Source organism: Zingiber officinale, chromosome 2A, assembly GCF_018446385.1.
Source record: "Zingiber officinale cultivar Zhangliang chromosome 2A, Zo_v1.1, whole genome shotgun sequence".
In the NCBI taxonomy this organism is placed as follows: domain Eukaryota; kingdom Viridiplantae; phylum Streptophyta; class Magnoliopsida; order Zingiberales; family Zingiberaceae; genus Zingiber; species Zingiber officinale.
Window position 1 is genome coordinate 147,595,077 of NC_055988.1, and position 144,179 is coordinate 147,739,255.

Sequence of the window (144,179 nt, forward strand, 5' to 3'; positions counted from 1 at the left end):
GTTATTATCGCACTACCGCACCAATCCCAAATTACATTATGGGCTCCTTCTTATCATGAGTGTGTTAGTCTCCCTATGTTTAAGATAATAAATGTCTACTAATTAAGTAAGTTACTGACAACTCACTTAATTAATATCTAGCTCCAAGAGTAGTATCACTCAACTTCATTGTCATGTCGGACTAAGTCTACCTGCAGGGTTTAACATGACAATCCTTATGAGCTCCTCTTGGGGGCATTCTCAACCTAGATAACTAGGACACAGATTCCTTCTATAATCAACAATACACACTATAAGTAATATCATTTCCCAACTTATCGGGCATATTGATTTATCGAGCTAAACCTCCCCCTTTGATAAGTCAAAGAAATAAATATTAAATATATGTGCTTGTTATTATATTAGGATTAAGAGCACACACTTCCATAATAACTAAGGTCTAGTTCTTTTACTAAGTCAGTACAAAAAGAACTTACCTAAATGGTCCTACTTAATACACTTAGAGTGTACTAGTGTAATTTATTAATCAAGATAAACTAATATTTAATTACACTACGACTATTCCGATGATTTGTTCCTTTCCATTTTAGTCGTGAGCAACTGTTTATAATTTATAAAGAACCGACAACATAATCTTCTGTGTGTGACACCACACACCATGTTGTTACTATATAAATTAATTGAACAATTACATTTAACAAATAAATGTAGATATTGACCAATGTGATTCTTTTATTTCAAAAATAAATGTTTACAAAAGCTAAGCTTTTAGTATACACTCCAACATTATGTTGATCGGGGATCAGCTTTATAAGCAGGCTTTCTCAAGGCTATTGCTTAAGTGCGTTGGGTCGGAAGACGTGGAGTACATCCTTTAAGAAGTGCACCAAGGTTCCTGCGCAAGTTATCCGGGCTGCTGTTAGCTGGCTTGGAAGATTATCCTGGCCGGATACTTTTGGCCCACTCTCCAAGAGGGTGTCGCTCAGATGGTAGTCATTTGCCTGTCTTATCAAAAGTATCACAATATCTCGCACCGACCGACCAAGGAAATGAAAGCATCCACGGTGCTTTGCCAATTCGACCAATGGAGCATGGACATCATTGGGTCGTTCCCCATGACAACCGTTCAGTGAAGATTCATGCTAGTTACGGTGGATTACTTCTCTTAGTGGGTGGAGGCCGAGCTGCTAGCTAAAATAAGTAAATAGATGATTATCAAATTCATCTGATAGAACATCCTGTGTTAGTTCAGCATCCCCTACCGACTCGTCTCGGACAATGGGAGGTAATTCACTGGTCGGAGGCTGAGGGAGTGGTGCGAAGGTTATGGCATCCACCAGACCTTCACCTCTGTGACCTACCCCCAAAGTAACAGTCAAGCGGAGGTCACCAACCGGGAGATCCTCAAAGGCCTACGAGCTCGGCTTAACCATGAAGGAGGTAGCTGGGTCGATGAGCTCCCCACCATTCTGTGGGCCCTCTGTACAACTCCAAAAGAGGTGACCGGCGTAACACCATTTCACCTAGTGTACGGCGGTGAAGCGGTGGCCCTCGTTGAGGTTGGAGTAGAATCCGACCGAGTGCAATTCTATGACGAGGAGAACGTCGAGCAGAGACTCATAGGGCTCGACTTAGTAGATGAGGTGGGGGATAAGTCTACCGTTCGATTGATGGTGTATCGACACCGGATGAAGCAAAATTACAATTGAAAGGTGATCCCGAGGTCCTTCCAAGTCAGCGATCTGGTGTGGAAGAGAATAAAGTCGATCGACGACATCACCAAGCTCGAGGCGCCATGGGTGGGACCTTACAAGGTCGTATAGAAACTCCGCTCGGGATCCTACTACTTGGAAGATGAAGACGGAAGACAGCTCAAGCGACCGTAATGCACGAACCATCTCTAACCCTATGGGGTCAGGAGAGGTGTGCGAGTGCATCTGAAGTACCTATATATGTGTGTGTGTGTCTTCTTAATGTAGGACAAACATGAATAAAAATAAAGTTTTCTATACTCTTGAGCCGATCGACCAAGTTAGAAGTCGAGCGACGACTATAAACCCCTATTTACGCATTGCAACCGTCGAGCGACAATATTAAACCCTAGTCTTTACCAATCGTCGAGCGGTGATGTTAAACCCTAGTCTTCATCAACCGTCAAACGACGACGTTAAATCTTGGTCTTCACCAACCGTCGAGTGGCGACGTTAAACCCTAGTCTTCACCAACCGTCGAGTGGCGATGTTAAATCCTGGTCTTCAGTAACTGTCGAGCGGCGATGTTAAATCCTGGTCTTCACCAACCATTGAACGATGACATTAAACCTTGGTCTTCACCAACCGTCAAGCGGCGACTTTAAACCCTAGTCTTCACCCACCGTTGAGCGGCGACGTTAAACCCTAGTTCTCCTCAACCGTCGAGCGACGACGTTAAACACTAGTCTTCACCAACGGTCGAACGACAACCTTAAACCCCTCGCCTACATCGACAGCCGAGCGACGACTATAAACCTAAGACCAACGAAAAATGACTTGTCCAAACAAGTAGTACGACATCGATCGATGTGCCACGGAGCCACACTTGAAAGTTTTTCGCATTATGGTAAGTGGTTCGCAGTCATACTCGATCTTGAGTGGTAACACAATGATAAACAAATCAAAAAATATGAAAAGGAAAAGTCAAACGACGTAGTTTGAAGGATTGACATCAAATGAAAAGGTTCGCCGAACGGGCGACCATTCATTAACACTTGCATAATATTTACAAGTCTAAAAAGGAAGTACAAAAAAGAGGGTACGTGGGAGCAGACTCACTCAAGATAATCAAAAACATCGTCGGGTAGCGACTTGGTCATCTTGTCTCGACTGATGACTTTGTTTGTCAGGGTGGTTGGAATGTAGCCGCCGTCTTTCAGTTGGTCGAGCATCCCATCGATGGCTAGATTAAAAAGACGGAGTGCCCGATCGGTGAGCTTCTCGTTGAAGGTGTCCGAGCGGAGGTAAGCCTTTTTCTGCGCCTCGAACTAGCTAGACTTTGCGTTTTGGTAAACTTGCAGCGCTGCTCGGGAGGCTTCCAAGTCTTCCTTCAGAGTCGCCAGCGCTGCATCCTTGGCATCAAGCTAGGCCTCCGCTATAGGCCAATCTGTTGGTTAGTCCTAGGAAAACGTACCGGTTCCACTGTACAAAAATTTTTTATACAAGTGTCGAATCTTTCCTTAAATAACCTATTGTGTTCTTTAGAAGTTAAATTAGGAATCGCAGACGGAACTTAACATCATTGATTCCAAATTTAACTTATTTGTTCTTAATGGTTTAGATCTGAATCGCAAGCGAAACTTAACACTATTGATTCAAATCCACCTATGTTATTAATTTCATTAAATATTAATTTTCAAAATTGGCTTCCAGGACTGCATGGTGAGGCACATGGCCTTCTTGGATATGGGAGCAATCACCACTGCCTAGACAAAGCCTTTTAAGGAAAGTTAATATTTAATTTCTTTAAATAGCTCTAGGTTAACCAAAAAGAACAATCGAATCACAAATTCGAAAAATAAAAGTAAAGAAACACAACTTCAAAACAAATCCGAAAACTCTAGAATCATATGCCTCTTGTGTTTGCTATTTCCAAAAATAACTATACAAAGAAAACTAGTATGATGCGGAAAATAATTACTAGTTATACCTTTCTTTGTATGCAAATAACCTCTTGATCTTCTACCGTATTCCTCTTCTTATCCCGAACGTTGTGTGGGCAATGATCTACCGAGATGAGAACCACCCAAGTCCTTCTTCTCCAAGAAAGTTTCGGCCATCACATAAACTCCAAGAGATGTGAGGTTCGGCCACCACCACCAAGCTCCAAGGGATGCTAGAAACGAAGCCTCCTTTCTCTCCTTCTTCTCCTAGCTAGAACCGGCCACCATAGACTTCTCTTATGTTGATGCCGCCGGCCACAAAGGAGGAAGAAAAGAGAAGGAGAAGAGGCCCTAGGGCCGGCCACACCAAGGAAGAAAAAGAGAGGAAGAAATAGAATAGAGTTAGCACCCATGAAGGCACCTCTACCCTCTCTTTTATAATCCTTAGCCTTGACAAATAAGGAAATTTAAATAAAAACTTCCTTAATTCTTTTGTCATGAAAAGAAAATTTTATTTTAATTAAAAAACAATTTTCTTCTCATTATTATAATGGCCGGCCATAATCAAATCTCCAAGCAAATAAAATTTTAAACACAAATTAAAACTTCCTTATTTGCTTTCGAAAATTTTATAAAAAAATTCTCCAATAATTTTTCTTTTCATGGTGGATTATAAAAAGGAAATTTTATAAATTAAAATCATTCTTTTAAACATGTGGATAATTTCCAAAAAGAAAAGTTATCTTTTAAAAATTAAAATCTCCTTTCAATCTACAAATAAGGAACGATATCAAATCTTTTCTTAATCTCTTGTAGATACTTATAAAAGAGATATTTAAATTTTAAACTCTCTTTTAAATCATGAACATGGTTAAAAAAGAAAAATTTTCTTAAAATTAAAATCCACCTTTCAATCTACAAATAAGGAAAGATTTCAAATCTTTTCTTAATCTTTTATAGAAAGCTATAAAAGGAAAGATTTAAATTTCAAACTCTCTTTTAAAACCATGATATCCACATAAGAAATAATTTAAATCCCTTTTTAATATGATGTGGCCGGCCACCTAAGCTTGGGCTCCAAGCAATTGGCCGACCACCTTAAGGCTCAACCTTTAGGCTTGGCCGACCCTAAGCTTGAGCTTCAAGTTTGGCTTGGCCAGCCCCTATAGGTTGGGCAAGAAGTGGGTATGTGGTGGGTATAAATCTCTATATACAAGAGGCTACGATAGGGACCGAGAGGAAGAATTGGTTTTACTCTCCCGATGAAATTAAGCTTCCCGTGTTCGCCCCGAACACACAACTTAATTTCATCAATAATAATTCATTCCACTAAAGAACTATTATTGAACTACCGCACCAATCCCAAATTATATTTTGGGCTCCTTCTTATTATGAGTGTGTTAGTCTCCCTGTGTTTAAGATAATGAATGTCCACTAATTAAATGAATTACTGACAACTCACTTAATTAATATCTTAGTCCAAGAGTAGTATCACTCAACCTTATCGTCATGTCGGACTAAGTCCACCTGTAGGGTTTAACATGACAATCCTTATGAGCTCCTCTTGGGGTCATTCTCAACCTAGATTACTAGGACACAGTTTCCTTCTATAATCAACAACACACACTATAAGTAATATCATTTCCCAACTTATCGGGCTTATTGATTTATCGAACTAAATCTCACCCATTGATAAATTAAAGAAATAAATATCAAATATATGTGGTTGTTATTATATTAGGATTAAGAGCATAATAACTAAGGTATTTGTTCCTTTATAAAGTTAGTATAAAAAGAAATGACCTCTAATGGTCTTACTCAATACACTCTAAGTGTACTAGTGTAATTATATAGTTAAGATAAACTAATACCTAATTACACTACGACCTTCCAATGGTTTGTTCATTTCCATCTTGGTCGTGAGCTTATTGTTTATAATTTATAAGGTACTGATAACATGATCTTTTGTGTGTGACTTCACACACCATGTTATTTACAATATAAATTAATTGAACAACTACATTTATCATAAATGTAGACATTTGACTAATGTGATTCTTATTTCTAGATAAATGTTTATACCAAAAGCTAGACTTTTTAGTATACATCCTAACACAATCAGCCAACCTGCCCTCCTCCTCGAAATTCAGTGCGGCCTCCGCCTCCTTCAGGTTCTTAGTCACCACTCGAAACTCTTTATTTTTTATCTCCAAGTCTTCGATAGCCCGAAGCTTCCTGGTGTTGGCCAAGTGGATCTTGGACTCAAAGGAGCTAGCATGTCTATTAAGTCAAGCCAATTGTGGAACCTGCTCGACACTTTTGCCCTTTTCCGCCTCCAGCAGCTCGGAGCTCTTATTCAGATCATCCTTTAGTTGGGCCATATCGATGCTCATCTGCTCCATGCGCACTTGTGAAGACGCTTCTTGGGCACTTGAGGAGCATAGCTGTTAGACTTCATGCTCTAAATAAGAGAGCCTGTGGCACATGACCAGGCTCTCTACCCAATACTGCAATGATAGAATTACATAAGCAGAATGGACAATTAATAAGAAAAGAAGGTACAGTAGACATACCCCAGTGGACATCTGGGTGCGACTGTTAGCGAATTACCCTAGAGCGATAATCGCCGCACGAGCTCGGGCATCAACCCAAATCTGTGCAAGCGGTCCTTGAATTCTGATCTGATGCTCGGGGTGAGGGACACTAGGTCGCCTAAGCTGCGGTACTCATCCATCAGCAAATGAATGATTGCCATTATTTTCCTCTAGTTGCTGGGGTCGGAGGGGTCGGAGGTTGCCCGACCCGAAGACCGGGACGTGGGAACTGATCGGATGCGAGACACCTAGGCCGTCGGCAAAGGAGGTGCCATGAAGGCGACTAGTGGCGTACAAATCGTCCCTTGAGTAGTCTGGATAGCAATGGTGTCCAGTCGGATGATATAGACGCAGGGAGTTCTACGACTCCTTGCTCAAGAGGCGGAAGGGAGGTCTCACGTCGCTCGGAAGAGGGTCAGGAGATGACCGTTGTGGGGGTCTGCAAGGCCGAAGTTGCAGATCAGGAGGACCCCTTCGCTCAGCGTCTCTTGCATTATCGAAGGGGCTTGCCGGAGGTGGCTAACTCTGAGGCGATCACGATAGGGACCATCGATGGGCGAGCAGGCGAAAGGTCCATTATTGCAGCCACTGTGTCACTCGCAGTTGTCTGACTTCTTCCAACTCCACTCCCTAGCACTTGTATTCCTTCGTCGCCGAGCGGATCCTCGTTGGAGTAGACTAGTTGCAAACCGCAGCTCTCCAACTTGGCTATGGCCGCAGCATTGATCTCTGCATCCACAAGTTTGCACTTGTTGGTCAAGCGCACACACAACATGATTCAAGCTGCACAAAAGGAGGAAAAAACAGTTAGATTCAAAAGTTGGGAAAGAAAGAGCATACCTAGGCTGGGCGGGAGCTTTGTACGGATAGAGCTCAGACCGAACATGTAGAGGACACCCTCCAATAGCAACTTATGGATATGATACTTCTAGCTGGCCAAGTTCGAAGCTGCATGGAGGTAGTCTGATCGGCCTTTATACTTCTTGAGCTCCAGAGGGTTTGGCACTTCTAGCTAGCAGCTGGTCGGGAAATCTGGCCGCTTGGGAAGGTGAACGAAGAAGAAGTAGTCTCTCCAATGCTTGTTGGAGGATGATATCTTATCAAATAAAATTAAGCCCACTCGGGCTTGGAAGAGAAAAGTCTCTAGCTCGGACAAGTTTGGATAATAGAAATAATGGAAGAGCTGAGGGGTCAGAGAAATGTTGTATAGGCGGAACAAGACGACGACCCCGCACAATAGTTGAAAGGAGTTCGACATTAATTGATGAAAAAAATGAGAAAATATTTACAAACGACCGAAAAAGGGGTGGACCGTGAACCGCAAACCGGCGGTGAATTGGTCTCTAAAGAAACATAAAAAAGCCCAGCGGTGGTTCATGCGACCGGTCGAAAGCAGAAGGAAGAACGATTTGGTAATAGGGTAAAACTCATAGGTGGATTCTAGCCTCTCAACATCGCCCCCGTTGAACCAAGACTCGACTACCAGAGCCTAGGGATGGAGGTAGGGGTTTGTGAGGAGCTTGCCATTGAAAATGAGGGGGATGACGAAGAACAACGAAAATATTTGTGCGAAAGGATGAAGAGGCTTACAGAAAGGATCGCCGGAGAAGAAGAAGCAGCGAAGTGTCATTAGGAAGCTAGAAGACGAAGGAACGAAGTGAAGAAGATGGCAATGCACACGGGTTTATAAACCTCGCGGTCAATCGACCTAAGCCATCCGATCTAGGGTTGCGAAAAACTAGGAGGAGATCTGGCCATTGAATTCAAAAAGGTACCTATCACATCACCAGCGGATATCCGTCTGTCACGTCAAATGTGCAGCGACAGAAAGTGGACCACGTGGTGCTCAGCCATCGGACGACATTAATGAGGATTTGCACAATCTTCAAGAAATCTGTATGACATCAGGGCGTTCGGCCGAGGAACACAAGAAAAAAATGTTGTCGTTCATTGTCTGAGTGGCATGGATATGTGGGTGTCATATAGCGAAACGGTCGAGGCACATTTGGCTTTGAGAGGTCTGGGCCGAACGACATTTACATGACCAGTCGGGTTATGTGAAGCCGAGCGGTGAAGGCATGGGAGCCACCGAAGACTACTAGTTAAGTTAGTCGAACTTGTAATCTCTTTCGACTAGACTTGAGGGAGAGACTTGTGATGCGGTGATGGAGGGAGGCCTACCTGGCATGGGGTCAACTGCCAAGATGGAAGTCAAAGTCAAGGTGATCAGCACCCGGGTGTCAAAGGGCCGAATGGAGAATAATGGAAATTGGCTGGTCAGGCAATCAGGCCCGACTGGCAAGAGATGGGTCCGAGCCTGCCCCCATTCGGCTCGAGGTGATGCGTAAGACAATCGACGCTCAACACGGAGCGGCAGGACGTCGAGGGAGACTGAGTAGCATGTCCGAACAAGAGGAGGGCAGGTCTACAAAACCATCGCATGAGCTACCAAGATCGACGAAGTGGAGGGGTCTTGGCTGAGCGGCTACCCCGCTTGGCCAAGCAGCAAGATCTGTCCACGGACGGAACGGAGTCCCGGCCAAGCAGCTACCCCGCTCGGGCCAACAATGGGACTACTATAGTATCTCTCGACATCCTTTTGGGAGATGATGTTGGAGCAATCTGGGTACCCTAGGTTTTGATGTTTGGGCAAAGGTTTAAGTTAGCTTTATTGTTGTATTTGATATGCATTGTGAGTCTGCAGGATACAGGTACAACAAGGAAAGTCCAAGTGTGATCTTGGCAAAGGAGGAAAGTCCAAGGATGAGTCTTGGCAGTGTAAGTCCTGCATGTAGTCTTGGCAACGTAAGTTCAAGTGTGACTTGGCAATGGAAGAAGTTTCGGAGGTGCGACCTCTTGGCGAAGGAAGACTCGACAACAATGACAAGGCCGATGGAAGCTCCAGAAGGCAAGACGTGAAGGATGGGGAGGCATCTGAGGGACGCAAGTCTGATGGAGGAGGCTAGAAGGCTAGGTCTAAGTTGGTCGGGCGAGGACGAGTGCTGAGTGAATGTACTCGAGAGTAAAATTCTAGAATTAGGGTTTTACTGTAGCGTTACTGCAGCAATAATGCAGTGTTATAGTAGCAGTACTGTAGCAGTCGACTGGTGGTTTCATCAGTTGACTGGTGTAGTCGACTGGGTAGTTAATTGGGAGCGAACAGAATGCTTCTATTCGCTCGGCCAGTGTGGAGCAGTCGACTGGTACTTTTACTAGTCGACTGGTATTGAGCCGTTGGATTGTAACGATCGAATTTCCATAAGAGGGCGGTCGACTAATGGTTTTGGCAGTCGACTGGTAGGCGAGATTTTCTAACCCGTGGTCTATATAACCAAGCCTTGGGAGCTTGGTTGAGGTTAACGAAATAGAGGTGGTTAACCCTTATTAGTAGTCTACCTGTGCCCTAGCGTTTGAAGTGTTCTTGTAAGAGTTGTGGTGAGATTTCTCCACCCACAAAGAGCTATGTGAGCTAACCAAAGTTTTCCGAGGAGCCATCCACCGACGGATCGGGATCGTCCACCTTACGGATAGCCGTGGAGTAAGAGCCCTGATCTCCGAACCACGTTAAATGATCGTGTAGCTTGGTTTGCATTTCTTGTCTTGTATTTAGATTAGCTTTCTATTTGTTTGTTTGTATCTCCGCTGCACACTAACAATTGTAGGAAGCGACATTTTGGGTGAGATACTATTCACACCTCCCTCCTCTAGCGGATGTCAAGGTCCCAACAGATGGTGCCGTTGACATGAGGCATGAGCGACAGGCAGATCTTACGGCTGAAGCTTCTATTGTCGCGTCAGGGATATGTTGCCTTATTAAGGTATGGTGTTAGGGGTACTTTCCTGACAAAACTATTTCATGGGACATATGGGAGAACGTGCCTATGCCTCGAGAGACGTGCACGCTGTCCACCAGGCTCTATATAAAGGGGGGGTCCATCACCTGTGGAAGTAGACGTTATTCTTGAGTTCTATTGTTGATACTGTTGCTCCGCTTTTCTCCATATTCCGATGACTGACTTGAGCATCGGATAACCAATGCCGGGGACCCCTTCCCTGGCCCGACATTGACGTCGTTTATTTTACATAGCGAAGTAAAATTCACATCCACTCAGTGAAACCACCACCTCCCAACTAATTAACTATTTCCTTTTCCATATTGATCTCTTAAAAATGTACTCCCTTATAGTGATCGATAATCTCATATCCTTTATCTTTCTTGTCGGTGTTCTATGCTCTGTTTTCTTCTTAGTCAATAATTACATATATTTCCCTTCCCTCACCAATAATTCTCTCAAAGGACGTTATTCTTTTCTTTTATTGATGATTTCTTTTTTTTTTTCACACTTTCCTCTTCTTCCTCCATAAGAATAATAAATAGAAGTTGCTTATACATTAGACAACTAAAATATAATACTAATATTTTTAATGATTTTAAAGAATAAGATTGTGTGGTGGAACTTTCTCATAATTTTTTTTAAAAAATAATTATTTTAATTATATGAAATGTTATATGAATAATATAATATTGATGGTTTGGATTTATTTTAAATTAAAAATTTAAAAATAATAGTAAATCCAAATTAAAAATAACACTTAAATATTGAACTTTATAAAATATAGGAAGATAATTTTAATTTTTTATATAATATAGATCATCCGGCGGTAAAAATCCGGAACCCCATAAGGAGTCAACGCTGAGGGGAGGTCAAAGGGTCCAGTGGCTCGCCGGAAAAGGGCGAGCCGACCGGACTCAGAAGAAAGGGAAATCTGGTAGTAAAAGACACCCTGGTAGGGACCAGGGGTCCGACGCTCAAATAAAGCAGTGCGTAATAACCGAGCGGAAGGAGGTGCCGCCCGGACGGCGCAAAGAATCAAGGCCGTCCGGACGACGTTCATCGCCCGCTCGGCGGGCCAGGCACCCCAGTCAGACGGTGGGTAAAAGACGGGGACATCTTCTGACAGCCGTCAAGTCGTATGGCTGTGCCATACTTCTAGTCTGACAACGGGTGGTCCTGCCGTCCCATCAAAGAACATGCTCGGACTGTGGCAGCATGGTGTCAGGTAAGCTCTCTGACAAGTGCATACCGTGGTATGGGTTGCTGACACGTACGCACCTCGGTGGGCGTGCATTAGTTCCTTCTCCGTCTTATATAAAGAGGCTATTACTTTGCCGAAGGTACGCGAAAAATGAGACCACTTTCTCCACCACTTACCGACTTGAGCGTCGGGGACACCCCTCCCGCTCGGTTTTGTTGCAGGTTCGCGAGCACTCGAGATCCAGCAGAGAGCGCTGCCAGCTCATCGACTCTTTGATCGGACAGATCAAATTGGCGCCGTCGTGGGAACGCTCCTGCATCCGATCGGAGACAATGGACGAGGCCGGACGACAACACACGGTGACGCTTTCAGAAGAACTCGAGGCTCTCGTCGAGATGAGGGCCGCCAAACTCATGGAGCAAAACAAAAGCATCCGCCGAGCGGAGGGAGCAACAAGCAACATCTGCCGAGCGGAAGCACCTCCAACCACCGTCGCATTCCATCGAGCCTTATTTCGCACCCATACCAGCCCGAAGAGATAGAGGATCTTCCTCAGATGAAATGCCAAGGCGGGATGACAGGAAGGGGAAAGCTCCCCGAGCGGACTCCTCCCCCGAGCGGATCAATCGCCAATTTTCGGAGGTTATCCTACGAGACCCTCTGCCCAAGCACTACGTGCCTCCGACGATCGGCGAATACAATGGAACAACGGACCCGGATGATCATCTGGGTAAGTTCGATAATACAGCCACGCTCCATCAGTACACAGATGGAGTAAAATGTAGAGTTTTCCTTACCACCCTCTCGGGATCGGCTCAACGGTGGTTTCGAAGGTTGCCGGACGGATCCATCACGAGCTTCAAGGAATTCCGAACGGTCTTCCTCCACCACTTCGCCAGTAGTCGGCGTTATCAAAAGGCAAGTGTCAGCTTATTCGCCATCAAGCAAGAGCCGAGAGAATCGCTTCGAGGCTATATTCAGCGATTCAACCAAGTGGCGATGGATATCCCAACGGCCACATCGGAGACGATGATGAATGCCTTCACGCAAGGCCTTGTGGATGGGGACTTCTTCCGGTCGCTCATCCGAAAGCCGCCCCGAGATTATGATCACATGCTACATCGGGCCAACGAATATATAAATGTGGAAGAAGCGCAAGCCGCTCGGAAAAAGGAAACTCCAGCCGAGCGCGCACCTGTTCATGCCGAGCGGAAACAACACACCGCTCAGCAGCCACCCAGAGGACCGAGGGCCGAAGCCGTACAAGAAGTGGCTGCCGCTCGGCCCAAGCCAAAGAAGAGGTGGACCCCTATGTTCTGCAAATTCCACCAGACGGATACGCACAACACGAGGGATTGCCGAAGCCTTCCCTTTGTGTCCAATCCTGTTCCCAGGAAAGCCGAATGACGGTCGCCTCCCATCGACAGGAGACGTAGGACTCATGAAGCTGACCGGACCCGCACCGAGGGGCGACATCAGCAGACACCCGATCGGCACCGATCCCCGAGGCAGGAGAATCGCCGGGCGTCCAGAGAACGGTCACGACCGTCCGCTCGGGAGGAGGAAAATAGGAGCAATACTTCCCGGGGCGAGATCAACGTTATTGCTGGTGGGCCGACCGGAGGAGATTCCAACCGAGCCAGAAAGGCGGGCATCCGTCAGCTGCAGATCCACGCGGTCGGCTGCAGCCAAGAGCGGGCAAGTGGGCCGGAAATCACTTTCGGACCCGGGGACTTAGAAGGAGTTGAAGTGCCCCACGACGACGCGTTGCTCATTAAAGCGGTAATAGCAAATTACACCATTCACCGCATATTTGTTGACACAGGGAGCTCGGTCAACATCATATTCAAGAAGGCGTTCGATCAGCTGCAAATTGATCGAGCCGAGCTGCTGCCCATGACGACCCCGCTCTACGGGTTTACGGGCAACGAAGTTCAGCCGGTCGGATAAATCCGGCTGGCCACCTCGGCTCAAGAGGACCAGGACAATAAACTTCGTGGTGGTCGACTCTCCTCATCCTACAACGTCATTTTGGGACGACCGGCGCTCGGCGAATTTCGAGCGGTTGTCTCAACCTTCCACCGGAAGATAAAGTTCCCCATGGAGGACAAAGTAGGAGAAGTGCGGGCTAGCAGCTCGGCGGTGCTATATAGAGATGATCCGAGCAGAAGCTTGTTCCGCTCGGAAGGCGCCCCGAATTGAGGTACACGCCATAACCGAGAAACCTCCTGCTTTAATTTATGATGAAAAGGAGGAAGTCCAGATCCATCTGACCCGATCGGAGGCCACGACTTTTATCGCCTCTGATCTGGGGAAAGAACAGAAGGAGAAGCTGATTCAATGCCTCCAACGAAATCATGATGTCTTCGTTTGGTCGACACATGAGTTACCTGGAATTTCGCCAAGCCTAGCGCAGCATGAATTGCATGTCCGACCGGACGCTCGACCAGTGAAGCAGAGAAAAAGGGACTTTAGCACCGAGCAGAATGCCATTATCCGGGAGGAGGTGGAAAAACTTCTGAAGGCCGGCCACATACGCGAGGTGCAGTACCCGAGCTGGCTGGCCAACGTAGTCTTGGTCTCCAAGCCGGGCGGCAAGTGGAGGGTCTGCATCGACTTTCGAGATTTAAACAAGGCATGCCCCAAGGATTTTTATCCTCTGCCCAGATAGTAGATTCAACTTCTGGATGCGAGCTAATTTGCATGCTGAACACCTATTAAAGTTACCATCAAGTACCTCTTGCCAAGGATGACCAGGAGAAGGTTAATTTTATAACTGCTGAGGGCACTTACTGTTACAATGTTATGTTGTTTAGACTTAAGAATGCAGGTGCTACTTACCAACGACTTATGAACAAGGTGTTCCAAAAGTAGATCAGGTGAAATATGCAAGTTTATGTGGATGATATCTTTATCAAGTCCTTCCGAGTGACTGATCTATATACTGATGTGGAAGAAACTTGCCAGACTTTAAGGCACTACAGACTAAATCCCCAAAAGTGCCTGTTCGGAGCCAAAGGAGGGCGTTTCTTGGGGTATATAGTGACCGAGCGGGGAATTGAAGCAAATCCCAGCAAGATTAAAGCACTGCAAGACATGCCGCCCCAAGAAATACAAGAGAAGTGCAAAGGTTGACCGGTCGGATAACCGCTCTATCGAGATTCATCTCCAAAACCGCCGACCGGAGCCTGCCATTCTTCAAGATCCTGCGCAAGGCTACTAAATTCCAGTGGGATGAAGAATGTGACCGAGCATTTGAAGAGTTGAAGACATATCTTAATTCTCTACCACAGTGTTAGCCAAGCCGGTCGGGGTGAGTCACTTTATATGTATCTGTCGTCAACTGAGTAGGCTCAGCACTTGTGAGGGCGAACGCGAAGAACAGCAGGTGTATTTTCTAAGCCACATTTTAAAAGATGTTGAATCTACATTGGGCTCGAGAAGTTGGCCTTTGCTTTAGTTCTAGCCGCTGCGAGCGTATTTCTTGGCTCATACCATTATTGTCCGGACGAACAGTCCACTTGGAAGAGTGCTGTTGAATCCAGAAGCGTCCGGACGGCTTATCAAGTGGACGACAGAATTAAGTGAATTTGACATCCAATATCAGCCCCGCTCGGCGATTAAAGCCCAATCCTTGGCTGATTTTGTGACCGAAGTGCAAAGGCCAGAGCCGGAAGCTATGTGGAGAATATATGTGGATGGATCCTCCGCTCGGCTTGGAAGTGGGATCGGAATATTACTACTCTCACCTCAGGAAGAAAAGATGCACCTATCCGTCCGGCTAGATTACAAAGCTACTAACAATGAAGCAGAGTATGAGGCCCTCATAGCCGGATTGCAGGCAGCACGGCATGTGGGAGCAGGTCGGGTGACACTCTATTCTGATTCACAGTTGGCCGCTCAGCAACTTTCCGGCACCTTTGAAATCAACTGTGTTCGGCTCAAACTCTACGCTGAGGCCTTTGAAAAACTCAAAGCTACTTTCCGAGAGGTGCTTATTCAGAAGATCCCCCGAACGGAGAACCAGGCTGCCGATGAGTTAGCCAAACTAGCGAGCTCAATAACGCCGGTCGCCATTCAGCAACCAATTGAAAAAACGCTGCTGGTGGCGCATGTCGACCGGATGCAAGGCCTCGCATTTCCAAGTGATTGGAGGACACCTATTATAGAATTCCTCCGTTCGGGCACCACACCATCCGATGAATATGCAGCCCGGCTCCTCAGAAGAAGAGCCGGTCGGTTTACACTCATCGGAGATCAGCTTTACAAGAAAGCTTTCTCGCGCCCTTTGCTGAAATGTGTAAGCTCGGAGGACTCAGCTTACATCCTCCAGGAAGTACATCAAGGATCATGCGGGGGTCATCCGGGCGGACGCTCATTGGCCAAGAAGATCCTCTTGGCCGGATACTTTTGGCCAACTTTACAAACAGATGCCGCTCGGACAGTATCTACATGCCTTTCGTGCCAGAAATATCACAACTTCTCCCACCGACCGGCAGAGGAGATGAAGGCATCAACCATCTCATGTCCGTTCGATCAATGGGGAATGGATATTGTGGGTCCATTTCCGATGGCGACCGGGCAGAGGAAATTTTTACTAGTGGCGGTAGACTATTTCTCCAAGTGGGTGGAGGCCGAGCCGCTGGCAAAGATCACTGAACAAATGGTTAAAAAATTCATCTGGCAACACATCATTTGTCGGTTCGGCATCCCTCGCCGACTAGTGTCCGACAACGGGCGGCAGTTCACAGGGAAGATGTTAGAGGATTGGTGCAAAAGCTACGGCATTGAGCAACATTTCACGTCCGTGGCCTATCCTCAGAGCAACGGTCAAGCTGAAGTCGCCAACCGGGAAATTCTGCGTATTCTGCGCGCTCGGCTCGACCATTTGGGAGGGAGTTGGCCGGATGAAGTGCCGAGCGTCTTGTGGGCCATCCGAACGACGCCAAAAGAAGGGACGGGAGTCACACCGTTCCATTTGGTATATGGCGGTGAGGCTGTCATACCGGTCGAAGTCGGCGTCCCAGATCCGAGCTATGATGATGACAATGTCGAACGAAGAAACATGGAGCTGGACTTGGTAGAAGAGGAGAGGGCAAAGGCGTCCATTCGGCTGATGGCCGTCACGGATGAAGCAAAACTACAACAGACGAATTCCCGATCGTTCCAAGTTGGCGATCTTGTCCGGAAGAAAGTCAAGCCGGTCGACGACCGGCAAGCTTGAAGCTCCATGGGCGGGCCCTTTCAAAATCATCGAAAAGCTCCGCGCTTGGAGGATGAGGACGGACGGCGGCTAGATAGGCCGTGGAGCGAACCACCTCCAGCCTTACCGGGCGGGGTGAAAGGTGTATCACTGTAAATCACCCTGTGTATTTCATTTTTCGACTAAATACTTGAAATGCAGAGATGAAAAGTCAAAAGAGCGAATATAAGGCATTATCATCGTAAACCGAAGGCCCCCGAGCCGATCGGCCGGGCCCCCCGAGCCGATCGGCCGGGCCCCCCGAGCCGATCGGCCGGGAGGTTTGTATCCGAGCCGGGAGCTCGAACCCGAAGACCCCAGGCCGTTCGGCCGGGCTGCGTATAGAATATAAGCAGCGTTCGAAATCGAAGACCCCGAGCAGTTCGGCCGGGCTGCATACTAGTGTGGCAGGAAGGAAACCAAAGCACTGCGCTGTTCAGGATGATAGAGGGAGGTTATTGCCTGGAGCGAAGGCCTGAGCCGGTCGGCCAGGTATATGGTTTTCCGAGCCAAGTGCTCGACAACGAAGGCCCCGAACCGCTCGGCCGGAGGTATACGGATCAAATTGGCACCAAACGCTCTAAAAACGGAAGCCCCGTACCATTCGGACGGATATAAATTATCCGAGCCAAAATGATCGAAGCAGACCCTGAGCCGTTCGGCCAGGAGTACGTTCTTGGGTAAAAGGGGCATATGGATTATCCGAGCCAAGCACCCGAATAGTGAAAGCCTCCCTGCCGATCAGGTTCGCAAGCGAATGACCCGTGCTGTTCGGCCAGGCATAAATATTGTTCAAGCGCGGGATATGAAGGTCAAGGTCGCTCGACCTGGTAAGGAGTTAGCCTCGAAGGCCGTCTAGCACCGTCGTTAAACATCGAGAGCCGAGCCGGTCGTCTATAAACCTCCGCGCCGACGAGCACCGTCGTTAAAGATCGAGAGCCGCACCGATCGGCTATAAATATCCGCTCCGACCAGCTCGAGAGCGAAGACGAGCCGGCTATAAACCCTCCGAGCGGAAGACCGACGAGCACCGTCGTTAAAGATCGAGAGCCGCGCCGATCGGCTATAAATATCCGCGCCGTCTAGCCCAGACGTTAAACCGTAGAGACGAGCCGGCGTCTATAAACCCTCCGAGCGGAAGACCGACGAGCACCGTCGTTAAAGATCGAGAGCCGCGCCGATCGGCTATAAATATCCGCGCCGTCTAGCCCAGACGTTAAACCGTAGAGACGAGCCGGCGTCTATAAACCCTCCGAGCGGAAGACCGACGAGCACCGTCGTTAAAGATCGAGAGCCGCGCCGATCGGCTATAAATATCCGCGCCGTCTAGCCAGACGTTAAACCGTAGAGACGAGCCGGCGTCTATAAACCCTCCGAGCGGAAGACCGACGAGCACCGTCGTTAAAGATCGAGAGCCGCGCCGATCGGCTATAAATATCCGCGCCGTCTAGCCCAGACGTTAAACCGTAGAGACGAGCCGGCATCTATAAACCCTCCGAGCGGAAGACCGACGAGCACCGTCGTTAAAGATCGAGAGCCGCGCCGATCGGCTATAAATATCCGCGCCGACGAGCACCGTCGTTAAAGATCGAGAGTCGCGCCGATCAGCTATAAATATCCGCGCCGTCTAGCCCAGACGTTAAACCGTAGAGACGAGCCGGCGTCTATAAACCCTCCGAGCGGAAGACCGACGAGCACCGTCGTTAAAGATCGAGAGTCGCACCGATCGGCTATAAATATCCGCGCCGTCTAGCCCAGACGTTAAACCGTAGAGACGAGCCGGCGTCTATAAACCCTCCGAGCGGAAGACCGACGAGCACCGTCGTTAAAGATCGAGCGCGCCCCGATCGGCTATAAATATCCGCGCCGCCGAGACGTTAAAACCGAGAGACGAGCCGTCTATAAACCCTCAGAGAGGAAGACCGACGAGCACCGTCGTTAAAGATCGAGAGCCGCGCCGATCGGCTATAAATATCCGCGCTCTAGCCCAGACGTTAAACCGTAGAGACGAGCCGGCGTATAAACCCTCCAAGCGGAAGACCGACGAGCACCGTCGTTAAAGAGCGAGAGCCGCACCGATCGGCTATACATATCCGCGCCGCCTAGCCCAGACGCTAAATAGAGACGAGTGGCGCCTATAAACCCTCCGAGGGGAAGACCGACGAGCACCGTCGTTAAAAGATCGAGCCGATCGGCTATAAATATCCGCTCCGTCTAGCCAGACGTTAAACCGTAGAGACGAGCCGGCGTCTATAACCCTCCGAGCGGAAGACCGACGAGCACCGTCGTTAAGATCGAGAGCCGCGCCGATCGGCTATAAATATCCGCGCGTCCAGCCCAGACGTTAAACCTAGAGAGCGCCGTCATAAACCCTCCGAGCGGAAGACCGACGAGCACCGTCGTTAAAGAGAGCCGCGGCGATCGGCTATAAATATCCGCGCCGTCTAGCCAGACGTTAAACCGTAGAGACTAGCCGGCGTCTATAAACCCTCCGAGACCGACGAGCACCGTCGTTAAAGATCGAGAGCCGCGCCGATCGGCTATAAATATCCGCGCCGTCTAGCCCAGACGTTAAACCGTAGAGACGAGCCGGCGTCTATAAACCCTCCGAGCGGAAGACCGATGAGCACCGTTGTTAAAGATCGAGAGCCGCGCCGACCGGCTATAAATAACCGCGCCGTCGAGCTCCGACGATAAATATCAAGAGACGAGCCGGCGTCTATAAACCCTCCGAGCGGAAGACCGACGAGCACCGTCGTTAAAGATCGAGAGCCGCGCCGATCGGCTATAAATATCCGCACCATCGACCACCGACGATAAATATCAAGAGACGAGCAAAGGATGGTTAATCGGAATTAAAGAGGCAAATAAGTTTGCGCGCTGAGCGGCTGATCAAGCGCGTAATGAGACATTAAAGATAATTCGCTTGTCTGGCATAGCGAGGTGCCGAGCGGAATGGTTATAAAGAATACTTAGTAAGTTCTTGCCACAATAAAAGGTGAAAGGAACAGAAGATCATCTACTACGCAAGCTAAAAAAGTCATTACAGAGATAGTCCGGGCCGAACGGCTGGAATACAAAAAAGTTTATAAAAACGCTCCTCAGACATCAAAATCAAAGAGAGCGTCGGGGATGGTGTCCATCACGCTCGCTATATCTTCGGGGGGGATGGTCAACTCGGCAGACAGGTGACCTTTGTTCTTCAGATATCCCACCGCCGCCTTGATCGCCTCCTCGAACGTGAGGGATATCTTGTCAGTGAACTTCTCTCCGAAGTCCTCCGAACAAAGGAACGCTTTCCTCACCTCGTCAGAGCGGGCCGACTCCCCCTCCTGGTATTCCTTGAGCGCGGCATGGGCGGCATCGCTGGTGGCTTGGAGCTCGGCCAGATCTCCGTCGAATCTTTGGAGATCCGCCGAGCGGCCCTCCTTCTCGGCGGCCAACAGGGCGTCCAAGTCTTTGATGCGTTGTTCCAACCCCCTGATCTCCACCTTCATACGGTCCATATCATTGATGGCCTGTTGCTTCCGAGTGGTCGCCGTTTTGAGCTCCTTCTCTCGTTGCTTGATCATCGTTTCGAGCCGAACGACTTTGCTCGCCAAATCGTTAGCCCTTTTCCGTTCGGCATCCAGCGATTTTTTGGCCTTCGCCAGAGCGGCAGCCGACTGCCCGTTACCCCCAACGGTTTGTTTTTTCAACTCGTCCTCCAGCTCGGCCAATCGATTGCTAATAGCGATCTGCTCCACCCAGTTCTACCAACAAATGTCCACAGGTCAGAAACCTAATTCGAATATGCAAATAAAGAAAAGGAGAGCATACCCCGGTGGCCTGTTGAAGGTTGCTATCGCCGAGCTGCCCGGGAGTCATCGTGGCTATGCGACGCCGAGCATCTATCCAAGCTTGGGCAAGAGGGCCCGTCAGAGTAATCTGCTGCTCGGGGACCACTGGCCGATCAGCAGCAGCCATGTACGCCTCTGAGGGGAGGCGCAGAACGGTCTTTATCAAGTTTTGGCCGCTCGGCTCGCTCTGAGAAGCAGCGGCCTTATCGGACGGCCCACCGGCAGAAGAGGAGGGAAGCTCACCCATACGCCTGATACGGCGCAAAGTTCTGGAAGGGCTGGACGGCGGCACCTCCGAGCTGGCCCTCGGAGAGCCCTGAGGAGTTGGGGTACTCTCGAGCGAAACCGTCCCGGATAGCACCGGTGCGCCCGCGCTCCGCTCGGGCAGTGGCTCATCAAGGTTAGCGCTCCGCTCGGGCAGTGGCTCATCAAGGTTAGAGGCAGGGGCAGATTCTGGTCTTCGGCGCTTCCGAGTGCGTACCGGCACATCATCGGCCGAACGGCCCCTACCTCAGCCTCGGGAGGAGGTTCCAGGTCACCCGCGGCCTCATTGTGAAAGGCAGGGACATCTGAGGCTTCGGGGACAGTTGGTGCCCCCTCACTTTCTCCACCGGTCGGATCGGATGGAGCAAGGCCCCGCTCGGCGGCCTCCTTGTTCGTCACCTCCTCAATCTGAGCAGCTTTCAGTTTGAGCTTCTCGGTAGCCTTGGCACGCCACATGACTTCCGCTGCAGAAACAAAAAATAAATCAGTTAGAACAAAACAAATGAGAAGACAAGGAAACTTACTCATGCTGTAGGGCAAATCGGCGGGGATAGAAGACAAGCCGAATATATGCATTACTCCCGGAAGGAGCATCTCGTCAATATGATAGCGTTGACCGACTAGCCGCTCGGCTGCATGGAGATAGTCCGCGTCACCTCTAAACTTGCCGAGCTCCGGTTGCGCGGGCATCTTGGTGCGGAAAGTCGGCCGCTCGGGAAAACGTATATAGAAAAAATGCTCCTTCCAATGTTTGTTGGAGCTCGGCATATGATCAAAAAGCACGAAGTCTATCCTAGACTGGAAAACAAAGGTACCCCACTCGGCTTGCTTGGGATAGTAAAAGTAGTGGAATATTTTTGGGTCCAAGGGGATGTTGTTCAGCTTAAACAAAACTATCACTCCGCTCAGCAGCCTAATAGAGTTGGGAACTACCTGGCCGAGCGAAATGCGGAAATAGTTGCAGACTTCTAAGAAAAATTTGTGAGGTGGAAAACGCAGTCCGGCCAGAAATTGGTCTCGGAAGAAAAGCACTGTGCCGGACGGCGGTTCATGAGGCCGAGCGGCTGGTGTGGCTAACACTATTTGGTGGTCGGTCGGCAGGTCATAAGTTCGGACGAGGTGCAAGGCGTCTTCCTCATCAAAACGGCTCTCCATGGTCGTGTACCACAGACCTGGAGCGCCGCCAGTCGACTGTGAAGTGCTAGTCATGGTCAAGGGACGAGAATATAGGATGCCGAGGGAAGGGGTGAGCAAAGAATGGAGCAGAAGCCGATTGAAGGAAACAGGTAACAAAAAGAAGAAAGCGCTGGGAACAAGAGAAAAGGCCTTACAAACAAAGAAGATGATCGACGAAGGGCCGAGGTTTGCCGAAGAGTTGAGGGGCGAGAGTGCCGGAGGAGAATGAAGCAGCGAGGCGGCGGCGGAAGCGGAGCCGCAAGCTTTATATTGCCGCCCGGAAGCAACCTCCACCGTCCGATCCAGGTCGTCGATATCGAGGTTGTCATCGGATCGTCCGTTTCAAACGGCGGCTGTCCCATCGGAAGTGACGTAACCGCCATACTCTGACAAATGCACGGTCGCCACGTGTTTGCCGGTTACTAGCCGCATTTAATGAGCTCCCCTTACCGTGCGCAGAGCACGTGATGGGTAGTGTGGGAGAACAACGGACATCGATTCCCAGAAAATACAAGGCATGGACAAAGTGTCGCCGGACAGACAGATATCGCCGCACGGAGGAGCATCTTTATGCCTGGCCGAGCGGCCTAAGGCAATGATCATTGTTCGACAGATCGGCAGTCCAGTCAGTCGGACTTTGCCTCCTTCGACTAGACTCGAGAGGAAGGCAAGTGATCCGGCGGTAAAAATCCGGAACCCCATAAGGAGTCAACGCTGAGGGGAGGTCAAAGGGTCCAGTGGCGCGCCGACTGGACTCAGAAGAAAGGGAAATCTGATAGTAAAAGGCACCCTGGTAGGGACCAGGGGTCCGACGCTCAAATAAAGCAGTGCGTAATGACCGAGCGGAAGGAGGTGCCGCCCGGACGGCGCAAAGAATCAAGGCCGTCCGGACGACGTTCATCGCCCGCCCGGCGGGCCGGGCACCCCAGTCAGACGGTGGGTAAAAGACGGGGACATCTTCTGACAGCCGTCAAGTCGTATGGCTGTGCCATACTTCTAGTCTGACAACGGGTGGTCCTGCCGTCCCATCAAAGAACATGCTCGGACTGTGGCAGCATGGTGTCAGGTAAGCTCTCTGACAAATGCATACCGTGGTATGGGTTGCTGACACGTACGCACCTCGGTGGGCGTGCATCAGTTCCTTCTCTGTCTTATATAAAGAGGCTATTACTTCGCCGAAGGTACGCAGAATACGAATTTGGCAGCCACTTTCTCCACCACTTACCTGACTTGAGCGTCGGAGGACCGTCGCCGGGACACCCCTCCCGACTCGGTTTTGTTGCAGGTTCGCCGGAGCACTCGAGGATCCAGCAGAGAGCGCCGCGTGCCCAGCGTCCACTGACTCTTGATTCGGACAGGATCAATAGAAAAGTTAAAATTGGGTCAATAATGACTTTTGAAAAGAAAATATTTGAATCTTTAAAGTTTTTTTTAGCACTTATATAATATTAATGGTTTAAATTTATCTTTAGAATTAATTTTTTAAAAGAATTACTAATATTTGAAATATTAAATTTTATAAACAAAATTAAATTCTTTTCCCGATGAATAGCTTATACATATATTTATAATATCTGTTGATCCTGTCTGAACGCTGAATCAATGGACATTGGGCACGTGACGCTCTTCGAATTGCTAACGTAGATCTCCGACCGGTCGTGTGGATCTCCGGCGAACCTACAAGGAAATCGGGCCGGGAAGGGGTTCCCGGCGACGACCCTCCGACGCTCAAGTCAGGCAAGAGGAAGACGAGAAAGTGGCTCTGAATATGCGAGAATGCGTACCCCCGGCAAAGTGTGAGACTCCTTATATAGAGCTGTGAAGAGGCTCACGCACACATACCGAGGCGAATACGTGTCCTCTAACCATACCTCAGTATGAGCTTGTCAGAAGAGCTTACCTGACACCATACTGCTACAGTCCGAGCACATCTCTGATGGAACAGCGAAACCCTTTGTCGTAAGATCCTGCGTATGGCCTGGTCGTTGAACATACCCGCTGTCAGAAGATGTTCCCTTGTCCTTTTGTCTCTTCTTACCCTATTCCGAGCGTCCGGCCGGTCGGCAGTTCCCTCACGTCCGGCCGGTCGTATATGCTAGTCCGCTCGGGAGATTTCCGGTTGTGTGCTCTGTGGAGACTGTTCGCAGTATTACTACTTTATGCCTTCGGCCGAGCGGGCTACCCGCTCGGCCATACAACCTTGTTCAACATGAGCGTCGGAACCCCGACTCCCCGCCGGGGTGTCTTTGATTCCGCTAGGATCCCGCTCGTCCGGTTAGCATCCCCTTCTCCGGTCGGCCGTTTGACCTTTGACCTCCACATGGCGTTGACTTCCCTCAAAGGGGGTCCCCCGTCGTTACCGCCGGATCACTTGCCTCCCCTTCAAGTCTAGTCAAAAGAGGCGATTAGTCCGACTGACTGGACCATCAGTTTCACCGAACGGCATCTATAGGCAACTATCCTCCGCTCGGCCCCCACGGGAGCAGCTAAAACGTCAGTCAACGCCAACCCTCCTCGGTATCTTTTTGAAGTTTTCGTCAATCTCCATCATTAAGGTCGAGCACGCGCTCTGCGCCTCGTTAAGGCGCTCCTTAAATGCTTCCCAGTGATGGAATGCCACGTGGCCTTGCTAACGTCATCGTACGGCGGCGGCGCCGCGGGTGAGGAGACCGAGGCGGTTCGAAATGGACGGTGCGATGCATGCTCCGATTCTCGCGACCTGGATCCGACGGTGAAGGCCGCTCGGGTTCCACCCTATAAAGGCTTCTCTTCTTTCCTTCGCCTCACTTCTACTGTCGCGTGCTTACCGCTGCTTCTCGCGTTCCAGATTTCAGGCAATCTTGCTCTTCTGTTTTCGGCGATCTCTGGTGCGCTTCCCTCGATCCTCCTCTTCGTTTAAAGGTTCTCCTTCTTTCTCTCTTTGGTTCTTGTGTTTTCTTTGCATTTCTTTCCCGAGTTTCGATCCTCGGGGCATCGTTTCGTTTGCTGTCTTCTTTCTCCTATCCTCTACCTTTCTTTGCCTCTTTTGATTTCGTCCGTTCGGACAATGGCCCATTCCTCTCAATCCCAAGACCAAACTCTCGGCCCGTGGTATGTTACCATGGAGTCACGCTTCGATCGGCGTGACGCCGATACTATGATAAATAACTTTGACATCCCTTCTGACCTCGAAATTATCTTACCCACTCCCTCCGCTCGGCCACACAAACCGCCGCGCGGAGCCTTTTGTGTTTTCCGCGACCAATTCACTGCTGGCCTGCGACTTCCAATTCATCCCTTTATCATTGATGTCTGCAATTTTTTCGGCATTCCGCTCGGAAGCCTGGTCCCCAACACTTTCCGCCTTTTATGCGGCGTTGTCATCCTGTTTAAAATCCACAATATTCCCCTCCGACCGGAGGTTTTCTACTATTTCTACTACCCTAAACAGTCCGAGCTGGGCACTTACATGTTCCAGGCTCGGCCCGGTTTAGTTTTCTTCAACAAACTACCCTCTTCCAATAAGCATTGGAAAGAATTCTACTTTTATATTCGCCTTCCCGAGCGGGCCTCCTTCCGAACCCAATGGCAGATCGGACCACCAACCTCCCCCGAGCTGAAGAGATTCAAGACCCGGCCGGACTATCTTCACGCCGCCAACATGTTAGCCGGCCTAAAGTTTGACATCAACAAGTTCCTTCCGGAAGGGGTTATGTACATATTTGGCCTGAGTCCGATCAGAACCCCCCTCCTGAGCGGCTTCGGTAAGAATTTTACTTGTACCTTCGCCTTAATTGCTAACTGATTTTCTTCTTTTTCCTTTGCAGCGAACATTGTCATGGAGTCGGTGATGGCTGGAATTTTGAAGAGGAAGGCGGCGGCGCTCGAGGCCGCGGCTGCAAAAGAGATGGAGGCGCTTGGCATTGAGTCGGTCGGCTCGTATGAAGGGGAGAGCGGGACTCACGAGGAGTCAGCCGCTCAGGCTTCTCTCCCGGAGCCGGCGGTGGGAGCAACTGTTAGCCAAGAGCCTTTCGTCCGGGAGGAAGGCTCCGCTCAGGGAGAAGAGCGGCCTCTCCGACAAAAGAGGCGCCGATTGGAGACTCCCCTCCGATCGGCCACGTCCGCGGTCCAGCCGTTCGAATGGGCCACTGCAGCTGCTCGCGGCAAGGCTCTAGAGGTTGAGGCGATTTCGTCCGATCGGACCCCATCTCAGCTGGATGCTTCTGCGGACCCTCTTGAGGCTATTCCAGTCAGCGCCCTTCTGCCCGCCCCCCGCCGAGTAGAGCGTTCGACAATTTTTTCCCAATTCTCTGCGCCGACTTCCGATCCTTCCCCGGCTTCCGCTCAAACTACACCCGGTCGGCGCCGCACCGTCAAGGTCTCACTTCACCTCCCGACCGAAGAATTGCTGCCCGAGGCCGCCCGACCAACCGCGCCCGAGCACATGATCACAATGAAGGGGCCTCTGGCCGAAATGTGGGCCGACGCTCGGGCACGCGTCGCTATGATTCCTCTCAGCAACTTGGCCAACAGCCACATGCAGCAGGCCACAGGGGTAAGTCTATTTCTTTACGCATTCTGTCCGATCGGTTATTAACAATTTTTCTTTTGTCAGAGATGGGTGGAGGAGATCGCTGTCTCCAACCGTCTGGCGATGGTGGACGAAGAATTGAGAAGACTGAAGGCTGCAGGCGGTCCGCTCGGCTCCCAAGGCCCTTCTTACTCTGAGCTGCAGAAAGAGCTCAAGAAGGCCCAAGACTTGTTGGCGGCCGAGCAGAAGAAGACGGCCGATCAGGCACACACTTTGGCCGAGCTCGAGCGGCAAGTCAAGACGCTCGACCAAAAAATAAGCCTAGCCACCACTCGGAAAAACACGGCTATCTCCGATCTGGAGAAAAAGAATGTCGAGGCTCAGGGCTTGGAGCAGAAAGTAAAGGAGTTGATGGAGCAACTGGCCAACGAGAAGATTGCCCGATCGGATGAGGTGGCGAAGCTCGAGACTGCTTTACAAGAACATCAGGCAGCCGCCGATGCTTCCTGAGCGACCCTTAAAGAATATCAGGAGGCCGAACCAGGCCGGGTCGCTGCCTTGAGATAAAATTACATCCGTTCGGCCGAATTTTCGGAGAAAGTATGCGAGCGGATGTACACGGCCTTTGAACTTGCCATGAATGCCACGACAGAATATTTGAAGTCCAAAGGCCAACTTTCCGATTCCGCCACCATCCCAGCTCAAGACCAGGCGACGCTCCTTAGCACCATCCCGAAGGATCTTTATGATTATTTAGAATAGAAGTTTGCATGTTATTCGGCCGCTCGGCCAAAAAACTATCCCTTTTTGTAATTAGGTCGCTCGGTCTTAATTTCTTTAATGCTATCCTTTTGCTTGCTTTTTCCTTTCGCTAATCAATACGCATGCTGTCCGCTCGCCTCTTATCACACCTTTCTCGTGTTTGAAAAGGAGTTTTTGCGAAGTATTTTGCATAGCTTGTACGCTCGGCTGAATATGTCCTGCTTCGCAAAGAGGATTTTCGATAGACGTTCGCGCGAAGTACCTTTGGTTCATTGGTCGAACGACCAAATGACTAACAAGCCGACCTCTTTATTGTATTCCGGCCGGAGGGTTTATAGTCGCCGGCGCGACTCTCGATTTTTAACGTCAGAGCTCGACGGTCTTCCGCTCGGAGTGTTTATAGTCGCCAGCTCGACTCTCGATATTTAACGTCGGAGCTCAACGGTCTTCCGCTTGGAGTGTTTATAGTCGCCAGCTCGACTCTCGATATTTAACGTCGAAGCTCGACGGTCTTCAAGCCGGGGGGTTTATAGTCGCCGGCGCGACTTGATTTTTAATGTCGGAGCTCGACGGTCTTCCGCTCGGAGTGTTTATAGTCACCGGCGCGACTCTCGATTTTTAACGTTGGAGCTCGACGGTCTTCCGCTCGGAGGGTTTATAGTCGCCGGCACGACTCTCGATTTTTAACGTCGGAGCTCGACGGTCTTCCGCTCGGAGTGTTTATAGTCACCGGCGCGACTCTCGATTTTTAACGTCAGAGCTCGACGGTCTTCCACTCGGCTTGTTTATAGTCGCCGGCGCGACTCTCGATTTTTAACGTCGGAGCTCGACGGTCTTTCGCTCGGCTTGTTTATAGTCGCCGGCGCGACTCTCGATTTTTAACGTCGGAGCTCGACGGTCTTCCGCTCGGAGTGTTTATAGTCGCCGGCTCGACTCTCGATATTTAACGTCGGAGCTCAACGGTCTTCCGCTCGGAGTGTTTATAGTCGCCGGCGCGACTCTCGATATTTAACGTCGGAGCTCGACGGTCTTCCGGTCGGAGTGTTTATAGTCGCCGTCGCGACTCTCGATATTTAACGTCGAAGCTCGACGACCTTTAAGGCTAATTTCAACACTACCGTTCGGCGAGATGCCTCTTTTATCATTTTGCTTCCTGCATTACAAGGACATAGGCGACCAAAAGATACACAAAATGAATTACATCAGCGCACCTCTCACCTAGCTCGGTACGGCTGGAGATGATTTGCGCTCCATGGTCGATCCAGTTGTCGTCCATCTTCATCTTCTAAATAATAAGCGCCCGAGCGGAGCTTTTCGATGACTTTGAAGGGACCCGCCCAAGGAGCCTCCAGCTTGCCAACGTCGCTGACCGGCTTTACTTTCTTCCACACTAGGTCGCCGACTTGGAATGCTCTAGGGATCACACGCCGGTTGTAATTCTGCTTCATCCTCTGCCGGTACGCCATCAGCCGGACGGACGCTTTGGCTCGCTCTTCATCAATCAGGTCAAATTCCATGTTCCTCCGCTCGGCGTTATCATCATCATAATTCTGGATCCGGACGGACTCGACGCCGACTTCAACCGGGATAACCGCTTCACCGCCGTACACTAAATGGAACAGCGTGACGCCCGTTCCCTCTTTTAGAGTCGTGCGGATGGCCCATAGGACGCCTGGCAGCTCGTCCACCCAACTTCCTCCTATGTGGTCAAGTCAAGCTCGGAGAATTTTGAGTATTTCTCTGTTGGTTACTTCCTCTTGGCCGTTACTCTGGGGATATGTTACGGAAGTGAAGTGTTGTTCAATGCCATAACTTTTGCACCATTCTTCGAGCTGCTTCCCGACGAACTGCCACCCATTATCAGATACGAGCCGACGAGGAATGCCGAACCGACAGATTATATGCTGCCAGATAAATTTTTTGACCATTTGCTCTGTGATCTTTGCCAGCGGCTCGGCCTCCACCCATTTGGAGAAATAGTCGACCGCCACCAGTAGAAACTTCCGCTGACCGGTCGCCATAGGGAATGGACCCACGATATCCATTCCCCACTGATCGAACGGATAGGCTACCGTAGACGCTTTCATCTCCTCTGCCGGTCGGTGGGAGAAGTTGTGGTACTTCTGGCAGGAGAGGCACGTCGCGACGGTTCGAGCGACGTCTGTTTGTAGGGTTGGCCAGAAGTATCCGGCCAGCAAAATCTTCTTGGCCAGCGATCGTCCGCCAGGATGTCCCCCACACGATCCTTGGTGCACTTCGTGGAGGATGTACGCCGCGTCTTCCGAGCTCACACATTTCAGAAGTGGGCGGGAGAAAGCCTTCTTGTAGGGTTGGTCTCCAATGAGTGTGAACCGACCGACTCTCCTTCTTAATAGTTGGGCAGCCTCCCGATCGGACGGTGTCGCACCCGAGCGTAGAAACTCTATGATGGATGTCCTCCAATCGCTCGGAAACGCGAGGCCCTCTATCCGGTCGACGTGCACCACCAAAGATACTTGTTCAATTGGCTGCTGGATGACGACCGGTGATATTGAACTTGCGAGTTTGGCTAACTCATCTGCCGCCTGGTTTTCCGCTCGGGGTATCTTCAGGATAATGACTTCTCTGAAGTTGGCCTTGAGCTTTTCGAAGGCTTCAGCGTAGAGTTTGAGCCGAGTGTTGTTAATCTTAAAAGTGCCCGAGAGTTACTGAGCGGCCAGCTGAGAATCTGAATGGAGCGTCACCCGACCGGCCCCAACATGTCGGGCGGCCTGTAAGCTGGCTATAAGGGCCTCATACTCCGCTTCGTTATTTATAGCTCTGTAATCCAGTCGGACGGATAAGTGCATCCTTTCTTCTTGGGGAGAGAGTAATAGCACGCCAATCTCGCTCCCGAGCCGAGTGGACGATCCGTCCACAAATATTTTCCACATAGCTTCGGGCTCTGACCTTTGCACTTCAGTGATAAAATCTGCCAAGGACTGCGCCTTTATCGCCGAACGGGGTTGATACTGAATGTCAAATTCGCTCAACTCCGTGGTCCATTTGATGAGCCGTCCAGACGCTTCTGGGTTCAACAACACTCTTCCCAAGGGGCTATTTGTCCGGACGATGATAGTATGAGCCAAGAAATAGGGACGAAGTCGCCGAGCGGCGAGGACCAAAGCAAAAGCCAGCTTCTCGAGCCCGGTGTAGCGAGATTCAGCGTCTTTTAAAATATAGCTCAAGAAGTACACTGGTTGTTCTTCTCCGCTCGTCCTCACTAGTGCCGAGCCTACTGCCTGCTCGGTTGAAGATAAATAGATACAAAGCGGTTCACCCACAGCTGGCTTGGCTAGCACAGGCAAAGAGTTCAGATATGTCTTTAGTTCTTCGAACGCCCGATCACATTCTTCATCCCAATGAAACTTAGTGGCTTTGCGCAAGATTTTGAAAAACGGGAGGCTCCGATCAGCTGTCTTCGAGATGAATCTGGACAATGTTGTTATCCGACCGGTCAAACGCTATACTTCCCTCAGATTTCTTGGGGGCGGCATATCTTGTAATGCTTTCACCTTGCTGGGATTTGCCTCGATGCCCCGCTCGGTCACTATATAGCCCAAGAAACGCCCGCCTTTTACCCCGAACAGACACTTTTGAGGGTTCATCTTAATTCCATACTTCCTCAGCGTTCGGAAAGTCTCCTCTATGTCTTTAAAGAGATCGGTCGCTCGGACGGACTTGATGAGAATATCATCCACGTACACTTCCAAATTTCGCCCGATCTGCTCCTTGAACACTTTGTTCATCAAGCGCTGGTAAGTTGCTCCTGCGTTCTTCAGTCCGAACGGCATCACATTGTAGCAGTAAGTGTCGTCGGCTGTAACGAAGCTGACCTTCTCTTGATCTTCTCAGGCGAGCGACACTTGATGGTAGCCCTGATAGGCGTCGAGCATGCATATCAACTCGCAGCCGGCTGTGGAGTCCACCAGTTGATCGATCCGGGGCAGAGGATAAAAATCCTTTGGGCATGCTTTGTTGAGATCCCGGAAATTGATGCAAACTCTCCACTTGTTGCCCGGCTTGGAGACTAGTACCACGTTCGCCAGCCAGCTTGGGAACTGGACCTCGCGTATGTGACCGACCTCCAGGAGCTTCTCAACCTCCGGTCGGATGATGGCATTTTGTTCGGCGCTGAAGTCCCTTTTCCGTTGCTTCACTGGCCGAGCGTCCGGTCGGACGTGGAGCTCGTGTTGCGCTATACTTGGCGAAATTCCGGGCAGCTCATGCGTCGACCAAACGAAGACATCACAGTTTTTCTGGAGACATTTGATCAGTTCTTTTTTCTGGCTCGCCTTCAGATCGGCCGCAATGAAAGTGGTGGCCTCCGATCGGGTTGGGTGAATCTGCACTTCCTCTTTTTCTTCATACACCAAAGAGGGTGGTTTTTCGGTTATGGCATTTACCTTGATCCGTGGCGCCTTCCGAGCGGAATTAGCTTCAGCTCGGACCATCTCGACGTAGCATCGCCGAGCTGCCAGCTGGTCTCCTCGTACTTCTCCCACTTTATCTTCCACCGGGAACATGATTTTCTGGTGGAAGGTGGAGACGGCCGCTCGGAACTCACTGAGCGCCGGTCGCCCCAAGATAACGTTGTATGTTGAGGGAGAGTCGACAACGACGAAGTTTGCAGTCCGCGTCCTTCTGAGCGGCTCCTCTCCTAGCGAAATAGCCAGTCGGACTTGTCCGACCGGCAGAACTTCATTGCCCGTAAACCCGTAGAGGGGGGTTGTCATGGGCAGCAGCTCGGCTCGATCTATTTGCAGTTGGTCGAAGGCCTTCTTGAATATGATATTGACCGAGCTTCTTGTATCGATGAAAACACGGTGAATAGTATAGTTAGCTATTACCGCTTTGATGAGGAGAGCGTCGTCATGTGGCACTTCGACTCCCTCCAAGTCCCTGGGTCCGAAACTGATTTCGGGACCGCTCGCCCGTTCTTGGCTGCAGCCAACCGCATGGATCTGAAGTTGTCTGGCGCTCGCCTTCCTTGCTCTATTGGAGTCACCTCTGGTCGGCCCCCCAGCGATGATGTTGATTTCGCCTCGGGAAGTGTTGCTTTTATTTTCTTCTTCCCGAGCGGACGGCCTAGGTCGTTCCCTAGACACCCGGGGGTTGTCCTCGTGCCTCTGAGGATAATGCCGCTCGAGAGATTGTTGCTGTCGCCTATCCGGTATCCGCCGATCGGCCTCATGTTGTCGTTGTCGCCTGTCGGATGATGGTGATCGACGACGGTTACTCCGAGGAGTGGGGTGGGCGATCAAGGGAAGGCTTCGGCAATCTCTTGTGTTATGAGTGTCGGTCCGGTGGAAAGAGCAGAACATGGGGGTCCATACCTTCTTCTTTGGTTTGGGCCGCTCGGTAGATACCTCTTGGACATGGGACCTCGCATGGTGAGAGCGGACTACTTCGGCCCGCGGTCCTCTGGGCGGCTCCTGGCGGGTGACAGGCTTCCGCTCGGTAGGGGTTAGCCGCTCGATTGGAACTTCTTTTCTTCGAGCCGCCTGGGCTTCCTCCACATTGATGTACTCATTGGCCCGGTGTAACATATGGTCGTAGTCTCGGGGCGGCTTTCGAATAAGCGAGCGGAAGAAGTCCCCGTCCACGAGGCCTTGTGAGGTGGCCTTGCGAGCGGAAGAAGCTCGTGAACGCATTCATCATCGTTTCTGAGGTGGCCGTTGGAATTTCCATGGCCACCTGGTTGAATCGTTGGATATAAGCTCTGAGCGGCTCTCTGGGCTCTTGCTTGATGGCGAACAGGCTGACACTTGTCTTCTGATAACGCCGACTGCTTGCGAAATGGTGGAGGAAGGCCGTGCGGAACTCCTTGAAACTTGTGATGGATCCGTCCGACAACCTCCGGAACCACCGTTGCGCCGATCCCGAGAGGGTAGTAAGAAACACCCGGTACTTTACTCCATCTGTGTATTGATGAAGGGTAGCTGTGTTGTCGAACTTACCCAGATGATCATCCGGGTCGGTGGTTCCGTTGTACTCACCGATCGCCGGGGGCACATAGTGCTTTGGTAGAGGGTCCTACAGGATGGCCTCTGAAAATTGCCAGTTGATCCGCTCGGGGGAGGCGTCCGCTCGGGGGGCCTTGCCTTTTCTGTTGTCTCGTATTGGCACTTCATCTGATGAAGATCCTCGATCGCGATTAACTGTTGCGGCTTCAGGAGGCGTACGGAATAAGGCCTGATGAAACGACACCGTGGCCGTGGGTGCTTCCGCCCGGCCTCCCGATGCGGACGTCGCTTGTTGCTCCATCCGCTCGGCTTGCGACTTCTGCCTTTGTTGTTCCACGAGCTTAGCTGCTCTTGTTTCGATCAGAGCGTCGAGCTCCTCTGTGGAGAGCATCACCGAGTGCGGTCGTCCATCTTCGTCCATTGCTTTCGCTCGGATGCAGGTGCATTCCCACAGACGACGCCAAATTGATCCTGTCCGAACGCTGAATCAACGGACACTGGGCACGTGGCGCTCTCCGAATTGCTGACGTAGATCTCCGACCGGTCGTGTGGATCTCCGACGAACCTGCAAGGAAGTTGGGTCGGGAAGGGGTTCCCGGCGACGATCCTTCGACGCTCAAGTCAGGCAAGAGGAAGACGAGAAAGTGGCTTTGAATATGCGAGAATGCGTACCCCCGGCGAAGTGTGAGGCTCCTTATATAGAGCTGTGAAGAGGCTCACGCACACATACCGAAGCGAATACGTGTCCTCTAACCATACCTCAGTGTGGGCTTGTCAGAAGAGCTTACCTGACACCATACTGCTACAGTTCGAGCACATCTCTGATGGGACAGCGGAACCCTTTGTCGTAAGATCCTGCGTATGGCCTGGTCGTTGAACATACCCGCTGTCAGAAGATGTTCCCTTGTCCTTTTGTCTCTTCTTACCCCATTCCGAGCGTCCGGCCGGTCGGCAGTCCCCTCACGTCCGGCCGGCCGTATGTGCTAGCCTTCGGCCGAGCGGGCTACCCGCTCGGCCATACAACCTTGTTCAACATGAGCGTCGGAACCCCGACTCCCCGCCGGGGTGTCTTTGATTCCGCTAGGATCCCGCTCGTCCGGTTGACATCCCCTTCTCCGATCGGTCGTTTGACCTTTGACCTTCACATGGCGTTGACTTCCCTCAAAGGGGGTCCCCCGTCGTTACCGCCGGATCATCTGTTATATTCAATAATATCTCAATAAATATTAAATAATTTTATTAATTGAAAAAAATTATTATTAAAACTTAAATATACAAATTTAATTAGTAATTTTGCATCAAGCAAACTACATGTTATTTAAAAATATTTTTTTTAAATTAATATTTTATTTTTATTTAAAAAATTATAAATATGTCGATATTCGTCCATGATGAAAAAAAAAGATAAAGGTGAATATTTATTTTTTTTAAAAAAAATATTAAAGATCTAAACTTTTTTCCCATAGGGACTGATAGATCATTAAGACTGCTTGTGATGTATAGTATTCATGTGATAGTTATTATGTGTAATAATTAACATCACCATATATTAATTTCGAGCAATTAAGTATAACTATTTGAATAAAACAAGTAGTCAAATGTTAAAATAAATTAAATAAATTTCATAGAACTCACTGGAGGTAACATTAATACTATTTGAATATGATCTATAGTAGCTACCTGATACAATAATATTATAAATTTTAATAAAAAAAATCAATGCTAAAATAAATAAATTAGATTTCATAAGACCCAACCGTTGTAAATTAACATCATCTAGATAGTGTGACGAAAAATGAATATATTCATCCTCAACGTCCCCGTCAATCTATTTTAGAGCCAATATGAAAGAGATAAATCACGGACGGCTATTAACCTTTGGAATAATGACTAGCGCATAAAGGAGGTATTTATCTTTATTTTACCGAGATTCAAACTCCAGATCTCATTATGATAATATCTCATACGTTAATCATTAGATTTATTTGAAGAGATAACAAGATATGATTGACTATGTAGTAGCTAATAAATAATTACTGCAACATATCATAATTGGCTGTGATCTAAATCTTCAATTTTAAAGTGGTATGTATAAAAAGAATATCAGGATTCTTTAAAATCAAATTCAGGATTTTTATTTTTATCCATTAAAAATTAGTACGCAAAACTATTTATATGCTCGTCAATCTAATGCACGCATCCAGATCATGCATTGCCCTTTGCCAGTGTTGACCAATCGACTCTGGAATCCTGATCACGGGGTTTCATTCAGTTCGATCAGGAGTTTTGCTGAATCCTGTCCGCATCGCCACACAGAACCCAAGCTCCATAAAGTGAAAAACAGTATATGTCGATTGTATGAGATCTAAGTCATTCCTACCATAATTTTCCAAAAGACAGAGTCCATCATTTTCCTCATTCGTAAAATAAAAAATAAAAATGCAAAATTATTCATATTCGAAACGATAATCACGCCCACGCGTGGAATAATATGCTCGTCGACCTAATGCATGCATCCAGATCATGCATTGTCCTCGGCGAGTGTTGACAAATCGAACCTGATCCCAGTTTCCATCAGGAGCTCTTGCTGAATCCTGTCCGAATCACCTCAGCGGATCCTAGGACAAAGGCGTGAAGGCCAAGGCGTTACGAAACAATGCGACGTCGTCGGTGGGGCCAGCCCATGCGTGATCTATTTTTTTTATATATTTATATTAAATAAATATATTCCACCTATTAATTCGTGCGCCAAGTTAATGCGATTATTTACGTTCGCCTGAGAAAGATTGAAAGAGAGAACTAGGACGTGTTCCATCACCGTTACTGCTACTATTGCACTAGATTTGGATGGCATCTCACGTAGAATCACGTCCACGTTCTTTCTCTTAAAAGTAGGGGGGCGAGATCCGCCGCCCAGTTGTAGATTTTGCAGATCTCAGCCGTCGGCACGCTCCGGTCGCACCGCAGATCAGTATGCGGACGCACGGACAAAGCGAGCGCCGCTCCCCCCGATAGGCTCGGCGAAAGCGACGAGGACAGCGAGCAGCGTGTCTGATGCAGATTAATATTACATCTATCCACGCTGAGAGGCGCAGAAAACCAACCACCCTCTTCCGCGTCTCTTCACCCACCGGTAAGCGTTACTAAACAAATTCTGTAATTTTTTATTTGTATATTTTATAAAATGCAAAAATCGAAAGAACGCCTGAAATTAAGTAAATCATAAAAAAACACGTTAAAAAAAAAAAAATCTAATTATATGTTCCATCAAATATTTTATTCCGAGAATGCATTCCAATGTTATAATACTATATATCATTCTATTCTAACATATATTTAGTACTGGATAGCTATTATAATTATTTTTTTAATGATTTTAATTAATTTAAAATAATTTTAATAAAATAATTAATTGATAAAAAGTTTTTTTTAATATAATAGTATTGAAAGTTTGTAATTTAGAATTTAAGATTTTAATAAAATAATTTATTTTTTATATTATAATAATTATCGAGTATTTTCTACACGATAGTAACAATTAACTAACTTTTAAATATTATAATTAAATTTTATATTTTAAAATTTTGACTAAAATAATTATTTTTTTATATTATATTAACTATAGAGTAATTTTTATACGTTGTAATAGCTATTAAGTATTTTCTACATGTCGTGAGTATTATTATATTAAAATATTTTATACTTTTTTAAAATTATTTTAAAATAACTGTAAAAACAATTCAAGTAACTTTTATATCTTGTAACAGGCTTAATTGTTATAATAACTTCAGAAGTAAACCACGTGTACCAATTTTTTTTTCTTTTATTTTTTACTTTTGAGGCCGTAGCCGAGCTGATAATTATACGATATAAATATTTATAGACTGAAGCAATGATAGAATGCTAATAAAAACATGAAAATACCCTCCCTTTTCATCAAAATGGGGACACATTCGGTAGTCGATTTAACATCTCGTGGACCAGTCGTGAGTCCTTTTTATTTTTGTTTTGTTTTTTAAAAACGTCAATTTATATAATTTAAGACATCCATTTGATTTTTTTGCTATTTTTTATAAATAAATAAATAAAAAAAAATTTGGATAATAAATTCATCGAATTGGCACTTCGGGCGGTGAACGTATCTCAAACGGGAAGGCAGGCAAGGTCGGAGGAAACCAAGCAAAGCCGCAGTGTAGTGTTGACGTGCGAGGGAGGCGGTCGTGATTCGAGACGGCGAGGCGACGACGCCACCGAGACTCGCTCGATTCGTCGTCATCTCCCCTCCCACGACGCAAGACACCCACCCACCATTTCTCTTTTATGCGTATACATATAAATATTCATCACACGCATCTCTTCAGGAAACGTACGCCGACCTTTTTGTTCCTGCTCCTCCCTCGATCCCTTCTGCAAACCCTCGTCCCTGTCCATGGTTCCGAATTCGATCTCATCGCCTACTCCCGCTGCTTCGATCTGATCTCTCCCCTCGCTCCTCTCCTTCTGCTGCTCCCCATGTCGTCTTCCTCGTCGGCGGCGGCCGTTGCGAGGGTCTGCTTCAACTTCCAATGCAAGGAGCCGCTGCCCGACCCGCCGCCCGCCAGGAGGAAGGGCTGGCGCCTCCGCTCCGGCGAGATCGCCGATCTCTGCGAGCGATGCTCGTACGCCCTCTTCGCTTCTGGCTTTACACGTCGGAGTGGTTCTGGGATTGGATCTCTGACCCCGCTCGGTCGTGTTTGATCTGCTTTCCGGATTTTTCGAGGGGCCTACTGAGAAAAAAAGGCGGTTCTGCTCCGCCCTTCTGTTTCACTTCGTCTTTAGTTTTTTGAATTCGTGTTTCGTGGTTGTTAGTAGGAACCGTTGGTTGATTGTTGCGAGCGGTGTCAGTAGTTTTGGGTAGTTATTATTATCTAAAATTTCGACCGTAAAACGCGGAAATTGCTTTGCTTTCAGCTTTCATTGATCTCTTCGGATTCACAAAACTTTGACTTTTTTCCCTCGCTGGTGAACTGAGTTTGAATGCAATATCGAGTATTGAGGTGTTCGAGTTAAGATATTCGTAATTGTCTAATGTCTTTTTGTTTGCTTTTAGCTGCACATTCGAGCAGGGTAATTTCTGCGAAACGTATCACTCCGATGACGAGGGTTGGAGGAACTGCGAAACATGCGGAAAGGTTTGGAATTAAGTTGAATGTTGTATCTCTCAGTGATTAGTCTACTATTGTGGTTCACTCAGGAGTGTTCGTTCACAAGAGTGATTTTTGTTGATCCGTTAACATATAAACTGATTCAGCTGTTTTCTTCTCTTTTTTCCCCAGAGAATGCACTGTGGATGTATCGTTTCAGTCACTACTTATGTGCTTCTTGATGCCGGCAGTATTGATTGTGTTGCATGTGCAAGGAAGCCTTCTGTCATGGTGAGTAGGAAAAAAGTTGGTCTTTCTGTTTCCTCTTGATATTGAAGTGTGTCTACTCCTTCAATAATGAACTTTCCAATTTGCAAATGTTTATGGTTATAAGTTTACGGTTCATACAAATATGTTTGAATTTTTGACCATTTTAGTTAAATTCTATTCTCAGTTCATATATACACCATGCAAAGAGAGAAGCATATTTAGAAATTTTTTTGTTTGTTTATTTGGGGATGCTTATTTCTCTGTGTAAATCGGTGGTTGTGATTGGATGTGTCAATTGAGGGTTCTATTTGATACGTGCCTTGATAAGTTCATGTGACATGGCCTTAGACAATTGAATCATGTCATTTCATATTGTTATATATATATTTTTAACCTCAGTGGAGTATATAGTTATCAACATATAATTCATGTGATCATTTTCACTAGTGCAGTTATAGACACTTGAAGCAGAACACTCATGTCCCTATTTAAGTAGTAATCTCTGATTTGATTCATAGTGTCCATTTCGTGTTTTATCAGGCTCCTAACCAGATGATATCATCTCCTATGCTTATGCCCCCGCAAGTATCTGAGAGGAGGGAATTTCCTGCTAAAAGCTGGAAACCTGTGAGTGGCCCGATTTTTGGACAGTGGCGGCAAGCATCACATATGTGGAATATGACAAGTGCACAGTCAGACTTACAACAACGGTTGTCATATGAATTTGATAGGCCAAATACTATAGAGAAACTTAGTTCTGGCGGGCGTTTCTCTGTTTTGGCTCATGAGAAAAAAATTGAAAATATATCTGACAGACAAATGACTAGCAGCCTTAGTAATATCATAAGAGAAAGATTTACCAATGTGAAAGTAAGTTTAGATGGAACCTCTAGTTTTGCTACGTTTCGAGAAAGCAATACTGATGGAATACACGATTGTCACCTTGTTGGAGATAATGGTTCTGTCACTGCAAGAAAAAAAGTGAATGCAGATTGTTCCACCATCCCTCCTGGTGCCAACTTAGAAGTCCATCCAAATTCGTGCATCATCTCATTGCCATCATCTAATGTAAAAGAAGAACCTTCCTCCCTTAGCGTAGTTGCTTCTATCCCATCAGCAAATGGCTCAAAGGAACAACATAGATTTTCAACAAAACAATCACAGCCCCAAGCTGGCACTCCTTTATCGAAGCAGTTTTATCCTCAAAGTGTACACGATGCTGAACGACAAACTCAAATGCACAACGAAAAACCTCGAATAGATAGTCGGGTGCGACCTCAATTACTTCCTCGATATTGGCCTAGAATAACAGATCAAGAGCTACAACAAATATCTGGAAAGTATCCTTTTTGGGTGCATTTCATAATGTTCTTTTGTTTTTCTCTTCTCAATACTGTCTCATGACATTTTATCCAAGCAAAGAATGGATATGATGCTATGATCAATTTATAATTCATAATTCAATGAAGCTTTGCCTGACCTGTTAGCAGTTCAAATGTTGTTATTACTCCATTGTTCGAGAAGATGTTGAGTGCTAGTGACGCTGGTCGTATTGGACGTCTGGTGCTGCCAAAAAAATGTGCTGAGGTCATTTCTTGAACTTTCCTACATTTGGAACTGAAATTATTTAATGATTACTATCTTGTCTGAGCATTAGTGTATTAAGTCCTTTTTCAGTTCCTCTTTTGGTTGTCCTATGTCTATCGCAGTCATGTGGCCTAGATGCGCTGGTGTGTATACTACATCGTTTGTTTTGTTATCATATTATCATATATCCGTCATGAGTTAAACTACCAAGTCTCTTGCATTTTGTAGTGATTCTATTTCTTAAGCTCCTCAACTAAAATTCCAGTGCATATAGAAAAAACCTCTCTAGTCTAAACTGAACATTTATTTATTTTTCCTTTTTGAGAAGGGGAGCCCTGGTGTAGTGGTAATGTTATCATAGTATCATATATGACATCCATCGTGAGTTAAACTACTAAGTCTCTAGCATTTTATAGTGATTCTATTTCTTAAGCTCCTCAACTAAAATTTCAGTGCCTATAGAAAAAACCTCTCTAGTCTAAACTGAACATTTATTTATTTTTCCTTTTTGAGAAGGGGAGCCCTGATGCAGTGGTAATGTTATCATAGTATCATATATGACATCCGTCGTGAGTTAAACTATTAAGTCTCTAGCATTTTGTAGTGATTCTATTTATTAAGCTCCTCAACTAAAATTCCAGTGCCTATAGAAAAAACCTTTCTAGTCTAAACTGAGCATTTATTTATTTTTCCTTTTTGAGAAGGGGAGCCTTGGTGCAACAGTAATGTTATTGCCATGTTAACGAGGAAGATAGATATCAAAGAAAACTTGGTTAACAGAAAATAAAAAAGGATTAAATTGGTTTAAATATAAATGATGATATATTAGGGGATTGAGCCTAATGACGTAGGAGATCTATATAGCTAACTCCATTTAGTAGATAAAGGCTTTGTTGTTGTCGTTATGATTTATTTTTTCCTTTTTATTATTTTTTATTTTTGCTAGGAAGCCAACCAAGATTGAGATCAATTTGGCCTTGAGGTAGTATACCTATCTTGTTCCTGCCACAGAAAAAATATCCTTGTATCATCTATATCAGGTGATAAAATGCATCCATCTCAACTTTACATTGTGAAGAAGAAGAAGAAGAATTCTGATTTTGTGATGTATAGGATCCACTGTCTCGTGAAGTACTCAAATATATCAGAAAAGAAACACTCTTATCAATGAATAATCATATTTACTTCCTTTAGGTCTGTTCAAATTTATTTGTGAATATAACCTGATTGGATCGCCCAAATGTTGTGTAACAATCCTTACGCTTGCATTAAGTAACTATAATGTTACTTGAATTCCTTATTAATTATTCTATGTTACTGGAAAATAAGAAATGGCAAATAACTAAAAAGCAGAGTAGTAGGTGGCCTATTGTGGAGATGGTAGAAATAAGTTATTAAAGCAATGACTAGATGTTGGAAAGTAAATATCCTATTGCAGGACAGTGTTGTCCCATATTGTGTGTCAATGTTGGTTGACACGAAATCATACTGTTTCTGTATAAGATCAAAACTGGTATCAAAATTCTAATCCTTTGTGTAGATTTAGTTCTTTCATTAGCTTAAGCCTTTAGATAAGTCATAACTATTTAAGTTGCATGTTGGGCTTGGGCCAATCCAATATCCCAACCTTGATACAACGGTGTGGGGAAAATAAATATTGAAGCGAAAACTTAGCTCTTACTATAAGTTTAAGCTCTTAAAGTTATCACCCAACCAAACTTGACATGATTTCTAAGTGGGGCTTAAATTTTGGAAGTCAAATTACACCATATTGATGAATTATAGTATTATAAGTAACACCTTATATTTTTTCTTTGTGCTTATCAAATTACACTATAACTGGAGTGTTCATCCGATGTGGCAATAGCCTTGTCAGATCTGCCTCTTAAGTATTAGAATTATGCCCATTAACTCGATGCTTGACTGCTTGAAGTTGTTATTTATTGTACCATTTCTTCATTTCACCATCCAGCTAGTAATCGTACTGCCTTATCTTCATCTTATGAGGTCAGAAACTTGTTCATTTGTCATGGTGTGTTGCTATGTGATAAATAACAAACTATAAACAGGATAGCTACAAAGTTTATTTTCTTTTTCTTGGTTGCTGTACAGATCTTCTTTTTTAGTTTCTTTCCTTGAAGAACCTGATAAACTGCTGCTCAAGATGTGGTTCTTTTTTTAGCTTGATTGAAAACTCAGTATTGTATTGTGTCTAGGAAGCATGTGACATCTGTAAGATTATATTCAAGTTGACAGTGTATTTGAGCGAGGACCACTACATTTTTTCCCTTCAGCATGTGAGCTGACCTTTTTTGTTGGTGAAATGTCAGGGTGCCTGCTGTTCTATATTTTAAAATACAATTTAATGATTTTCTGTGGGTGACCTGTTAGCCTCTAAGTCTCTTTCCTTGTGTCATTCAACATGTTTGTTTGTTTATTCTCTTGCAAGTTCTCTATTTGCATGCTACTTCAACCTACTAAATTGTATGCTGTCAACATAACTATTAGAAATGGCTGACAGAAATGAAGTGTAGAAATGCTTTTCTTTAGCCCATAAATAGTTCTAACTTGAAGAACAGGAATTGCAAGTGCTTTGATTGCCAATTTATGTGCGCAGATTGGTCATGTAGTGCGGCTTTTTTAGAGTTAGGAAGATGCATGAAATCTGTAATAGTCAAACTTCGAAAGAGTTGTCATTCAAAATTTTATGTGCAAAACACTCACTTATGCTATATCTACAGGGAGGAAGAGGGGGAAAAGCAAAGTAGATTGTTGAGGGAGGGAAGAGAGGAAGGAAGAGAGGAGCGAGGGATATCCTTTGTTTTCTCTACTTGAGAGAAAAGAAGAGGAATTGAGTGAAAATGATAACTTCCACTTTTGATTTTATCATTCCAAGACATGCAAGGTTAATCTAGTCATTTCAATGATTTCCCACTTTCTCTCCCCTCTTTCATTTACTTTTGGAAGTAACCAAAAGACAGGAAAGGAGAGTCAAATTGTCTCTTTCTTTTCCATTACTTTTTATTTTTTTTCTCACCTAAATGGACAAGGGAAATGATTGATTCCCCTCTTCCCTCCCTCTATTTCACTTTCCTCTCTAGTAGACTCACATTAGAGAACTATAAAACAAGTTCTCATTACTATCTGACATGGTTTATGTTAATGCTTTGTAATGAGTTTTTTTAGAGGCTCTAGTTTTTTGTTTATAGGTTTAACTTGACACAATTACCATGCTAACAAGGTTAGCATAATTTGATGACTTTTAGATGCTGTACCATTTGTTATTTTACTCAATTGATCACATGCTTTTCTTTGTTGTATGCATTTAATTTGATTAATCGTCAATGAGCGGTTGAAAGTTTATGTTTTTAAAGAAAAAAATTGCATTTACTTTCAGTATTGTGAATGATTGTCACAATACAGGCCTACTTCCCTGCAATTTCTCAGCCTGAAGGGCTTCCACTGAAAGTTAAGGATGCAAATGGGAAGGACTGGGTGTTTCAATTTCGTTTCTGGCCAAATAATAACAGTAGAATGTATGTTTTGGAGGGAGTTACACCTTGCATTCAGGCAATGCAATTGCAAGCTGGTGACACAGGTATGGATTACATTTTCATGAAGAATTGTATAGCCTGTAATGCCCTCCAGGATTGAAACTATGTCATAGATGTGATACTTGTTTTGGGTCTTTTTTAGTTCTATTATATAAAACTAAATCTTTTCTTGGACATCTGAATCCTTGGAAATCCAAAACCTCGGATGGCCATATAATTTTCAGTATAGATTTACTTTTTCCTCTATAGTTTTTGATGGCCGTAGTTTTTGATGTGTGATCATCTATCTTAATAAGATTGGTTATCTACCGCTTTTATTTGATCAGTGTTGACCTCCTTTTGGGGAATTTTAATTGATGCCTATCCTATGACATCTATATGCAGAGTTAAAATTGAATGTTGCATATACTTTTCTCTGTTGCTCTTTGTTTTGCTTGTTCTCCCAGGTAAAATTATTTTTTAATATGCAGCAGCATATTAGGATTTCTAAATTATGTCACTTCTACTAGTATATGGCAATGTTCTTCTATTTCTTTATGATGTGATCACATCACAGATGTGTGTATAGATGTGCATAAGGATTAATATATATGGACATTTGTATACATGACACTATCTTGTTGCAACATACTTATTATAGAGTCTCTGCAGTGACATTCAGTCGCATGGATCCAGAAGGGACACTGATTATGGGATTCAGGAAGGCATCTGGTGCCTCTAATGAACAGGTCCGTCAGGGAAAGATTGCTCAGAAACATAGAAGTATTTTGATAAATTTATCCTAGTGCTTGGATCTCCCATTGCCCTTTAGAAACTTAAAAGTATTAATCTTATTTATCTTGCATGCTTTATCAAGCATTTCATCTTCACTTTTTCTTTCACAACTTCTGTTGTTACGATATAACTCTAAGCATACATTCTATGAACCACCCATTAGTTGCACGAAGGTGTTATTTTACTTTAAATTGCTAGAATTGTGTTTATTTGTAGTTAATACTTGTTGAAATGAAGAAAGTGAGCCACCTCATTTTCTTGAATATATATGATTAGTAAACAGTGAAGGACCAGGACAGATGTCTTATTCTGCCGTTGTATGCCTTTTTTCCTGTTTATTTACCTACGGCTTTTTACAATGTTATTTTTTTCGAATTCATTGACAGGACTTGCAAACACTTAAATCTGGCAATGGCTTTTCAGCACCTCCAGAGGTTGACTGCAAAGTCACTGCTAAAGATCTGAAAGGCAGTATAAAAACAAGGAACTTGGTCAGTACAGTAGAGCAGAGGAGCTGTTCTACGTTTGCAAATGATGGTCTGCTGCAAAAAGATGGGCTAAGTGCTAGGTCGCCACAGGGCACCAGTAGAAGGAAAGGTGGCAATCTTGGGTCCAAGAGTAAACGTCTAAGAATTGACAATGAAGACTCCATGGAATTGAAACTAACATGGGAAGAGGCTCAGCAGTTGCTCCGCCCATCTCCCAACTGTGTTCCTAGCATTGTTTTGGTTGAAGGTCATGAGTTTGAAGAGTATGAGGTATGATACTTTGCATGCTCCTGCAACTTTTCTATTGACTTGCATCATTTCTGTGATTCTTGTCAGTAGTTTGTAAAATATCTTTAGTTATTTTTTTATTTAAAAAAAAACGGAGTGAAGTTTAAGAAATTTCATACTATTGTGAACTTTGTCTTTTCTCTTTGCTGTTGCAATATAATCATTGTACTGGATTCTCATGCAAAGATTTTCTGAAAGGAAGATTTCTCTTAGTCACATATTCTACATTACTTGGGACTTGGGTATTATATTCTAGCATGGGTGCATGTCTAGGTTCCCAACATAACTGGTTCTAACTTACTTTGGTTTCAAAACTGCTGTGGTTAAACAAACCATTGGATGTTGAACTATTCATTTCTGTATTGGTATTTTGACTTTAGTTCAATGCCAGTCATCCACTCTTGGTCATTTCAGGAATATGGATAACATTTGTCAGATAAGTAATTCTTTCGATCTGCATTGAAATCCTGCACAGTGGTCTTGTTCTTCTATATAACTAGCGCATTGCAATGTTTGAACATCATACATTGCAGAAGACTTTCCAATTGTTTAATTGACTTACATCAATCATGTATTATATACTTTCTTTAGTTGACGCAACGGATACTATTGGTTCCATTGATTGGCGCATGAATATTGGAATCAATACTTCTAGTCCCTGAAGGGAAAACTCATTGTTCCATGAAGGAGACTGCGGCTAAAAATAGTATTAAACTACAACTGTCTCAAAACATTAAATAGGATGCTTAAATAGACCAAATACCCTAATTGCAATATAACAATACCAAAAATTATCTAAAAAGAAGGTGGTGCGTAAAGCTCCCGCCATGCGGGGTCCCAAGGAAAGATCCATTGTATGCAGTCTTACCCTATTTTTTACAAGAGGTTACCGTTGTGCCAAAGCTCCCCTTCATACAAAAAATGATCTAAATACTCCAAATACGCAACTTACTAAAAATAGTAAAACGATCCTAAGTTAAAATTATCCACACAAAATCCCTTACATCAAACTCAAGTGCCGACGCTTTTGGTCTGCAATGTATTTATACTTTGAATTAGAGATGGACAAACGATCATGTACCATTTTATGGATCTCCTGCAAACAATCCACGAAGTCAACTACCCTACTATGTACTGGACCCGTACTAGGCAGTTTCAACAAATCCAGTGGACCACGAGGCTAAGCTGAGTAAACCACCTCAAATGGACTGAAACCTTTGATTCATGGCATGATTGTGAGCAAATTTCGTTAAACAAGGCTTTTGATCCCAACTCGTCACATGCTCTCCCACTAAACAACGCAATAAATTTCCAAGTGATCGATTCACAACCTTTGTCTATATGTTTGGATGATAAAAAAAAAGGGCAGCCCGGTGCACGAAGCTTCCGCTATGCGGGGTCCCGGGGAAGGATCACACAGCCTTACCCTGCTTTTTGCAAGAGGCTGTTTCTAGGATTCGAACTCGTGATCTTTTGGTCACAAAGCAACAACTTTATCGTTGCGCCAAGGCTCCCCTTCTTTGAGGATGATAAACACTACTAAAATTTAATTGTGTATTGACTATCTTCCACAATGATGCGGTGTTAAGGAGGGGCCCACCCTGCGGGGGATAGTTGCCACGATGGAGGTCAAAGTCAAGGCGGTTAACGTTCGGGTATCATATGGCCGGACGAACGATGAGTGTATCGGCTGGTCGGGCAATCAGGTCTCGACCGGGAGGAGAAGGTGCTCGATCCAATCCTATCTTTGACTCGGGGGGATGCGTCGAATAACCGACGATTAAGGAGGCGTTTGACGCTAGGAGGATACGGTATCCTGTTCGAGCAACTACCCTGCTTGGCCTGGCAGCAGGACTTAGCGGTCACAGCAGAGTGTCGGCTAGACGCGCCACAGTCGTGGCAGGTTTCTAGCTGAGCGAACGGGACGCAGGCACAACAATGTTCTGGTCGAGCGGCTAACCAGCTCGGCCTAGCAGTGGATCCACTGTTCTCTCGATATCCTTTTGAGAGTGAGTGCCGCTGACACCCGGCATGGTCGACAGGAAGATCGTACGACGGAATTTCCACGGTCACATCAGAGATATGCTCGGCTTGTTAAGGTATTGTGTCAGGGATACTTTACCGACAAGTCTTTTTAGGGGAAATTTCGAGAAGCGCGCCCGCATGGGGAAGCGTGCACGCGCACTATAGGAGCTCTATATAAAGGGGGGTCCAAGTATCGGCGGAGGTACGTGAGACACACTATTTGCTCTATAATGCCCATTCTTGTTGCTCCGTCTTCTACATTATTGTCGGTGACTGACTTGAGTGTCGGAGGACCAACGCCGGGGATCCCTTCCCTTCTCGGCATTGACGTCATCTGTTTTGTAGGACGGATCGGAGTCCATGTGCCGTCAGCGGTAGCGCCACATCCCCAGCTTTCCGTCTCATCGACTTTCGGACAGGATCACACAAGTTGCATCAAAAATGACTAAGGAAACGAGTGTCCTGATCTAAAACAATGGACATTGGAAGGCCATGAAGACGATAAACATCTCGAAAGAACATCTACACCACATTAATAGCATCAATAGTCTTTGCAAGGAAAAAAGTGAACTATCTTAGAAAATCTATCAACGATAATAAAGATGGAGTCACTACCTCGCTTGGGCACGTGACAAGCCTAGCACAAAATCCAAACTGATATCAACCCAAGGTCGAGAAGGGACCGGCAAAGACATGTATATACTTGCATTAGTGGCTGCCCCCTTGAAGACTTGACAAAGTTTGCACCTAGGTGCACATATTTCTCTACTTCTCGTTGCAATGTAGGTCAAAAGTAGGAAGTTTGAACCAAATGAAATATTCGGTTCGACCAACATGACCTCTCAATTCCTTGATTATCTGCAAGCGAAGACTACAAGTTGGAATGCATAACTGATTACCTCTAAATAAAAATCCATCATGCAATAAAAAATCTATTTTCTTCCCAGGCCATACGTCTTGCAATATCACCGAGAAATAAGGATTGGTATCAAGCAAAACACGAAGAGAGTTAAACCCTGGAACCTCAACCCGCATAGTAATTAGAAAGCTACTCCTGCGACTCAAAGCATCTGCCACCCAATTAGCGATCCCTGCTTTAAGTTTAACCGCATAAGTGAATTGCTCCAAATAAGTGACCCATCCCACATGGTAGGGTGACACCTTGTCTTGCTGCTGTAGGTGGTTCAATGAGTCATGATCTGTAAATAAAACAAGTTCTATGTGAAACAAATAGTGACGCCAATACCTCATTGCCTGCACAACGACATAAATAAGTTTTGCTCTAGGGAGTTTTTCGTTGAAAAATGCCACGGGTTTGCCGTCCTGACCGAGTACCGCACCATACCAACTTTAGAAGCATCTGTGTAAATTAAAAGGTTGAGAAAAGTTTGGAAGTATTAAGATGGGCGCCTTTGTGAGTCATTCTTTAATCAATTGAAAGGCTGACTCTATAGTCTCAGTCCACTCAAACCTACTACCCTTCAAACAATTTGTTATCGGAGTCATAATGCTATTGAAAGAAGTAATGAAATGCCTGTAGAACGAGGTTAGCTTGTGGAAACTTCTTACTTCAATTAAGGTCGTCGATGTAGACTAGTCCTACACTGCTTGTATCTTGGTTTTGTCAACTTCTAAACTTTCTCTTGAAATTATATATCTCAAAACACCACCTTGGGGGGCCAAAAACACACAGTTCTTCATAGCAACATAGAATTTTTCCCTGCGCAACACACTAAAAACCTCCCTTATATTGTAGATGTTGCTATGAAGTCGCACTATATATTAGAATATCATCAAAATACACCACAACAAATCTACCAATGAATGGTCGCAATAACTGATTCATCACACGCATGAAGGTACTAGGGGCATTGGATAAATCAAAAGGAATCACAAGCCACTCATACAGCCCCTCCCTAGTCTTAAAAGTTGTTTTCCATTCATCCTCCGACCTAATGCGAATTTGATAATACCCACTCTTCAAATCCAATTTGGTGAACACTGCTGATCCACTAATCTGGTCAAGTAAATCATCTAGACGAGGAATGGGAAAGCAGTACCTAATAGTGATTTTATTGATGACCCTGATGCCCACACACATACACCAAGATCCATCCTTTTTTGACACCAAAAGAGAAGGTACAACACAAGGACTCATGTTTTCCCTTACACGACCCTTAACCAGCAAATTTTCAACCCGTCGTCGCAATTCGTCAGGCTCACGCAAGCTCATCCAGTAATGCAATTTGTGCGGTAGAGATGCCCTCGACTTCAAATCAATATGATGCTGAATATCTCGTTGAGGTAACTCGTCGGGTAGCTCTTCAAGAAAGATATCACCAAAGTCTGCAATTAATGGAGCGACTAAATCTGGAATAGTACTAGGTTCAGACACTTCCTTGCCCATCAATATAAACCCCCTTTCTGCTTTCTGCAATTCCTCATCTAACTGAGCCATGGATAATAAAGCCGACACTTCATTTGTAGGCTTTGGTTGCTCCACCATTTGTCAACCAAGTAGTAGAATAATCTTTGCTCCCTCAAACACAAAACTATAAGTTTTAGCTTGTCCATCAGACTGCCAAGGTCTGCCTAACAATAGGTGACCAACATCCATGCTACCACATCACACTAAATAGTGTCTCTATATTTCAGACCAATAGAAAAGAAATAAGAGCCCTTTGTGACATTGATACTTCACCTCCCTTCTTAAGTCATACTAATTTATACGTTTGGGATGATTTCGTCTGAATATTTAACTTTTGAGCAGCTTCAGGAATATTATGATATTTCGTAATTTCCAGCATCAATTACAAAACGACAAACTTTGTCCAGGACAGTACATCCGTAATCAGTCATCGTCTACTGATTTCGGCGTTAAACAAGAACGCCAAACCACCAAATCACCAAGGTTGTCCCGACATCTCCTTCCAACAACACTTCATTTGCGACCGCCTCGTCATACTGGGGTCTCTAGAGAATTCTGCTACGCCATCTTTACAATCTTCATTCTCTACGAATAGTGCTTTATTTGCCGCACCCTTCTTACACTCCGATTGTCTGTACCCAAACTCTCCACAATTGAAACACTTTATTCCGTTGCGATTGCTGCCACTTCCTCTATTAATTTGTCTGACACCTCTGTTTCCAACCCCAACAGTCACTCCACTTGGCCCTCTGCTCGTAGTGGTTGCAGGAAAAAAACCACTACTATGACATGCATGTTTTTTTACCACCAATGCCCTCTAGTGTACAATAGATACAGAAATGGAGTCAAACATATTAACTATGTTTTGAATCTGATACTTCAACCCACCGATATATCATGCCATCAACTGGTCTTCCATCTCGTGTATTTCATTTCTCGCAATTAGTTGAAAAAATTAAGAGGTATATTCATACACTGACCGGATGCCTTGTTTAAGATTCTGCAACCTTTGATACAATAGTCGCTAGAAATTGTACGGGTTTCCCGCATGACCTTCTTCATCTTCTCCCAGTGGGTAATTTTTGCGTTACCTACTAGTTCCGGGTTAACTTCAGTTGTTGCCACCATGCTGTAACTCTTTCATGCAATCTAGTTGCAACCAAGGGCGCACGTTTGTTTTCAGGTACTTTAAAATCAAAGATTTTTTCTATCAAGGCCAGCCAATCAGGAACTCCTCAGGTTGTAGGCTACCATGAAATTTAGGAATTTTAGTTCTCATACCTGACTCCCAACACTTGCGATCGTTTTCTACTATTGCTTGGCGTCGCCTGTGGGGGGCCTCCTCTTCATAGGCAACCTTGTCACCTGTTCCCACATCCGAGTTCGCTTGGTGATGACGATGGACCAGATTTTTGCCACTTTGGTTCTCGAACATCGTCGCCATCCTGTCAGCAAGTCGATCCATGACCCCCTCAATCTACCCCACCCGTTCATCCAACATCTCTCGAAATTGTTGTTCGAAATCGCGTTCGTACAGGTTGTGGACGTATTAGTGCGTTGTTGTCTTCTCGGCAGCATGATCTCGCAAGATCAGTGTTGGAAATGTGAATGGAATAAAGAGGTGGAGACGAAGAGACTCTATTGTGCATGGGTTTAGTCCCACATTAGAAGTCTCTTGGCTTTATTGTTGGTTTAAATTATGACACATGCATTGTAAACATATGCATGGGGAGAGACTCTCACGCGTGAGTGCGCAGGGGTGGGTGCAAATCCAGGGCCCGGATTGTACTGAACCAAGGTTGACTCGTGTGCGATTACGACTTGCGCATGTCGAATGCCGGACCGGTTGAGGTAAAATTTACCCAAAAGAATGAACCAACATTATTGCCACTTGAATCTTGCTCAAGGGTGTAATGGAAGCATTAATGTGAAATTAATGCTGATTTCGTAACGTCTCGACATTAATGGCGGCATTAAACTCATTAATGTGATTTCATAACGTCTCAGTATTAATGGCGACATTAATCTCATTAATAATGATTCTGTAACGTCTCGACATTAATGAAGACATTAAACCCATTAATGACGAAATTAAACTCAGCATTAAATGATCATAATTTGATCATTTATTGCTGGCAAGATGAGAACTCCTATATAAGGAGGCTGGATCTTGAGCAAAGCGAAGAAAAAGCGAAAGCAAAGCGAAAGCGAAGCAAAAGAAAGAGAATTCCTCCACTTTCGTTCCCCGATTCTTTTCTCTCAGTCGTGCATCCGCTCGGCTAAACTACTTGTGATAGCACTCAGGTGCATTCTCAGTTCGCCACGAACAACCAGTGCTTGGTTGCGTTCGTGGTTTTGCCGTTGTATCCTGGGAAACAGATGATCCGAGAAAACCTCGAAGCACAGCCGGAGGTGGGACGAATCTGTTTCAAGGAAACTACGTCGATCGCAGGCCTCGGTCCGCTGCTCTGTTTGTCCGCTCGGTTGGACTCTTCATCTGCTGGGTCGACCACTCGCCCTTCTGATCTGCCCGATCGGTCTCCCACTCTGCCTGTCTATCCTTCAGTCTGCTCGGACGCTTTGATTGCTCAGACTCTGAGGTCAGAAAACCAGCCCCTGCTGGTAGCCTGAGATTATCTACTCAAGTCATCTTAACTGTGAGTTGAATTTAATTCGAGTATTTAGATTCAGCTAATTTCCTGTAAATCTCCGGCTACAGATTGTTTGGTTTGCAACAATCTTGAAATAGATTCGATTCTATTGAGATGACCACGGAACGAAATGTTGAGGTGCAACAGACTCAACACGTGCAGGCCCCCTCCGCCCCGATTGGAACTGTGCCAATCAGTCATGGGGAAAAGCCAGAGAAGTTCAGTGGACTGAACTTCAAGAGGTGGCAGCAGAAGATGCTCTTCTACCTGACCACGCTCAATCTGGCTCGGTTCTTGACCGAGGACCCTCCCAAGCGCACTGAGGATGCTGATGCGCAAACCATCAGTACAGTGGATGCATGAACTCATTCTGAGTTCCTTTGCCGAAACTATATCCTCAACTGCCTTGCCGACTCGCTGTACGCTATGTATAGCATGAAGAGAACGGCTAAGGAGCTGTGGGAGTCCCTGGACAAGAAATACAAGACGGAGGATGCAGGGGTAAAGAAGTTCATTGTGGGCCGATTCCTGGACTACAAGATGGTTGACTCCAAGACGGTGATCAGCCAAGTCCAAAAGCTTCAGGTGATCTTGCACGAGATTCACTCAGAAGGGATGATTCTGAGTGAAACCTTCCAGGTGACTGCTATCATTGAGAAACTGCCTCCCGGTTGGAAGGACTTCAAGAACTACCTGAAGCACAAGCGGAAGGAGATGAATGTGGAGGAACTCATTGTTCGACTTCGCATCGAAGAAGACAACAAGAGTTCAGAGAGGAAACTGTTCTCTCAGGCTATTGTGAAAGCCAACGTGGTCGAGCTCGGTCAAAGCTCGAAGCGGAAGAACCCCAAATCTTCCAAGATGGGACCAAGAGGAGACATCAACAAGAAGTTCTCTGGGAAGTGCTTCAACTGTGATAAAGTGGGTCACAAATCTTCGGAGTGCAGAAAGCTGAAGAAGAAACAAGAGGCCAACTTGAATGAGGGACCAGAAATGGACGACCTCTGCGCTGTGGTCTCTGGGTTGAACCTGATCGGTTCAAACCCGTGACAATGGTGGATTGATACTGGAGCCACCAGACATGTGTGCTGCAACAAGGAGCTGCTCCACAACTTCGAGGAAGTCAATGGAGACAAACTGTTCATGGGGAACTCAGCAACCTCGGACATCATGGGCTAAGGAAAGGTGGTGCTGAAGATGACCTCGGGTAAGGACCTCACTCTGAACAATGTGCTGTATGTTCCGGAGATTCGGAAGAATCTAGTGTCCGGATCACTGTTAAGCAAGCATGGCTTTCGCATTGTTTTTGAGTCGGACAGATTGTATTGTTCAAAAATGGAATGTTTGTAGGAAGAGGCTATGTATCTGATGGGTTGTTTAAGCTCAATGTAATGGCCATTAGGCCTAAGATAAATAAAAATGAAAGCTCTTCCACTTATATGCTTGAGTCTTCGTGTTTGTGGCATGGTAGACTAGGACATATTAACTACGATGTGTTGCGTAGATTAATAAACATGCAAAGCATACCTACATTCCACCTTGACCCAAAACACAAGTGTGAGATTTGTGTTGAAGCGAAAATGACAAGGTCATCCTTTCAACATATTAAAAGAAATAATGAACCACTTGACCTAATCCACACTGATGTGTGCGACCTAAAAGGTACACCAACACGTGGTGGTAATAAATACTTCATCACTTTTGTAGATGATAACACAAAATATTGTTATGTGTATCTTCTCAAAAGTATGGATGAAGCTATAGAGAAATTTGCTCTCTATAAGAATGAGGTTGAAAACCAACTTAATAGGAAAATTAAGGTGGTTCGAAGTGACCGAGGCAGTGAATATGTGTCACCATTCGCTGAGTTGTGTGTTGAACATGAGATCAGACACGAAACAACAGCTCCATATACTCCTCAGCAAAACGGAGTTGCTGAGCGAAAGAATCAAACTCTTAAGGAGATGATGAATGCTCTTCTATTAAGCTTTGGATTGCCAGAGTCCATGTGGGGGGAAGCTGTGTTAACAGCTAATTACCTTTTAAATAAGGTGCCCCGGAAGAAAATAGATAAGAGCCCTTATGAGTTGTGGAATGGAAGACAACCGTCCTACAAATATTTACGAATGTGGGGGTGTCTTGCCAAAGTGTTGGTACCTGATCTGAAAAGGATTAAGATAGGACCAAAGACCGTTGATTGCATATTTATTGGATTTACACATAACAACAGTGCTTATCGATTTTGTGTGTATGAGTCACACGTACCGGAGATACACAAGAACTCGATAATCGAATCGAGAAATGACTCTTTCTTCGAGCATGTGTTTCCGTATAAGACCCGTGAGGATGCTAGCTCCTCAAAACAGACAACAGAAACACAAGGCGAAAAAGAAGATGATGATGACGAGGAACCCGTGGAGGTTGAGCCTAGACGGAGCAAAAGAGCTCGGGTAGAAAAATCCTATGGATCGGATTTTATCACTTTCATGTTGGAGAGTGAGCCCCGAAGTTACTCAGAAGCTGTAGGCTCTTCTGATGGACCTCATTGGAAAGAGACAATTGCATCTGAGATAGAATCTATCTTACAAAATCACACTTGGGAACTTGTGGATCTTCCTCCGGGAAGTAAACCACTAGGTTGCAAGTGGATCTTCAAGAAGAAAATGAAATCAGATGACACAATCGATAAATACAAGGCTAGATTGGTAATTAAAAGATACCGACAACGAGAAGGCCTTGACTACTTCGATACATACTCTCCGGTATCGAGAATAACTTCCATTAGAGTATTGTTTGCTATTGCCGCTCTATGGAATCTCGAAGTACATCAAATGGATGTAAAGATAGTCTTTCTAAACGGGGATTTAGAAGAGGAAATCTACATGGACCAACCTGAGGGGTTTTCTGTGCCAGGACAGAAAAACAAGGTCTGTAGATTGGTGAAGTCATTATATGGCTTGAAACAAGCACCAAAGCAGTGACATGAGAAATTCGATAATGTCATGAAGGAATGTGGATTCAAGATCAATGAATGTGATAAATGTGTCGAGAGCCACAGAGAGTGACTATGTCATCTTGTGCCTCTATGTAGATGACATACTTATCATTGAGAGCAATGATAAGATAATCAAATCCACTAAAGATATGTTGAACTCAAGATTTGACATGAAAGACATGGGCCTAGCTGATGTGATTCTAGGAATTAAAATTCTTAGAACGACAGAAGGACTTGTTCTTAGTCAGTCCCATTACGTGGATAAGATTCTTGAGAAATTCACCAAGGGTGATACTGCGTTGGCACGAACGCCGATAGATACGAGTCAACATCTATCGAAAAATCGAGGTGAAAGTATCTCGCAGATAGAGTACTCTCGAGTGATTGGAAGTCTGATGTACTTGATGAGTTGTACTCGACCAGACTTGGCCTACGCAGTAAGCAAACTGAGTAGATACACGAGTAATCCCGGTGTTGAGCATTGGAAAGGAATAACAAGAGTATTGAGATACTTGAGGTATACTCGTGAATATGGACTGCACTACATGAGATATCCTGCTGTGATCGAAGGATATAGCGATGCAAGTTGGATATCTGATATAAAAGACTCTAAGTCTACGAGTGGATATGTCTTCACTATAGCAGGTGCAGCCATTTCCTGGAAATCTTCTAAGCAAACCGTAATAACTAGATCCACGATGGAATCTGAGTTTGTAGCTCTTGACAAGTGCGGTGAAGAGGTTGAATGACTACGACAATTCTTAGAAGATATTCCTCTATGGCCGAAACCTGTGCCGGCGATTTGTATACATTGCGATAGTCAATCAGCAATCGGTCGGGCACAGAGCCATCTGTATAATGGTAAGCCTAGACATATACGTTGTAGACATAATACCATTAGACAACTACTCTCAACTGGAATTATCACTGTTGACTATGTGAAGTCAAAGGATAACCTAGCGGATCCGCTAACCAAAGGGTTAAATCGAGAGTTAGTTGCAAGCTCATCAAGAGGAATGGGTTTGATGCCGTTGTCAGTGATCAGTGCAAAGGACACCCAACCTATGTTGACTGGAGATCCCAAGAACTAGGTTCAAAGGGACAACTAATCTGCACTGACTAGACACATTGTGGGGGGAGCCCAATGAAACAGTGACTAGATCAGGATAAGTCGATGGACTTTTAATGATCAAAACGAGTAGATGGTAACTCTTGAGGGATCACCTATGTGAGAAAGAAGTTGGGCCGCTTCGAAGAGAATTGGAGGCACAATTCTTAGAGCTTCTCACAGAACCAGGCGTGTTCATGGCCAAGAACGAATACACTCATGAGAACTGAGTTGTATCAGGGAGAGTCTTGGGTGAGATTTATCACTGCTTACACAAACGACAATATAGTTCAAGGACATCGTGTCTACTATCAGCCAGTAAGCAACCAGATCTTTACACGAGAAGGTTCAAAGGGTAAAACCTATCTATCCTATACTTGACTCAACTGTTGAATGCTATCACATACCCTATTTTCCATTCATGTGGGGGGATGTTGGAAATGTTAATGGAATAAAGAGGTGAAGACGAAGAGACTCTACTGTGCATGGGTTTAGTCCCACATTAGAAGTCTCTTGGCTTTATTGTTGGTTTAAATTATGACACATGCATTGTAAACATATGCATGGGGAGAGACTCTCTCACGCGTGAGTGCGCAGGGGTGGGTGCAAATCCAGGGCCCGGATTGTACTGAACCAAGGTTGACTCGTGCGCGAGCACGACTTGCGCATGTCGAATGCCGGACCGGTTGAGGTAAAATTTACCCAAAAGAATGAACCAACATATTGCCACTTGAATCTTGCTCAAGGGTGTAATGGAAGCATTAATGTGAAATTAATGCTGATTCCGTAACGTCTCGACATTAATGGCGGCATTAAACTTATTAATGTGATTTCGTAACGTCTCAGTATTAATGGCGACATTAATCTCATTAATAATGATTCTGTAACGTCTCGATATTAATGAAGATATTAAACCCATTAATGACGAAATTAAACTCAGCATTAAATGATCACAATTTGATCATTTATTGCAGGCAATATGAGAGCTCCTATATAAGGAGGCTGGATCTTGAGCAAAGCGAAGAAAAAGCGAGAGCAAAGCGAAAGCGAAGCAAAAGCAAGAGAATTCCTCCACCTTCGTTCCCCGATTCTTTTCTCTCAGTCGTGCATCCGCTCGGCTAAACTACTTGTGATAGCACTCAGGTGCATTCTCAGTTCGCCACGAACAACCAGTGCTTGGTTGCGTTCGTAGTTTTGCCGTTGTATCTTGGGAAACAGATGATCCGAGAAAACCTCGAAGCACAGCCGGAGGTGGGACGAATCTGTTTCAAGGAAACTGCGTCGATCGCATGCCTCGGTCCGCTGCTCTGTTTGTCCGCTCGGTTGGACTCTTCATCTGCTGGGTCGGCCACTCGCCCTTTTGATCTGTCCGACCGGTCTCCCGCTCTGCCTGCCTATCCTTTAGTCTGCTCGGACGCTTTGATTGCTCAGACTCTAAGGTCAGAAAACCAGCCTCTGCTGGCAGCCTGAGATTATCTGCTCAGGTCATCTTAACTGTGAGTTGAATTTAATTTGAGTATTTAGATTCAACTAATTTCTTGTAAATCTCCGGATACAGATTGTTTGGTTTGCAACAATCAGTTCGTCTCTGATCCCAACTCGATAAAAATAATAAAAATATTAAAATTGTTTTCTCGATTTGTTCTTTTGTCCACATCATTAAAATTGCTTTCTCGATTTACTTTTATGTCCGCATCATAAGTTAGATGTATTTTTTCAGCTAATTCAAAGTAGAACCTTCTTGTTTTCTTATATTCATTTATTTGACTTAATATATCAATTCCTTCAGGGTATGTAACAGTCCAATGTTTTTTTTGCTGATATGGCTGTTCATGACAGGAAGCACCAGTATTTGGAAAGTGCACATACGTTGCTACTAATCAAGCTGGGTAACCTACTTTCTATATTCTTCTCTAAGAATGCTTTGATTCATCATTTTTAGATTTATTGATCATGAACTAATAACGTAGGGCTCTCACTTGTATTTTAGTTCACTTCTTGTTGATGTACGGATAGCAAAATTGATGAAGATTGCTTGCCATTTTCAACTAAACTGAAGCTAGCTAACTCTCTATTTGGAAGGCATATATAAGATTCATCGTGTGGAAACAATGACTTTACAGTTTTTAGGGTAAAATACAGACATGAAGATATGCAAATTTGCAAATCTCTCATAGCTGGTGTGATGGGACAGGATTGCCATGTTGTGGTTTTATTTGCTGTATTCTTCATCCCTTGTTTTTGTTCTTCTCCCTCTATTATCTCCAATGAGCATCACCTTAGGGTTCTCTGAGCTTCATTTTTTGGCATTTTTTTTTTTTTGCTTTTTCTCTTATTATCATCTCTTTCTTAAAAGAAGTTCTTATGAATGAAAAAGGTGCTTAAGTACTTGAAAACTTTGTTATATTGGCATAGTTCCTTAGTCATCCCTTTATCTGTCTTAACTAACCTAAATTTGAAAATAAAGAAGTGTGAACTCATTCAAAGTTGAAAAAAAGCCAATAAAAAAAATAATTCTACTCAATAACATCTAGCTGTAGCTCTTTAAGTAAGGAAAAAATAGATTAAAGTGGTACTGAACACATTCAAAGATAGACTAATAAATTCTATACTTAGCAACTCGAATTAATTATAGCTGAAGGTATGATGGGTTTTGAAAGACTAAAGGAAATTCCAATTAACATTATTAAAATTAAAAGTGACTCAAAAGATTGTAGAATTATTGATGGTATAATCTTACATAATGTTCATTGGCGGATAAAATCTGTCTAGTCAGCTTGAATTTGTTTTGACTCGCTGTTTCTTTACTATGGTTACAACAGTGAGAACTCTCAATGGGCTCAATGTGAAGATTGCTCAAAATGGCGCCGACTGCCTGTGGATGCATTCCTTCCATTTAGATGGACCTGTTCTAAGAATACATGGGATCCTGAAAGGTGATCTAGGATATTCTAGTACCCAAACTAATAGTTCTGTCACTTTGTTTATGATGTTTGAAAGCTGGACTTGTTGCTATAGTATTTATATCATTCCCTACTAATTGGAGAAATTATTACAGGATGATAATTTATGCAGGAATGTGTTATTATTGATTCTTCGGCTGTCTGTGTGACCATTTCAAATTGGTATTTCTGGTGCATTTGCATTATTTGTTTGCACAAAGATATGTATTGTCAATTGAATGTATTTACAGAAGAACTATCAATTGAAAATCTCAATCTTCTAGTGCTGCAACCAGCAAGATCAGTGGTCTCAATGACATATCTACCCATGGCAAAACTTATGAGATGTCAATTTAACCTCTCAATAGGTGCCTGCAGTTTTGCTTCCCAACTTGATTTGACCCAACCAGCTATTGTGTCTTGTTAATGCAAGGGGAATGGAATAGTTTTGATCTGCCAGTCAGGGAGGATAGAGTTAGTGTTTCACCTCTCTGCACAACACCATATTCACTCATCTTTCCTTCTCTATGAAAGTGACATTTTAATGTTTGTTTACTTTATCTATATAAATGACTGAGCATGCTATGACAATTTAATCCTCTACTATAATGTGCCTCCAGTGAGTAAGTTCTTGATGTTATATGTTTTGCACACTAAAGGAATCAGATCATTTTAAAACTCTCTTTTTTTGGACATATTGGAATTCCGCTACCCCATACAGTAGATTCTTTCCCTGTAAGTCTGGTAGGTATCCAAATTCCAAAATGCTATATTTGAAAATACATAGTCTGTCTTCAGTTTTCTACACAGAAGTACATCATCAAGCTGTATATGTCTCAACTCTTTGAGGTGTGCTATGTGTAAGTATAATTCCTAAAAATTCAACAAATGGAATTATTGAAAGCCCTTGGAGATTCTATTCTAGATCAAACAGGTAATTAACAAAGTTGAATTACGGTGCTTACATAGATACTAGAATATGCATTCATGATGAGTCTGATTATTTTATTTCGAATTATTCTGAAGGAGGTATATTATCTACTGTGTGACATAATATTGTTTGGAAAGTGTCAATGTTCCCTTTTCTGTTCCAAAATATTGATTGATGTGCATCTTATTTTTTTCGATTTGTAGGTCTTCATGCTCAGCTGCTCAAGAGCTGAGTTTGGAGCAGTTGGCAGAATTAATCCCATGTAAAACAGGTACAAATATCTTCATATTAAATTTTTTAATGCCAGAATTTATTGGTGAGTCAATCTGTTAATGTAAGTAATCCTAACTAGGACTAATATTTATCTGTAGGTCACTAGTCTAACGTGATGTTTTACCTTCCTACCATGTCCATTGACTTGCAGTATTGTAAAACAGAAATATGAGATAGAGAAACTAATAGCCTCATTTGATTGGGAGTGAAAAAGGATCCGTTGACTTGCAGTAGTGTGAAACAGAAATGAGATATAACTATTGACCTCATTTGGTACAGGAGTTCCTTTTTCCCCCATTCGATTTGACAGAAATCACAAGAAACATTTTTTGGCTACCTTCATTCTAGGATTTCAAGGATTTAACAAGATTTGTAGTTTCTTTTTTTTTTTTGGGATTACAAAACCTTTCTATCAGATAACATTTGTTAACTGCCCCCATTCTAGATGTTCAATATTCCAATTTGTTGGTCTTAAAGTTATTTAAAATTATATTACATTTCAATGGTTCTAACAATAACAAGAGTAAAGTAGAGAAAAATCCCCAATCACAACTTGAATTTTACATGCAATACCCAATCATAAAAAACTTTGTTTTCACTCCCTACATGCAAAGTTTTATTTGCTTGAACTCCCTCATGCAAATATTGTGACCTATTTGCCCCTTAGATTTTTTAGGTACAAAAGGTCCAAAAATCAGTATAATTTCTCTTAAATTCAGCACTTTACAGTAGAATCGAGTATATTTTCTATTAAATTGAGCATATTTTTTTTCCTGTTTTAATATAATTTTTCCTAAATTCAATACTATTTAAAGAAAATCTAGTATATTTTCTATCCAATTAAGTATCATTTAAAGAAAATCTAATATATTTTCTATCCAATTGAGTATCATTTAAAGAAAATCTAGTATATTCGAGTATATTTTCTATTAAAATTGCCCTTCATATTTTTTAGGTATAAATAGTCTAAAAATGAGTATAATTTCTATTAAATTCAGCATTTTAAATTAGAATTGAGTATATTTTCTATTAAATTGAGTACGACTTTTTTCCTATTTAATATAATTCCTCCTAAATTCAGCATCATTTGAAGAAAATCTAGTATATTTTCCATCTGAGTATCATTTAAAGAAAATCTAGTATATTTTCCATCCAATTGAGTACCATTTAAAGAAAATCTAGTATATTTTTCATCCAATTGAGGTGGAAAAAGAATCGTACTCAATTTGATAGAAAATATACTAGATTCTAGTTTAATGTAATTTAAGAGGAATTATACTCATTTTTAGACTTTTTATACTTAAAATATCAGGGGCAATTAGGTAAGTATATTTGACTAAGGAGTGGAAACAAATATTTGTTCCAATGGGAACTGTATGCAAAATTATGTTTGCCAATGGGGACTGCATGTAAATTTTCCCATCTAACAACTAATAGACATTTAAGGTTTATGCGATTGGTCCTTTTGACTGATTTATATAAATTTTAATATTTTCCCTAAATTAGTGTTTTATGCCATTTTGGTGATATGTCTAATGCAAAAATATGATATGCTAAAAAAATTATAATATCATAATTTATTATTTTTAAAATTCACTTTCTCATGTATTCCAAAAACTTCTATCTAGGAATAAGTTATCTTGTAATTCCTCTCGAATCTAAAATGATACCTTAGATATTACACTCAGATACAAGCAATTCCTCAGCTTATGGCTTACTGTCAGATAAAAGATTAAGGTCACTTCAAAATCTGGCCAGCACAATTTTGCTAGCATCTCTGCCAACTTTTTATTGATAGAGTTGCTATTAGGAGCGGTTCTTGTAATGCACAGTTGATCACAGATCTTAAAATTTCAGATCATAGAATCTGGTTCAGTGTTTCTTTGCTGTATGGTGAGTGTAAGTTCTTGTCCTGTGCCCAAACCATGATTTTGAAATTTCATGTCATGCAGGTGGTAATATGGTAATACGAAAATATAATGTTTTGGCAAATTATCAGAATTAGTTATTGGTTGGCATGAGTAATCTTTCTTATGTTGCTTGTGTTGTGGTCACTTGTGTTGCTCTGTCATGGAGTATAGGTCATAATTTGTGAAGATGAATTATTTTTTATATTTTCAGTTTTCATTCCTAATTTTTGTTCTTTGTATTCATTTATTTGTTCCTGTTTATGTTGTTCCATCGAGTAGAGATATTTCCAGTAACGACTGTTCATGTTTGCGCGAGGCAGGTTCATCTAAGAGATCCAGAGTCAAAGCTGAAACCGACATGGAAGTTTCAGATGGGCTGGATACACTTGCCAATCTTGCCATTCTTGGAGAAGGAGAAAATCTCCCCCCTCCTCAGCAACCTACAACCAAGCATCCACGGCATAGACCTGGGTGCACATGCATTGTTTGTATTCAGCCTCCAAGCGGCAAGGGCCCAAAGCACATGCAGACTTGTACATGCAATGTATGCCTCACCGTCAAGCGAAGGTTCAGGACACTCATGCTAAGGCGTGAGAAGCGCCAGTCAGAGAAGGAAGCTGAATCCTCAATGAAGCAACAGAAACAACATCCCAACCGCCATCTCCGGAGAAAACCCAAGTAGGAAATGAACAACAAACAAACACTCTAGTTGTGAATAATTCCCCTACCAAACCAATTATAAATGATGAGGGGCCTAGTGATGAAGCACCTGAGAGCAAAAGAGTATCACTATCTCCTCTGAGAGCTCCTCAGATTGATCTAAACATTCAACCTGAGCGGGAGGAAGAACCATCGCCAAAATTTGAGAATGGCAACATGATGAGGCTTATACCTGATGCGACAGCCTAAACAAGCACCTTCAGATTTCAGAAGGGTTAACGAGAGGGTGAACATTGAGTCTTAACGGAACCTGGTCATTTTTGCAGAAGACTAGGTCCTGATGGCACAGATTTGCAGTGCATATATAGCTACACACCTATCCTAAATCTATTACCAGTATATACCTTCAAGATGAGCCAGGAAGTTATATTCCAGCTCGGTGCCGGCGTGCATTCCATGTTGTGGTAATAATTGTTGGAATAAAATCTCACAATTGCTTAGTCTTCGATTTTTGTTTTTTGGGTTTCTTGTGGGGAGTGTGTACTCAAGCATTCGTAATTTTTACTGCAACTATTCCTAAGCAACAAGGGGAGTTAGCTGTTGTAAGAAGGCAATATTTTATGCAGATGTAGAATTTATACACATTAATAGTGGAACTTGTTACAACAACGACAATGGCTTCAACATTTGAGTTTATTGTACGGACTATTTGTGCTAAATGTTCCACTTCTCTTTGTCCTATGATTCCAGGTTGCATTGAATCAACTGAATAATCTTTGTCTTAAGTTCCAATTAAATCTGGTTCGTCCAATTTTGTCAATACAAATAACTCTTTTTTTGTTAAAAGTATAATCATATTGTAAAAAAAGTGATTTGCTCATCCTAGTGTCCCACCTAATCCATTCTTGACATGTCGAGTTTTGACTTAAAGATTTTATCTGATAACATCCTATGTCTTAACCACCGTACCATCCCAACCACCGCACCATCCCAAGAGGACATTAAAAATATAATCATGCTCTTATAAAAATATAATCATTGTGGCAAAAGGCGAATACGTTCGCCCCCGTCAACCCGTCCCAGGGCCAATACGGAGGAGGTAAATCACGGGCGGCTACTAGTCTTTGGAATAGTGACTAACACATAAAGGAGGTATTTACCTCGACTTTACCAAAATTTGAACCTCAGACCTCATTGTGACAACACCTCATGCGCTAGCCACTAGACTCATCCGAGGGGACTATAAAAATATAATTATTGTGGCAAAAAGACGAACACGCTCACCCCCAGCGCCCCCGTCAACCCGTCCCAATGCCAACACGGAGGAGGTAAATCACGGGCGACTAGTAACCTTTGGAATAATGACTAGCACACAAGAGAGGTATTTACCTCTTCGGAGACATCCGATAAAATTGGAACGATACAGAGAAGATATAAATCATGGGCGGCTACTAGCCTTTGGAATAATAACTAGCACATAAAGGAGGTATTTACCTCGACTTTACCGAAATTCGAACCCCAAACCTCATTGTGGCAACACCTCATGCGCTAGCCACTAGACTCATCCGAGGGGACTATAAAAATATAATCATTGTGGCAAAAAGATGAATACGCTCACCCCCAGCGCCCCCGTCAAGCCGTCCCAATGCCAACACGGAGGAGGTAAATCACGGGCGACTAGTAACCTTTAGAATAGTGACTAGCACACAAGGGAGGTATTTACCTCTTCGGAGACATCCGATAAAATTGGAACGATACAGAGAAGATATAAAAATATAATCATGTGGCAAAAGGCAATTCGCTCACCCCCAGCGCCCCCGCCAACCCGTCCCTAGGCCAACATGGAAAAGGTAAATCACGGGTGGCTACTAGGCGTTAGTGCAAATGACCGGGGAGGTTATGCTCGGTCATGCCGAGTTTCAATCCCAAGACCTCATGTGACAACACCCCATGTCTTAACCATCACACCACCCCCGAGGTGACTATAAAAATATAATCATGTGGCAAAAAAGACGATTCGCTCGCCCCCAGCGCCCCCGCCAACCCGTCCCTAGGCCAACATGGAGGAGGTAAATCACGGGTGACTACTAGCCATTAGTGCAAATGGTCAAGACATGGGGGAGGTTACGCTCGGTCACGCCGAGTTTCGACCCCAAGACCTCATGTGACAATACCTCATGTCTTAATCATCGTACCGTCCTGAGGAGACTAACTATACAAATATAATCATGCTCTTATATCAGGGGTTTGAATCATAAAAATAATTATAAGATAAAGAGCATGTATAATAGAATTGGATCCTTTCACGATATCCCATATTAATTGAACTTTCATGTACTAGGTTAGTTTCTCAGTTTTTTTTCTTCTTTGTCAACTTAACCCACTAACCAAATAATTCATTAAAATAAATTAATCTTGTTTATATTTTTTAAAAAAAAAATAAAAAATCATCATCGAATAATTTTTTTAAAATTTTTTAAAACCATTTAAGATTTTGACTTTTATATTTAGGGATTAAATTATAGTATTAAGTAACATGTGCGGGTAACATTTTCTATATATAAAGATAGAGAGTATCTTGATACCTTATTTATCTTATAGTAATGTGTATTTTTTAATTTTTTTTAACTTTAATATTATAACACAAATAATAAACCCTAAAGGGTAAATATTAAATTCTAAACTAAACTCTAAAATAAAAAAATATATATATATACAAGAGAAAACAAGAGAAGATAATGTTTGACCCCGTAGTTATTTTGATGTGATCAATCAAGTTTAGCTTAGGTCCTGTTTGTTTTCCGATCCCAGTGTCTAAGTGTGCAGGAACTTAGGAGCACAGGAAGTCAAGCGGAAGACGCAGCTAGCGAGAAGGACAACACGGGAAGGGAGCTGACGGGCTCTGTGCGTCCGAAGGACGAGAGAGTTGCGAAAGAGTACACCGGTGGGCGAGAAGAACGTGCGCGACGTTCGAGGGATGTAAAGCTGGGACGGAAGCCTGCTCGAGGAAAAGGTCAGAAATTGGGTTCGGGTGAGCCCCATTTCGGTTGACCACAATCACCCAATTAATCGGAGTTTCGGAAGGAGAAAGGAAGCCAAAAGGAGCTGAAAAAGCTAGCCAGAGGCGCCTCAGACCAATGCTGAAGGCGCCTCAACTGCCTCCACCAGTCCGAGGCGCCTCCAAGGCCATTTGAGGCGCCTTAGACCCAGTAAAACTTGTCGTTTGCAATCGAATAAAGTTTTATTCGGTTAAACTGTTGGAGGCGCCTTGAACCCTTGTTGGAGGCGCCTTGGACCTTCGAGATAGACTTTCCAGGGGTTATAAAAGGACCTCTGGACCTAGGAATTAAACATTCATTCAAGCATTCGACTCTGTAATAAATTCCTAGCAACTAGTGAGCATTGTAAGTGTAAAAAGACTTCTCTGCTACAGTGAAGGAGACTCTGCTAGTGGAGCTGTTCAACCGCCTTGGATTAATAATCGTTTTGGTTATAACCAATTAATTTCTGGTCTCCTTTTCTTTTATGTTATTTCATTATTTTTATAGTTGCTATTATTTTAAGTTGAAAGACTTGAGGAGGATATAATCTTATTTACAAGTAATTCATCCTCTCTTATCGGCCCCGCTACACCAAGAGATAATATATAAACAAAATCTAGTTCAAAGTTGGGCAATCCAACAAAATTGAGTTCCAAGTTGGTAGAGAAAACAAGTGAAGATAATTTCGTAGCCACGAACTCCATATTTTCAAAATTCAACAAATATACAAGAACAATACAATTATTAATTATCAACCTCTGACACACGCAAGGACGATTGGGATTAGCAATTAAACGTAACTTTTATCAGATTCCAGTAATTCCTTTCTCACCAAAAACAACATCATGAAGCACGAACAATTATATCTCATTGAAATCCATTCTGATTTATTTATTTATTTATTTATTTATTTATTTATTTTCTTGACAAAGATACTGACACATCCCTGTGGTTCCACGAAAGTCAACTCTGATTTCGTCTCTTTTGCTTCTCGCTTGTACTTGTCGATTCATGCAGTTTCCTTTTTTCCGTGGATTGATTAATCCGAAGTTCTTTGATTTCAACGGAAGATTGTCTCATCCAATATTATCTCATTTTCAAATTCGTACTTTACTTACGCAAGTGAACAAAATCATTCACACTTTTTATAAAATTTATCCGCCTCGTCAAAACGCAGAGCGCGTGCACTGCGCGTCTGCGAAGAAAGCAAACCAAAAAAAGGCAATTAGTCGGAAAGAAGAGGAAGTTGTGAACAAGTCGACCACGTTTGTGAGTCGTCGTGGTCTTCGTCTCATCTTGCTTCCTCTCCATCTGATTATTTTGAACTCAATCTGTGTGTCGAAAGGGAGGCATCGGAAGAGAGGCAGCAGACGGCGGGCACTGGTCGATTACTCGTGGGATTTTGGGAACCACAATGAACGAGAAGGCATCCGTCTCCAAAGAGCTTAGTGCCAAGCACAAGAGGGTTGGTGTATTTCTTCAATTTATGCTTTTTTTTTAAAAAAATAATAGCTTAGTTCTCAGTTAGTTTTGTGTGTATTTGGCTTGCAAAGGTGTGATTTTCTTTCTGAAAGCAAATTTGAATCAGTTTCTTTCTCGTCCTGATTATTCTGGGGAAAGGAACTCGACATGCTTTGTTTATTTGCGTAGTCATAGGGTTGAAGGTAGCGAAGAAAGCAACAAATCTCTTTCTATTTCTCTCCGTCGCTTCTCTTCCAATGCAACATTCGGATGGTCGTTATGTTTAGGGTGTCTCATTGAAATCCATTTCACTTTGCAAAAGAATATCTTGTGATTTAATAATCTAGTTGATATTTCCAGTGTGACTGTGTGAGTTGCAATCACATACAATACTTGCTGCAAGGGATAAACTTTTTCTTTCTTTTCTCTCCTTCCATTGTCTTACAATTTCTTGTAAGCAAGTGTTCAGTAGTTTCTTAGCCTTCACTAAGGTATCGCCCTTATTTCAGATACTTGAGGGGCTCATGAAGTTACCGGAAAACAAGGAATGCGCTGATTGCAAAGCCAAGTAAGTAATCAAATGTCCTGAACCAGAAGTAAGAATGTTATTTGTAGAAGGATTCATGTAAACATTTTGATACACGAATCGTTTTGTGATTATTCTGTCGTTGGTAGTCATAGAAAAATCCTGAAATCTGTCCATGTCTCTGTCAGATTCATATTCCTTCATAAGAATGAAAAATGCCACTTAGTCACTAGCATAGCTCTTCAGCAGTAGCAACCTAGCACTTGGCTTTATATGTCGCTATTTTTATCGAAATTGTAGAACTTTTTGACTTTGTATTCCTTGTTTTGTAATCACTGTCTCAAAATTTTCCAAGATCTTTACCCACCTTCTCCAATTCATCTTTCTCCTAACTCTATCAATGTACATCTAATATGCATATTCAGGTTAAATCAGCAAATAGGAATTTCTTGAGAATTGTTTTATCCTGTCCAGTTTTGCAAGCTATACGCTTGATATAACCTACAAAAGAAAATTTGTTGATTCAAAATGACAGTCGATAATGTCTCACCCTATAGTTACATATATTTGTTGAAATTGCTATCCAGTGTGCTTCTTTTCAGATTCTTCTGTTGAGTCTAATTTTCGTTCGTTATGTTGCAGAGGTCCGAGATGGGCTAGTGTTAATCTTGGAATCTTTATATGCATGCCTTGTTCAGGAATCCATAGAAGTTTGGGGGTACACATATCGAAGGTCTTAACAGTTTCTTTTCACAGTTTCTTTCTTTCAATTATTTTGTTTTTCTATTAGTTTTTAACACTACTAATTAGTTCTTGATTATGGGTATTTCTTCCAGGTGAGGTCTGCTACACTAGATACATGGCTTCCAGATCAGGTTTCATTTATTCAATGTAATTATTGTTTCAATCATATCTTATCGGTTATTTACTTAGCTTTGCTGCTGAAAGCCAAACCACATTCTTTGTATCTATGTGCTGATTTCTCCACTTCCATCCTTTTTAGCTATGGGAAACGAGAAGTCGAACCAGTACTGGGAAGCAGAACTGTTCACAAACTATGATAGAGTCAGGATCGAAAATTTTATTCGTGCCAAGTATGAGATTTTATGTTGTTAATTTCTTCTTTTTTGTTCTCTTATTAGCTAAAAAACAAGATGTTCTTACTGTCAGATATGTAGATAAGAGATGGATACCTAGGAATGGGTCATTAAGATCATTGAGATCGCCTTCGAATGCACAAGAGAGGACGACTAAATCGCCACTGAGGCACTTTGCTAGCGACTTGAGTAATAAAGAGGAGCAAAAGAACCAAGCAAATTTGAATGCAAAAAAGACGATACCATTGACATCTAAGCTGCCTGGTCAGGTGATTTAATCTCAACTGTTGGTTTTGTTATGCAAGCTTTCTGTTACTTTATTTTGTTGCATTTTACATTATTTAGGCACAAGTTGAACATGATAGATTGATTAATATCTGTTTAGTCCTCATTCCTACTAATTAATGCTTGTTATTCCATTCAAAATCAGAGAAATAAGATCAATAAGACCCTCAATGAATATAAAAAGACAACGTATGGCACATCATCTCTTTAGCTTGCTTAAACTAAAGGAATAATAAAGTTTGATAAATTGGAGAGAAATTATGAATGGTTGAAGAGAAAAGGATAGATAAAGATTTTAGTATCTAATTCGAGATGAATAAGAAGATAAAACATTGGGAGAGAATGAACAAAAAAACTAATTACTTTAAAGGACAAGAAATCTGAAATATACCCAAGAAAAGAGCAAGAGGTACTGAAAGAGGAGAAAATGACAACCTTTCTTTTGAATTAGTCAATGTAAAAATTGTTAAAAGTATCTCAAGCAAAAGTGAGATTAGGGTTTCAACATCGCCTCTATGACAGTAGAAATGCTGAGAGGAGACTAAATTGTTGTTCATTTTACTTTGAGAAAGGAAGAAGCATGACAAAGAAAAAGTTGACTCCTTTATCATGCAAGGCCTGGTGTAATCACAAAAGCTCAAAAACAATTAGTTCTAGACTTCTAAAACCAAAATAAAAAGAGAAAAATGTAGATAAATCAATAGTAGAAGTACCTGCCGATATCAAAATGATTGTTGAGCATCATAAATGGTTTCTTTCATGATATTTTGCATAGATAAGCTCATTGCAATTGACTATAAAGATTGACTTGCCCGTAAATAAATTTGGTTGTCAAGGATAGCAAGATGTTTCATCAGGAGAATGATGGATTGATGATTTATCCGTTCATAGAGAGTTTGAGTCAAAGAGAAATATATTTCTGGGAAAAGTTTTCATTCATCGACAATAACTTATTGATCTTGAACTATGCATCCTACAAAATAAATAAACTCTCCCAGATTTAGATCAAAAAATATATTCTAGTGTATGACACCTTCCATTTACAAGTGGGAATTCATCCTATCTTGTGAGAAATTGGTTTCATCCTCTCTTTTCCAATTTACTTTGATTATTCAATTAATTGATTTCCATCGAGTTCACCAGGTCTTTATTTTTTTGGCTTTTTTTTTGTGTTCCCTCTCTGACTTATTATCAGGCATCCAATAATTTGGACAAAATCAGATCAGCGTCGACTCAATTCAACTCAGTCAATTCAAATGAAAACCAACTACGTTTTCATATCATGATCCAGATTCAGATGAGCCTTTTGTGTTCTGCAGATGGCTTAACAACTGAAAATTTTATTTTATAAAAATAAGGAGAATGCACTTCCTGAATTGTTGAGAACATATAATATTTGACAGTTCCTTTGACCAATAGTTTCTTTCTTATTCTAAAATTTTAAGAACTCCATTGCATGCCTGAAGGAGTTGAATGGAATTTATTTCTCACCCGAACAAGAGATTAATTGTTTGGATCTTGGTTGGGGAGGAGACTCATTACTACTTTTCTATTTCTCTAGCTTTTTTGTTCTTCAATGTGTTTCTATTTGAATCTTATCTTTTTCTATCTGCTTGTTACTTGTAACTTCCAAGTGATAATTGTTCTAATGCATTATTCCTTCCTTCTATGTTGCGTTCTCTGTATCAGAAATTTGTCTCAAATTATCTTTCTTTGTTTGTTAGTATTGCCTGTTATATACAACTTGCAGGGAGCTACCTAACAAACACTTGGATTGACATGGTTTGATGGAGAAACAGGTACCTTCTGTAACAAAACGAGAGCCGGTTATGCCCAAGGTTGGTTCTTCACAATCTTCGGAGTCAATGCTCTCTAAGGAAGGTGTTCAAACTAAAGCTGCTACACCTGGTCCACCACCAAAAATTGATATCCCTGTGCCGCCTCCAAAATCTGACTATGTAGCTGTTCTTCTTAACATGCTTACAGTTGAGATGCCCACTACAAATGACTTAAAGTCATCTTCGACATCTTCGAAAGATGATCATTCATGGGCACAATTCCAGTGTAAGTGTGCAATTTTTAATAGGTTGTCAGGAAACTTTGTGCTGTTTAAGCATGCAAAACAGCTAACTCTTTAGTGCTGATTCATATTAGCTTGATCACTTCGATATATAGTGCCTTAAGTTTATGTTTTCTTCATGGTGTTAATGTACACATAATGAATGCTGCAGCTGCAGAGATGACAACTGCTGCACTCCAAAAAGCTAGCACAAAACCGGTGGAAACTAAGCCTGCATCAGGAATTGAGGACTTGATCAAAGACTCTCCGAATTCGACGCTATCTTCAAGTCAAGCGAAGACTCAGACAAATGTAAGAGTGCTATTACGAGCATCTTTGAGAAGGTTTAATGTGTTTGTTAGTACATTGTTATCAAATGCTTTTCATCTGTCTTCATAGATAACACACTATCATCTCCTGCTTCTCAGCTAGCATAAATTAACTAAAGAACTTGCTAGCCTTTCTAATTCATGCATGTATATATAAGTTCCAACACAGAGCTCAATTGGATGCTGGACTGCCTACAAATCCTTTTCTGGCACAGCACAGGACTCTTGTTCTTTGTCAATAAAATTGTAGTAGCTTTACATGTGTGCATACTAGATATTTAAGCAATACTTGTAGAATATTTGGAAAATAAAAATGGAAATTTAGCTACACCAAAGGCTTTTTTCTTTGTCATAGTTGATTTCCTCATTCTACCATTGAACCTAATTGTCTTGACAACTATTATTATTGCATTCACCAGCCACAGCTTGCATATCTATCCCAGCAACAAGTTCAAGCTGCCGCTAGCACTCCTCGTCCTGTGTTATCTGCAAATTCTAACCAACCAGTTATGACTGGTTTGAATGCACCTCGACCAAATGTCCTATCCCAAAATTGGTCAAATGTGCATTATCAAACCCCAGGGATAGTCCCACACAACAGTCAGAAAGGTTTCAACAATTTCAATCAGGTAGTGCTCCGATTCAGAATTGCTAATCCGACCAGTAATTGGTAGTAAGTGTTTCATTCTTCCTGTATAGCAGGTTGGAAGTGTGGCACAGAGATATCCTTCATGGAATTACAATTACTATCAAACACCAAGGTAATTTAACTGCCCTAACACATGCTATTTTTTAACTTTCATTCTTCAGTGTACTTGACCAGATCATATTGGATGTTTTAGCAATTATACGATGAGCGTTCTGTTTCTGTCTGAATTTTGGGCTTTTCATTGGCTTACAATGTCGAAGTAGGTTATATTGCTGGTGTTAATTGTACCATTATCATAGTAAAACAAGATAAGATATAAGATTGAATTCTTTGGTCATTAGCAAAAGCTTGCTTGAGTTGCAATCAGTGTTGATGAGAGTTTATTCCGACCTCAGGATATACCCTACTGGTTCTTCAGTGATAAATGGAGTAACAATTAGAGGGGGCAATGCTGCTGTTGCTTCTCCGTCTGCTGCTGTGAGCAACATATCTGGTTACGAGTATAATTTTTCATCGCCAACCCAAGGGATGTTCTTCAAACACTGACAACTGATGTGTGGCATTCTTTGTAGCGCAGTCCAGTCACTGTCCCTTAGTGTAGTTGACTCTGCCAAATTAGTGAACATATGAGAATAAGGAAAATTGTATTGAAAATTAGTGAACTTGACCTTTTCAGTAAGTAAATTGTAAAATTTATGTTGAAATCAGTATGATTTCTAAGAGCCGTTGTTTTCTTGCATTCTCTGCCTTTAAACTAATGTTCCTTGATGATTATTTTTCATATATATAAATATGTGTGTATATATATATACACACACAAGAATACTACCTAACTTCTTTTATGGCGCTCATGTTATGAGCACCTAGTATATATTTTTTCTTTTTTAGAGCTTAGGTTTAGTCTTTAAGTTTAGTTATAGTAAATTAATATTCCTTGATAATTATTTTTCATATATATATATATATATATATATATATATATATCATTTAATCATTTTAAAAAATATCGTAATTAAGCAGGTTTGCATTTATATTAGATTACTTATATTATTTTATAATGTTAGTAACTGCCATTAATACAATGAGAGATAATTAATAATTATATATACTAGGTTTACGTAATACATTGTGTAAACCTATGAAAAATGGTTTTAATTGTTAAGGATTGATCCTACTGTTATGTTTTCAGTGGGATAATACTTTAATATTTACTTATAAAAAATTGAGATGGGACAACTGCCGGCTCTAAGTTACATGTGTAATATAATACATGAACACAGACAACTGTCGGCTCTAACCCTAGTTGCGTGTTTAATATAATACATAAATGCATATGCAATAGTGCAATGTTAAGGTAATGCTCAAGCATCCCAACAGCAAACTATTATAATAGACTTCCCCTTATAAAATTTAATTTAATTTAATATAATACTTGATCTTAATAAAAAAGTCAAGAAAAGTATACTTTCTAACATGCCGGCCTAAGATATTTATAGAAGTTTCTCTGCTCGTAGTATTGTCAATTTTAAGATGTGGAATTAAAGAAAATTCTAAATTTCTAATTGATTAATGAGAAAAATTCTCAATAATACTCCATTGATTAATGAGAAATTTTTTTAATAATACGCTTCAGCTGAGTCTCGAACTCTAGATCACTGATTGATACGTTTGTAGAAATTATTAATAAATCTGAGAATTATTTTTGATATGAATAAAAAAAGACATGAACGTAAATTTATATATATATATATATATATAGATATATATATATATGAAATATGCTTTTCTCCTAAATTTAAAATTTTATTTTATTGTTTGAAAAAATATCTAAGATAAAAATATGCTAAAAAAATAATAATAAATTACAGGAAGTAATTACTCGGAGATCCAACCACTACTCTGCGCCAACAGGGAGAGGAAACCTGCAGACAGGGCAAGAATTGCTCCGCGCCAGCCACTCCTTCAAGCACACCTCATGAAATCGATGGCGGCAAGGCATCGCCACCTGCCCCTCGATGCGGAGGTCAATGCCACCTGAGTCGGCTTCCCACGCCGGAATCTCCACGGACGACACACCGCCGTCATCGGCGCCGCTCCTGTGCGTCGGAGAGTCGTCCATCATGAAGAATTCAACTGGTGATTGGGGGGCGAGGCGAGAGCAACGCTGCGGAGGTCCTTATATAGCGCTCCCCTACTAGATCGGATATCCATTAGTGGGATGAATGACCCCCCCTACTTTAAAATAAATGGAGTATCTTTCCTCTCCTGAAAATCCTGCTATTTTACATATCCATACAAGTTTTTAGGTTTCCGAAATAGTGTAATGTAAAAAAAAGTGCTTCGAATCATTGCTATTTGACTCGGACCTGATCTCCTAAATTTAAAATTTTATTTTATTGTTAGAAAAAATATCCAAGATAAAAATATGCTAAAAAAATAATAATAAATTACAGGAAGTAATTACTCGGAGATCCAACCACTACTCTGCGCCAACAGGGAGAGGAAACCTGCAGACAGGGCAAGAATTGCTCCGCGCCAACCACTCCTTCAAGCACACCTCATGAAATCGATGGCGGCAAGGCATCACCACCTACCCCTCGATGCGAGGTCAACGCCACCGAGTCGGCTTCCCACGCCGGAATCTCCACGGACGACACACCGCCGTCATCGGCGCCGCTCCTGTGCGTCGGAGAGTCGTCCATCGTGAAGAATTCAACTAGTGATTGGTGGGCGAGGCGAGAGCAACGCTGCGGAGGTCCTTATATAGCGCTCCCCTACTAGATCGGATATTCATTAGTGGGATGAATGACCCCCCCCCTACTTGTAAAATAGATGGAGATATCTATTCTCACCAATGAATATAAAGGGACTATCTTCTAAACCGCAAAACGTCTGAATCAAAACTCAATATAATACAAGTGGTAGTCTTTCTACAATACTACCCGAATAAATAGGATTACTGATAAAAAAATTCTATCATAATTTTATCAATTTTATCGGTATAAACATTTAGTGATAAATTACGATAAAAAATAATTTATCAAGAGATAATTTATTAGAAGAGTTTACCGACGAAATTATATTTTCCATTGATGATTTCCAACAAAATTAATTTCTATAATCATTATTTCCCGATGGAAAATGAATTTCCATAGCAAATAATACCGACAAATCACCAATTCCATTAGTAAATCTACTAACAAAATTAGTAATTCCATCAGTAATTACTGATATAATCACCAATTTCATTGGTAATTTATAATAAGATTTGTCGATGGAATCACCAATTTCATCAATAATTACCAACAGAATCGATGATTTTGTCTATATTACATAATAAGATTTACCGATGGAATCACTGATTCTGTCAGTAATCCATTTCGATATTATCGATTGAATAACCAATTCCGTCGATATTCGATTGGTATTAAAAAAAATATATAGCAAACAATTTTATGTAAGCTCTAACCTGTTTACAATTTTCACATATAAAAGAAATTATCACAAATAATAACATTTCATACATACAAATAATTTAAAATGTTTCACAATCCACACAATCACATTTCACATTCATCTATACAATCCATATGATCACATTTCACAACCACACATACAAACACATTTTTATACATTTCATACAATCCATAAAATCACTAACACAAATAAACAAATAAACTAATAGAAAGTATCTAAATATCCATAATAGAAACAATCACAATCACAATCATCTAAAACAAATAACATCTAAACATTCATACAAACAAACATTGATACAAACAAACTAATAGAAAAAAATAACATTATCCATGCATATTCATAATCCAAATAGTACATCCATATATAAAATAATAATAGAAAATCCTGCATAAAGTCAAATGCAATAGATTTATATTATATTTATGTATAAATAAAAATATTATATATATGTATAACCAATTTTGATACCTGAATAGAAGAAATGAGCAAACGATAATCATCAATGTCAAAAGATCTGAACTCCTGAAACATATAGTAATACAATATTTAAAAATTAGCATATTATATTATAAAAACAGAATAAATATATTTTGCATGATTTATGTATGATAAAAAATTTTGAGTTTTAGTTAAACAAACATTAGAAAAGCTAATTATCGAGATCTAATAAATCCTTAGTCTCTTATGAATTAAAATGCAATGGAACAAGTGGTGGAGGCAAATTAGCTATGAACGCTCGTATATGAGTCATGAGAGCATTATGATCCTCAGCTCGCTTCTTATCCTCATCGGCTCGCCTCCGATCGTCCTTGGCTCGCCTCCGATCATCCTCGGCTCGCCTCCGATCATCCTCGGCTTGTCTCTGCTCCTCAACAGTCATCCGTTGATTCATCCTCTGATCTATTGAGACAATTTGAGTGCATAGTTCTTGATTTTTCCGTCTTAGAGACCACATCTCAGTAGAAGAAGAGGAAGAGGAACCATCCCAACCCCTAGGAATCCTTGAACGATCAAAGGACGTAGAGGGTGGTGTTTTTTTGTCTGTCCACCGACAATATCATAGTATATCTCATTTAGTGCATCGATGAATAGATGTTGTGACTCTCCCCTGCTAGTGACTGAGTTGTCTGAGCCACTCTATCTGTCATTTGATCCTGGAAAAATAAAATATGAATACTATTCAATTGGATCATAATTACTAAAGTTAATCAAGATAGAAACAATTAAATGCAATAAAGTGAATAATTTTAAGTGTATCACCTTCAATCTAGTATCGACAAATGTGTCATTATTTTTCTTGTGGGTCTTAAGAAAGACCTCCATACAAGTAGGTTGATAAACTAGTTCACGTTCTGCATACACAAATAATTTAGGATAAAATTATACAAATTTAATAATAAATACAAAATTTATTTATTTAACTTTAAATTAAACTCACTAGATCCATGACATGTTCAACAATATATCTGGATCCTGACGTATGTCAAGCCGTTATGATGCTCAGACCACTTGACTTTGTATTTTGCAGTGCAAGCTAAACTCATTTGATCGGTCCGAGCTAATTCATCGTAAATCATTTCAACTACATCTTACCACTTAATGGAAAGAGGAAGGAAGTAATACCAGAGCTGACATTGCCTGGCCTTAGCTCCGAGGATGGTATTCATGATCATACGTTGGTTAATGATTGGTATTTTGTGAGTTGGATGGATGTTGAACTGGGATGGACCATGGAGAACTCTGGCATAGATGACGGTGTGCTGACATTGGATGGTCATATACTATGGACCATCATTGCGGCTAGGTTCATGCATTTTGACATCGGGTATGGCAAATAGCTCAAATATGAATGATGAAGTACAGACATCGGACATGGCAAAGAGCTCAGACACTGAATGGTTACATGGATTCATACCTCTGTGGTGTCGTGCATGGATTGTTCAGAGGCTCTAGCTTTGGATATTGACAGTGCCAGGGTGTTCGCTGCCTGCAGTTGGATGATACCGATATGACAGTCTACTAAATTGGGATGGTATTTATGATCATGTGTTCCACAGTGAGTGGTGTTTTATGAGGATAGTACCCATGAGGGTGCACGTGCATGTATGTGATTTCACACCTTAGACAACCATTTGGATCAGATACTTCATTAGATACGAATAGCTTTCTTGGGCCACATGTTCTGTTGTACCATTTTCTTAATGATATATATTTACTGAAGGAAGAACAGGATTCAGTATTACCTGGGATCAGGTTGTTCCATGGACAGGAGTAAGCAAAGGCCTATATGAGAAGAAGGCCTCTAAATTTTCCATTGCCAGTTCAACAAGGTCGTTACTTGACTCGATTGTAAGCACGGCCTGGTGACTGGACAGCACTACATTGTCCATACGAAATAGTTCCTCCGGAACAGCAGGCTCATGTTCGAACACATCGAGACCAGCACCTCCTATCTTCCCTTGAATCAAGTGTTTCACTAACTCTGCCTCATCGACGAGAGGCCCTCTTCCTACATTTATAATTATGCCATCTTTCCCTAATGCCAACATAACGTCCTTGTCGATGATGTGGTGGGTTTCCTCTGTGAGAGCACAAGCAATGACCAACACATCACTTTCGGCTGCAAGATCACAAACCGTGGGGAAGTAGGTGTAAGGAAATAATGGCTTTTTGTTTCTTGAGAAGTATGAGATTGAGCAACCAAAAGCTTCGAGTCTTTTCGCAATTTCAGATCCAATACTCCCGAGTCCAACAATGCCAACCCGTTTGCCTCCTAACTGCAATACAGATGGTAAACGTTTAGTTTATTCCTTGACATACACTAACCAAATTTAGCAGAAAAATGAGATGGTTATGAGTTTGCAAAAAGATACTTGCATATGAAACACAAAACGGTTAGTTGAATTAAACTGGAATACATGAACCAAGTGAAACATAAATCTTGTATTTCATGTATCTAGATAAAATAAGTCTAACTAATGATGTATGGTCTAGGAGTTTCTATTGAGTAGTATAAATACTCATGTAATATGAAGTTGTAAGATAAGTATTTTATTTTTCAATACAAAGTTATTATACTACAATTCTTTTTCCCTTTCTAGAAAGCTTTTGAGAGTCCATCACCTTCTAACAAAGAGGTATCAAAGCTAATGACATCAAAATCCTTTTCTTCCCAATACCCTCAACTTACCAAACTCAACTATGAGAATTGGTCACTTAGAATGAAGGTTATTCTTAGATCTCAAGGAGCGTGGGATATCGTTGAAAATAGTTTTGAAGAGCCCTTAGATGTGACAACTCTACCTCAAAACCAAAAGGATGCTTTGGAGAAAGGAAGAAAGAGAGATCAAGATGCTCTTACTATCCATTAAGGTTTGGATGAAGACATGATCAAGAAAATAGTCAATGAGACAACAAAGAAAGTTTAGAAGACACTTCACAACTCTATTATGGGAGTAGACAAGGTGAAGAATGTGCGACTTCAAACTCTAAGGGCTAAGTTTGAATTACTCTTTATGAAGGAGAGTGAATATATCTCTGACTACTTTACAAGAGTTTTTGCTTGTTGTCAATCAATTGAAGAGACTTGGAGAAACCATGTTTGAGGTAATTAAGAAGGTACTACGCTCTCTTAGCACAAAATTAATCATGTTGTTGTTGCAATTGAAGAGTCCAAAGATTTGGAGATCATGATCGTTGCTGAATTAAACAGATCATTACGGGCTCATGAAGAAAGGATGAACTGTGGAAAGCAAGAACAATTAGAACATGTATTACAAGCAAAGACCAATTTGAAGACTAAAGGAGGTGGTTATAGTAGAGGTGAGGCCAAGGATGAGGCAGAAGCCGAGGTTCAGTACATGACCATGGTCAAGGTAGAGATGAGCAACCTTCTCAGTTTGATAAAAGAAATCAAACATTTTCAAGAGGTCATGGAAGAGGTAACTATGTGAGGTATGATGATAGAAGAAATAAATCTCAAACTGAATGTTATTCTTATCACAAATTTGGGCATTATGCTTGGAAGTGTCAATCAAATATGGAAGAAGAAGAGGTAAATCTAATGGAGAACCAAGGAAGATTATGTAGAGCAATCCTTGTTTCTTGCACTTAAGGAAGACACTATTGGAAAAGCAAACATATGGTACCTTGATAATGGAGCTAGCAATCATATGACGAGTGATAAAAGTAAATTTGTGGAGCTTGATACAAACAAGAAAGACTTTGTAAGCTTAAGAGACAACACAAAGGTGAAAATTGAAGGCAAAATTACAATTCTTCTTGAAACAAAGAATGGTGGTTATAAAGTACTTTGTGATGTTTATTATGTTCCAAAATTGACTAGCAATATCTTAAGTATTAGTCAACTTGTGGAAAGAAATTACAAGATTCATATGAATGATTGTATGCTTTGGTTACGAGATCAAGATTCTAACCTTGTTGCTAAGGTGCCTATGACTAAGAACAGGATGTTCTTATTGGGCTTGAAAAATTGTGGATCTTTGTGCTTGAAGACTTATATCCAGGATCCACCATGGATTTGACATATGAGGTTTAACCATTTGAATTTTGATGGACTCAAAACTTTGGGAGATCATAAGATGGTGAAAGGGATTCCAAAAATTGATCACCCTGATCAAATTTGTGAAACATGCTTACTAGCCAAGCATTCAAGAAAGAGCTTTCCAAAGCAATCTGTTTCAAGAGCAGCCAAACCACTCCAACTTGTCCATGCTGATGTTTGTGGTCCTATAAAGCCCAAATCTCTCAATAAAAGCTATTACTTTGTGTTTTTATTGATGATTCCGATAGAAAGACATGAGTTTATTTTTTGAAGCAAAAAATATGAGGTATTTGGTACATTCACAAATTTCAAAGCTCTTGTTGAAAAAGAAAGTAGATATCAAATTCAAGCATTAAGAACCGATAGGGATGGTAAATTTACATCTAATGAATTTAACAGCTTTTGTGAGTTGCATGGAATTCGTCGTCTTTTGACAGTTCCAAGATCACCCCAGCAAAATGGAGATGCTGAAAGGAGGAACATGACAATAATTAATATGGCAAGGAGTATGTTAAAGTCTAAAGACATGTCTAAGGAGTTTTGGACTAAAGCTGTGACATGTGTTGTGTATCTTTCAAATCGATCTCCAACAAAGAGCTTGAAGAATGTAACACCTCAAGAAGCATGGAGTGGATGGAAGTCAGCTGTATCACATCTACGAGTATTTGAATTCATTGCATTTGCACATGTGCTTGAATAAGAAAGATCCAAGTTAAATGATCAAAGTCATAAACTTATTTTCATTGGATATGATAAAAATTCCAAGGGGTCTAGTTTATACAATCCACATAAAGGAAGAGTTGTATTCAATAGAGATGTAGAATTTAATGAAGATACATTATGAGATTGGAGCTCCAAGGAAGAAGAAGGGTCTTATGATTTCCTTCCTTACTTTCATGTGGAATAGGAAGTCCAATAGAAATCTACTCCACCAACAACTCCACATGCACCTGGGTTATCAATAACACTGGGATCATCTTCGGGAGAAAATACTCCAAAATATCGAAGTCTTGATGACATCTACAATGAGACTTATGCTATTGATGAAATGAGTTTGTTTTGTTTACTTGCAGATATTGAACCTTTGAGCTTTGAAGAAGCAAAAGATGATGAGAAATGGAGATGAGCCATCGATGAAGAAATGCAAAAATGCAAACCATTGTGAAGAATGATACTTGGGAGTTAGTATCACTTCCAAAAGACCATGAGACTATTGGAGTTAAATGAGTATATAAGACAAAGAAAAATGCCAATGGAGAAGTAGAAAGGTATAAAACATGACTTGTTGCTAAAGGCTACAAGCAAAAACAAGGTATTGATTATGACGAGGTATTTGCTTCGGCAGCTTGATTGGAGACAATTCACTTGTTGATATCTTTTATCGTTCAAAATCATTAGAAGATTTATCAATTATATGTTAAATTTGCCTTTCTTAATGGTTATCTTAACAAAGATGTTTACATTGAGAAACCTATTGAATATATGGTTAAGGTGCATGAAGACAAGGTCTCGAAGCTAAAGAAGACATATTATGGTCATAAACAGACGCTAAGAGCTTGGAACAATTGACTTGACAAGTATTTACAATAAAATGATTTCTTGAGTTGCATCCATGAGCATGCACTCTATATGAAAGAAGAAGGTCAAAGTTTCTTACTTGTTTGCATTAGGTGGATGATCTCATATTTACAGGAAATAATCAAAAAATGATTAAAGAATTTAAGATAGTCATGAGTCATGAATTTGAGATGACTGACATGAGACTCATGACTTATTTCTTAGAAATCCAAGTAAAGCAAATGGAGGATGAAATTTATATTTCATAAGAAAGTTATGCAACAAAGGTTCTTAAGAGGTTCAATATGTTCAATTGCAAACCTGTTAATACCCTATGCAATTTAGAGCACAACTCTCCAAAGTGAAGAAAGGAGAAAGCGAAGATTGATCCAATTGCTTTTAAAAGTCTTATTGGGAGCTTGAGATACTTAACTTGAACAAGACCTGATATTTTTTTGCAGTTGGAGCTGTGAGTCAATTTATGGAGAATTCAACTGAGTCTCACATGTTGGTAGCTAAAAGGATATTTCGTTATATTAAAGGTACTCTTGATTATGATATTCTTTATTCATCTTCTAGCAATTACAAGTTGACGAGCTATTGTGATAGTGATTTTGCGGGAGACATTGATGATAAAAAAACAACAACTGGTTTTATATTCTTTCTTGAAAATAATGCAATTTCTTGGATTTCAAAAAAGCAAGCTATTGTGACACTTTCCAGTTGTGAAGCTGAGTATGTTGCAACTACTTCTTGCACTTGTCATGCTATATGGTTGAGAATATTGAACTTCATTTGGAGCAAGAAGATGCTACAAGGATCATGATTAATAATAAGTCAGCTCAAAATTTGGCTAAGAATTCGATGTTTCATGAACGTAACAAGCATATTGACATTGTAGGATCAGTGTGGTCAAGAGGGGGGGGGGGGGGTGTAAATCTCGACTTGTCGCTTTCTTTTCGATTTCGTCCGTTCTATCAAAGTCGTTAGTAGTAGCGAAATATAAAATAAAGTATAGGAAAAATAATATTCACGGGATTTACTTGGTTCCCAACCCCCTAGGGTCAGTACATCCATGGCTTACGCACTCAAGTAGGAGTCCACTAGTGGTCTCCTTTCTGGAAACTTTCCGGAGGCGAAGAAACCCGTCTTAAAGTTTAGCAAATACAAGCATAAAAGAATGATAAAGTAAATACAGCTTGTAATAAAAGAAATACAAACAAAAACTTTGTTGAGCTGATCCGGAAGTCTTGAGCGCAGCGTACCCTTCCTAGAGTTTCCCCAGTAGCAAAGCTTCGCCTAGTAGCCTTCTTTTTGAGTACACGGAATATGAGTAGTAGAAGAAGCGATGTGTTGAACGTAGAGCCTTCATCTCCTTTTATAGAGTTGGATCAACTCTTATCTGGATGAAGTTATATCTAGATGAAGCATATTTGGATAAAACAATATATGGATCAAGTCTTATCTCTATCCACTTTATCTGGCTTATCCTTATCTTAATCCAAATCATAAAGATAAACCAGATCTTTTACCACATTATCTTCCATATCAGCGTTTCACAACCCAGTAATTTGGACCAAGCCCAGTCGATCTACCAAACTGCTGGTTCGGTTTATTGAACCGGTTTGGGTCCAGTTCGACCGAAGTCAAGTCCGGTTCACCCATTTGTGTTTGTCTTCTCTCTGTTTTGTTTTCAACTCCAGGTTCCTACAAAACAACCAAACATACACAAACAAGCAACCTTACTCTTAATCTTGTAAATCTACTTGACCTACTAGGCTTACCTATTGCTTAGAGGTTCCTCCTCCAAGTCTACCACCTAAGGGTCAATCCCTTAGGATCAAGCTGTACTCCTGTAAGTCTACCCGACCTATTAGGCTTACCTTGTGCTTAGAGATCTCTCCTCCAAGTCTACCACCTAAGGGTTAATCACCCCCTTAGGATCAAGCCGTACTCCTGTAAGTCTACCCGACTTATTAAGCTTCATGCTTGGACTGTATCCAAGACTTTACCATTACCTAGGGTTACCTCCCCCTAAGATTTTCACTGTCTAGCTTTACACACTAGGACTTCCACCATCTAAGGTTACCTTCCCCTAGGATTTTTATCACCTAGCTTCACTCACTAGGGCTTAGCTTCACTCATTAGGACTTCCACCACCTACGGTTACCTCCCCCTAGGATTTTCACCACCTAGTTTCACTTACTAGGGCCTAACTTCACTCACTAGGGCCTAACTTCACTCACTAAGACTTCCACCACCTAAGGTTATCCCCCCCTAGGATTTCCACTAGCTTCACTCATTAGGACTTACCCTTACCTAACTAAGTTAGGACTTTTGCTAGTCATTTAGTTCAGACTAGACTTCTTTCTTCCAAACATTAAGTCTTGTTTGGATAAACTCTTGGTCAAACTAAGCCAAACTTAGGTATATTGTCAAACATCAAAACTCTTGAGGTTGATTGCACCAACAGACACAAGATATCATTTTATTCGAGAATACATTGCAAAGAAAAAAGTTGAACTTGAGTATGTGAAGACTATGAATCAAGTTGCTGATATTTTTACAAAGCCACTCAAATTTGATGATTTTCAAAGATTAAGGTTCATGCTTGGAGTAAGGAAGATTCAAGTTTGAGGGGGAGTGCTAGAAGTTGAATTAAACTTGAATACATTAACCATAAATGTTTTATGTATATGAACCAAGTGAAACATGACTCTTGTAATTCATGTATCTAGATAGAATAAGTCCATGTATCTAATTAATGATGTATGGTCTAGGAGTTTCTATTGAGTAGTATAAATACTCATGTAATGTGAAGTTGCAATATATGTATTTTTTTTCCAATGCCAAATCATTATTACTACAATTCTTTTTCCCTTCCTAGAAAGCTTTTGAGAGTCCACCACCTTCCAACAAAAACCTACTTAAGCAATCGGCTGGTGCCAACCAATCACTCGCCATAAGATGATTGTCATCGCTCAGGATCAGTCCGTCATGTAACTACATAGATTTCTATTAGGTTCTAAACTAGCAACTCAAAGAGCAAATCATGTTTACGTTTCAGCATACAAGACAATCTTAGAGGAGAAGAGGAAACATACTCACGGTCATTATCATCAAATCATATTTGTCTCAGACTATTAAGAACAGCTACATGAATCCAATCTATTCATTGAACTCTTTAAAAAAGCATATCATCAATATTATTCAATCAATAGAATGAATTTTATTACATCGACTTAGTGTTTTCTTTAATAACCCTCTCCCTCGTTCAAGTGAGTTTCAATTGGCCAAGGGGCTATACTCTAAATCTAACCGGAGTTGGTCCATGCCCTGCCAAGGATAATTTCTGCCCCAGGTCTGCATCACTCACACCCATTCCTAAAGAAAAATGACCTTTCTTTCATTGGTGTCAAACCTAAAGGGAAACCCTCAACATTCTGTTCCAACTCCCTTTCAAGTTTCTAAGTAAATCTTACCGTGAGTTTTCTATGACTCGCAATGTTTCAAAAGAAAAGATATGAACACAATGATAATATTATCCATAGATGAGTAATGGGATCTTGGAACAAAAGTATTAGCATTTTGATTTATACTTTTGAACTTCAGATTCAGATCTAATTTCCGCAGATTTGGATCGAGATTAAAACAATGAATGGAGCAAAGGAATGTTTAACAGAAATCGTACTTTACGTCCGGGAGGGAAGTCTCCGGCGACGGGCCACAATCCCCGGCGGATGTACCGGTCGGATGCCGACACGCGGAGGAGGACATCAACAAGGAGGCCGAGGGCGTAGTCGGCAACATCACGCGAGAAGATGGTGCCGGCGTTGGCGACGGCGATGCCTCGGCGCGCGCACTCGGCGAGGTCGATGTGGTCGACGCCGACGCTGGTGGTGAAGACGAAGCCAAGGGAGGGGAGAGCGTGGATCAGGGGTGCGTCGACGGAGGCCAGGGGTTGGAAATCACAGCGCGGACGGCTGCGGCGTGGGCGGCGAGGAAGCGGTCGAGTGGCATCGTTGACTCCCACGGCTTGAGGAGGCGGAAGCGAGCGGAGAGGGCTCGCGCCAAACTTTGCTTCGGGCTGAGAAAGAGCACCTGCGGAAGCCGCTCCGGGTCGGCTGCCATGAGGGACGCAGTAACGAGGATAAGGATGTAACAGGGTAAGCAGGAAAAAAAAGAGAGCAAAAAGAAGGAAATAAATAACGCAATTTCATATTGCAAAAGTTCGTTGCTCAAGAAAATGTAAAGTACCTTAGATGGGGTGTTGTCATCTAAGATATTGGGATCGAATTTGGCGTGATTGAGCATAATCTTCTCCATATCTTGACCATTTGCACTGATGACTAGTAGTCATTCATGATTTACCTTCTCCGTGTTGGTCTAGGGACGGATTGATGGGGACATTAGGGGCGAACGAATCGTCTTTTGCCACTTGAATGAAAATGTAAAGTATCTTATTCCTATTTTATAAATATAATTTTTTGAACAATTGAGTTTTCATAATACAGAAGGAAATTTTATTTTTAAGTTGAATTGCTCCATACCTATTTCCGCTATGCTTTTCTAACCAACGACTACAAGTAAACAGAAATTTTCTGATAACTTTTCTCCCTTCCTACCAACAAGTTACAGTCGTTAGTAGTCTGCTGCCTTTTTTTTTACAACAGTTAGATTCCAACGACTTCCTTATTGATATGGGAAGCCTCACCATCGCATTCCTCTAAAGCCGCTTTTCTTCTATTCTTACTTGAGTTATCTCAAACCTTCTGCCACCGCATAACCGCTTCTTTTCTCTCTTTCTTTTATGTTTTTCTCTCGTACACACATCAACATAATCCTTTAATTAGCCGCATCCGCCACCTCACTCTTATTTGTTTTTTTTTTCTTCTTTTATTTTTTCTTTTTCTTTTTAAAAAAAATCCTTCCTCATTTCCTCTTTTTCACTACATAATGATTTTCTCATTTTATCTCCCTCTTTCTTCTTGCTTTCCGTTTAGGCAAGAATTTTTTATTAGCAGATTTCTTCCTCTTAATCTTTCTCTCCCACAATCATCAATGAGTTACTCTAAATCTCCTATCTCTTAATATCCTCTTTTCTTCTTCATATCTTTTTTCTTCTTTCAAGAAATCCAACAATAACGAGATTCCTCTTGTTTTTTCTATAACAAAAGCAATATCATTTTTTTTTTAATTTCAAGGACATCAAGTTTCGTCCCTCTTTTTATCTTCCTCTCTCTTTCTTCTCCTTTTCTTCAACAATAATTACATTGTAGTAGTCTTTCCTCAAGTGTTGCCTTATTTAGCCATCTTCTTATAGGCCAAATAACAAGCTTTTTTTAGGGTTTGCTTAGCATATAAGAGAAGATTTTCTTCATTTGCTCTAAGTATATACAGTCATCAAAATGCAGTCTTCTTTCTTTGCTGCTCTTATTTCGGCGACATATCAGATTCCAACCTTCAAACAATAACTCTCTATCTCCTTTTAATTGTTGTCTTCTTTTATCAAAGGCAAAGTTTAACAGATTTGTTGAATGGTTGGTCGTACTGATAGTTTGGCTCTAAAATATTTGATTGGTTATTGTCAATTAAACTCAACGTTCAATATCTCCCATTGAGTTTGTCGAGTAATGACGACAAAGATAGGTTCAAGAGATTCAGAGATTAATTTCAATTATTGATAATTTATCATATCTGGATTGTAATCCAAACTATATTTATCATTATTTATATACTTCTTATTACCATAATTATCGTAATCTGTTACCATATTTATCTTAATATTTTTCTATATATTATTTTGACCATATGTATAAATAAGTTTGTTAGCCTATCATAATTAATTATTAATAATAAAAAAGTAATTGTATTATATTTGTTCATCTCTCTATTCTTTCCTATGTTTATATGTTTTCGCATTATGTGATTCAACATCTTTTCTTGACTCGGAGATCCATTTGGGATTGACTCGGCATTGACTCCCTGAGCACTTGTAGTCAGCGGTCGGACGACTTTGTTGATAGTTCTAAAGCATGAAAAATATAGAAATATAAAATCTGTAAAATCTCCCGTAGTAGATCTTGATCTTCCTTTGTCGTCAGAAAAATGATCACGAACCACTTGTCGTCGGAAGAACGATCATGAATGAATCGAAAAGTTCTTCATGGTTGCAAACCAAATCCATACCTCAGTGTTCTTCTTCTCTTAAGACATATAGTCTCGGCGAGTCACGATAGCACCGATGTGCTTGATTGCCATCTGCGTACCTGGCAACTGACCTTTCTTGGTCGTGCACCCTCTTGCTCCCTTTTTCACCATTGCACTAATTGCCTTGGACATTTTTATAGAGGAAGATGACTCTTCTTCTCTACCTCCATTAATGGAGGAATGAGAAAAAGGTTGGAAATTGAAGGAAGGCTACTTTCACCTTCTTAACGAATATTTTCCACTCGTCTAAATTAATCCCTTATAGGTTAAGCTGGTTTACAAAAATTATAAGTCACATAAACTATATTATAATCAAGTCACAAAAGCCAGAGAAAAATAGTTAGTCACCAGACTAAATAAGAACGTTCATTCCATATATTAGGAAAATGATTAGATGTGACAGCCATAGCGACAGCAGTGTGCTAAGAAGATTGTTACGCTTCGTAGCTACTCTTGAGCGATCAATGCTAACAAAGTTGTTACACTTTTAGCCGCTCTCCAAATGAATTAGAGACACTCTCATTATAACACATAGCCTCTCTCCTAGGAGAAATTATTACAGGATGATAATTTATGCAGGAATGTGTTATTATTGATTCTTCGGCTGTCTGTGTGACCATTTCAAATTGGTATTTCTGGTGCATTTGCATTATTTGTTTGCACAAAGATATGTATTGTCAATTGAATGTATTTACAGAAGAACTATCAATTGAAAATCTCAATCTTCTAGTGCTGCAACCAGCAAGATCAGTGGTCTCAATGACATATCTACCCATGGCAAAACTTATGAGATGTCAATTTAACCTCTCAATAGGTGCCTGCAGTTTTGCTTCCCAACTTGATTTGACCCAACCAGCTATTGTGTCTTGTTAATGCAAGGGGAATGGAATAGTTTTGATCTGCCAGTCAGGGAGGATAGAGTTAGTGTTTCACCTCTCTGCACAACACCATATTCACTCATCTTTCCTTCTCTATGAAAGTGACATTTTAATGTTTGTTTACTTTATCTATATAAATGACTGAGCATGCTATGACAATTTAATCCTCTACTATAATGTGCCTCCAGTGAGTAAGTTCTTCATGTTATATGTTTTGCACACTAAAGGAATCAGATCATTTTAAAACTCTCTTTTTTTGGACATATTGGAATTCTGCTACCCCATACAGTAGATTCTTTCCCTGAAGTCTGGTAGGTATCCAAATTCCAAAATGCTATATTTGAAAATACATAGTCTATCTTCACTTTTCTACACAGAAGTACATCATCAAGCTGTATATGTCTCAACTCTTTGAGGTGTTCTATGTGTAAGTATAATTCCTAAAAATTCAACAAATGGAATTATTGAAAGCCCTTGGAGATTCTATTCTAGATCAAACAGGTAATTAACAAAGTTGAATTACGGTGCTTACATAGATACTAGAATATGCATTCATGATGAGTCTGATTATTTTATTTCGAATTATTCTGAAGGAGGTATATTATCTACTGTGTGACATAATATTGTTTGGAAAGTGTCAATGTTCCCTTTTCTGTTCCAAAATATTGATTGATGTGCATCTTATTTTTTTCGATTTGTAGGTCTTCATGCTCAGCTGCTCAAGAGCTGAGTTTGGAGCAGTTGGCAGAATTAATCCCATGTAAAACAGGTACAAATATCTTCATATTAAATTTTTTAATGCCAGAATTTATTGGTGAGTCAATCTGTTAATGTAAGTAATCCTAACTAGGACTAATATTTATCTGTAGGTCACTAGTCTAACGTGATGTTTTACCTTCCTACCATGTCCATTGACTTGCAGTATTGTAAAACAGAAATATGAGATAGAGAAACTAATAGCCTCATTTGATTGGGAGTGAAAAAGGATCCGTTGACTTGCAGTAGTGTGAAACAGAAATGAGATATAACTATTGACCTCATTTGGTACAGGAGTTCCTTTTTCCCCCATTCGATTTGACAGAAATCACAAGAAACATTTTTTGGCTACCTTCATTCTAGGATTTCAAGGATTTAACAAGATTTGTAGTTTCTTTTTTTTTTTTGGGATTACAAAACCTTTCTATCAGATAACATTTGTTAACTGCCCCCATTCTAGATGTTCAATATTCCAATTTGTTGGTCTTAAAGTTATTTAAAATTATATTACATTTCAATGGTTCTAACAATAACAAGAGTAAAGTAGAGAAAAATCCCCAATCATAACTTGAATTTTACATGCATTCCCCACTCATAAAAAACTTTGTTTTCACTCTCTGCATGCAAAGTTTTATTTGCTTCAACTCTCTCATGCAAATATTGTGACCTAATTGCTCTCAGATTTTTTAGGTACAAAAGGTCCAAAACTGAGTATAATTTCTCTTAAATTCAGCACTTTACACTAGAATCAAGTATATTTTCTATTAAATTGAGCATATTATTTTTCCTGTTTTAATATAATTCCTCCTAAATTCAATACTATTTAAAGAAAATCTAGTATATTTTCTATCCAATTAAGTATTATTTAAAAAAAATCTAGTATATTTTCTATCTAATTGAGTATCATTTAAAGAAAATCTAGTATATTCGAGTATATTTTCTATTAAATGTTCTTCATATATTTTGGTGATAAATAAATAAAAATGAAGATAATTTCTATTAAATTCAGCATTTTAAATTAGAATTGAGTATATTTTTCATTAAATTGAGTAATACTTTTTTCCTATTTAATATAATTCTCCTAAATTAAGATCACCATTTGAAGAAAATCTAGATATTTTCCATCTGAGTATCATTTAAAGAAAATCTAGTATATTTTCCATCCAATTGAGTACCATTTAAAGAAAATCTAGTATATTTTATCCAATTGAGGTGGAAAAAGAATCGTACTCAATTTGATAGAAAATATACTAGATTCTAGTTTAATGTAATTTAAGAGGAATTATACTCATTTTTAGACTTTTTATACTTAAAATATCAGGGGCAATTAGGTAAGTATATTTGACTAAGGAGTGGAAACAAATATTTGTTCCAATGGGAACTGTATGCAAAATTATGTTTGCCAATGGGGACTGCATGTAAATTTTCCCATCTAACAACTAATAGACATTTAAGGTTTATGCGATTGGTCCTTTTGACTGATTTATATAAATTTTAATATTTTCCCTAAATTAGTGTTTTATGCCATTTTGGTGATATGTCTAATGCAAAAATATGATATGCTAAAAAAATTATAATATCATAATTTATTATTTTTAAAATTCACTTTCTCATGTATTCCAAAAACTTCTATCTAGGAATAAGTTATCTTGTAATTCCTCTCGAATCTAAAATGATACCTTAGATATTACACTCAGATACAAGCAATTCCTCAGCTTATGGCTTACTGTCAGATAAAAGATTAAGGTCACTTCAAAATCTGGCCAGCACAATTTTGCTAGCATCTCTGCCAACTTTTTATTGATAGAGTTGCTATTAGGAGCGGTTCTTGTAATGCACAGTTGATCACAGATCTTAAAATTTCAGATCATAGAATCTGGTTCAGTGTTTCTTTGCTGTATGGTGAGTGTAAGTTCTTGTCCTGTGCCCAAACCATGATTTTGAAATTTCATGTCATGCAGGTGGTAATATGGTAATACGAAAATATAATGTTTTGGCAAATTATCAGAATTAGTTATTGGTTGGCATGAGTAATCTTTCTTATGTTGCTTGTGTTGTGGTCACTTGTGTTGCTCTGTCATGGAGTATAGGTCATAATTTGTGAAGATGAATTATTTTTTATATTTTCAGTTTTCATTCCTAATTTTTGTTCTTTGTATTCATTTATTTGTTCCTGTTTATGTTGTTCCATCGAGTAGAGATATTTCCAGTAACGACTGTTCATGTTTGCGCGAGGCAGGTTCATCTAAGAGATCCAGAGTCAAAGCTGAAACCGACATGGAAGTTTCAGATGGGCTGGATACACTTGCCAATCTTGCCATTCTTGGAGAAGGAGAAAATCTCCCCCCTCCTCAGCAACCTACAACCAAGCATCCACGGCATAGACCTGGGTGCACATGCATTGTTTGTATTCAGCCTCCAAGCGGCAAGGGCCCAAAGCACATGCAGACTTGTACATGCAATGTATGCCTCACCGTCAAGCGAAGGTTCAGGACACTCATGCTAAGGCGTGAGAAGCGCCAGTCAGAGAAGGAAGCTGAATCCTCAATGAAGCAACAGAAACAACATCCCAACCGGCCATCGCCGGAGAAAACCCAAGTAGGAAATGAACAACAAACAAACACTCTAGTTGTGAATAATTCCCCTACCAAACCAATTATAAATGATGAGGGGCCTAGTGATGAAGCACCTGAGAGCAAAAGAGTATCACTATCTCCTCTGAGAGCTCCTCAGATTGATCTAAACATTCAACCTGAGCGGGAGGAAGAACCATCGCCAAAATTTGAGAATGGCAACATGATGAGGCTTATACCTGATGCGACAGCCTAAACAAGCACCTTCAGATTTCAGAAGGGTTAACGAGAGGGTGAACATTGAGTCTTAACGGAACCTGGTCATTTTTGCAGAAGACTAGGTCCTGATGGCACAGATTTGCAGTGCATATATAGCTACACACCTATCCTAAATCTATTACCAGTATATACCTTCAAGATGAGCCAGGAAGTTATATTCCAGCTCGGTGCCGGCGTGCATTCCATGTTGTGGTAATAATTGTTGGAATAAAATCTCACAATTGCTTAGTCTTCGATTTTTGTTTTTTGGGTTTCTTGTGGGGAGTGTGTACTCAAGCATTCGTAATTTTTACTGCAACTATTCCTAAGCAACAAGGGGAGTTAGCTGTTGTAAGAAGGCAATATTTTATGCAGATGTAGAATTTATACACATTAATAGTGGAACTTGTTACAACAACGACAATGGCTTCAACATTTGAGTTTATTGTACGGACTATTTGTGCTAAATGTTCCACTTCTCTTTGTCCTATGATTCCAGGTTGCATTGAATCAACTGAATAATCTTTGTCTTAAGTTCCAATTAAATCTGGTTCGTCCAATTTTGTCAATACAAATAACTCTTTTTTTGTTAAAAGTATAATCATATTGTAAAAAAAGTGATTTGCTCATCCTAGTGTCCCACCTAATCCATTCTTGACATGTCGAGTTTTGACTTAAAGATTTTATCTGATAACATCCTATGTCTTAACCACCGTACCATCCCAACCACCGCACCATCCCAAGAGGACATTAAAAATATAATCATGCTCTTATAAAAATATAATCATTGTGGCAAAAGGCGAATACGTTCGCCCCCGTCAACCCGTCCCAGGGCCAATACGGAGGAGGTAAATCACGGGCGGCTACTAGTCTTTGGAATAGTGACTAACACATAAAGGAGGTATTTACCTCGACTTTACCAAAATTTGAACCTCAGACCTCATTGTGACAACACCTCATGCGCTAGCCACTAGACTCATCCGAGGGGACTATAAAAATATAATTATTGTGGCAAAAAGACGAACACGCTCACCCCCAGCGCCCCCGTCAACCCGTCCCAATGCCAACACGGAGGAGGTAAATCACGGGCGACTAGTAACCTTTGGAATAATGACTAGCACACAAGAGAGGTATTTACCTCTTCGGAGACATCCGATAAAATTGGAACGATACAGAGAAGATATAAATCATGGGCGGCTACTAGCCTTTGGAATAATAACTAGCACATAAAGGAGGTATTTACCTCGACTTTACCGAAATTCGAACCCCAAACCTCATTGTGGCAACACCTCATGCGCTAGCCACTAGACTCATCCGAGGGGACTATAAAAATATAATCATTGTGGCAAAAAGATGAATACGCTCACCCCCAGCGCCCCCGTCAAGCCGTCCCAATGCCAACACGGAGGAGGTAAATCACGGGCGACTAGTAACCTTTAGAATAGTGACTAGCACACAAGGGAGGTATTTACCTCTTCGGAGACATCCGATAAAATTGGAACGATACAGAGAAGATATAAAAATATAATCATGTGGCAAAAGGCAATTCGCTCACCCCCAGCGCCCCCGCCAACCCGTCCCTAGGCCAACATGGAAAAGGTAAATCACGGGTGGCTACTAGGCGTTAGTGCAAATGACCGGGGAGGTTATGCTCGGTCATGCCGAGTTTCAATCCCAAGACCTCATGTGACAACACCCCATGTCTTAACCATCACACCACCCCCGAGGTGACTATAAAAATATAATCATGTGGCAAAAAAGACGATTCGCTCGCCCCCAGCGCCCCCGCCAACCCGTCCCTAGGCCAACATGGAGGAGGTAAATCACGGGTGACTACTAGCCATTAGTGCAAATGGTCAAGACATGGGGGAGGTTACGCTCGGTCACGCCGAGTTTCGACCCCAAGACCTCATGTGACAATACCTCATGTCTTAATCATCGTACCGTCCTGAGGAGACTAACTATACAAATATAATCATGCTCTTATATCAGGGGTTTGAATCATAAAAATAATTATAAGATAAAGAGCATGTATAATAGAATTGGATCCTTTCACGATATCCCATATTAATTGAACTTTCATGTACTAGGTTAGTTTCTCAGTTTTTTTTCTTCTTTGTCAACTTAACCCACTAACCAAATAATTCATTAAAATAAATTAATCTTGTTTATATTTTTTAAAAAAAAAATAAAAAATCATCATCGAATAATTTTTTTAAAATTTTTTAAAACCATTTAAGATTTTGACTTTTATATTTAGGGATTAAATTATAGTATTAAGTAACATGTGCGGGTAACATTTTCTATATATAAAGATAGAGAGTATCTTGATACCTTATTTATCTTATAGTAATGTGTATTTTTTAATTTTTTTTAACTTTAATATTATAACACAAATAATAAACCCTAAAGGGTAAATATTAAATTCTAAACTAAACTCTAAAATAAAAAAATATATATATATACAAGAGAAAACAAGAGAAGATAATGTTTGACCCCGTAGTTATTTTGATGTGATCAATCAAGTTTAGCTTAGGTCCTGTTTGTTTTCCGATCCCAGTGTCTAAGTGTGCAGGAACTTAGGAGCACAGGAAGTCAAGCGGAAGACGCAGCTAGCGAGAAGGACAACACGGGAAGGGAGCTGACGGGCTCTGTGCGTCCGAAGGACGAGAGAGTTGCGAAAGAGTACACCGGTGGGCGAGAAGAACGTGCGCGACGTTCGAGGGATGTAAAGCTGGGACGGAAGCCTGCTCGAGGAAAAGGTCAGAAATTGGGTTCGGGTGAGCCCCATTTCGGTTGACCACAATCACCCAATTAATCGGAGTTTCGGAAGGAGAAAGGAAGCCAAAAGGAGCTGAAAAAGCTAGCCAGAGGCGCCTCAGACCAATGCTGAAGGCGCCTCAACTGCCTCCACCAGTCCGAGGCGCCTCCAAGGCCATTTGAGGCGCCTTAGACCCAGTAAAACTTGTCGTTTGCAATCGAATAAAGTTTTATTCGGTTAAACTGTTGGAGGCGCCTTGAACCCTTGTTGGAGGCGCCTTGGACCTTCGAGATAGACTTTCCAGGGGTTATAAAAGGACCTCTGGACCTAGGAATTAAACATTCATTCAAGCATTCGACTCTGTAATAAATTCCTAGCAACTAGTGAGCATTGTAAGTGTAAAAAGACTTCTCTGCTACAGTGAAGGAGACTCTGCTAGTGGAGCTGTTCAACCGCCTTGGATTAATAATCGTTTTGGTTATAACCAATTAATTTCTGGTCTCCTTTTCTTTTATGTTATTTCATTATTTTTATAGTTGCTATTATTTTAAGTTGAAAGACTTGAGGAGGATATAATCTTATTTACAAGTAATTCATCCTCTCTTATCGGCCCCGCTACACCAAGAGATAATATATAAACAAAATCTAGTTCAAAGTTGGGCAATCCAACAAAATTGAGTTCCAAGTTGGTAGAGAAAACAAGTGAAGATAATTTCGTAGCCACGAACTCCATATTTTCAAAATTCAACAAATATACAAGAACAATACAATTATTAATTATCAACCTCTGACACACGCAAGGACGATTGGGATTAGCAATTAAACGTAACTTTTATCAGATTCCAGTAATTCCTTTCTCACCAAAAACAACATCATGAAGCACGAACAATTATATCTCATTGAAATCCATTCTGATTTATTTATTTATTTATTTATTTATTTATTTATTTTCTTGACAAAGATACTGACACATCCCTGTGGTTCCACGAAAGTCAACTCTGATTTCGTCTCTTTTGCTTCTCGCTTGTACTTGTCGATTCATGCAGTTTCCTTTTTTCCGTGGATTGATTAATCCGAAGTTCTTTGATTTCAACGGAAGATTGTCTCATCCAATATTATCTCATTTTCAAATTCGTACTTTACTTACGCAAGTGAACAAAATCATTCACACTTTTTATAAAATTTATCCGCCTCGTCAAAACGCAGAGCGCGTGCACTGCGCGTCTCCGAAGAAAGCAAACCAAAAAAGGCAATTAGTCGGAAAGAAGAGGAAGTTGTGAACAAGTCGACCACGTTTGTGAGTCGTCGTGGTCTTCGTCTCATCTTGCTTCCTCTCCATCTGATTATTTTGAACTCAATCTGTGTGTCGAAAGGGAGGCATCGGAAGAGAGGCAGCAGACGGCGGGCACTGGTCGATTACTCGTGGGATTTTGGGAACCACAATGAACGAGAAGGCATCCGTCTCCAAAGAGCTTAGTGCCAAGCACAAGAGGGTTGGTGTATTTCTTCAATTTATGCTTTTTTTTTAAAAAAATAATAGCTTAGTTCTCAGTTAGTTTTGTGTGTATTTGGCTTGCAAAGGTGTGATTTTCTTTCTGAAAGCAAATTTGAATCAGTTTCTTTCTCGTCCTGATTATTCTGGGGAAAGGAACTCGACATGCTTTGTTTATTTGCGTAGTCATAGGGTTGAAGGTAGCGAAGAAAGCAACAAATCTCTTTCTATTTCTCTCCGTCGCTTCTCTTCCAATGCAACATTCGGATGGTCGTTATGTTTAGGGTGTCTCATTGAAATCCATTTCACTTTGCAAAAGAATATCTTGTGATTTAATAATCTAGTTGATATTTCCAGTGTGACTGTGTGAGTTGCAATCACATACAATACTTGCTGCAAGGGATAAACTTTTTCTTTCTTTTCTCTCCTTCCATTGTCTTACAATTTCTTGTAAGCAAGTGTTCAGTAGTTTCTTAGCCTTCACTAAGGTATCGCCCTTATTTCAGATACTTGAGGGGCTCATGAAGTTACCGGAAAACAAGGAATGCGCTGATTGCAAAGCCAAGTAAGTAATCAAATGTCCTGAACCAGAAGTAAGAATGTTATTTGTAGAAGGATTCATGTAAACATTTTGATACACGAATCGTTTTGTGATTATTCTGTCGTTGGTAGTCATAGAAAAATCCTGAAATCTGTCCATGTCTCTGTCAGATTCATATTCCTTCATAAGAATGAAAAATGCCACTTAGTCACTAGCATAGCTCTTCAGCAGTAGCAACCTAGCACTTGGCTTTATATGTCGCTATTTTTATCGAAATTGTAGAACTTTTTGACTTTGTATTCCTTGTTTTGTAATCACTGTCTCAAAATTTTCCAAGATCTTTACCCACCTTCTCCAATTCATCTTTCTCCTAACTCTATCAATGTACATCTAATATGCATATTCAGGTTAAATCAGCAAATAGGAATTTCTTGAGAATTGTTTTATCCTGTCCAGTTTTGCAAGCTATACGCTTGATATAACCTACAAAAGAAAATTTGTTGATTCAAAATGACAGTCGATAATGTCTCACCCTATAGTTACATATATTTGTTGAAATTGCTATCCAGTGTGCTTCTTTTCAGATTCTTCTGTTGAGTCTAATTTTCGTTCGTTATGTTGCAGAGGTCCGAGATGGGCTAGTGTTAATCTTGGAATCTTTATATGCATGCCTTGTTCAGGAATCCATAGAAGTTTGGGGGTACACATATCGAAGGTCTTAACAGTTTCTTTTCACAGTTTCTTTCTTTCAATTATTTTGTTTTTCTATTAGTTTTTAACACTACTAATTAGTTCTTGATTATGGGTATTTCTTCCAGGTGAGGTCTGCTACACTAGATACATGGCTTCCAGATCAGGTTTCATTTATTCAATGTAATTATTGTTTCAATCATATCTTATCGGTTATTTACTTAGCTTTGCTGCTGAAAGCCAAACCACATTCTTTGTATCTATGTGCTGATTTCTCCACTTCCATCCTTTTTAGCTATGGGAAACGAGAAGTCGAACCAGTACTGGGAAGCAGAACTGTTCACAAACTATGATAGAGTCAGGATCGAAAATTTTATTCGTGCCAAGTATGAGATTTTATGTTGTTAATTTCTTCTTTTTTGTTCTCTTATTAGCTAAAAAACAAGATGTTCTTACTGTCAGATATGTAGATAAGAGATGGATACCTAGGAATGGGTCATTAAGATCATTGAGATCGCCTTCGAATGCACAAGAGAGGACGACTAAATCGCCACTGAGGCACTTTGCTAGCGACTTGAGTAATAAAGAGGAGCAAAAGAACCAAGCAAATTTGAATGCAAAAAAGACGATACCATTGACATCTAAGCTGCCTGGTCAGGTGATTTAATCTCAACTGTTGGTTTTGTTATGCAAGCTTTCTGTTACTTTATTTTGTTGCATTTTACATTATTTAGGCACAAGTTGAACATGATAGATTGATTAATATCTGTTTAGTCCTCATTCCTACTAATTAATGCTTGTTATTCCATTCAAAATCAGAGAAATAAGATCAATAAGACCCTCAATGAATATAAAAAGACAACGTATGGCACATCATCTCTTTAGCTTGCTTAAACTAAAGGAATAATAAAGTTTGATAAATTGGAGAGAAATTATGAATGGTTGAAGAGAAAAGGATAGATAAAGATTTTAGTATCTAATTCGAGATGAATAAGAAGATAAAACATTGGGAGAGAATGAACAAAAAAACTAATTACTTTAAAGGACAAGAAATCTGAAATATACCCAAGAAAAGAGCAAGAGGTACTGAAAGAGGAGAAAATGACAACCTTTCTTTTGAATTAGTCAATGTAAAAATTGTTAAAAGTATCTCAAGCAAAAGTGAGATTAGGGTTTCAACATCGCCTCTATGACAGTAGAAATGCTGAGAGGAGACTAAATTGTTGTTCATTTTACTTTGAGAAAGGAAGAAGCATGACAAAGAAAAAGTTGACTCCTTTATCATGCAAGGCCTGGTGTAATCACAAAAGCTCAAAAACAATTAGTTCTAGACTTCTAAAACCAAAATAAAAAGAGAAAAATGTAGATAAATCAATAGTAGAAGTACCTGCCGATATCAAAATGATTGTTGAGCATCATAAATGGTTTCTTTCATGATATTTTGCATAGATAAGCTCATTGCAATTGACTATAAAGATTGACTTGCCCGTAAATAAATTTGGTTGTCAAGGATAGCAAGATGTTTCATCAGGAGAATGATGGATTGATGATTTATCCGTTCATAGAGAGTTTGAGTCAAAGAGAAATATATTTCTGGGAAAAGTTTTCATTCATCGACAATAACTTATTGATCTTGAACTATGCATCCTACAAAATAAATAAACTCTCCCAGATTTAGATCAAAAAATATATTCTAGTGTATGACACCTTCCATTTACAAGTGGGAATTCATCCTATCTTGTGAGAAATTGGTTTCATCCTCTCTTTTCCAATTTACTTTGATTATTCAATTAATTGATTTCCATCGAGTTCACCAGGTCTTTATTTTTTTGGCTTTTTTTTTGTGTTCCCTCTCTGACTTATTATCAGGCATCCAATAATTTGGACAAAATCAGATCAGCGTCGACTCAATTCAACTCAGTCAATTCAAATGAAAACCAACTACGTTTTCATATCATGATCCAGATTCAGATGAGCCTTTTGTGTTCTGCAGATGGCTTAACAACTGAAAATTTTATTTTATAAAAATAAGGAGAATGCACTTCCTGAATTGTTGAGAACATATAATATTTGACAGTTCCTTTGACCAATAGTTTCTTTCTTATTCTAAAATTTTAAGAACTCCATTGCATGCCTGAAGGAGTTGAATGGAATTTATTTCTCACCCGAACAAGAGATTAATTGTTTGGATCTTGGTTGGGGAGGAGACTCATTACTACTTTTCTATTTCTCTAGCTTTTTTGTTCTTCAATGTGTTTCTATTTGAATCTTATCTTTTTCTATCTGCTTGTTACTTGTAACTTCCAAGTGATAATTGTTCTAATGCATTATTCCTTCCTTCTATGTTGCGTTCTCTGTATCAGAAATTTGTCTCAAATTATCTTTCTTTGTTTGTTAGTATTGCCTGTTATATACAACTTGCAGGGAGCTACCTAACAAACACTTGGATTGACATGGTTTGATGGAGAAACAGGTACCTTCTGTAACAAAACGAGAGCCGGTTATGCCCAAGGTTGGTTCTTCACAATCTTCGGAGTCAATGCTCTCTAAGGAAGGTGTTCAAACTAAAGCTGCTACACCTGGTCCACCACCAAAAATTGATATCCCTGTGCCGCCTCCAAAATCTGACTATGTAGCTGTTCTTCTTAACATGCTTACAGTTGAGATGCCCACTACAAATGACTTAAAGTCATCTTCGACATCTTCGAAAGATGATCATTCATGGGCACAATTCCAGTGTAAGTGTGCAATTTTTAATAGGTTGTCAGGAAACTTTGTGCTGTTTAAGCATGCAAAACAGCTAACTCTTTAGTGCTGATTCATATTAGCTTGATCACTTCGATATATAGTGCCTTAAGTTTATGTTTTCTTCATGGTGTTAATGTACACATAATGAATGCTGCAGCTGCAGAGATGACAACTGCTGCACTCCAAAAAGCTAGCACAAAACCGGTGGAAACTAAGCCTGCATCAGGAATTGAGGACTTGATCAAAGACTCTCCGAATTCGACGCTATCTTCAAGTCAAGCGAAGACTCAGACAAATGTAAGAGTGCTATTACGAGCATCTTTGAGAAGGTTTAATGTGTTTGTTAGTACATTGTTATCAAATGCTTTTCATCTGTCTTCATAGATAACACACTATCATCTCCTGCTTCTCAGCTAGCATAAATTAACTAAAGAACTTGCTAGCCTTTCTAATTCATGCATGGTATATATAAGTTCCAACACAGAGCTCAATTGGATGCTGGACTGCCTACAAACCCTTTTCTGGCACAGGACTCTTGTTCTTTGTCGATAAAATTGTAGTAGCTTTACATGTGTGCATACTAGATATTTAAGCAATACTTGTAGAATATTTGGAAAATAAAAATGGAAATTTAGCTACACCAAAGGCTTTTTTCTTTGTCATAGTTGGTTTCCTCATTCTACCATTGAACCTAATTGTCTTGACAACTATTATTATTGCATTCACCAGCCACAGCTTGCATATCTATCCCAGCAACAAGTTCAAGCTGCCGCTAGCACTCCTCGTCCTGTGTTATCTGCAAATTCTAACCAACCAGTTATGACTGGTTTGAATGCACCTCGACCAAATGTCCTATCCCAAAATTGGTCAAATGTGCATTATCAAACCCCAGGGATAGTCCCACACAACAATCAGAAAGGTTTCAACAATTTCAATCAGGTAGTGCTCCGATTCAGAATTGCTAATCCGACCAGTAATTGGTAGTAAGTGTTTCATTCTTCCTGTATAGCAGGTTGGAAGTGTGGCACAGAGATATCCTTCATGGAATTACAATTACTATCAAACACCAAGGTAATTTAACTGCCCTAACACATGCTATTTTTTAACTTTCATTCTTCAGTGTACTTGACCAGATCATATTGGATGTTTTAGCAATTATACGATGAGCGTTCTGTTTCTGTCTGAATTTTGGGCTTTTCATTGGCTTACAATGTCGAAGTAGGTTATATTGCTGGTGTTAATTGTACCATTATCATAGTAAAACAAGATAAGATATAAGATTGAATTCTTTGGTCATTAGCAAAAGCTTGCTTGAGTTGCAATCAGTGTTGATGAGAGTTTATTCCGACCTCAGGATATACCCTACTGGTTCTTCAGTGATAAATGGAGTAACAATTAGAGGGGGCAATGCTGCTGTTGCTTCTCCGTCTGCTGCTGTGAGCAACATATCTGGTTACGAGTATAATTTTTCATCGCCAACCCAAGGGATGTTCTTCAAACACTGACAACTGATGTGTGGCATTCTTTGTAGCGCAGTCCAGTCACTGTCCCTTAGTGTAGTTGACTCTGCCAAATTAGTGAATGCAGTATTGAAAATTAGTGAACTTGACGTTTTCGGTAAGTAAATTGTAAAATTTATGTTGAAATCAGTATGATTTCTAAGAGCCGTTGTTTTCTTGCATTCTCTGCCTTTAAACTAATGTTCCTTGATGATTATTTTTCATATATATAAATATGTGTGTATATATATATACACACACAAGAATACTACCTAACTTCTTTTATGGCGCTCATGTTATGAGCACCTAGTATATATTTTTTCTTTTTTAGAGCTTAGGTTTAGTCTTTAAGTTTAGTTATAGTAAATTAATATTCCTTGATAATTATTTTTCATATATATATATATATATATATATATATATATATCATTTAATCATTTTAAAAAATATCGTAATTAAGCAGGTTTGCATTTATATTAGATTACTTATATTATTTTATAATGTTAGTAACTGCCATTAATACAATGAGAGATAATTAATAATTATATATACTAGGTTTACGTAATACATTGTGTAAACCTATGAAAAATGGTTTTAATTGTTAAGGATTGATCCTACTGTTATGTTTTCAGTGGGATAATACTTTAATATTTACTTATAAAAAATTGAGATGGGACAACTGCCGGCTCTAAGTTACATGTGTAATATAATACATGAACACAGACAACTGTCGGCTCTAACCCTAGTTGCGTGTTTAATATAATACATAAATGCATATGCAATAGTGCAATGTTAAGGTAATGCTCAAGCATCCCAACAGCAAACTATTATAATAGACTTCCCCTTATAAAATTTAATTTAATTTAATATAATACTTGATCTTAATAAAAAAGTCAAGAAAAGTATACTTTCTAACATGCCGGCCTAAGATATTTATAGAAGTTTCTCTGCTCGTAGTATTGTCAATTTTAAGATGTGGAATTAAAGAAAATTCTAAATTTCTAATTGATTAATGAAAAAAATTCTCAATAATACTCCATTGATTAATGAGAAATTTTTTTAATAATACGCTTCAGCTGAGTCTCGAACTCTAGATCACTGATTGATACGTTTGTAGAAATTATTAATAAATCTGAGAATTATTTTTGATATGAATAAAAAAAGACATGAACGTAAATTTATATATATATATATATATATAGATATATATATATATGAAATATGCTTTTCTCCTAAATTTAAAATTTTATTTTATTGTTTGAAAAAATATCTAAGATAAAAATATGCTAAAAAAATAATAATAAATTACAGGAAGTAATTACTCGGAGATCCAACCACTACTCTGCGCCAACAGGGAGAGGAAACCTGCAGACAGGGCAAGAATTGCTCCGCGCCAGCCACTCCTTCAAGCACACCTCATGAAATCGATGGCGGCAAGGCATCGCCACCTGCCCCTCGATGCGGAGGTCAATGCCACCTGAGTCGGCTTCCCACGCCGGAATCTCCACGGACGACACACCGCCGTCATCGGCGCCGCTCCTGTGCGTCGGAGAGTCGTCCATCATGAAGAATTCAACTGGTGATTGGGGGGCGAGGCGAGAGCAACGCTGCGGAGGTCCTTATATAGCGCTCCCCTACTAGATCGGATATCCATTAGTGGGATGAATGACCCCCCCCCCCCCCCGGGAATTCTGTTTACTCACTTTAAATTGAGTATCCGTTTCCCTCCTTTTCCTGCTAGGATTGGAAATCCTGTATTTTACATATCCATACAGTCGAGTTTTTAGGTTTCCGAAATAGTGTAATGTAAAAAAAAGTGCTTCGAATCATTGCTATTTGACTCGGACCTGATCTCCTAAATTTAAAATTTTATTTTATTGTTAGAAAAAATATCCAAGATAAAAATATGCTAAAAAAATAATAATAAATTACAGGAAGTAATTACTCGGAGATCCAACCACTACTCTGCGCCAACAGGGAGAGGAAACCTGCAGACAGGGCAAGAATTGCTCCGCGCCAACCACTCCTTCAAGCACACCTCATGAAATCGATGGCGGCAAGGCATCACCACCTACCCCTCGATGCGGAGGTCAACGCCACCTGAGTCGGCTTCCCACGCCGGAATCTCCACGGACGACACACCGCCGTCATCGGCGCCGCTCCTGTGCGTCGGAGAGTCGTCCATCGTGAAGAATTCAACTAGTGATTGGTGGGCGAGGCGAGAGCAACGCTGCGGAGGTCCTTATATAGCGCTCCCCTACTAGATCGGATATTCATTAGTGGGATGAATGACCCCCCCCCTACTTGTAAAATAGATGGAGATATCTATTCTCACCAATGAATATAAAGGGACTATCTTCTAAACCGCAAAACGTCTGAATCAAAACTCAATATAATACAAGTGGTAGTCTTTCTACAATACTACCCGAATAAATAGGATTACTGATAAAAAAATTCTATCATAATTTTATCAATTTTATCGGTATAAACATTTAGTGATAAATTACGATAAAAAATAATTTATCAAGAGATAATTTATTAGAAGAGTTTACCGACGAAATTATATTTTCCATTGATGATTTCCAACAAAATTAATTTCTATAATCATTATTTCCCGATGGAAAATGAATTTCCATAGCAAATAATACCGACAAATCACCAATTCCATTAGTAAATCTACTAACAAAATTAGTAATTCCATCAGTAATTACTGATATAATCACCAATTTCATTGGTAATTTATAATAAGATTTGTCGACGGAATCACCAATTTCATCAATAATTACCAACAGAATCGATGATTTTGTCTATATTACATAATAAGATTTACCGATGGAATCACTGATTCTGTCAGTAATCCATTTCGATATTATCGATTGAATAACCAATTCCGTCGATATTCGATTGGTATTAAAAAAAATATATAGCAAACAATTTTTATGTAAGCTCTAACCTGTTTACAATTTTCACATATAAAAGAAATTATCACAAATAATAACATTTCATACATACAAATAATTTAAAATGTTTCACAATCCACACAATCACATTTCACATTCATCTATACAATCCATATGATCACATTTCACAACCACACATACAAACACATTTTTATACATTTCATACAATCCATAAAATCACTAACACAAATAAACAAATAAACTAATAGAAAGTATCTAAATATCCATAATAGAAACAATCACAATCACAATCATCTAAAACAAATAACATCTAAACATTCATACAAACAAACATTGATACAAACAAACTAATAGAAAAAAATAACATTATCCATGCATATTCATAATCCAAATAGTACATCCATATATAAAATAATAATAGAAAATCCTGCATAAAGTCAAATGCAATAGATTTATATTATATTTATGTATAAATAAAAATATTATATATATGTATAACCAATTTTGATACCTGAATAGAAGAAATGAGCAAACGATAATCATCAATGTCAAAAGATCTGAACTCCTGAAACATATAGTAATACAATATTTAAAAATTAGCATATTATATTATAAAAACAGAATAAATATATTTTGCATGATTTATGTATGATAAAAAATTTTGAGTTTTAGTTAAACAAACATTAGAAAAGCTAATTATCGAGATCTAATAAATCCTTAGTCTCTTATGAATTAAAATGCAATGGAACAAGTGGTGGAGGCAAATTAGCTATGAACGCTCGTATATGAGTCATGAGAGCATTATGATCCTCAGCTCGCTTCTTATCCTCATCGGCTCGCCTCCGATCGTCCTTGGCTCGCCTCCGATCATCCTCGGCTCGCCTCCGATCATCCTCGGCTTGTCTCTGCTCCTCAACAGTCATCCGTTGATTCATCCTCTGATCTATTGAGACAATTTGAGTGCATAGTTCTTGATTTTTCCGTCTTAGAGACCACATCTCAGTAGAAGAAGAGGAAGAGGAACCATCCCAACCCCTAGGAATCCTTGAACGATCAAAGGACGTAGAGGGTGGTGTTTTTTTGTCTGTCCACCGACAATATCATAGTATATCTCATTTAGTGCATCGATGAATAGATGTTGTGACTCTCCCCTGCTAGTGACTGAGTTGTCTGAGCCACTCTATCTGTCATTTGATCCTGGAAAAATAAAATATGAATACTATTCAATTGGATCATAATTACTAAAGTTAATCAAGATAGAAACAATTAAATGCAATAAAGTGAATAATTTTAAGTGTATCACCTTCAATCTAGTATCGACAAATGTGTCATTATTTTTCTTGTGGGTCTTAAGAAAGACCTCCATACAAGTAGGTTGATAAACTAGTTCACGTTCTGCATACACAAATAATTTAGGATAAAATTATACAAATTTAATAATAAATACAAAATTTATTTATTTAACTTTAAATTAAACTCACTAGATCCATGACATGTTCAACAATATATCTGGATCCTGACGTATGTCAAGCCGTTATGATGCTCAGACCACTTGACTTTGTATTTTGCAGTGCAAGCTAAACTCATTTGATCGGTCCGAGCTAATTCATCGTAAATCATTTCAACTACATCTTACCACTTAATGGAAAGAGGAAGGAAGTAATACCAGAGCTGACATTGCCTGGCCTTAGCTCCGAGGATGGTATTCATGATCATACGTTGGTTAATGATTGGTATTTTGTGAGTTGGATGGATGTTGAACTGGGATGGACCATGGAGAACTCTGGCATAGATGACGGTGTGCTGACATTGGATGGTCATATACTATGGACCATCATTGCGGCTAGGTTCATGCATTTTGACATCGGGTATGGCAAATAGCTCAAATATGAATGATGAAGTACAGACATCGGACATGGCAAAGAGCTCAGACACTGAATGGTTACATGGATTCATACCTCTGTGGTGTCGTGCATGGATTGTTCAGAGGCTCTAGCTTTGGATATTGACAGTGCCAGGGTGTTCGCTGCCTGCAGTTGGATGATACCGATATGACAGTCTACTAAATTGGGATGGTATTTATGATCATGTGTTCCACAGTGAGTGGTGTTTTATGAGGATAGTACCCATGAGGGTGCACGTGCATGTATGTGATTTCACACCTTAGACAACCATTTGGATCAGATACTTCATTAGATACGAATAGCTTTCTTGGGCCACATGTTCTGTTGTACCATTTTCTTAATGATATATATTTACTGAAGGAAGAACAGGATTCAGTATTACCTGGGATCAGGTTGTTCCATGGACAGGAGTAAGCAAAGGCCTATATGAGAAGAAGGCCTCTAAATTTTCCATTGCCAGTTCAACAAGGTCGTTACTTGACTCGATTGTAAGCACGGCCTGGTGACTGGACAGCACTACATTGTCCATACGAAATAGTTCCTCCGGAACAGCAGGCTCATGTTCGAACACATCGAGACCAGCACCTCCTATCTTCCCTTGAATCAAGTGTTTCACTAACTCTGCCTCATCGACGAGAGGCCCTCTTCCTACATTTATAATTATGCCATCTTTCCCTAATGCCAACATAACGTCCTTGTCGATGATGTGGTGGGTTTCCTCTGTGAGAGCACAAGCAATGACCAACACATCACTTTCGGCTGCAAGATCACAAACCGTGGGGAAGTAGGTGTAAGGAAATAATGGCTTTTTGTTTCTTGAGAAGTATGAGATTGAGCAACCAAAAGCTTCGAGTCTTTTCGCAATTTCAGATCCAATACTCCCGAGTCCAACAATGCCAACCCGTTTGCCTCCTAACTGCAATACAGATGGTAAACGTTTAGTTTATTCCTTGACATACACTAACCAAATTTAGCAGAAAAATGAGATGGTTATGAGTTTGCAAAAAGATACTTGCATATGAAACACAAAACGGTTAGTTGAATTAAACTGGAATACATGAACCAAGTGAAACATAAATCTTGTATTTCATGTATCTAGATAAAATAAGTCTAACTAATGATGTATGGTCTAGGAGTTTCTATTGAGTAGTATAAATACTCATGTAATATGAAGTTGTAAGATAAGTATTTTATTTTTCAATACAAAGTTATTATACTACAATTCTTTTTCCCTTTCTAGAAAGCTTTTGAGAGTCCATCACCTTCTAACAAAGAGGTATCAAAGCTAATGACATCAAAATCCTTTTCTTCCCAATACCCTCAACTTACCAAACTCAACTATGAGAATTGGTCACTTAGAATGAAGGTTATTCTTAGATCTCAAGGAGCGTGGGATATCGTTGAAAATAGTTTTGAAGAGCCCTTAGATGTGACAACTCTACCTCAAAACCAAAAGGATGCTTTGGAGAAAGGAAGAAAGAGAGATCAAGATGCTCTTACTATCCATTAAGGTTTGGATGAAGACATGATCAAGAAAATAGTCAATGAGACAACAAAGAAAGTTTAGAAGACACTTCACAACTCTATTATGGGAGTAGACAAGGTGAAGAATGTGCGACTTCAAACTCTAAGGGCTAAGTTTGAATTACTCTTTATGAAGGAGAGTGAATATATCTCTGACTACTTTACAAGAGTTTTTGCTTGTTGTCAATCAATTGAAGAGACTTGGAGAAACCATGTTTGAGGTAATTAAGAAGGTACTACGCTCTCTTAGCACAAAATTAATCATGTTGTTGTTGCAATTGAAGAGTCCAAAGATTTGGAGATCATGATCGTTGCTGAATTAAACAGATCATTACGGGCTCATGAAGAAAGGATGAACTGTGGAAAGCAAGAACAATTAGAACATGTATTACAAGCAAAGACCAATTTGAAGACTAAAGGAGGTGGTTATAGTAGAGGTGAGGCCAAGGATGAGGCAGAAGCCGAGGTTCAGTACATGACCATGGTCAAGGTAGAGATGAGCAACCTTCTCAGTTTGATAAAAGAAATCAAACATTTTCAAGAGGTCATGGAAGAGGTAACTATGTGAGGTATGATGATAGAAGAAATAAATCTCAAACTGAATGTTATTCTTATCACAAATTTGGGCATTATGCTTGGAAGTGTCAATCAAATATGGAAGAAGAAGAGGTAAATCTAATGGAGAACCAAGGAAGATTATGTAGAGCAATCCTTGTTTCTTGCACTTAAGGAAGACACTATTGGAAAAGCAAACATATGGTACCTTGATAATGGAGCTAGCAATCATATGACGAGTGATAAAAGTAAATTTGTGGAGCTTGATACAAACAAGAAAGACTTTGTAAGCTTAAGAGACAACACAAAGGTGAAAATTGAAGGCAAAATTACAATTCTTCTTGAAACAAAGAATGGTGGTTATAAAGTACTTTGTGATGTTTATTATGTTCCAAAATTGACTAGCAATATCTTAAGTATTAGTCAACTTGTGGAAAGAAATTACAAGATTCATATGAATGATTGTATGCTTTGGTTACGAGATCAAGATTCTAACCTTGTTGCTAAGGTGCCTATGACTAAGAACAGGATGTTCTTATTGGGCTTGAAAAATTGTGGATCTTTGTGCTTGAAGACTTATATCCAGGATCCACCATGGATTTGACATATGAGGTTTAACCATTTGAATTTTGATGGACTCAAAACTTTGGGAGATCATAAGATGGTGAAAGGGATTCCAAAAATTGATCACCCTGATCAAATTTGTGAAACATGCTTACTAGCCAAGCATTCAAGAAAGAGCTTTCCAAAGCAATCTGTTTCAAGAGCAGCCAAACCACTCCAACTTGTCCATGCTGATGTTTGTGGTCCTATAAAGCCCAAATCTCTCAATAAAAGCTATTACTTTGTGTTCTTTATTGATGATTCCGATAGAAAGACATGAGTTTATTTTTTGAAGCAAAAAATATGAGGTATTTGGTACATTCACAAATTTCAAAGCTCTTGTTGAAAAAGAAAGTAGATATCAAATTCAAGCATTAAGAACCGATAGGGATGGTAAATTTACATCTAATGAATTTAACAGCTTTTGTGAGTTGCATGGAATTCGTCGTCTTTTGACAGTTCCAAGATCACCCCAGCAAAATGGAGATGCTGAAAGGAGGAACATGACAATAATTAATATGGCAAGGAGTATGTTAAAGTCTAAAGACATGTCTAAGGAGTTTTGGACTAAAGCTGTGACATGTGTTGTGTATCTTTCAAATCGATCTCCAACAAAGAGCTTGAAGAATGTAACACCTCAAGAAGCATGGAGTGGATGGAAGTCAGCTGTATCACATCTACGAGTATTTGAATTCATTGCATTTGCACATGTGCTTGAATAAGAAAGATCCAAGTTAAATGATCAAAGTCATAAACTTATTTTCATTGGATATGATAAAAATTCCAAGGGGTCTAGTTTATACAATCCACATAAAGGAAGAGTTGTATTCAATAGAGATGTAGAATTTAATGAAGATACATTATGAGATTGGAGCTCCAAGGAAGAAGAAGGGTCTTATGATTTCCTTCCTTACTTTCATGTGGAATAGGAAGTCCAATAGAAATCTACTCCACCAACAACTCCACATGCACCTGGGTTATCAATAACACTGGGATCATCTTCGGGAGAAAATACTCCAAAATATCGAAGTCTTGATGACATCTACAATGAGACTTATGCTATTGATGAAATGAGTTTGTTTTGTTTACTTGCAGATATTGAACCTTTGAGCTTTGAAGAAGCAAAAGATGATGAGAAATGGAGATGAGCCATCGATGAAGAAATGCAAAAATGCAAACCATTGTGAAGAATGATACTTGGGAGTTAGTATCACTTCCAAAAGACCATGAGACTATTGGAGTTAAATGAGTATATAAGACAAAGAAAAATGCCAATGGAGAAGTAGAAAGGTATAAAACATGACTTGTTGCTAAAGGCTACAAGCAAAAACAAGGTATTGATTATGACGAGGTATTTGCTTCGGCAGCTTGATTGGAGACAATTCACTTGTTGATATCTTTTATCGTTCAAAATCATTAGAAGATTTATCAATTATATGTTAAATTTGCCTTTCTTAATGGTTATCTTAACAAAGATGTTTACATTGAGAAACCTATTGAATATATGGTTAAGGTGCATGAAGACAAGGTCTCGAAGCTAAAGAAGACATATTATGGTCATAAACAGACGCTAAGAGCTTGGAACAATTGACTTGACAAGTATTTACAATAAAATGATTTCTTGAGTTGCATCCATGAGCATGCACTCTATATGAAAGAAGAAGGTCAAAGTTTCTTACTTGTTTGCATTAGGTGGATGATCTCATATTTACAGGAAATAATCAAAAAATGATTAAAGAATTTAAGATAGTCATGAGTCATGAATTTGAGATGACTGACATGAGACTCATGACTTATTTCTTAGAAATCCAAGTAAAGCAAATGGAGGATGAAATTTATATTTCATAAGAAAGTTATGCAACAAAGGTTCTTAAGAGGTTCAATATGTTCAATTGCAAACCTGTTAATACCCTATGCAATTTAGAGCACAACTCTCCAAAGTGAAGAAAGGAGAAAGCGAAGATTGATCCAATTGCTTTTAAAAGTCTTATTGGGAGCTTGAGATACTTAACTTGAACAAGACCTGATATTTTTTTGCAGTTGGAGCTGTGAGTCAATTTATGGAGAATTCAACTGAGTCTCACATGTTGGTAGCTAAAAGGATATTTCGTTATATTAAAGGTACTCTTGATTATGATATTCTTTATTCATCTTCTAGCAATTACAAGTTGACGAGCTATTGTGATAGTGATTTTGCGGGAGACATTGATGATAAAAAAACAACAACTGGTTTTATATTCTTTCTTGAAAATAATGCAATTTCTTGGATTTCAAAAAAGCAAGCTATTGTGACACTTTCCAGTTGTGAAGCTGAGTATGTTGCAACTACTTCTTGCACTTGTCATGCTATATGGTTGAGAATATTGAACTTCATTTGGAGCAAGAAGATGCTACAAGGATCATGATTAATAATAAGTCAGCTCAAAATTTGGCTAAGAATTCGATGTTTCATGAACGTAACAAGCATATTGACATTGTAGGATCAGTGTGGTCAAGAGGAGGGGGGGGGGGTGTAAATCTCGACTTGTCGCTTTCTTTTCGATTTCGTCCGTTCTATCAAAGTCGTTAGTAGCAGCGAAATATAAAATAAAGTATAGGAAAAATAATATTCACGGGATTTACTTGGTTCCCAACCCCCTAGGGTCAGTACATCCAAGGCCTACGCACTCAAGTAGGAGTCCACTAGTGGTCTCCTTTCTGGAAACTTTCCGGAGGCGAAGAAACCCGTCTTAAAGTTTAGCAAATACAAGCATAAAAGAATGATAAAGTAAATACAGCTTGTAATAAAAGAAATACAAACAAAAACTTTGTTGAGCTGATCCGGAAGTCTTGAGCGCAGCGTACCCTTCCTAGAGTTTCCCCAGTCGCAAAGCTTCGCCTAGTAGCCTTCCTTTTGAGTACACGGAATATGAGTAGTAGAAGAAGCGATGTGTTGAACGTAGAGCCTTCATCTCCTTTTATAGAGTTGGATCAACTCTTATCTGGATGAAGTTATATCTAGATGAAGCATATTTGGATAAAGCAATATATGGATCAAGTCTTATCTCTATCCACTTTATCTGGCTTATCCTTATCTTAATCCAAATCATAAAGATAAACCAGATCTTTTACCACATTATCTTCCATATCAGCGTTTCACAACTCAGTAATTTGGACCAAGCCCAGTCGATCTACCAAACTGCTGGTTCGGTTTATTGAACCGGTTTGGGTCCAGTTCGACCGAAGTCAAGTCCGGTTCACCCATTTGTGTTTGTCTTCTCTCTGTTTTGTTTTCAACTCCAGGTTCCTACAAAACAACCAAACATACACAAACAAGCAACCTTACTCTTAATCTTGTAAATCTACTTGACCTACTAGGCTTACCTATTGCTTAGAGGTTCCTCCTCCAAGTCTACCACCTAAGGGTCAATCCCTTAGGATCAAGCTGTACTCCTGTAAGTCTACCCGACCTATTAGGCTTACCTTGTGCTTAGAGATCTCTCCTCCAAGTCTACCACCTAAGGGTTAATCACCCCCTTAGGATCAAGCCGTACTCCTGTAAGTCTACCCGACTTATTAAGCTTCATGCTTGGACTGTATCCAAGACTTTACCATTACCTAGGGTTACCTCCCCCTAAGATTTTCACTGTCTAGCTTTACACACTAGGACTTCCACCATCTAAGGTTACCTTCCCCTAGGATTTTTATCACCTAGCTTCACTCACTAGGGCTTAGCTTCACTCATTAGGACTTCCACCACCTACGGTTACCTCCCCCTAGGATTTTCACCACCTAGTTTCACTTACTAGGGCCTAACTTCACTCACTAGGGCCTAACTTCACTCACTAAGACTTCCACCACCTAAGGTTATCCCCCCCTAGGATTTCCACTAGCTTCACTCATTAGGACTTACCCTTACCTAACTAAGTTAGGACTTTTGCTAGTCATTTAGTTCAGACTAGACTTCTTTCTTCCAAACATTAAGTCTTGTTTGGATAAACTCTTAGTCAAACAAGCCAAACTTAGGTATATTGTCAAACATCAAAACTCTTGAGGTTGATTGCACCAACAGACACAAGATATCATTTTATTCGAGAATACATTGCAAAGAAAAAAGTTGAACTTGAGTATGTGAAGACTATGAATCAAGTTGCTGATATTTTTACAAAGCCACTCAAATTTGATGATTTTCAAAGATTAAGGTTCATGCTTGGAGTAAGGAAGATTCAAGTTTGAGGGGGAGTGCTAGAAGTTGAATTAAACTTGAATACATTAACCATAAATGTTTTATGTATATGAACCAAGTGAAACATGACTCTTGTAATTCATGTATCTAGATAGAATAAGTCCATGTATCTAATTAATGATGTATGGTCTAGGAGTTTCTATTGAGTAGTATAAATACTCATGTAATGTGAAGTTGCAATATATGTATTTTTTTTCCAATGCCAAATCATTATTACTACAATTCTTTTTCCCTTCCTAGAAAGCTTTTGAGAGTCCACCACCTTCCAACAAAAACCTACTTAAGCAATCGGCTGGTGCCAACCAATCACTCGCCATAAGATGATTGTCATCGCTCAGGATCAGTCCGTCATGTAACTACATAGATTTCTATTAGGTTCTAAACTAGCAACTCAAAGAGCAAATCATGTTTACGTTTCAGCATACAAGACAATCTTAGAGGAGAAGAGGAAACATACTCACGGTCATTATCATCAAATCATATTTGTCTCAGACTATTAAGAACAGCTACATGAATCCAATCTATTCATTGAACTCTTTAAAAAAGCATATCATCAATATTATTCAATCAATAGAATGAATTTTATTACATCGACTTAGTGTTTTCTTTAATAACCCTCTCCCTCGTTCAAGTGAGTTTCAATTGGCCAAGGGGCTATACTCTAAATCTAACCGGAGTTGGTCCATGCCCTGCCAAGGATAATTTCTGCCCCAGGTCTGCATCACTCACACCCATTCCTAAAGAAAAATGACCTTTCTTTCATTGGTGTCAAACCTAAAGGGAAACCCTCAACATTCTGTTCCAACTCCCTTTCAAGTTTCTAAGTAAATCTTACCGTGAGTTTTCTATGACTCGCAATGTTTCAAAAGAAAAGATATGAACACAATGATAATATTATCCATAGATGAGTAATGGGATCTTGGAACAAAAGTATTAGCATTTTGATTTATACTTTTGAACTTCAGATTCAGATCTAATTTCCGCAGATTTGGATCGAGATTAAAACAATGAATGGAGCAAAGGAATGTTTAACAGAAATCGTACTTTACGTCCGGGAGGGAAGTCTCCGGCGACGGGCCACAATCCCCGGCGGATGTACCGGTCGGATGCCGACACGCGGAGGAGGACATCAACAAGGAGGCCGAGGGCGTAGTCGGCAACATCACGCGAGAAGATGGTGCCGGCGTTGGCGACGGCGATGCCTCGGCGCGCGCACTCGGCGAGGTCGATGTGGTCGACGCCGACGCTGGTGGTGAAGACGAAGCCAAGGGAGGGGAGAGCGTGGATCAAGGGTGCGTCGACGGAGGCCAGGGGGTTGGAAATCACAGCGCGGACGGCTGCGGCGTGGGCGGCGAGGAAGCGGTCGAGTGGCATCGTTGACTCCCACGGCTTGAGGAGGCGGAAGCGAGCGGAGAGGGCTCGCTCCAAACTTTGCTTCGGGCTGAGAAAGAGCACCTGCGGAAGCCGCTCCGGGTCGGCTGCCATGAGGGACGCAGTAACGAGGATAAGGATGTAACAGGGTAAGCAGGAAAAAAAAGAGAGCAAAAAGAAGGAAATAAATAACGCAATTTCATATTGCAAAAGTTCGTTGCTCAAGAAAATGTAAAGTACCTTAGATGGGGTGTTGTCATCTAAGATATTGGGATCGAATTTGGCGTGATTGAGCATAATCTTCTCCATATCTTGACCATTTGCACTGATGACTAGTAGTCATTCATGATTTACCTTCTCCGTGTTGGTCTAGGGACGGATTGATGGGGACATTAGGGGCGAACGAATCGTCTTTTGCCACTTGAATGAAAATGTAAAGTATCTTATTCCTATTTTATAAATATAATTTTTTGAACAATTGAGTTTTCATAATACAGAAGGAAATTTTATTTTTAAGTTGAATTGCTCCATACCTATTTCCGCTATGCTTTTCTAACCAACGACTACAAGTAAACAGAAATTTTCTGATAACTTTTCTCCCTTCCTACCAACAAGTTACAGTCGTTAGTAGTCTGCTGCCTTTTTTTTTACAACAGTTAGATTCCAACGACTTCCTTATTGATATGGGAAGCCTCACCATCGCATTCCTCTAAAGCCGCTTTTCTTCTATTCTTACTTGAGTTATCTCAAACCTTCTGCCACCGCATAACCGCTTCTTTTCTCTCTTTCTTTTATGTTTTTCTCTCGTACACACATCAACATAATCCTTTAATTAGCCGCATCCGCCACCTCACTCTTATTTGTTTTTTTTTTCTTCTTTTATTTTTTCTTTTTCTTTTTAAAAAAAATCCTTCCTCATTTCCTCTTTTTCACTACATAATGATTTTCTCATTTTATCTCCCTCTTTCTTCTTGCTTTCCGTTTAGGCAAGAATTTTTTATTAGCAGATTTCTTCCTCTTAATCTTTCTCTCCCACAATCATCAATGAGTTACTCTAAATCTCCTATCTCTTAATATCCTCTTTTCTTCTTCATATCTTTTTTCTTCTTTCAAGAAATCCAACAATAACGAGATTCCTCTTGTTTTTTCTATAACAAAAGCAATATCATTTTTTTTTTAATTTCAAGGACATCAAGTTTCGTCCCTCTTTTTATCTTCCTCTCTCTTTCTTCTCCTTTTCTTCAACAATAATTACATTGTAGTAGTCTTTCCTCAAGTGTTGCCTTATTTAGCCATCTTCTTATAGGCCAAATAACAAGCTTTTTTTAGGGTTTGCTTAGCATATAAGAGAAGATTTTCTTCATTTGCTCTAAGTATATACAGTCATCAAAATGCAGTCTTCTTTCTTTGCTGCTCTTATTTCGGCGACATATCAGATTCCAACCTTCAAACAATAACTCTCTATCTCCTTTTAATTGTTGTCTTCTTTTATCAAAGGCAAAGTTTAACAGATTTGTTGTATCGTTGGTCGTACTGATAGTTTGGCTCTAAAATATTTGATTGGTTATTGTCAATCAAACTCAACGTTTAATATCTCCCATTGAGTTTGTCGGGTAATGACGACAAAGATAGGTTCAAGAGATTCAGAGATTAATTTCAATTATTGATAATTTATCATATCTGGATTGTAATCCAAACTATATTTATCATTATTTATATACTTCTTATTACCATAATTATCGTAATCTGTTACCATATTTATCTTAATATTTTTCTATATATTATTTTGACCATATGTATAAATAAGTTTGTTAGCCTATCATAATTAATTATTAATAATAAAAAGTAATTGTATTATATTTGTTCATCTCTCTATTCTTTCCTATGTTTATATGTTTTCGCATTATGTGATTCAACATCTTTTCTTGACTCGGAGATCCATTTGGGATTGACTCGGCATCGACTCCCTGAGCACTTGTAGTCAGCGGTCGGACGACTTTGTTGATAGTTCTAAAGCATGAAAAATATAGAAATATAAAATCTGTAAAATCTCCCGTAGTAGATCTTGATCTTCCTTTGTCGTCAGAAAAATGATCACGAACCACTTGTCGTCGGAAGAACGATCATGAATGAATCGAAAAGTTCTTCATGGTTCACAAACCAAATCCATACCTCAAATGTTCTTCTTCTCTGCAAGACATATAGTCTCGACAGAATTCTGATAGCACTTCTGATGTGCTTCGGTACCATCTGCGTACACAACGCAACAACCTTTCTTGATGCATGCACCCCTCTTGCTCCCTTTTCCTCATTGCACTAATTGCCTTGGACATTTTTTTATAGAGGAAGATGACTCTTCATCTTCCTCTACCTCCATTAATGGAGGAATGAGAAAAGGTTGGAAGGTGAAGGGGAAGAGGCACCCTTTCACCTTCTTAACACGAATATTTTCCACTCATCTAAGTCAATCCTTATAGGTTAACTGGTTACAAAAATTATATAAGTCACATAAACTATATTATAATCAAGTCACAAAGACTAGATATGAACTAGTTAGTCACACAGACTAAATAAGAACATTCATTCCATATATTAGGGAAAATGATTCGTGCGACAGCAAACACACTGAGCAATTATTGCTAAGAAGATTGTTACACTTTACATAGCTACTCTTTGAACGATCAATGCTAACAAAGTTGTTACACTTTACTTAACTGCTCTTCCAATTGAATTAGAGACACTCTCATTATAACACATAGCCTCTCTCCTAGCGGAGCATATCCGTTACCCAGGAAATATCCAATCTCCTAGTGGCACACAACTATTATCTAGGAGATATCCATGTCTTGCTATTTACCCAGATTAAATAATCTTCATCTACATCAATATGAACATCTCTAATCCCTCATAATGACTATTATGTCAAGAGCATATTTTATATTCAATATTCACAATCATTTCTATACATAACAGAAATGGGTCAACCAGTAATAACATCAAAAGATACAAATCTATTTAATCTTCTATTTTAGATAGAATCTATTCATTTTAATCACTCGCTTTCCTTGTTATGCTCCATAGATCGAATCATCCATAGTCGATATGAAACATGCTAAAGTAGCAGACACTGATTATAACTTCAAATAGATAGCTAAATATTCACTGAGGGTAAAATTGAGATTAACTTATAATCTCAAGGATCTCACATAGTAGAGAAGCAGGGATCTATTCTCCTACTACCCTTCTTGTTGCCATAGCACATGTGGTATGAATCACATGCTACGATGTTATTCTCTTTACTAAAAAGGGCGTATGTTTTTCTTAAATTTTAACATCGTACAGATTTCGATCTAGACATACCTAATGTCTAATCCTGAATTCAACATATGAATTTCAATTTGGCTTTTAAATAGATTCAGTAAATGGTGGGTACATTTACTCCGGTCATTACATAAATGATCTCATCTTGATACAATTATTAAGGCGACCCTAACTTATAGGTATGTCTATATTCATAGCTATATAAGCTTGCCCATAAGTAACGGTCTTACCTCTATTTACACTTAACAAATAGAGATGATTGTCCATATGAGTGGATCAATCTCAATCTGCCAACATGCTCATCGAGATTTTAATCCAAAATGTAACAATTTATACACTGAATAGATCATGATATTTTACAACGTGTTACATTTTACGAAGTCATAAAGACTTCCCATTCTTTGAAATGACTCTTTAGTCAATGGCTTATTAAAAAGATCTGCAAGCATAGTACGTGTAAGGATATACTCAAGAATTATCATTTTCTTGTCCACAATATCCTTTACAAAATTATGCTTAATTCTATATACTTACTTTTGCTGTGATATTTGGGATCCTCAGCTTGACTGTTACAGTACACTGTAACAGGACTCCCACTATCCTCAACAATCTTCAAATGCTTTAGGAACCTTTTCAATCAGACAGATTGTTACACAACTGATGCGCAAACTACATAGCTTCTATTGTTGACAAGGCTACACAAGCCTAGCCATATAGCTTCTATTGTCAACAAAGCTACACAAGCCAATCCACACAGCTTCCATTGCCAACACGGCTACATAAACCCGTTTCTTGCTATTCCATGAGATGGTGCCACCATTTAGCAAGAAGGTATAGCCAAATGTGGATTTTTTGTCATCAAGGTCTCCTGTCCAATCTGCATCTGTATAGTCACTCAAACTCATCTTAGATCCTTGAAAATAGATACATAATCTGTTGTCCTTCTGAGATATTTTAATATCCCTCTTCACCACTTTCCGATGTCTCGATCTTGGGTTTAATTGGAAACGACTAACTAAGCCAACATCATAACTTATATCATGATAAGTACACAACATAATGCACATCAAACAACCAATAGCACCGACATATAGTTTTTTTTTTCATTTCGGCTATTTCTTCAGGAGTCTTGGGATACAATGTTGTAATTAAGTGTTGTAGCATCTTAGTGATATAAGCCTCTTGAGACAAACTCAAAAGCCTTTTTGATCGATCTTACATGATCTTCACTCCTAAGATGTACTTAGCTTATCTTCAAAAATAATACCTTCTATTTGGGTATATCCTTTTGCAACTAAGTCGAACTTTATATTGATTAATCCATCCATAACTTTCCTCTTGATTTTGAGAATCAATTTATTCCTAATAGCCCTTCGGCCCAGAGGAAGATCAACTAAATCCCAAACTTGATTCTTTCTCATTGAATCCATTTCCTCATCTATTGCAACATACCCCTTTTTTTTCTCTAACGGAGCATCTTAATGCTTCCTCTCCCGTTCGAGGTTCATTGCGTCAACTGAGAGTGTTATTAATGCCTTATTCTTAATATCAAACCATTTCTTCGTAAGTTAAGTTGTTGAGAAGTCAACTTATGACTTGACAAATCACTTCTACTAGGTTGACTAGACTTAGACATCTCTTTTGACACATATCTTATTGATAATATCTCATCCCCTAAAAGAGGAACACTTTTATCAATATCACCTCTGGTTGGGAACTCGGTTACGAGAAAAATTACATCTTTTGAATATATTTCGGAGATGATTCCATCTAGTTGTTCACCTATGAAAACATAACCTTTGGAGATCTCATGATATCTAATAAAGATACATTTCTTACCCTTAGATCCCAGTTTCTATACTTGTGAGAATTATCATGAATATAAGTAGCTGACCCCCAAAGTCTCAGATTACTTAAATCTAATTTTCTGTCTGTCCAATGTTCATATGGGCTAGATGGAACTGACTTTAAAGGCACTTTGTTAAGTATATAGGCTGCAACTAATAATGCATCCTAGCAGATTACTCTGCGCTATCATAGACCTAACCATATCTAGAAGAGTTCTATTTCTTCTTTCAGCAAACTCATTTTACTGTGGAGTTCCTGGGATTGTTAGCTATCTAATAATCCCTCTATCATTACATATTGTCTTGAACACATTAGACAAATATTTCCCTCCATGGTCAGTGCATAAAGTCTTAACTTTACATTCCGTTTGATTCTCAACTTCGTTCATTTAACGAATGAAGCAATCTATGCTTCAGACTTATGAGAAATCAAATACACATGACCAAAACAAGAGAAATCATCAATAAATGTAATGAAATAGGAAGTACCATATCTAGCCTTCACATTCATTAGACCACAAATATCTGAATGAATTAATTGCAATGATGATTCAGTGCTTATAGCCTTACCAAATGATTTTCAAGTTGCTTTTCCATTAAGATAATACTCACATATAGACAAGTGAATCTTAGCCTGAGTGCCCAATAGACCCTCTCTAGCTAACCGATTCATACATTCTTGTCCTATATGTCCTAATCTAACATGCCAAATCTCATTAGTTATATCTACATCACTAGTTAGAGCAATGTTTGAAAAATAACCCTTAATAGCACAATTGATATCTGATTCTACATCAAGAACCATAAAATCATTTGATAAAAAATCATATCCGACTGACATTGAGTCAATCTTAAGTTCAACACTCTGGCTATAAAAATTAATACAATATCATAAATTAAGAAGATCTATAACGAAAATAAGATTTCGTCAAATTTCAGGAGCATGCAGGACATCGTATAGAAACAAAACACTACCACCACGGAGGTTGAGTTAGTAAGTGTTGACTTCTTTGATTTCAACTCTTGCATTGTTTCTTATATAGATCCATTTATTGCCAGCTGGTACCCGTCAGTACTCTATAAATGTAACTCACTCTTGAGTTATATGGTTGGTTGCTCCCGAATCTATAATTCACAAAGGATAAGAATCAGCTAATAATACTGAACTAGCAACAAAATACTCAAGAAAAGAAGACACACTTGCATTGTTGCAATATGGTCTTTTTTCCTTTCTTCTTGATTGAGTCTTATCCCATAACAACAACTTCTTTCATCTTTCCCTTCCCCTTCTTGAACCATTTTGATGTGCGTAGATTATATACACTTATTTAGCATATTTTGACGTGCATTCACATATTTTACGCATGCTTTATCTATGCACTTTCATACTCTTTGTCTTACTTTCAGCATAAATACTCTTTTTTATTCAGAGGTCTGCTCTTGTGTATTTTCTGTCTTCAGGAGTCAAATTTGGAGAAGAAATGATGTTCGTGGTTGATCCAACCAACAAGCAAAGGAAGACAACACTCGTCATGTGAGCCACACGACCATGGCAAAGGAGCGGGGAGGAAAATGACCTTGGCTGTGTGGAGCAGGCAGACTGTGTAGCTTCAGTAGAGGAGGAGCTTGACATGGATGTGTAGATCCACACGGCCGTGTCACCCTAGCAGGACGACGCCGTGTAGATCTACATGGCCCAAGCAACATATCCACATGGCCGTGTAACATTTTTAGAGAAGAGGCAAGCCCAGGCTGTGTGTGCCACACGACCGTGCAAGGTTTCCAGAGACCAAGATTTGCCAGGCCGTGTGAGCCACACGATCGTGTGAACCAGCCAGTGGCAGAGTAGTGCACGTCCGTGTGAAGGCCACACGACCGTGTGACCTTGGCCGAGAGCAAAGCAGTTGGGGCCGTGTGTGCTACACGGCCGTGGCACGTGCTGTGTGATGCCCGTGCCCTGCCCTATATAAGGGGTTCTTCCTCTTTGAGAAGAGGGGGAAAGGCTCTCCCTTTCGGGGAGATCAAGTTTGGGGCCAACCTTCACCTTCTCCAGTCTTGATCCTGCGTTCCAAAGCAATTTCCATCTCTGATTCAACTCCAGAAGCTAGGGATTGGTTCCAAAGATCACTCATCATAACTAGATAAGCATTTCTAATCTCTTCTCTTGATTGAGATTGAAATATTTGTGATCTCTTTGTCTTTGGATCTCTATCTTTATATTATGGTGTAGATTCAATATTCTAGGACTAAGGGAGTATTTGTGGCGTGATTTGATGTAAGAATCTCATGGATATGTCAATTTCCTATCTCAATGATGTTGTTATATTTTGTATCTATTTGATCTTGTGTGGATTATTGTGTTTGGATCTAATTATCATGCTTGACTGGATGTTTGTGCTACTTCTAGATCTTGTAGAGGGATTCCCTAGATTGTATGACCGAGGGGCGCTAGTGACAAGCTTCCCTGCTAATGGACGTCTAGGGAATCACCTTGAAAGGTGAAGCTAGTCTCTACAAGAAGGTGAAATATTTGAGTGCATTTATCCTCTTTGCCTTTTTGTGGATTGAATGGTGATGTGTTTCTATGTTGTATGACCATGGGGCGTTGGCGATAGACTACCTCACTAACAGATTTCATAGGGATCATGACTATTAAATTACTAGAGGTATAGGTAAAAGTTCCTTACTGGTTGACTTCTGCAGGAGAAAACCGGCAACTTCATACAAATGCATGACAATTGAGGATAAGAATTGGTAGATCACCTTACATTGGAAAATATCACAATGAAATCGAACTTCTAGAACTCTCATAAAACCCAAGTTCTTACATTTGCTTTTCTATTTCTATTTCGAGTCGCTACTTAGTATATTCACTTCCTTTGTCGATTGTTTAGTTAATTTATTGTGAGACATCTCTAGTGCTTATAACCAGTCCCTATGAGATCAATAATCTTTTTATTATTGACGATGAAACTGTGCACTTGCGGTTGCGTACCAAATTTTTGGCATCGTTACCGGGGACTGTGTCCATAACATTAGAGATAATCATTTGAGTTAGACTCGACTTTTCTTTTCTTTTCTATTACATTGTTGTAACTAGTCTTAGAATTCTATTTTCTCAATCTTATCTTTTAGTTTTGATTACTTTTTTCTGTAATTTTTCTTGTTACAATTCAAATTCTGCATTTTATATTTTCAGAATTTCAGTTCAGTTTTTCCTTTTTTTTCAAGTAAAGAGAAAATTTTGTTACTTGTGATCTTGTTCTTTGCATGCAAAGATCTAACCTTGCAGGAGATTTGTTACCTTTTGATCCTGAATTGATAGAACCTTTCATAAAAGAAAAAAAACCTCCCAAAGACATCTAGAAGAATAAGAACACTCAAATATGGTATTCAAACCATTGAAAGATTATAGAGCTCCAAGGTTTGCCCAAGAATTAGGGCCCATTGTTCAGCCAGAGATTCAAGTAAGGAATTTTATGCTTAGACCGTCTTTTATCTCAAATATTCAGCAGAATCAGTTTGGGGGATTATAGTTGGAGAATCCTTATTCACATCTCATGGAATTCCATAGATATTGTAATGCACTGAAACATAAGGGGGTTCCATATGATGTTATACGACTATTGGTTTTCCCTTTCAGTCTTAAGGATGCCGCAAAGAGGTGGTTTAATACCTTGCAACCTAAAAGTATTAGAACTTGGGATGAGATAGAGAAAGATATCTGAACAAATATTTTCCTCCACAAAAATCATACATTTGAGAAATCAGATTCTGAATTTTAAGCAATTTGTCGGAGAGGAATTATATCAATCTTGGGAAAGATATTCATCTCTTCTACATTCATGTCCGCATCATGGTATCGAGAAATGGTTGATTGTATACTTATTCTATATTGGGCTTTCTTTTCAAAATAAGAATCAGTTAGATTTGGCATCGGAGGATCTTTCATGAGAAAAAGTCTTGATGAGGCATATGAAATGATCTACTGGATAACATCAAATCTTAATGCTTGGTCAGGAAAAAATCTATTGACTTTCTCATCAAGTGCATTAGAGGACAAAGGAAAAGGAAATGGTGAGGGAAATAAACAAGAAATTGTAGATGATGAAATTCGGAATGGTTCCGAGGAAGACATTACTTCGAATCAAAAGAATTTCCAAGATTTATTCCCTTGGCGTTGTAAGTTCAAAAATGTTTGGAGAAAGGATTTCTTTGAATAAGCTTGTTGAAAAGGAGGAATGCTCCAATGTTTTTTATGCAAAAAATAACTTTGATTATGAAGAAGATGAAGAGATGGCATCGGAAGCTGAGGAAAATTTAGGGAAAGAATCTCCGAAGGACGAAATAAAGTTGTTGGAGTAGGATCCAATTTTTCTAGAAATTATGCCGCCTCAACTAGAGTTAAAGACATTACCACCCAATCTTAAATATGCATTCCTTGGCCCGAATTCCATCTTTCCAGTGATAATCAATGCAGATTTAACTAAATCGGAAACACAAAGATTGATCAATGAGTTAAAGTTGCATAGAAAGACGAATGGGTATACCATTGATGATATTAAAAGAATTAGTCTCTCTCTTTGTATGCATAGAATTTTACTTGAAGAAGGATATAAAAATTCAATTAAACATCAAAGGAGATTGAACCAAAATTTGAAAGAGGTGGTAAAGAAAGAAGTGCTTAAGGGATTATTTATCCTATTTCAGATAGTGAATGGGTGAGTCCAGTGTATGTGGTTCCAAAAAAAAAGGAGGAATGACTGTAATCAGAAATGAGAATAATGAATTAGTTCCAACGAGAATAGTCACGGGGTGGCGGATGTGTATTGATATAGGAAGCTAAATAAAGAAACTAGAAAAGATCATTTTCCTCTATCATTTATTGATGAGATGCTTGAAAAGCTGGCAAAACACTCATATTTCTGCTATTTGGATGGCTATTTGAGATTCTTTCAGATTCCAATTCACCCTCAAGATCAAGAGAAGACTACTTTTACATGTCCCTACGGAACCTTCGCCTATCGACGTATGTCATTTGGACTTTGTAATGCCCTAGCTACATTTCAAAGGTGCATGATGATAATTTTTTTCAAATCTGATAGAGAAAATCATGGAGGTATTTATGGATGATTTTTCAGTTTATAGAAATGACTTCGACACTTGTCTACTAAATCTTTCTACGGTTCTTCAACAGTACGAAGATGTAAACTTGGTGTTAAATTGGGAAAAATGTTACTTCATGATAAAAGAAGGGATTATTTTGGACCACAAGATATCAGAACGTGGGATTGAGGTAGATTAGGCCAAGGTAGAAGTAATAGAGAAGTTACCCCTGCCAATTAATGTAAAAGGAGTAAGGAGTTTCTTGGGGCATGCTGGATTCTACAGGCATTGTATCAAGGATTTCCCAAAAATCTCTAAGCCACTAACTAATTTGATGATTAAAGATGTCGAATTCTATTTTGATGATGACTGCATGGAGGCTTTCAAAAATATTAAAAGTGCCCTTACTTCAGCTCCAATAATCCAAGCCCTAAATTGGGAGCTCCCATTTGAAATTGTGTGTGATGCCAGTGATTTTGCTGTAGGAGCAGTTTTGGGGCAAAGAAAGAACAAGATTTTACATGCAATCCACTTCGCAAGTAAGACATTAGATGCAGCCCAAGTAAACTATTCCACTACAGAAAAAGAATTTCTAGCAGTAGTCTTTGCATTTGACAAGTTCAGATCCTGCCTAGTGAGTTCAAAAGTGATAGTATATACTGATCATGCTGCCATCCAATATTTACTGGGCAAGAAAGATGCCAAACCACGACTTATTAGGTGGATCTTACTTCTTCAGGAATTCAATTTAGAGATCAGAGACAAGAAAGAGGCAGAAGATATAGTGGCAGATTATTTATCTCGAGTGTAGCAAAATGGGAAAAAGGATGCAGGATTTGAGGCACCTATTGATGATGTTTTTCCAGATGAACACCTTTTGGCATTAGCATTTGTGAAGATGCCTTGGTATGCAGATTTTGTTAATTATCTGGCAAGTGGAGTTCTACCCCCAAATTTCTCTAGGCAACAAAAGAAAAAATTTCTTTCGGATGTCAAGAACTATATTTGGGATGAACCACTTCTTTACAAGAAATGCTGCGATGTAATTATCGAAGATGTGTGCCCGAGGAAGAAGTTAAGGACATTTTGTTCCATTATCATTCTTTATCTTACGATGGACATCTGGGATATTTGAAAACAATTGCAAAAATCTTACAGGCAGGATTTTATTGGCCAAACTTATTTAAAGATACACAAGAATTTGTACAATCCTGTGATCAATGCCAAAGGACTGGAAGTATAACCAAGAGAAATGAAATACCACTAAACTACATCCTTGAAGTTGAGTTATTTGATGTGTGGGGAATAGATTTTATGGGACCATTTCCTTTCTCATGTGGAAACAAGTTTATTTTGGTGGCGGTGGATTATGTGTCAAAATGGGTGGAGGCCATAACTTCTCCTACAAGTGATGCAAAGACAATCATCAAATTGTTTAAAAAGATAATTTTTCCATGGTTTAGCATTCCTAAAGTGGTTATTAGTGATGGAGGGTCACATTTTATAGAAAAACAATTTGAAAACTTACTTAAGAAATATGGAGTAAATCATAAAGTGGCAACACCATCATCCATAAACCAATGGGCAAGTTGAAATATCTAATCGAGAAATTAAGGCCATACTAGAGAAAACGGTCTCTACTTCATGAAAGGACTGATCATTGAAGCTAGATGATGCTTTATGTGCATATCATACAGCTTGCAAAACTCCCATTGGTATGAGCCCATTCCGGCTAGTCTATGGAAAGTCATGCCATCTCCCAGTTGAATTGGAACATAAATCTTATTGGGCAATTATAAAACTTAATATGGATCGCAGGGCAGCAAGAGAAAAAAAGGAAGCTCCAGTTAAATGAATTTGATGAATTAAGGCTGGATGCTTACGAACATGCCAAATCTTATAAGGAAAGGACAAAGAAATGACATGATCAACACATACTACGTAGGGATTTTAAAGGAGAGCTAGTCTTATTATTTAATTCAAAGTTAAAAGTTTTTCCAGAAAAGCTAAAATCACGATGGATAGGTTCGTTCAAAGTTAAAAAGGTTTATCCCTTCGAAGCAGTGGACATTTGGAAGGAAGAGCTCAGAGTTATTAAGGTGAATGGTTAACGTTTAAAGGGTATATCCATGGTATGTAGTTAGGGGAGAAACAAATACTTCACTGAACCTCGTCCCCCAGAATGATCTCACACCGGTCGAGCTAATGACCTTAAACAAACGCTTCTTGGGAGGCAACCCAAGGATTCCTTTAGTTAGATTCAATTTTAGCATTCTTTTTCATTAGTTAATGTTTTTAAATTATTGTTATTTTTGTTTTCAGGTTGTACACTGCTTCCATGAGCTGGCCATAATTATTTCATAGGCATGGAGGCATTAGAGAAGTCGGGAAGGAAGGAAATTCAACAATCCTATACCAAATAGAGCCTGACCGTGTGACATAAATGGTCGTGTGACACTTACAGAGGTGGAGGAGCACAAGGCCGTGTGACTCACACTGGCCATGTGAGTTCACTCGAGAATAAGAAGGATAAGGTCGTGTGATTTCACATGGTCGTGTGAAATTTCCAAAGGAGAAGAGGAAGGAGGGCGTGTGACACACACGATCGTGTGAGCTCAACTGAGAAGAAGGTAACACTACCCGTGCCATTTGGCACGACCATGTGGAAAAGGCCAAGAAGGAGAAGAAGTAGGCCATGTCTCAGACACGGCCGTGTGAAGGGAAAAGGAGTATGGCCGTATGGAAACTCACACGGTCCAACTCAAGTTTTAAAAGTTAGGGCACGAGGGTGTGAGAGCCACATGGTCGTGCCCGCCGCTTGCTCCCTTCTTCTCTCCTCTTCCTCATCTCTTCTTCTTCCCAAAGGCTATAAACCACCCCCTTCCAATTTCTTCATCTATTTCCCTTAAAGTTCAACCTCTCTAGATCCTACAATGTCAAATCTAATTAAGGAAACAATTGGTGCGGAAAGCATTCGACGATTGAACCTGAGTTTTGATAATGAGAAAGGATTTAAAGTTAAGGTTATTTGTGATCTAATGTGTTTAAATGAGTTTGTAGGAAAAGTCCTAAGGTATCTTAGGCAAAATCCTAGCTGCGGTTAGGCAAGCAGAAAATCCTAGGGGGTGGTAACCCTAGGTCTTAAGAAGTAGTAACCCTAGGCAGAAAGTCTTGGTGGGTCGAAGTCTTCGGGCAAAAGTCTTAGAGTCGGAAACTCTAGGTGAAAATCCCGGTGTCGCGGATTGGGTGGAAAGTCTGGGAGGGTTGTGAAGCGAACGTCCGGCGGAAAAACCTGAAGACTCGGGCGTTGAGAAAAAGTCCAATTGATCTGGAGGTGTTGGAGTGTATACTAAAAGCCTAGCTTTTGTAAATATTTATTTTTAAATAAAAGAATCACATTGGTCAATATCTACATTTATTTGTTAAATGTAATTGTTCAATTAATTTATATAGTAGACAACATGGTGTGTGGTGTCACACACAGAAGATCATGTTGACGGTTCTTTATAAATTATAAACAGTTGCTCACGACTAAGATGGAAAGGAACAAACCATCGGAATAGTCGTAGTGTAATTAAGTATTAGTTTATCTTGATTAATAAATTACACTGGTACACTCTAAGTGTATTGAGTATGACCATTTTAGGTAAGTTCTTTTTTACTGACTTAATAAAAGAACTAGACCTTAGTTATTATGGAAGTGTGTGCCCTTAATCCTAATATATTAACAAACACATATATTTAATATTTATTTCTTTGACTTATCAAAGGGTGAGGTTTAGCTCGATAAATCAATATGCCCGATAAGTTGGGAAATGATATTACTTATAGTGTGTGTTGTTGATTATAGAAGGAATCTGTGTCCTAGTTATCTAGGTTGAGAATGTCCCCAAGAGGAGCTCATAAGGATTGCCATGTTAAACCCTGCAGGTGGACTTAGTCCGACATGACAATGAAGTTGAGTGGTACTACTCTTGGAGGTAGATATTAATTAAGTGAGTTGTCAGTAACTTAATTAGTGGACATTTGTTATCTTAAACATAGGAAGACTAACACACTCATGATAAGAAGGAGCCCATAATGTAATTTGGGATTAGTGCGGTAGTGCGATAATAACTCTCTAGTGGAATGAGTTATTATCGATGAACTTGAGTTGTGTGTTCGGGGCGAGCACGGGATACTCAAGCTCATCGGAAGGCCAAAACCAATTTCTTATCTAGGTCCTTGTCATAGCCTAATTATAGCCTCAAGTCCATCCAAATGTAAGGCTCTTCTTGGTGTCCAAGAAGGGGGCCGGTCCAATGCTTGGTGACCAAGCAAGGGCCGACCACATCCTCCTCTATAGGGGCCGACCCTTTACTTGGTGACCAAACATGTAGGGGCCGACCATAATAATTCAAATAAGGAGGAGTGTTTTTGAATTTTTAAAATCTTCTCTTTGTAGAAAACTATAAGTTTTAAAAGAGAGATTTTAATTCCAAAAACTTTCCTTATTTGAAATAGGCCACATGTGTTAAAAGAAAGTTTAAAAGATTTTAAAACTTTCCTTTTTTAACCATCCTCATGGTTTAAGGAAAAAAGGAAGATAAGTTTTAAAATTTAAATTTTCTATCACCATGTTAAAAAAGAAAATTTTATAAGAGAAGTTTTAAATTTTAAAACATGGTTTTAATTTTTAGAACTTTCCTTTTTTTAACTCCTACTTTAGGAAAGAGAGCTTGTAAAATTTTATAAGAGTTTTTCTTCTTGTAAAATTTTATAAAAAAATTATTTCCTTCCTCTTATAGGGGCCGACCACCCTTGCTTGGTGCCCAAGCAATGTGGCCGGCCAAAACAAAAAAAATAAAATCATCATCAATTAATTTTGGTGATTGATTCAATCAAGAGGAAAGAAAAGGAAAAATTAAAAGGGTAAAGAAAAATTAGAGGAAGATTTTAATTTTTGTAAAAATTCTTCCCTTATTTGCCTTGGGCAACTAATATAAAAGAAGGGGTGAGGGGGCTTCATGAGACAATTCTTATTCTCTTGCTTGGAGAACCTCAAGTGGTCGGCCCCTCTCTTCCTTCTCTTTTCCCTTTTGCTCTCTTCTCCTTGGTGGTGGTGGTGGCCGGATTTTAGAAGAAGAGGAAGAAGCTTTTGGGTGGTGTTCATCTTGGAGGATCGTCGCCCACACGACGTCCAAGGCGAGGCGAGGAATACGGCAAAAGATCTTGAGGTCATTAGCTTACAAAGAGAAGGTATAACTAGTAGTTTTCTTCCGCATCATACAAGTTATTTTCTTTGTAAGAATTCTAAATACAAGAGACAATTAGATCTAGTTTTTCGAATTTATTTTTCGAGTTTGTGTTTTCTTCTTTTTCGAATTTGTGATTCAATTGTTCTTTTTGGTTAACCTATGTAACGACCCAATTTTCCTCATTAGGAGTTCTAAAAGTGCTTTAAAATATTTAGAAATACTTTATAAAAATTCTAGATATTTTTAGAAATTTTTAGAGTATTTTTATGGAATTTTTGGAGGTCGTTTGGTATTTTTACCAAAAGAAAGAAGTTGTGACAAAAAAAATGTCCAAGCCAAGGCTCGAACAGGCAACCCCTGACCCAAGCAAAACCCAGCTAACCAACTGGGCTAGCAGTTGTTACTTAATCAAATAAGGGTCGAAATTGTACTTAAGCCGTAGTTAGGAAATCGAAATTAATTAAAATGAAAAAGGGCGCTGCGGTGGAATCGAACCAGCGACGGTTTGATTTGATCGAACACGGCTGACCAGGTGATCCAACGGGAATTTCATAATAAGAAGGAAGCGAAATAGTCTTAAGCTGTAACAGAAGTATTAGGTTATAAAAGGGGAATAAGAGGATGTTGATTCGGCCCGTGACCAAAAAAAACCCTCTCCTTCTTCTCTCGCTCGCGACAACAGGGCTCGGGCAGAAACAAGCCGGAGCTAAGCTCCTCTCCTGCGGCCGGCGAAGGGCAAGTCCCGAGAGTTCTTCACCCCCTTAAGATCCTCTCGTCGAAGGGAAGCCGTGGGCACAAGAGGGGCCGGGAACTCGAGCCAGCCAAAACCCTAGAAGTTCTCCTCCTCCGGTTGTGAGACCAAGAAGCCAGGTAAGTTGCTTACTCACCTGCAGAAGAGTAGTTTTGGATTTCTCGTTAGCCTTTTCTTTTTGATTTTTGCATCATGTTATTAAGAAGGTTTGCTTCCTTAAGTTGCTGCCGCGAATTGAGGATTTAAATTCTTGTATCTTCTTGATGTTTATTTTGAAACATGCTGTAAGGAATAGGTTGTAAAGGGTTAGTACATGGTTTGAGTTTTACAGAATTCGGATTTAAGCTGTAAGATTTGTTGCTTAAGCTTTCTGTCGTGAGTTAAGTTTAATTCACCAAATGACTTAAGTCTTCTGCCGTGAGTTAAAAGGAAGAACAGCAAAGGATTAGTTTAGGTTAAGCATGAAGAACAGTTACAAAACTTAGGTTTCCAGTAGTAATTCTACCCTATTAGCAGCACGTTGGAGAATTTGGGTTTCTTTACAAAAAGATTAAGCTGTGAATTTGTTGTATAGGTTTGTTTTAAGTTTTACATCAAGTTCAACTTGATTTTATGCAAAGAAAAGGGGCACAAGTAGCTCCCTTGGGGTTGCTGTGCAATTCGGCTATTTAGCTAAACATGAGAAGGCATAGATTGTTGATTGGCATGTAGTTTTCTTTATGTTGTTACCTTATTGTTGCTACTGTCGATTTAGAGTTAGTTTTCTTCTAAAACATGTAGGTTTGTTTTTGTAGCTTAAATGCAGAAGTACGGTTAAGTAGGTATGCATATTTTACTAAAATTCAATACATGTTTTTACTAGCAGTTTAGCATTTCAGTTTTTTGATATATTCTATCATGTTGTTAGACTTTCCCTATTTGTTATTAGTTAAGCATGTGTAGTTTCCTTACTACTAGAATAGCATGAGTAGTATTGAATTATAATGTTTTCCTTGCTTTGGATTTTCTGTACAACATTAGAACGGCTAGAAGTTAGGAGTAGCTAGTTTGCTTTGTTTTCTTTGCTTTCGGATTACACTGCACAACTTTGGAATAGCTAGAGATTATTGAGTAGCATGCATTCTTTGCTCTCTTTCTTTTATCTCTATTGTAGCAAGATTTAAGGTTTTAATTCCAACAAGTTTTAGATGTAGTTTAAGCTTATATGATATGCAGATTTTCTAGTTTTCATTGGCTATTTTTAACAAGCATGAACATCCATGTATTCTAGTGGAAAAATAAGAGTTCTATTAAATTCTTTTAGAAGTATTAACAAGTATAAGATAGATAAAGAAAAGAAAGAAAGAGGCCAAGGCCTTAAGTAGATCCCAAAGTCAAGACTTTAGAGATTTTGGCACACAAGGTGCTTATTAAAATGCCGAGACATTATATATTAGAAGTATTAAAAGATAACAAGTATTTTACTTTTATCAGTGACACTGTACTGGACTCTCAGTTGTCCTTGGGTTGGGCTCCCATAGTCGTCCCTAGGTTTAGATAACCTAGTATGCAGGACTCTCAGTAGTCCTTGGGCTGGGCTCACATAGTCGGTCCCTAGGTTTAGATAACCTAGTAAACCCTACTAGATTCGGGACCAGCTATCTCGGGTCTATTTAGGGATGCGCACATAGCAAGTACAGTTGTCGGGCCCAAGAAGAAAGTTGATTATTATTTTGAAGTATTATAAGTATAAGTTTTTGAACAAACAAAATAAGATTCACACAAGTATAAAAGTATAAAAGAATAAGTTTAGAACAAATGAATTAAGTTTCACTTTGTTTTAGAATCAGCAAGTTTAGTTCCCTTTTATGCTAGCATGTTATTTAGATTAGCTTACTGTTCTTTGCTATTAGAAGAGCATGAGTAGATTTACGTGTTTAGCACTTCAGTATGTTTGTTTATTTACTAGTAGATGAGCATGAGTAGTTTTCCCCTTGAGCATTCAGTTTTAGTTTTTAGTATATTCACATGCATATCAAGTTTTTGTGAGTTAGATAGCGCTTACTAAGCATTTTGCTTATAGATTACATTTCCCCTTACTGCAGATACAGGAAAGGAAAAGATATAGAAAGGAAGGCGACAAGGAGGTGTTCGAAGGATGTGTGATGCCAGGACTATGGAAGCCTTGGGACTAGGAAAGAAGTTTTAATTTTAGTTTCCGCATTTTAGTTATTGTAAACATTTGAGTTGTATTTTAAGTTCATGTCATTTGAGATTATTCTGTTTAGATTGCATGTAGGATGAGTTCAGTTTAGTAAGTAGATATTTGTGTGTTTGATACTTATTTAACTGCGTGGGTGTTTGATAAATGTTCTAGCCGCCTGTGGCTGATGTATATTATGCTTGTATCTTGGTTTATTGTCACCAGTACAAGGGAGATTCTGTCGAAATTTTTCGGTAGGGTTTCCATGTGATTTTTAATCATACCAGTTAAGTAGAGTTAGTAGTTAAGTAACAGTCATCCTTAGAGTGTAGTAGTAGTAGTAAGAAGGGTGGTCGTTACAACCTAGAGTTATTTAAGGAAATTAAATATTAGCTTTCCTTAAAAGTCTTTGCCTAGGCGGTGGTGGTTGCTCCCATATCCAAGAAGGCCATGTGCCTCGCCATGCAGTCCTGGAAGCCAATTTTGGAAATTAATATTTAATGGAATTAATAACTTAGGTAGATTTGAATCAATAGTGTTAAGTTCCGCTTGCGATTCAAATCTAAACCATTAAGAACAGATAAGTTAAATTTGGAATCAATGATGTTAAGTTCCGTCTGCGATTCCTAATTTAACTTCTAAAGAACACAATAGGTTATTTAAGAAAAGGTTCGACACTTGTACAAAAATTTTTGTACAGTGAAACCGGTACGTTTTCCTAGGACTAACCAACAGGAGGATCAAACTGGCAACAGGTATACTCTCCTGAGTGGAGCAGGTGAGGACGCGCTCTCCGCTGAGGGAACAGTAAGCATCAGTTCGACCTAGGATTTTCAGACGGAAATTTGAAGTCAGAACTGGACAGTCCGATGACTGTCAGAAATTTATGTTTATGTGATTATTATGTGCTAACTTTGTGTTGTAGGGTATGCTTGGTATTTTGGGACTAACATATCTTGTAGGGACAAAAGAGCAAGTTTTATCTCAGATGAACAATACCCGAGGTGCCCTCCATGGAGTTTGGAGGTGCCTCGGGTGCAAGGGCTGAGGAGTCTACGTAGCGGAGTTGGAGGCGTCCTCCAAAGGAGCTGGAGGTGCCTCAGACGACCTTGGAGGCGCCCTCAAGGGCATTGGAGGCGCCATCAAGAGGATAAGCTGTGGGAGTTGCAGATCTTATCCACGCTGTGGATCCGGGCCTTCGGAGGCACCCTCAAGGGCCTTGAAAGCGCCCTCAATGACTTATATCAACCAGTCTCGACCAGCAACTTGATACAACACTTTCTAAGCAATCTTTCTTCAATGCACTGCTAATGAGATGATCCGGCTGAGCTATAACAAGACACCGACGACCAGAAGCTTCAGTTTTACGATTCGCTTGTGTCAGTATAATTTTCAATACAGATTAATTGTAATATTCATTTGTAACCTTTTGAGAGATTATAGTTCTTGCCCAAACTAAATGCTCAACGAGTGTGGGCCTTTAAGTAGGAGTCGCCCCAAGCTCCGAACCAAGTAAACCTTGGTGTTTGGTGAGCTATTCACCCTCCCCTAGCACTTTTCGATCCAACAATTAGTATCAGAGTGGGGTCACTTCGATTTGGTGTAACTACCAATCAAGCATTTTTTTAGTGATTTTCAATTTTTCGGAGTTGATCGGAATCGATATTATCGTCGCCTTCTGATCTAGTTTTTTCGTAATCAAATTTTTCCTCAAAGTTGGTGTAACACCACTAGAGTTCGCGTGTTTATTTTTTTTAACCCGCACTACTAAATCCAAGACCTAGTCTTGGAATCCTTGTTGTTTATTTTTCAGTGTGCGAGATTCATTTCTCAAATGGCCCATCAAGAAGGCTACAACACAGCCCACCCTCCACTCTTCACTGGTGAGGACTTCGGCTACTGGAAGGGCTGAATGGAGTCGTACCTTCAGACTCATTTCGAGGTGTGGATGATCGTTAAAACCAGCCTTGAACTCCCAATTGACGACACCAGCAAACTAATATCGTGCGAGAACTGGGATGCAACTCCGATAAAGAAGGTAGAAGCAAACGCCAAAGCAACTTGTACACTTCAGTGCGGTCTAACCAAGGAAGAGCTAAATCGAGTCGGCCCCTTCTCAAGTGCAAAAGAGTTGTGGTAAAAATTGATCGAGCTACATGAGGGTACATTAGACACGAAGGTAAGTAAGAGGGATCTCATTTTTAAAAAATTATATAATATAAAGTTGCAGGAGGGTGAAATGACAAGCTAATTGCATGCACACATCCAAGATCTCCTCAAAGGTCTCCACGCAATCGGACAAAAGGTGGAAAATAGAGACATAATAAGGTATTCAATCAATGCTTTTCCGAGGAATACCTTGTGGGCATCCATGGTAGATGCTTACAAGGTATTCAAGGATCTCTCTTTAATCAAATTAGATGAATTATTTTCAGAATTCGAATTGCATGAACAGATTAATACAAGTCCGACCGAGAAGGGTATAACTTTGATTACAGATACAAGTAGAACACGCGAATCAAAAGCAAGACGTAGAACCAAACTGGAGTCAGAAGAAGAACCGGACTCAGACAATGACGACGACGAGATCACAGCCGAACTCATCAACTTGGTAAGAAAGCTCTACAAAAAGAAGAAGGACTTCAACAAGAAGGACATCAAGAAGGTGATCCAGTCCAAGGAGGTTCAACCAAGTTCAAAGGTGAAGTTCGAAGTAACTTGCTGCGGCTATAACCAAAAAGGATATATCAAAGCCAACTGTCTGAATCAAAAGGATGCAAAGAAGCAAAGAAAGAAGAAAGCTCTGAAGGCAACTTGGGACGAGTTCTCATCAAAAGAGTCGATGAAGAGCTCGAACAGATGAGCTTCCTTGCACTGACGGCCCGGGACCAAATCAATGAATTCGAAAGCGAGAACGAATTGGAAGAAAAATTAGAGAGAAGCCACGAATCCGTATCTGTTTCCTAAGGGCCTAACCCTGCTGTAAGTATTTCTCAGTTGCATAACCTAGTCAATTATCTTATACGTAAATTAGCTAGATCCAACATTCGGATCAAATCACTTCTAAAGGAGATAGCAACCCTTAAACAAGTGACTAACTCCGAGTCCTTGAATGACCCTATTCAGACTGAAACCTCAACTCAAGTCCAAAATCTTGAGGAGGAGAATTCCATCCTGAAAACTCAAGTCAAGGATTTGAAGATCATGTTGGAAAGGTTTACACTAGGTTCCAAGAATCTTAATTTGATTATTGGAAAACAAAAGACCATATACAATCGATCCGGACTAGGATTTAGGATAAAAAAGAAATACGGTTCATATCTATCTCTTGTCAATAGAATAAACAAGAAACTAGTCAAAGCATGAGCCCCCAAGTCAAACTTGGTTAATCAAGTTGGACTTGGCCAATATTGAATCCCCAAGGATCAAGTTCATTACCTTGATAGAACATATCAAGGCTATGATCCAGGGGTAGCCAATAGGAAGACCATTTTTAGAATTGTTTGATGATTGTTGCTTACTGCTTTTACTACACATGCTTAGATTATGCTAGATAAGGACCTAGGCGTAATTTACACTTGACTAGTTAGACCTAGGGATTTCAAAAGGAAAATTAAATACCCAATTTCTTTGAGCGACTTTGTCTAGAAGTGGTGGATGATCTCATACCAAAGAAGGTCTAGTGCCTCGCCACAGTCTCGAAGCTAATCTTTGAAATGTGTATTTAATTGACCAATTGAAAAACCTGAGTCTAAGTCAAATGTAAATTAATCCTTAGACATAACTTAAATCAAAGATAAAATTAACCATCTCATAAAATTCATAAGGTTCCCTGATTGATAATTTAGAAATGGGTGAGATGAACCTAAGAAAAATTTAGAATTGAATTAAAATTAACAAATTAACTTTAAACAAACAAATCAATTATAACTTAATTAATCAATTGCATTTTAAATAAATAATTTTTAATTAAATAATTTTAACTTAATCACTTAAATCATTTTAACTTAATTTTTAATTAAATAATTTTAACTTAGGCACTTAAATAATTTCAACTTAATTAATTAAATAATTTTAACTTAATCACGTAAACATTTTAACTTAATTAAATAATTTTAACTTAATCACTTAATTAATTTTAACTTAATTTTTAAATAAATAATTTTAATTAAGAAATAATCTTAATATAATTAATAAATAATCTTAATTTAATTAGTCAATTAATCTTAACTTAATTAATAAATAAATTTAATCTTAATTAATAAAAAAATATACTTAAGTCTAACCAATTCCTAACTAAAAACTGTTTAACTCAATAAAATCATCTCACAATCACCCATAGGGATACCATGTTTGATAACCTAGCCTGAGTGAGATGGAATATTAAGAGTTAATTTCAATCAAACTATCTTTCTATCCGTCAAACTGAACCAAATCAAATACTTTATGTGTAGAAACATAAAGATTTGGATCAATGGATGCTAGATAGTGGATGCTCCAGGTACATGACTGGAGATAGATTGAAATTTACTAAGTTAAAATTCAAGAACTTAGGGTCCATCACATTCGGTAATGACGGAACACTCAAGGTAATCGGAATAGGTAATATCCAACTGAGTTCTTATTTCTATATTCGAAAAGGTTTATTGATTGATCGATTGAATTTTAATTTACTAAGTATTAGTTAATTATGTGACTCAGGATATTTAGTCACATTCTCAAAATCTGATGCTTAATTAAAATGTTGAAAATCCTAACATCACACTTAAGGGAATTAGGAAAAAGAATATCTATTCAATTGATCTACCAACCTCCTCACTTAAGTGTCTATTGACATAATAAGAGGAAACTAAGCTGTGACACAGAAGACTGGACCACACTCATACCAGACTCATTTCAAAAATGAGTCAAAATGACTTAGTTAGAGGCTTGCCCAAATTAAAATTTATCGAAAATTCAATTTGTAATGCATGTCAACAAGGTAAACAAACCAAGTCAATCCATAACTCAACCAATTTAAGTAGAACTAACTCAATACTTGAACTTCTACACTTAGACCTATTTGATTCACATGGGGCTAAGTCACTAAGTAAAAACCAATATTGCTTAGTAATAATTGATGATTACTTAAGGTTTATTTGGGTAAAATTTCTAAAATCTAAAGATGAAACCTATGAAATCTTTAAAACTTTTTGTAACTTAACAGACAATGAAAAAGATACTAAAATTAAAAGAATTATAAGTGACCATGGGGGGGGGGATTTGAAAATCTAAAATTTATTGAATTTTACGAGATTAATGGATATAAACATGAATATTCATGCCCTAGAACCCCCCAACAAAATGATCTAGTAGAAAGAAAAACTAGAACCCTACAAGAAGCCACTAGAACCATGTTAAATGAATACAACTTAAATAATCAATTCTGGGCCAAGGCAATTAATACAGCTTGTTACATTCAAAATAGAATCTTAATTAATAAAATAGAAAATAAAACTCCATATGAATTATATTATAACAAGATTCTTAACTTAAATTATTTAAAAGTTTTTGGGTGTAAAGTTCATATATTAAACACTAAGGACTACATAGGAAAATTCACATCTAAGTCAATCATAGGAATCTTTTTAGGGTATTCCACAACCAGTAGGGTCTATAGAGTTTAAAACAAAAATACCTTAAAAGTTGAAGAAACAACTAATGTAATTTTTTATGAAGAAAATAACTTACTTAATAAATGAAAATATTAATCAAAACACAGAAAATATTAATTCAAGAAATATAGAAGATGATAAAGATATTCAAATAAAATCTAGTCAGTCACAAGAACCAATTGTTGACTCTAATATAAGACCATCAAGAACAAGTACTAATCACCCATCTGACCAAATTTTGGGTGACTCAACCCTAGGAGTTAGAACTAGATCATCTTATAAGAACCTAAGTCAAATAGCTCTCATTTGAAAAATTGAACCCAAAACTATAGAAGAAGCCCTATCTGACCCAGATTGGATACTAGCAATGCAAGAGGAGTTAGCCCAATTTAAAAGAAACTAGGTCTGGGAACTAGTACCCAAACCCAATAACAAAACTATAGTTGACACCAAATGGATATTTAGAAATAATTTGGATGATAAGGGTGAAATTGTAAGAAATAAAGCTAGATTATTAGCTAAAGAGTTCAATCAAGTAGAAGGGTTAGACTATGATGAGACTTATGCCCCCGTAGCAAGACTTGAATTCATTAGGATGCTGCTGACCTATGCAGCACACAAAGGATTCAAGTTATTCTAAATGGATGTAAAATCTGCCTTTTTAAATGGATTTATCAAATAAGAGGTATATGTAAGTCAACCCCCAGGATTTGAGGACTTGGACCATCCGAACCATGTTTTTAGGCCAAAAAAGGCCTTATATGGACTAAAACAAGCACCTAGGGCTTGGTATGAACGACTATCAAATTATCTAATATCTAAAGGTTTTAAACAAAGTCAAATAGATCAAACCTTATTTGTAAAAACCTTAGAAAAAGATATTTTTATAGCCCAAATCTACGTAGACGATATAATTTTTGGTTCAACCAATATTAAATTTCTAAAAGAATTTACCAAATTAATGGAGAGTGAATTTGAAATGAGCCTAGGAACTCAACTTTTTCTTAGGATTACAAATTAAACAAACCAAAGATAGAATTTACATCTTTTAAACAAAATATGCCAAGGAATTAATTAGAAAATTTGGAATAGAAAATTAAAAAATTATAAGTACTCTAATGGCTATAAATGTTAAAATTGACTCTAACTTAGAAGGAAAAGCAGTAGACTTAAAATACTATCGAAGTGCGATAGGAAGTCTACTCTACCTAACTGTAAGTCGACTGAACATCCTATTTGCAATAAGCATGTGTACTATAACGACCACCCTCCTTACTATTACTCTCTAGAGGTGGACGCTACTTAACTACTGACTCTACTTAACCGGTATGATCGAAACCACGAGGAGTCTCTACCGAAAAATTTCGGCAGCATCTCCCCTGTACCGGTGACCATATACTGATGTACATGTTGGTTGCTACTCAGAAAACTTAATGGTTCCACTGTACAAAAATTTTGTACAAAGGTCCGAATCTTTTCCTAGCTACCATGTGTTCTTTTAAATTAAACTTGGATCGCCTGCGGAACTTAACACGTTTGATCCAAAATTTAATCTATTTGTTCTTTTAGGTTTTGACTTGGATCTCCTGCGGAACTTAACATGTTCGATCCAAATCACCTAAGTTATTAATTCCATTAAATATTAATTTCCATAATTTGTTCCCAGTACTGACGTGGCGAAGCATATGGCCTTCTTGGATATGGGAGCAACCACCACCGACTAGACAAAACCTTTTAAGGAAAGCTAATATTTAATTTCCTAAAATAACTTTAGGTCAACCGAAAAGAACAATCAAATCACAAGGAAAAGAACAAACAAAAGAACACTACATCGAAAGCAAATTCGAAACACTAAAATCGTATGCCTCTTGTATTTGGTATTATTTTCTAAAATAACTAGTATGATGCGGAAAGGAAAAATACTAGTTATACCTTTTAGAAAAATCTCTTGATCTTCTACCGTATTCCTCTTCTAACCTCGGACGTTGTGTGGGCAACGATCTTCCGAGATGAGAAACCACCAAAGCACCTTCTTCTCCTTTCTTCAAGTTTCGGCCAAGCACAATGCTTCCAAAAGATGAAGATCTTTTTCCACCAACCAAGCTCCAAGGGATACATGAAACAAGACTCCTTTCTCTCCTTTTCTCCAAGCTAGATCCAGCCACTTCTATGCCTCCAAGAGATGATGAAGTCTCGGCCACAAGAAGGAGAAGAGAGAAGGAGAAGGGGAACCTCTAGGGGCCGGCCACACCAAGGAAGAAAAGAGAGGAAGAAAAAGAATAGAGTCGTTCACCATGAAGCCTCCTCTACCCCCTCTTTTATAATCCTTGGTCTTGGCAAATAAGGAAATTTAAATAAAAACTTCCTTAATTCTTTTGCCATGAAAAGGAAAATTTATTTAATTAAAAATAATTTTCTCTTCTCCAATTTATTTGGCCGGCCACCTCTTTCCCCAAAACAAGGAGAGTTTTAATTAAAACAAAAATTAAAACTTCCTAATTTGTTTCTAGAAATTTATAAAAATTTCTCCAATAATTTTTCCCTTCATGATTGGTTAATAAAAAGGAAATTTTATAAATTAAAATCTTTCTTTTAACATGTGGATAAAAAGAAAGTTATCTCTAAAAATTAAAATCTCTTTTAATCTACAAATAAGGAAAGATATTAAATCTTTTCTTAATCTTTTGTAGAAACTAATAAAAGAGAATTTTTTAATTTTTAAGCTTTATTTTAAATAATAAACATGATTAATAGGAAAGTTTTTGCCAAAATTAAAATCAACCTTTTAATCTACAAATAAGGAAAGAGATTTAGCTCTTAGCTTAATCTTTTGTAGAATCTTATAAAAGGAAAGATTTAAAATTTTAAACACTCTTTTAAATCATGTTATCCACATAAGAAAAATTTAAAAAATAAAAAACCTTTTATTTAAGTTTGGCCGGCCACACCAAGCTTGAACCCAAGCTAGAGCCGGCTACCTTGAAGCACCAATGAACCAAACTTTGGCCGGCCCTAGCTTGGTCTCCAAGCTAGCTTGGCCGGCCCCTATGGGATGAGTAAGAAGGTGGGTATAGGTGGGTATAGTACTCTATAATTAAGAGGCTACGATAAGGACCGAGAGAAGGAATTGGTTTTGGTCTCCCGATAAAATTAAGCATCCTGTGTTCGCCCCGAACACACAACTTAATTTTATCAATAATAATTCATTCCACTAGAGAACTATTATTGAACTACCGCACCAATCCCAAATTACATTTTGGGCTCCTTCTTATTATGAGTGTGTTAGTCTCCCTGTGTTTAAGATGTCGAATGTCCACTAATTAAGTAAGTTACTGACAACTCACTTAATTAATATCTAGCTCCAAGAGTAGTACCACTCAACTTCATCGTCATGTCGGACTAAGTCCACCTGTAGGGTTTAACATGACAATCCTTATGAGCTCCTCTTAGGGACATTCTCAACCTAGATCACTAGGACACAGTTTCCTTCTATAATCAACAACACACACTATAATTGATATCATTTCCCAACTTATCGGGCTTATTGATTTATCGAACTAAATCTCACCCATTGATAAATTAAAGAAATAAATATCAAATATATGTGCTTGTTATTATATTAGGATTAAGAGCACACACTTCCATAATAACTGAGGTTTTTGTTCCTTTATAAAGTCAGTATAAAAGAAACGACCTTAAATGGTCCTACTCAATACACTCTAAGTGTACTAGTGTAATTATATAGTTAAGATAAACTAATACCTAATTACACTACGACCTTCCAATGGTTTATTCCTTTCCATCTTGGTCGTGAGCTACTGTTTATAATTTATAAGGAACCGATAACATGATCTTCTGTGTGTGACACCACACACCATGTTATCTACAATATATATTAATTGAACAATTACATTTATCATAAATGTAGACATTTGACCAATGTGATTCTTATTTCTAGATAAATGTTTATACCAAAAGCTAGGCTTTTAGTATACATCCTAACAATCTCCCACTTATACTAAAAGACTAAGCTGCTATATCTGCTGCCATACATATGATTCCTAACTCTTCAACATGCTCATCAAAAGCTCTTGCCTTAAAGGCCTTAGTGAAAAGATCTATAGGTCATCATCTAATGTAATCTAGGCAGCAACAACTCCTCATTTATACGATTTCTCGTATTGGGTGGTACTTGCGTTTTATTGTGTTTACCTGCCTTATAGACTTATGGTTTCTTCAAGTTTGTTACTGCACCAATATCATTACAATAAATTGTAATAATCTTTGGACAAACCAGAAATCATATCTAAGTCTATCTTGAGTTTATTGAGTCATTCAGCTTTTATGGCTACCTCATAGGCTTGCCATATACTAAACTTCTATGGTAGAGTCCAGAAAAACACTTATGCTTATCACTCTTCCATAGTTATGACTTTACCTCCTAAAGTAAACACAAAACCCCGAGGTTGACTTAC

At 40.1% G+C, this 144,179-nt stretch overlaps 5 protein-coding genes and 2 pseudogenes across 12 annotated transcripts; 4 read left to right on the top strand and 3 right to left on the bottom strand.

Annotated features, from left to right (window-relative positions):
* Positions 1–37,171: 37,171 nt before the first annotated feature.
* On the top strand, positions 37,172–63,718 carry LOC122042577 (annotated as a pseudogene).
* A 3,548-nt stretch (positions 63,719–67,266) lies between these two features.
* On the top strand, positions 67,267–73,235 carry LOC122042578 (ADP-ribosylation factor GTPase-activating protein AGD5-like). Of its 3 annotated transcripts, none has more exons than XM_042602755.1 (11): positions 67,267–67,555; positions 68,061–68,119; positions 68,720–68,810; positions 68,914–68,968; positions 69,081–69,171; positions 69,248–69,443; positions 71,259–71,523; positions 71,691–71,830; positions 72,267–72,476; positions 72,547–72,608; positions 72,892–73,235. In XM_042602755.1, exons 1-11 carry the CDS (start codon positions 67,505–67,507, stop codon positions 73,040–73,042), a joined length of 1,371 nt encoding a protein of 456 aa, XP_042458689.1. In that variant the 5' UTR covers positions 67,267–67,504; the 3' UTR covers positions 73,043–73,235. The 3 variants fall into 3 exon arrangements, with proteins under 3 accessions (XP_042458689.1, XP_042458690.1, XP_042458691.1); XM_042602756.1 differs by having other exon boundaries at positions 67,270–67,555; positions 72,550–72,608; XM_042602757.1 differs by lacking the exon at positions 67,267–67,555 and having other exon boundaries at positions 68,068–68,119; positions 68,914–68,952.
* A 1,155-nt stretch (positions 73,236–74,390) lies between these two features.
* Positions 74,391–75,198, bottom strand: LOC122044103. Its single transcript, XM_042604644.1, has 2 exons — positions 75,091–75,198; positions 74,391–74,660 (listed from the first exon to the last, which is right to left on the bottom strand). The coding sequence occupies exons 1-2, from the start codon at positions 75,196–75,198 to the stop codon at positions 74,391–74,393; spliced, it is 378 nt and encodes a 125-aa protein (XP_042460578.1).
* A 1,306-nt stretch (positions 75,199–76,504) lies between these two features.
* LOC122042579 lies at positions 76,505–86,264 on the bottom strand (annotated as a pseudogene).
* Positions 86,265–88,860: 2,596 nt separating this feature from the next.
* LOC122042580 (B3 domain-containing protein Os07g0563300-like) lies at positions 88,861–93,190 on the top strand. The gene is made up of 3 exons (XM_042602758.1): positions 88,861–88,936; positions 89,887–89,954; positions 92,181–93,190. Exons 1-3 carry the CDS (start codon positions 88,881–88,883, stop codon positions 92,768–92,770), a joined length of 714 nt encoding a protein of 237 aa, XP_042458692.1. The 5' UTR covers positions 88,861–88,880; the 3' UTR covers positions 92,771–93,190.
* A 3,589-nt stretch (positions 93,191–96,779) lies between these two features.
* Positions 96,780–102,685, top strand: LOC122042581 (ADP-ribosylation factor GTPase-activating protein AGD5-like). 2 transcript variants are annotated; one of them, XM_042602759.1, is made up of 11 exons: positions 96,780–97,026; positions 97,532–97,590; positions 98,191–98,281; positions 98,385–98,439; positions 98,552–98,642; positions 98,719–98,914; positions 100,730–100,994; positions 101,162–101,301; positions 101,734–101,943; positions 102,017–102,075; positions 102,359–102,685. In XM_042602759.1, the coding sequence occupies exons 1-11, from the start codon at positions 96,976–96,978 to the stop codon at positions 102,507–102,509; spliced, it is 1,368 nt and encodes a 455-aa protein (XP_042458693.1). In that variant the 5' UTR covers positions 96,780–96,975; the 3' UTR covers positions 102,510–102,685. The 2 variants fall into 2 exon arrangements, with proteins under 2 accessions (XP_042458693.1, XP_042458694.1); XM_042602760.1 differs by lacking the exon at positions 96,780–97,026 and having other exon boundaries at positions 97,539–97,590; positions 98,385–98,423.
* Positions 102,686–105,599: 2,914 nt separating this feature from the next.
* On the bottom strand, positions 105,600–115,788 carry LOC122042582 (glyoxylate/hydroxypyruvate reductase HPR3-like). Of its 5 annotated transcripts, XR_006129302.1 has the most exons (5): positions 115,280–115,788; positions 107,711–108,244; positions 106,906–107,454; positions 106,728–106,819; positions 105,996–106,621 (listed from the first exon to the last, which is right to left on the bottom strand). XR_006129302.1 is itself a non-coding variant. In XM_042602761.1 (3 exons), the coding sequence occupies exons 1-2, from the start codon at positions 115,718–115,720 to the stop codon at positions 107,717–107,719; spliced, it is 969 nt and encodes a 322-aa protein (XP_042458695.1). In that variant the 5' UTR covers positions 115,721–115,788; the 3' UTR covers positions 105,996–106,621; positions 107,711–107,716. The 5 variants fall into 5 exon arrangements, 1 of the variants encoding a protein (XP_042458695.1); XR_006129304.1 differs by lacking the exons at positions 105,996–106,621; positions 106,728–106,819; positions 106,906–107,454 and adding exons at positions 105,600–105,851; positions 105,936–105,989; XR_006129303.1 differs by lacking the exon at positions 106,906–107,454.
* Between the last annotated feature and the right edge of the window lie 28,391 nt (positions 115,789–144,179).

Bases quoted from the DNA above. Each gene is read 5' to 3' on its own strand.
- LOC122044103 (XM_042604644.1), bottom strand. From the start codon at position 75,198: ATGGACGACTCTCCGACGCACAGGAGCGGCGCCGATGACGGCGGTGTG. The intron at 74,661-75,090 runs GTAGGTGGTGAT...GGACCTCCGCAG, and splicing joins CGTTGACCTCGCATCGAGGG to CGTTGCTCTCGCCTCGCCCC.
- LOC122042578 (XM_042602755.1), top strand. From the start codon at position 67,505: ATGAACGAGAAGGCATCCGTCTCCAAAGAGCTTAGTGCCAAGCACAAG. The intron at 67,556-68,060 runs GTTGGTGTATTT...CCCTTATTTCAG, and splicing joins TTAGTGCCAAGCACAAGAGG to ATACTTGAGGGGCTCATGAA. The intron at 68,969-69,080 runs GTAATTATTGTT...CATCCTTTTTAG, and splicing joins TCAGGTTTCATTTATTCAAT to CTATGGGAAACGAGAAGTCG.
- LOC122042580 (XM_042602758.1), top strand. From the start codon at position 88,881: ATGCAGGAATGTGTTATTATTGATTCTTCGGCTGTCTGTGTGACCATT. The intron at 88,937-89,886 runs GTATTTCTGGTG...TTCGATTTGTAG, and splicing joins TGTGTGACCATTTCAAATTG to GTCTTCATGCTCAGCTGCTC. The intron at 89,955-92,180 runs GTACAAATATCT...TGCGCGAGGCAG, and splicing joins ATTAATCCCATGTAAAACAG to GTTCATCTAAGAGATCCAGA.
- LOC122042581 (XM_042602759.1), top strand. From the start codon at position 96,976: ATGAACGAGAAGGCATCCGTCTCCAAAGAGCTTAGTGCCAAGCACAAG. The intron at 101,302-101,733 runs GTAAGAGTGCTA...TGCATTCACCAG, and splicing joins AAGCGAAGACTCAGACAAAT to CCACAGCTTGCATATCTATC. The intron at 101,944-102,016 runs GTAGTGCTCCGA...CCTGTATAGCAG, and splicing joins GTTTCAACAATTTCAATCAG to GTTGGAAGTGTGGCACAGAG.
- LOC122042582 (XM_042602761.1), bottom strand. From the start codon at position 115,720: ATGGCAGCCGACCCGGAGCGGCTTCCGCAGGTGCTCTTTCTCAGCCCG. The intron at 108,245-115,279 runs GTACGATTTCTG...TCTGTATTGCAG, and splicing joins ACTTCCCTCCCGGACGTAAA to TTAGGAGGCAAACGGGTTGG.